This window comes from Carassius gibelio, chromosome B10 (assembly GCF_023724105.1).
Source record: "Carassius gibelio isolate Cgi1373 ecotype wild population from Czech Republic chromosome B10, carGib1.2-hapl.c, whole genome shotgun sequence".
Lineage (NCBI taxonomy): Eukaryota > Metazoa > Chordata > Actinopteri > Cypriniformes > Cyprinidae > Carassius > Carassius gibelio.
The window spans coordinates 5,946,181-6,090,359 of NC_068405.1; the positions used below are offsets into that span (position 1 = coordinate 5,946,181).

General features: G+C 36.8%; 1 protein-coding gene across 1 annotated transcript; it reads left to right on the forward strand.

Moving 5' to 3' along the window:
• Positions 1-14,260: 14,260 nt before the first annotated feature.
• Positions 14,261-99,274, forward strand: LOC127966883 (ephrin type-A receptor 5-like). Its single transcript, XM_052568209.1, has 17 exons — positions 14,261-14,536; positions 18,065-18,129; positions 28,292-28,955; positions 53,248-53,403; positions 54,472-54,807; positions 66,555-66,679; positions 69,134-69,293; positions 70,734-70,836; positions 78,759-78,826; positions 79,501-79,626; positions 80,064-80,249; positions 80,743-80,804; positions 81,283-81,492; positions 83,295-83,444; positions 92,433-92,626; positions 93,748-93,903; positions 95,208-99,274. Exons 1-17 carry the CDS (start codon positions 14,452-14,454, stop codon positions 95,311-95,313), a joined length of 2,952 nt encoding a protein of 983 aa, XP_052424169.1. The 5' UTR covers positions 14,261-14,451; the 3' UTR covers positions 95,314-99,274.
• Positions 99,275-144,179: the final 44,905 nt, after the last annotated feature.

Here is a 144,179-nt window from a genome sequence, read left to right on the forward strand (position 1 = left end):
GAGCGAGCTAGCGCTGCTAGCATAAGGATGAGAGTATCGCTGGAAACTCACAGGCTTCAATCGAGGGGGAGGGTGAACGCTCAGAAACGTCTAAATTAGAGAGTTAGCCGGTTTGTGGTTGACACAAAGATTGAGCAGGGTAGCTGGAGAACCTTGGTGGCCTACATTTGCAGTATAACCTGAGCCAGGAAGAGGAATCGTCTGTGTGTTGGATGAAGACATCTCAGGTGTTGAATAAATGTACAGGCAGCAGTTTTCTTTGCTTTCGTTAGCTCAAGGGCAGTGTGTGTTCAGGAAAGGTAATGGTGCACACTTCGTGCTGCGAGAGGTGAATCTCGGGAGGGAGTGTGTGTACGATGGAGAGAGAGAGTGAAAGGATGTGATGTTTTTAGTAACAAGTGTCAGAAACCAAACCATCTGGTTTTATAGTTGGTGACACAAGATGCTCGTGTTTGGAGAAATAATATAGAGTATAGCAAACAAAAACCACAGTGAGACAAACATTTCTGCAGCATTTTTTTGGGTCCACTGACATCAAACAGATGACAGGGGAAGACAAGCCTGACAGAATGCATTGACATTCCAGAGGCATTATTGTTTTGGACTTCGCAGAGACCATGTAATTGTTGCTGTACAGTACGTAGCCTGAATTATAATCACCATGTGCTTATTGTTGTGAATTTACTTTGTGTTCCTCTAGACCAGACGGCATGCCCACAGTCTGTTCAAAGCCGCCTTGTGCATATTGCCACCAAAACTGGCAAGAAGCTGTGGAAAATCACAAGCACCAATCAGATTTGCACACTCACTCTTAAAAATAAAGGTTGTTTAATGGCATCAGTTGTTCCAAAAAGGTATTTTAACATCCTTGAAACGTCTTGACTGCACGGAAGTTAGTTCTCAATTTCAGTCCTATGGGTCCCAAAGACTGGAATTGAGAACCAGTGCTTTAGCGAACCCAAAATGGTTCATTGGCATCACTTTATTTTTAAGAGTTTACTGTTCAACCATTTTTACAACTGTGTTTACCGGGTGAAAATAGAAGCACTTTTTTTATATGTTTTATCATATTTAGCAATGAGTATTGTGAAAAGCACTATACAAATACTTTTGACTTTGAGGCCAGAATAAGTGCAAAGTGGACCAGACTTTACGGTGACAGTCAAATTCTGATTATGTTAAACTACTGAAGGTCCTACTGTCAGAACTTGAGAATCTCTAAAGGGAAAAGCATCAAAATAGTCAAAACATGATTTCAACAGAGATGTAACAGTGGGCAGTGTTATATATTATCGACAACTCAAATACTGGACAGTGATTGAATTCTCATAGCTAGAAGTTTGTTTCAAAATCACTATTCTAACTGTACAGTTTGAATTAAATGAAATTAATGAAAACTTTTATGATGTCTGTGTTTCAGCTGTAATAATGGATGGTAATATTCTAGTAGTCCATTTAGAGCTGAAAGGGCAGCAGGACATCCTGACCTTTCTTAGACTAATGGTCTCTCTCTCTCTCTCCCTCTCCCTCTCTCTCTCTCTCTCTCTCTCCATCCGGCAAACACTCAGTGGAGTGCAGTCATTCCCGGGGGTTCAGAGTCCAAAGGAACTGCCCTTAGAAACACAATCTCTGCCAATGAAAGTGAAGAAACGTGTTTCACATTTGAGAAACACTTGAGATTAGTCTGCCTGATTGTTGGGAAGTAATACAATGTTTACACTTTCCCATGTGTTGTATGGTGTGGTCTATTGTTAGCGCACCTGGACTTTGTTGTCAGGGAGTGTTGTTTTGTTCTTTCCTTCACCTCATTAATGGAAAGGATGGGGACTTTTTTCATTCTTATCTATATTGCATGTGCTGTTATCGTGGTTCAGACACAGTTCAACCATTGCGCAGGACAACAGGACAGTGTATATCGCATGTGTTCTGCGATAAAGTGTGCCATGTCTGGTTTATGTTTACTGTGACAGTTGAATGTATCATGTTACTTGTAAAATATCCAACTATGAACAGTTGCTGGAGTGTGACAGTGTAATCTTATGACTCAGTATTTCAAAATAAAGGTTCGAGTGGATTTCCCCTCAAGAAAACCTCCAACAAAACAGTGTTCGCCAAAACTTCAATAAAAAAGTATAGCACTATAATGTGGTGTTATGCAATTTTGGTGACTGAATGTGATTATATATATATATATATATATATATATATATATATATATATATATATATATATATATATATATATATATATATATATATACATACATATATATATATATATATATATATATATATATATATATATATATATATATATGTGTATGTATGTATGTATGTATATATATATATATATATATATATATATATATATATATATATATATATATATATATATATATATATATATGTGTATGTATGTATGTATGTATGTATATATATATATATATATATATATATATATATATATATATATATATATATATATATATATATATATATATATATATATATATATATATATATATATATATATATATATGTGTATATATGTATATGTGTTTGCATTAAATCAAGTATAGGTGACAGTAAAGTATGGAAGCTAGTTTTCAGCATGGGATAAAACAAACCAATAAATAAATAAATATACACCCAGACACACAAACAAATAAAAAATGAATGAATGGATAGATAAATAAATAAATAAATAAATTTAAAATGATATTATGGTTTATCAGAGTTATTCTCAGAATTGCAAAAAAAAAAAAAGTTGCAATGTTGGATGAAAAGTCACAATTACCTTTTTTATTTTTTTTTTTATTTCATGGTGGTAAAAACATAAAATATATATAACAGTTCTTATTTTTCTTGTCAGAATTGCAAGCGTATACCTTCCAAATTCTAAACAATATATATATTTATAATATCATTTTAAATTTATTTATTTATTTATTTATCTATCCATTCATTCATTTTTTATTTGTTTATATATATATATATATATATATATATATATATATATATATATATATGGGGCCATTTAAATTCATTCACAACTCATATAATATATTGATACATTTTAACATAGTTTACAATAGATTTTACAATAGATTTTAATTTAATAATACATCAAAATAGTATTGTTGGACTTTAATTAAATACGTTCCTCCTTGGCAAGTATAAAATCCTTGTTCATTGAAAGGACCTACTGCCCTTTTGAACAATAGTGTTTATCTTTATAGTCACTGTACTCTCAGTAAAGTTCTAATGACCACTGTTATATAGTTTTACAGCATTTTGTATTATCTTCCCAAATATGGTACGGTCTACAAGATCGTAATAGTCCAACCTTGCTTGTGTGGTACATCGTGTTTGCAGAACCTCCCAGAAAACAAAGCCAGAAAAACAAAGGAAGTATCAGTTTGTCATGATCAGATTATTCTTATAACGTTTCCAAGATGATAACAATCGTCTCCATATCGACATGCACTCAGACAGTCTGATGACCGGGAGCATATTATATGATGAAATAATTGTTTTCATAAACAAATTAGTCCCTTGAAATGGATACGGTCCCTTTGCAAAGTGGAGAGCCCACTTTTACTGTAACTGCCTGTCTATCTCGTTACATTACAAAATCATATATTTATATTCTCAAAAATATAAAAAGGTAAAAGAGACTTTATTCGTTCTGATAAGTCTATAAAGGTGATTTCTGCTTACCTTTTTTTTTATTCTGTGGCACACCAAAGCATTTTTCTCTTGGAAGGTTTTTTTTTTTTTTTTTTTTTTTTTTGCCTGAGGACAAGTTCAAAGTTTCCTCCTAAAGCTCCATTTATCACTATGTCTACTTTAGAGGTCAGAGAGCCCTTCAGAATGAAAACACCCCTCCCCAGCGATGCACTATGAAATAATGGATGATTTGAAGGCAAAAGTTGAGCTTGCTGTCAGAGATTTCCAGAGGTATTTATCAGAAAAGAAGTCTGTATGGTCATTAGTGCATTAGAGCATGATGCAATAACACACCTGTGATGATAGACGGATTTAAAGAGCCATATAACAAGCTCACTGTAGACAAACACTTGTATTTTTTTCTTAGCTAATAGTGTATATAATATGTATGGATGTCTAATCATAAATCAGTGGTCTTGTTAAGTTGCTTGATGAATGCAGATCCTGACCTTTTTCATAAATGTCTGTAGAAGAGCACAGTGTCTGGTTATCATTTGCACGCCTCATTGGACTTCAAGGAGGAATTCCATCCCATTCCCATTCATTACAGAGCAACTGAAGCATTATAACTAGTCTGTGCAAATTATGGTGTGGCAAAAAAAAAAAAAAAAAAGAGAGAGAGAAAAAAGAAAAGGAAAGGAAAAACGAAGATTTCAGATCCATTCGATATCAAAAGGGCATTAAATAAATACATAAGTATACTTTTATGTAAAAATAAATGTATAAATAAAATTAAATTTAATTTAAATAATTTTTTTTTAAATTAAATCTTATAAATACCTTACTTGTTTGTTAAATTAATGCAAAAAAAGATTTAAAATTAGATTTACAATACTGTTAAAATCTATTAAAGTATTTAAAATGAGTAATAATATTTATTTATTTATTTATTTTTAATAGACAAATCAGACTTAATCTGTCAAAATTAATATTAATATGCAATATGTGTGTTTAATAAAAAAAAATTTGCCCATATTGTAGAATATAGTTAGAATATTGAGCTAAAAAACTGTTCAGAGGTTCAAAATTGGCAAAAATATGCAATTTGGTGTAGGTGCTGATATTTATATGGGCAAAAAAAATAAATAAAAAGATTAAATTTTGATACATTTGCATAACATGCATTTAAATATTAGTTGTCACTCTATAGACTGTTTCATTTCTGTGGCCCTAACTTAACTTCTGGTAAACTTCAAATAGAGTCAATAACAACAGCTAAGTTCCTCTTGAGTAGATAATTTTTGATAACAAGCAAAATATGTTTGTTGCGTAAATCAGACAGACCTATTGAAAATGCAAATTCATTCTCTGCCAGCAGGAGGTGCTATAAAGCGGGAGAAACAGAGGTTTCCTCGGTAACGGCTGTACACCAAGCAGCTCTCTGCTTTATCAGGCATAATCATATGCAAGATGAAAAGAAAATGACATTTTCTAAAGACAGTCTTACTTCAGAAATACAGTGATATATAACACCCGTGCCTTGTTTTGATTTTTAAACATGAAGTACGTGTTTATTCAACAAAACCTTTTGGAAAATCAGTCAGTTTTTATACCGTGGTGGGTCGCCACAAATAAATACTCATATGGGAAACATATCCCACAGCACAACAACCTGAGCTCAGCTTTATTACTCATCACTTTAACTTTAACTGTGTTTGTAGTCAGTGCCACTAGCCAGACTGAAAAACAAACACAGACCGGGAGTTCACTCCGGGCCAGGAGCGTGCGCCCGATCAAAACGTCTACACTGGATCTCCCAATAATAGGTCTTAGTGAGATTATATTTAAATGGTTAGCTCTGCTGTTTCAAAACATATAATTCAATTCAATACAATGATGGCAAATCATGCATGGATAATCAAAAAATCACCAAATCAGCTTTAGTCCAGTAAGTGTTCATTTTGAAATATCACTAACAACACAAAAGTTATTGTTTACTCCATAAAAAATTCATTGCACTGACCTGCAGATACAACGACACTTTTACAGTTAAAGGCCTTTTTGTGAATAAACTATTAACTGTCAAACAGACGACAGAGAAGGCATTACAGGTTTAGTCTTTTTTTTTTTTTTGATCATGTTGATGATTTTGAAGCTTAAGATGTCTGTGCATGACGCTTTAGGCTTTATTGGGTTAAAACATTTTCTTTTAGCCCACTTCATAACCCTGATTATAACCGTATAACTAAGTCATCCTTAGGTTGGCTCACAATACTGCTGTTTATCTGAGAAACAAAGCCCAACTCGTTGCATGAATTTGGAGGGATGACTATGTGTATTCAACGACGCTCACAAACAATTAGAAAATACTGCCCTGTAAAATAAAATACAAATTCTAAATCTAACTTTTTTCCATCCATATTGTTTAATGTCCTGCACCACATAACTCATTCCGTGCATAATAAAGTCGATCTCATTTTCCGAGGCCTGCAGCTGAACTTTAGATGTGTGTGTAACAGGATTCGGCCATTTGCGGCAGGCTAATCACTTCAGTGTGAAAGCCGGCGGTCGCATGGGAAGAAAGCGCCTTTGATGTCCTGTCTGTGCATCGGGGTCAACCGGCATCACACTCCCACAATTCTCTGCTAGTCCAAATGGCAAAGCTGGTGAACACACAGCAATTCAGCCCTTCGCTTTTAATAAAGCTGTCAGCGATGACACCGCCGGCCGGGTCTGCGTGTGTGCCGTGCGCGTGTGTAACTTCTTCCTCTCTCTCTTCCTGCGATCAGGACGAGGGGGATTATGGAGATGAGGTTGTGCATTGTTATAGACTTTGGAGCTTTGTTTTTTTTTTTTTCTCACAGAGCAGTCTGCAGCTTTCCCCGCTTCCATAAATGCCTGCACTGATGAGCTGTCTTTGGGTGAAAAAAAAAAAAAAAAACACCTAACAAAGCTATTTTAGCTCAGCTGTTAACTAGATGTGGCAGGCTTTGGCTGGAGGAAACCATGGCATTTTCTCCAACTCTATTTCTTTCTGCCCTTTCAAGTTTTAATTACCCTTGCCCTGCCAAGTGAAGCCAGATCATTTGCCAGCGTCACAAAAATAGCACTGCACACAGCATTTTGCATATCATTTGAGTTTAAAAAAAAAAAAAGAAAAAAAAAAAAGGATGAATTACAAAAATTGCATAATCACAAAATTATGAAACAAATGATGACTTGCTGGATATACCATAAAAGATAAGAGATAATATCTTTGACACTATTATGCAAAATTTAAAAAAAATTCATCTTTATCATTTTTAAATCAGCGTTTATTTTTATTTTTGGCAACACTTTGTTATACAGTGACCTTGTTACACATATTACGTGCACTTTTTTTTCTAATAATAACAACTAAACCTAAACATGTTGTTAACTAATTTTACAATTGCAAAGTGTGTACTGTATCAGCTACTGTTTATCAGCACAATTTAACCTAGCGTACATGCACTGCAGTAAGCAAAAGTGCACACAACCATTTCGAACATGGGAATAATAATTAAAAGAAGGTGTTTATTTATTAAAAGCAACATGACATCTACATGAAATGTGCTTTTTACTGTAATACTGAAGCAAAGTACACTTGCGTCTTGGATTTAATAACATAGTATATTAATGTAAACACAATATAATTATTATACAATATTAATAATACATTTATTGCATAGTTGCAAACAGTTGTAAGATCAGTGAGGTCCCTGTTTATAGTCCCATCCAGGTGTAAAGCCAGTGGTGCTTCATAATCCATATGCCTCTAATGACCTTGTAAGTATTTTGACAGGCTGAACCATTATGCAAATCAAGCGATGAATACATTCATCAGCCACGTCTCCTAATTTTCCCAAATCTCCGAGGTCCAATCAGTGTTGTGGGTCGTGTGATTAGAAGAGTCACATGCGTGTGCGACCTCAAGAGCCACGCACGCTTTCAACCTCAGGTTATGGAGCAGGGAAACACAGACCAACCTCTGTAACCAGGCTCCAGATGTGCATCGTTTGTCTCTGCAGCCCAGAACCTAGAGCACCTGTCGAAGTGTCTGAAGGTTTTGCGGTGGACTATGGGGACAGGGGTGTTTCTGTGTGAGATGTACAGTACTCACACACACTAACAGACGGGCTTACCCACTGGTCCCCTCCCCCTCCCCCTCCCTTTGGACTAAGAAGATTTGTGGTTCAGACAGCTGGGTCTGGCAGTTCATGGCCCAAACCAGCCCTCCTCGGCATTTACCAGCAACCGCAGATGCGTCTCTGAGTAATTATCAGTTGATCGATTGGAGTAATATGCAAATATCCGCTCACATCCATGATGAATGAACTTTATATCTACATTTTGAAAATCTAATATGTGTGATGATGCAACAATTCTTGCACACTGCACACAGTGTCTTTGCAACAAAAGGCATATGTGTGTCATATATGATTATTCACAGCCACCGGTTCACGGTAACACACTGAGTGCTGTCTGCATCTATTATTAATTTACAGCCTTCACGTTATGATGGTTTTAATTAAAGACTAAATGTCTTTGTGGCCTTCTTTCAGAAGAATGGAGCTCTGAATGACCCTGATGTCAAATGTGCGCCTGGCAGTTTTGGGGATTGTCCCGTTGTCAAAATTCCACCGAGCCACACTAAATGTTATGCACATTCACGCTAGCAAAAATACCTGTGCCAAAATATGGATATGAATAACTAAACAAAATCTAGTAATGTACGTAATTGCTCATTATTCGTTTAGTTTGCATTACTAAAATAACGTTATAACTCCAACAACATCTATGACAGCATTACAACATCTATAAAATATTTGATTTTGAGAATAAAAGTAAGCGTGAAGGTCCATATCTAAACCTAACTTTTAGTAGGGGTGAACATATCGCACAAAAACCTACAAATGAGATTCTTTAAATTCCATTGTACTTATTCACCACCATTTCACAAAACACAATATAGTTATGAATCACAATGAGAGAGTGTTGTTTGTAACTTATTTCATGTAATAAAATAATTTTCATGCAAATAAAACAAAGATTATTGAACTTCAAGAAAATAAAATTTTAGTTTTAATTCAATGTCTTACAATTCTATTTAAATTTCAAGTTTATTTATCATATGTACGATGTCAGTGACACTTTGCACACTGAAATACTTAGGTTGAGTTTCAAGCATTCTACATTAGTGCAATACAATATAATAATAATAATAATAATAGTAATAATAATTATAATAATAATAATAATAAAATAAAATAGTCCTGTAAAATGTGCAGTATGTTTTTGAAGTGCATTTGCTCATTGAGTACATTTACATGGATAACTATTAAGAAAAGACTCTGATTAAGGAACTACCATGTAAACAGAGATTTTTGATTACCTTTATCCGGCTAAATTCGTACTCGAAGTAAACAGAAATCGAAATAGAAATCGATTTCAAAATCGTTTATACATGTAGTATGACAAGTATCTGCACCTGAAGCTTTCATAAAATAAAAAATGAACACCCAGAACTGTATATGACATCATAACAAAGTCAAACTATATGTTTATACAATTCTGGAATGGACGATCCAGTTTTTCATGCAACTGAAAATTATATGTGAGGGCAAAAGACATTTCCATGCATATTTTGCAAGGGGTTTGATGTTGACCAACAGAAAAATGCTTGGTTTGCATCATATATATATATATATGTGGTTTGACTAGTTTGATAGCATTGGTGTTTTATAACGTCATTGGAGGATCTCAGCTGAACCTCACCATAGGGGGTTAAGCCTTTCACCCACAATCCCGACAGCAAGTGGGATTTAGCAAATTGCATTTGATAGCAGAGCACCCTGCGCTTACTTGTTATGAGGAATCAAGTTCTTCAATTAAATAATAAAAGTATGCATTCAGAATTAGCATTTGAGATGTAAATAACGTCTTTGGTAGCGAGTGAATTGCAGCTGGCAGTGGTGTCATACAGAGACGCGCTGTAGCAGACGTCTGGTCTGTTTCTCGTCTGTAGCAGCTCGTATGCAGCTCACACACACACCATATGCTTGAGTTTCACAGTGTTACCTCAGGAGCCTCCAACATGCTCAAGGACCAGCTTAAAAACATGCTGCTATGGATTACTCTCAATATCTCTTTCAGTTCATATTGAGATGGATGCAAAGACCCGGTCATTGGCTGTATCTCAATTTAAAGCACTAAATATTTATTGTTGTAAGGAAATTCTCTGTAGATTTTTTGTTATAAGGTTTATTGGCGATAAAGCAAGCATCAGTTTTACTCAGGGATGTTTTCTCTAAGGAAATACTCTCTTAAACTCATTGTAGGGAGCAAGAACAAGAAAAATATGGGAAATAATGTACATACTAATATATATATATATATATATATATATATATATATATATATATATATTTCAAGGATATAAATGGGGGACATGTTTACTCAAAAGTGGGAATTGTGAGATTAAATTTAAGATTGTGAGAAAAATTTTGAAGTGTTTTAAATGTAAAATTGAGAGATCTAAACTAAAAATTTTAAGATGTAAGCTTGGCATTTTGAAATATACATTTGGATTTTTGAAATATAAACTAAAAATTGTGAGATTTAAACTTGGAAATGTGAGATTAAACTCAAAATTGTGAGATTTAAACTTGGAAATGTAATATTAAACTCAAAATAGTGAGAGTTTTCAGATACAATTAGGCAATTATCTTTTTTTATTTATTTAATTTTTTTTTTTTAAATTCCATGGCAGTAGTTACTAGAAAAACTTTTATTTTTTATGTTTTATTTTTAAGGTCTGTTTACATCAAGAAGGCTAATATATTTAAAATGATAAAGTTAGCATTCATAGTGTGCACAGTCCCTTCAGTCCACTACACAATCCCTCAGCAATGCTTGCAACTGCATAGCAACATCGAAAATCCCTCAGAACTCTATAGCAATGCCCTGGAAACAGCAAGATGGTAGCAACATTTATATGGACAACCAACAATCTTGTTTCAGAGTAATTTCATGAAGCAATCCTCTCACTTTCATTTAAAGACTAATTCACCTTTGGAAATGGAAGGTTTTTGAAAGCTTCCAAACTGCGTTTGTTTTCATTGTTAATGAAATCATGTGCAACAATGAGGTGATCAATCACTGCTATTCTTCACTGTCACACTGTCAAGCTCTTTGAATAGAAGGGAGAAAGACTCTGGCAGTGGCCAGTGACCAGTGACTCCGGGAGCTTCATGGACAATAGAGACACAATGGAAGTGAAATGCACAATTAGGGAACTTTAGCGCCACTTGCCAAGTTTACAAAAGTGGGGAGTACATATAGTAATCAAAATATTATGGCCTGTTACTCAAAGTTGAGCAAATTCATAGTTTAAGAGTCGGTTAATAGTTGACAAAACAAAATATATCCAAACAGGTTTCAATCAGGTTCAGCAGGTTCACAACACTTGCTATATCCATCCTCTGCCAAAACCCATGCAGTGAAATATGGAGAGCATCGATTTGATTCGCTTGTCTTCTGCGAGATATAGTTAATTAAAACTAAAACCATAAAAAAACCTTCAATTAAAAATAAACTTTAAATGAAACGATAATAATAATAAACATATGCTTAAATGTTTTATTTCATCGTCTTAATTTAATTTCAAGTACTAAAATAACTAAACCTAAAGGTGAAATAAAAATGTATAAATACATTAAAGACAGCTAAACGGCGAGCGTGATTTGACCAGGTAAAACATGTTCCTGGATCAACATCCTTGTTGACCCTGGAACAACATTCCAATCAACCAATCAGAATTGAGGTAGGCTTACAATCATTCCCATTGATTTTGGGAATAAATTATGGGTAGGGTTAGGTTTAGTCTATAGGATTGGGTTAAGTCTATATTTTTGGACAATAATGTTGATCCAGGATCATCAGAAGATGTTAATCCAGGAACATTTCTTACTTGGCAAAATCACTGCGATCTATTTTACACTTCAATCCCAGTAAAGTCAGGTTTAACAATGTAAAATAAGGTAGAATGAGTCAGTCATTGTTGCAAAATAAAACAGCCTGAAACAGAAGTAATTTTATCCTGCACATTTATGGCTACAGTCCAAATGAATAGCTATGAAATTTTGATTTGAGTCAAAATTGTTGTATGAGAGACATGAAACTGTCAGACATATTGTATGCACTGGACAAAACAATACAACAATACTTGACTGCATACTGCAGTGATTGACCACTCAGCCAGCTGTAACAAGAATGTCCTCACAAAACATTTTTAGTGTGTGAAATATTCTCGAACCATATTATAGTTTGTATTTTGTCAGTCACGACTACCCACTGGCTTCTGAGTCACCCTCTGCATCCTACAATGTGCTGCTCTCAGACGGTGCGCTGACTCTCAAATTGTTCCTCTTCCTGTACTTTTGTCCAAGTCCTCGCTCTCTTTAATGCCAGGACACGATTATCAGGAGCGACAGCTCAGCTGTGTCTGCCCAAAACAAGCCTCCCCTCTGAGTGCAGCGGCAAAGACCCTGCTGCTTCCCTGTAGTCCTCGACAAGTCCAGTTCACTCTTTCATTTCGAAGTGGCAGCCTGTTCATTTGAAATGAGATTTAACTAGACCTGCATCAAATCTGTGCATGCAGTACTCCAAATTTTATCCGAAAACATAGCCTATCTATTTTTTTCTGCTAGATTTTCGTCATTTGTGTTGCTTGCTAAAACAGGCCTCACTGATATTATTGAATATTTTCATGTCTTGGCGGATCCATTCTAGCGCCACAACAGATGCAATTAAACTTCCACTGAAGGAAGGGTTTAATACTCTGAAGTGACTTTTGGCAGCTCATACAGCAGCCATCGCCTATCAATGACTCAGAGATGCATAGGTGTGTTCAGAAATCCAGTGTGAACACCTTCAATTAGACAGATTGCCTTTAATACTTCAATCAGACTTTTTCAGAGGTTTGGGCCTCATTTTTATTGTGCTCTGCTTCTTATCTAGATATTTAGCATAAGATCCTGTCCATGATTTTGTGATGTCACATGCAGCCGAGACAATGTTGTTGTGTTATTGATAGGTTTGTATATTCCAGCTCTTTCCTGGCATCTAAAGAGAAAGCATTGGCTGTTGTTCTTCAGCTTGTGGTTCTGAACTCAGGAGGAGCTGGGTCTGATGTCGGCTGCTGGATTTCTCCGAGTGTCTGGTGAATGAGGACAAGCGCCGAGGAGCGTGGGATGTGTCGGGAGGGCACGGCACGGGAATATGTATAATCATGCAGATGAAAGAGATTGAGCTGCAGTCATTGAGCCACATTTATCTTGTGGGTGGAAGTGCTGCTTCGGCTTAAATTTGGATTTTAAGAATGCAGTGGAAAAATAGAGCTAGGTAGAGCTAGAAAAGGCCATGTGAGCTTAAATCCCATTTGCTCTGTAAATACAGACCTGCTTTTGGAAACCTTCACATTTTTATGTTGCAAAATCTTGTTGCTTTAAGGAATAGTCAACTTGATATCACATCAATTCCTAAATTTTTCACAAGGTGGCTTATTCGTACGAATTCGTACGACCAAACTCTGTCTTGTTGCCAAATCGTACGTATTTTACGATTTGCACAATTCGTATGAATTTGTATGAATGACCTACACCTTACCCCACCCCTAAACCTAACCGTCACTGGGGTCGTATAAAATCATACGAGTGAGGTCGTACAAATTCGTACGAATAAGCCACCTCATAAAATACGTACGAATTGGTCATGAGATAGCCTTGGAATAGTTATAATTTAATGTACGTATGTCACATAGTGCAAAATACATCAGCTAAATTATCAGACATGCCTTGTTAATAATAATAATGATAATAATAATAATAATAATAATAATAAAAACATTTTAATATATATATATATATATATATATATATTTTTACATTTTATGTACTGGCACAATAAATAGATTGTAGAAGTAATGCAATATTATTGTCACAAAATTCTATACATTTATTTCAGCTGTTCACATTTTATGTCTTATAGATATTATTATGAAGAATATATTATTATATTACTTATAGAATATATTGTCATATATTGAAAGTATTGTCTATTTTATGTAGATAGATAGATAGATAGATAGATAGATAGATAGATAGATAGATAGATAGATAGATAGATAGATAGATTTTATATATCTATAATGCATTATGATTTTTTGTTATGCAACTATATTTAGATACAGGATATACTTAATGAGTCTATCATCTTTACCTCAATACATTTTACATGGGATTATATCATATTATATAGCATACAGACTTAATAGAAAGTGTTGCTTCATTACTCGTATTATAGGGGAATTTCAGTGTAATATCAATCCAACACAATCAATATAATATACGACTGAACACAATGTGCGCATAGCTGTCATTTTTCGCATGATTCGTCTGACTTACACCTTCATTAGTCTGGATGAGTCTGGAGTCATGAGCAGTGCTTGATGTCTATTGGAGAGCTGTGGTCGTTTACTCCTCCTCCTCCTCTTCATGCTGTCGGCTGTGTGGGTGTCTGACAGCTCCGGGAGTCTCAAACCCGCGCGCTTCAACACTCACCGCTCTCCGCGCAAATGCGCTTTTACTCCCGCGTACCTTCGTTCCGCGCGCCTCATGTCCCCCGGAACTCTCCAAGGATCGACGCGGTGCTGATGTGAGTCCGGTACTTTCATTCACTCGGCACGTTTCTTCAGTCGACGAGTATGCGTTCACGGTGGAGTTACATCGCCTGGATTTGCGTCTTCAGTCTCGGCGCGTTCAGGACTTTCTGCCTCCCCGGTAATGAAGGTGAGTCGCGGGATCCGGGAACGGTGCTGTTTGCAGGGATTGATGGTTGACAATCACCGGATTGCGCTCGGAGAAGAAGGTTCAGCATAGAACACTCTTCAGATCATGAACCGTTTTTGGCTCCATGAGGTCTTGGGTTGCTATTTGGTTGTTGGAGACTAAAAAAGTTTTTAATGTTAAATTAAAGACCCCTTTGATCCGTGCGATGGTTTCCGAGTTCGCTACATTATCACGATAGTGTTTATTTATTTATTTATTTTAAATGACCAGAAAATAATTTTAAGAAGTTGTTAGAACTGACGATTCTAAAATGGCATTAGACTGTGAAACTGTTTGGTTTTTAATGGAACCATTGTTTTTCATAGACGAGCAGAATTTACCAAGAACAAATACAGAACATTAGAGAAGAATAAATGCATCAAAAACTGTCAGATTTAGTTTTATTAGGTAGTAGCCTGGTTTTGTGACATATGACGTGGATGGTTCTCCAACACAAATGTTCTCCACACAGCATGAAATATCATATGTGAAGCATTGCGTAATATATTATCCACAAAGCCAACAATGATTTCACACCAGACTGTTTAATGGAGCAGAAGATCCGGTGAAGACCAGCGATTCCAGTTCACCAAAACTCCCACAGCCAGGTGCTTTCTAAACCTCTCAATCCGCTCTCGCACATTCACTGAAAACATGAATTCATAAAGTATGTTGTGAATCGCTTCGTTGCCTTTGAACATGTTCACTGGGTCCCCTTTAAATATTTGATGCTCAGTATTGTTCAGTATGAACGTCCATTCACAATCACAGCTCAGATCAGACTGAAAGCACTATTCACTGAAGCTCAACCGTCAAGCTTTACAAGAATCAATTCAGCGGTCTATTAAAGACCTGTTGTAGCACCATCTTTCAAGACACAGGTATTAAACGATAGATGTAATGCCTATATATAATATGATTTCTCAGCACACACAAACAAAGATATATGAGGAACTTCGTTAAGCCTTTAAGGTTTCATCCTTTAATTTACAAAGGTTAAATTCACGTACAAAAATATCTGTTGCGTTGGACCCCAATGCCACTTTTGGTAAAAATATGATGTCTTCTTTTTGTGAGAGCTGATGTGTGCACGTGGGATGCTGCATTTGCATGAAAGGCGTAAAGACAAAGGAAGCACACACACACGGCTTCATCAAAGTTCCCTAAATTTGCTTTGTAGTGGTCAGAGAACAGCAGGCGCCGACTACAAATCATATTTCATATTTTACAGCGTTATTTCCCAGGATACAAAACTGTATTCCTGTGAAACCCTTACTGGACGTTTTAACTAGCGTAGCTACATAAAAAAAAAAAAAAAAAAAAAAAAAGATTTCACCCGGTGATGCCATGGGAAGTGTCAACAAATGATCTGCGAGTAAAATTGATGCGTTCCGATTTATCACTCGAGCTGAAGTGCGCAGACTATAGAATATGTAAATATTCTAATGAGCAGGAGTCAGCATATGGATAGTGCGGTGACAAGTGTGGGGACGAGTTGATTGATTGTACGCTGATGATGGCACAATAAAAAATGAGAGCAGGATGGGGGAGGGCGCTCGGGTGCCTACACAGACTGGCACAATGGCCCAGCAGACGACAAGGACAACGGCCACTCCAAAACCACAATAGCGGCGATAGTCTGCTAGAATTACAGCAAACCTGTCGATTCGGAGAGCTGCGACCCGCTGTAATCTGCACTTTAACAATATTTGCAGTTACAGTACGATCGGACTGTTTATCCTTGAGTTTTCCAAAGCAGAAAGGCGATTTTCCGTTAAATATTCTGCAACGTACTACTCTTCCATACACTTCTTCTTCAGTGTTGCTCTTTTTCTAGTTTTGAAATGTATTTCCCCCCTCCCGAAGTTAGATTTCCTCACATCCGCACCTCTTTCGACATTTGTATTTGCCTAAGGATGGACATAACCTCTCTTTTATCTAGTTCAGAACTGCTTTTCTTCCTGCTAATTAGATTTATGCGACTCTCCCCGGGATATTTTTTCCCGTTTAAGTAGGACAATGTACGTGGATGTCTGTCATTCAAAAGAAACACGTTTAGACCTCGTTTAAATAGGACACAAGTGGATTTCACAAGTGGTGTTCTCACAAATCATTATCAAATTTGAGGTTACATAATATTTGAGATCAATAGCCATTATTCGCATTCAGCTGTTGGTCTTGTTTATTAGGGCATGAAGTGCGAAAATGATCCTAAATATGTACTTTATATATCAGAAGTTTTGATGAACACATCTTTACCCTTCACATCTTCCTTTTTAGCTTTATTATGACATTTGTGTTGGTGTTTTAATCATTAGCTTGTTGTTTTGATCCCCAAAATGATATTGCTATTGTGAGTCATCTCACACATGCGAAACAGTCTCGCCACATAACCTTTGATCAACACAAGGTCAAATTAAAATGCAGCCCTGATTGGACTGTGAATGTAAAGGTCATCTAATTAGCCACGGCGGTACTCGTTCGTAAAAGGTTCCAGCAGATAAAAAAGAACCTGTGACCTACTCTGGTTATCAAATACTGGCACAATAATTTAGAAAGACGGGCTTGATTAATAGACATCTCACATAGAATGTGCACTCAATTTAACCAAGGTCAAAGATTATGCAACAGATATTATTCCATGTTCTTTTATATTTTCTATAGGGTATTTTCAAATGATTTTCTGCTATGTTCTGAAACATTTAGATGAATATCGCAACAAGCCCATGTGATCTCATCTGTTTTAGCAGGCATTCAGATGTGAAGTGTCTGGATACATAATATTTTCTGTCCCTGACCCCCCCCCCCCAAATCATAAGACATACTATTTATTTTCCTTATTATTTATTTCTGACCCAAGTCCTTATTCAAATAGGGACCGGTTACAATAAAACACAATTGGCATAATCTTAAACATTTTACAGAAATGCATTTTTATTTTAAGGGTTATATATTTTTGCATTTATGTAATTGATATACTCATTTTATTTTACTTTGAATGACACAGATTAAATAGGTTTAATAAAATGTTCAATTTAAAATCTATTTGCATTATATCCATACCATATGTGCTTTACTGATAAATGTCTATAAAAAAACAAATAGACTGAGACTATATTGTTATTAAGGGATAAAAAAAATGATAAAAAACTATATGATTATGTGACTATGTGATTGAAGATAGTGCCATTGTTACAATGTAATAACATTGTAACTACTATGTTATATTAATATGTACTTACTATATAATTAGAGTTTGGTTTAGGGATAGTTGTAGTAATTATGTATTACAAAAGTAAGTGCATGTAACAACAGCACTGTGAAATAAAGTGCTACTGAAATCTATAAAACCAAACAAGATCTGAGTTAGACCATGTTGTAATAAAGAATAAATCTAATGTGATATGCGATCTGCATATAAATGCTCTTTCTATATTGCTTTTACAACTCCAGTTCATTGATTTGTCCCCGTTTCTCGTTCTCCCGCAGTGAACTTGCTGGACTCTCGCTCTGTCATTGGTGACCTGGGGTGGGTCGCCTACCCGAAGAATGGGGTGAGTTCCACACATCGTCCTGCCTCTCCACACTTTGAGTTAAGAGCCGATTTAGGAGAACATCTCAAGGGCTCAGATTCCCTCAACAGCAGAAAAGAGAGTTTCAAAGTGAAAAATAATAGAGCATGGAGAGTGCAGCACGGAGAGAGAGAGAGAGAGAGAGAGAGAGGGACTATGAGAGGTCAGAGACAAACAGAGAAGAAGGGGAAGCCCTTTTTTGTTCTAAAAGAGGCACAAAGACACACTAAAGCCGCTGTTCTAATTTCTTTGTGACACTTAGAGTGTCATTCATTTCTGTTGAGCCAGCGAGCTGGTAAACCCACTGAACAATGTGTTGAATTTTAACGAGAAATGTCCAACTTTATGTACATATCTGTTTTTGGAATCCCGATTTCCATTGAGAATGCCAAAGTGAAGAAAGCTGAAGGTACATGAAATGGTGTGTCGGGAGAAAAGGAACATTTGTTGAGTATCTCGGTTGTTTTTGACAAGCTGACAGGAATAAGCAGCTACAAACTCGAACAGAACAAGAAAATATATATCCCAGTTTTGCTTCAGGTCTGTCAGTATCACAATGTTTTAACACCCCCCCCCCCAAAAAAAAGCAACACAATCATGTGACCTTCTTTTCATGACATCACCCTATTTGCCGTTCCAAGAATAGTGCACCGACTAGGGCTGTGAAATACTGACAAAAACATCTTTTTTTCAATGTTTGTTGGGATTTTTTTCAATTATTAAACAATATTGTGCTGATTTTGTTTTTCTGCTGGTACCATGACTGGTCTATATGGAAGCCCAATTTTAGCAAAAAAAATAAATTAAATAAAAATACCTCACTGTCTGACTTTTCTCAGAATTGTGAGATATTCATTCGCAATTGCTTGCTATTCAGAATTGCATAAAAAAAAAAGTCACAATTGCAATATATGGAGTAAAGATTGGGAGATATGTAGTGAGTTAGAAAGTCCAATTCTGAGGGACAAAAAGTCTGTTTTCTTACAATTTCGAGTTTATATCTCTCATTTCTGACTTTATAACACATACTTTGTGTTATAAACACGTACTTTGTGAGTTATAGAGTCAAAAATGTTAGATAAAAACTCACAACTCAAGTCAAGTCAATTACAAACTTTATTTCTCAGAGCTGCAAGTTTAAATCTTGCAATTGTGACTTTTTTGTGGTAACTACCAAACAAGTCAGAATTGGGAGAAAAAAAAAAAAAAAACCTTTCTTCTTTATTTATTTTTCTTCTTTTTCTAAAATGGACTTCCAGAGGTTTAGGCCTGTCATGGACAAATAAATAACACCAGTAGGTGGCAGGAAGTCCCTGTCTTAATGAGCGATTCATTGGATCATTAAAAAAAAAAAAAGAGTTATTGACAATCAAAATATCACTAGGTATTGCTCTGAGACATGCAAATGTTCTTCTCTGGCTTTATTTGGAACTATTTTCAACAGCAAAACAGAAAAAAATAAAAATAAAACACAATCTAATTTGATGTTACTTAACTATATAAATACAAAAATGCAAACCTTTACAAGAATATTTTTTTGCTTTCATAACTCAAATTATCAAGACATTTTAATTGCATCCTCAACGCTTCTTCAAGCAGTCAATGATTTGGTTTCTGAAGACATGTTTTTGTCGTTTTTTTTTTTTTTTTTTTTGCAAAGTGGGTGAGAACTATACTCGATAAAGTCAGCTCAATTATCAACACAACCATTATGGTATTATTGCAGATGGTTACTATTGGACACCTTTAGCACTGACCCAGCTCTCACTTCTAGCTTTGGATTTTGAGATTTTGATTAGAAAAGTGTGTTTGCTTTTGGACTGTGCAAACGTTGTGATTTCTCCGTTCTCAATATCAGCTCGTTCATCCCAGCTGCTTTTTCGAGGCCTTTATTGTTATCCAGCCGTGGTCTGCGTCCAGTGTTGACAGTGTGCAGTTATAGCTTAATTCGGTTTCCTGTTGTGATGGTAAAAAAAGAGCGCTTGCATTGTGCTTACCTGCACCTGCCCTCCAATGCAACAATACGGGCCGACAATAGATGCCAAAGTCTCCAGGCGCGCTGGATAACACATGTTAAAGGAGATGATTATCCCTCCTCTCAGATGGATATGCAAACATCCTCGTGTGATATCCTGTATATGACGTGGAATCTGAAGAGCGATAAATCAATGTCAAATACGGCAGAGGGCTTTTCACATCCTCCTCAATGGCTATTGAGATTAAATGATTTTTGCTCTATTATTAGATGTTCAAATTACTCAAGGGTGACATGTGCCATATGAGATTATGTCAGCAAGCCTGAGATGTTAACTAGAATTGCTATAATCAGTCCCTCTAGAAAAACGCGGATTTTCATTTGTGATTGTTGCGGGCAAAAATCCTTGATTTTGCGACACGTTTTCTTAAAAAATGCGATGGAATATGCAGGATATTTTTGCAATTTTATGCGATGAATTTGCGTGAAAACTGTGGTTTGATGAAAAAAGAGAAAAAAAGGTGATTCCCCCAACACCTTTTTCTCACTAGGCTACTACCTTTATGTAAAGCGTAATTTCTTATTACTTCCTATGATAAGCGAGCATACTAAATCACAGAATATTTAAGTTGCAATCTCTTAAGTTATTTTACATACTACTAATATAATTACAACTGTAAGTTTTTGGTACTGTTCTGTAACAAAAAAGTGCAATCTTACAACTGTGAAGTTGCATCAACTTCTGAATGAAACTACAACGGTGTTAGTAGCCTAGTGAGAAGGGGGTGTTGGGGGAATCACCTTTTTTCTCTATTTCATCAAACCGCAGTTTTCGCAAGTTCTCGCAATATAATTTGTCTCCACTTTCATGTAACAAATCAGGAAACTGCTTTGCGCGTTCTTTTGCGCTTATTTTTGTTGGCAAATAAGAATGATTTGCACGCTTCAAGTTTCACCCTGATTTCACCGCAGAGTTTGCAGGTGATGTTCACGTCACGTAATTACGTCACTTCATAAGGTTCCCATGGCAATAGGGGGACAAGTGTGAGTGTTGTGTGTAGAAAACGCAACATTTTTTCAACTTTCTGCTAATATATATGTGAGTTTTTGCAACGAAAATACAGGGATTATGAAATCATGCTAGCCCCGCATATTTTGCTTTCTGAAATCGGCAATTTATGCGGCAAAAGAGCGCCGTTTTTGAAAAAATGTGACCCTGCATAACTATGTGGCCTTTGGCTGATTATGCATTAAATCAGGTGATTGCATAATCACGTTTTTCTGGAGGGACTGTATAATGCAATATGTGTCAAAGTTTGATCAAACAGTTGTTAATATGTAAAATTTTCATTGATTTTTCAAGTCATTCATTCATTCATTTTCTTTTAAAATGACTGTTCACCCCAGAACAAAGTTTCTCCTATCATTTACTAACCCTCTCGTTGATCCAAATATGCATGAATTTCCTTTTACTTTGTGAAAAAAGAGAACATATTTTGAAGAATGTGTGCAGCCAGACAGTTGTTGGCCCCCATTTTCTTTCATAATATGGACAAAATGCTATGGAACTCAACAGGGACCAGCGATTGTTTGTCTACACACAAATCTCTTCTTTTAGATCATTCTGGGATTACCTTCTCCGCAAGCGTTTTAGAGGAGATAGGAGCATAAAAGTGTTCCCTAAAATGCTGTCTGAATAGACAGCTCACTATATGGATTTCGGAACCGAGCTGTTCAATAACAACAGTTTAAATTCTTGTTTGCATGATTTATGTCGGTAACGCAATTGGGTCAAATGCTGGTTTCTGAAGACTCAAAGGCTTTTGGATCTACAATCAGCAATCTGTACTGGCAGGTACATCACAAAACGCCAGCGTTTATCTTTTCTCCCCGGTTTGTTTGTTTTCAACCCTGGCTTCATGCTGCTTTAACCGCTGTCAGAGCGGCCCAGATTTGCCAAGTCAACGGAGCGGTTTACAGGAGCTCAGCTAAATCCGGGCTTTGTGCAGGCCTAGGGCACCTCTGGCTCACACCGCTGTCTCTTACCGAAGGGGAAAAACGCATTGACGTGATGCTCAACAGAAGAGCCTCTCCACCCACCCTGAAAAGTCACATTCACATGTCCCACCACACTCTCACGCAAAGACATTCAGACAGAATCATAGCAGGGAGCTGTTTTCAACCCAGCCTGTCAGTCATGTTTGGCTCCGCCCCCTGTGGACTCTGGGCGGCAATGACAGGGATGGCTGGGTAATGGTGATTGGTGGGTAATGATGGGCTCTTTTTTGAAAGGCAGTGCGTCGTACTTGCTAGCCAGTATTAAGCCGAGGAGGAAGTGCTCTGGGAGCTTGGGTTTATGGGTAAATGCATGCTTATAGCACACGCTAACTCACACTGGGAGAATTTAGGGTTTTAGGAGCAGAACGCATTGGTAAATAAGTGTGCTGGTACAGCAGAGGGAAGGATTTAGACCGAGAGAATGAGAAAATGGAGAGGTCTCAGTAGGGGACGGTATGAAAGAGAGTTTGAATGATGATGGTTCACAGAAATTTGTGTGCAGGAAGGCCTTACAAGTGAACGAGCAAAGAGAAAAATAAATTATATGGTTATCTTTTATTTGTTTTTTTAGACTATTTCTGACACATAATAGTATATACTGGATATGGACACCACTGACTGCTGTTGTTGAAGGGATAGTCCATCCAAATATAAAACGTATGCAATAGTTACCCAAAGTCATGTCCTTCCAAATGCATAAGACATTTGTTCATCTTCTGGTATTTTTAAAAACAAGCTAATGCAATTTTTGTGCATGGCAATGAAGCGCCTTTGAATCAAACAATTGGTTATGGATCATCTGATTTTTAATAAATGGTCTCCATTAGCATGCACTAGCATAGCCACTAGCATACCAAATACACCAGGCTGTTGTCCAGGTGTGCCATTTCAATCTTTGGCTTGATATGATTCATGTTATCACTACACAGATGTGACACCCATCCCCGTGCAATATCCCTTCTCAATGTGGCGTTTGTAATGAAAGCCTTTTTGAATTATCTATTCGTCTTCATCCATGTGTCAGAAATGTTGTCTTCCCAGAGTGCCTGGTGTTAGTAATGTATTTTCATATGAGAGGTTAAAACGAATATCCAAACGCCCTTGGATATCTTCATGATCCAAATTCGCACAGGCCCATTTTTATTTCAAGTGGCAGCTTTCCCTAAATTGCAGCTTTGCCAATGCAATTTACCAGATCGTGGCCACACTGACTCATATTGGAGAAATCTGTGATACACACTTTTCTGATTTATTCTGGTCCTGATGCATCACCATTTGGCCCTTTGCTGTATATGATCACCTCGAGTAAAATTCATATTGTAATATGGACGTTTGGCTGATTGGAATGGAATTAAAATGCTCCGTGAATGTCCTTTGATTGCTGAACGCGAGGAAGAGAAAAGGGAAGAGTGGTAATGGTACAGGGAAATGGATTTATGGTTCAGTTTTTCAAATGAGATGTGCTTAAGCTGTGTCTTTGACATTAATGTTGAAATTTTATGAAATAAACAAAGGAGTATACAGGTATATAAATAATTCCATGACAATATTATATGTTATTGGACACAATGAATAAATTAAGCAAACCATAGGTTGCAGAATGACTTTGAACCCATTTGAGAGAATTTATACCTGACTAAATGTTGAATGGTTCATAAAACCGATTAACTACTGAATGTGCTTTAAATAGACCATGCTTTACAGATACTTATTTCTTAGTTAAAATCTTGTTAATATTTAGCAGTAACTGCTAAAGTGTGCTCTATGTACTGAATATTTTAACAAATGGAGTAGATTATGAACTATAAATGCTTATGAAAATGAAGTGCTTAGATGCATTGAATATGCACTTGTAGTGTACTGTACTTACTTTAGGTATGGGCATATTTGATAAATAAATAAATAAATAAGGCTACTTATGTGTACTTAGTGTATATGAGTATATAGAGTATATTTCATGACAATTTCTTCAATTTGTACTGACGTCATTTTTTTTCTTCTTCAACGTAGATTAAAAAGTGAAAAAGTAACATAGTAAAGCAAATGCAAATCACTTGATTATACTATAACTAGAACTATAGTGTTGTGTGATATTGCATTAAATGTTACTATATTTTAAATGCACTAAATTGCAACATATTTTAATAAATGACGGGTTTCAATAGAAATGACATTAAAGCCAACACGATCTCACTCCAACACGTCACATATTGACGCTTAGGCAGGGCACTTTGGCGACACTTTTTGACACACAGGGTACCCCTTTAGCATCATTTTACAATGTGCAGGGTCCTCCATTGCTTTAAATAAGAAACCCTTAACGTCAATATGCAAAATTATATATTGGGCAATACTATTGGTTTATGGTTGGATTTTGCAATAAATACCTGTGACTGTACTTTTATGTGCCTGTTACGTGTTTGATATTGTTCAGAAGTGGGTAGGTTTAGGGTATAGGGGTGGGGTTACACTACAATGAAAGTATTAATTTATATAAAATTATTCATTTGTTTTTTTTATTTCAAATGCATGAAAACAATTAAATTAAGACTGGAACTGGAAAAATGCTTGGAAAATTTTCGCTAAAAGGGTAAATTGAGCATTACAAAGGTGTCCTGACCAAGCATCAATATATGATGAGTTGGAGTGAGACTGTGTTGGTAAAGCATATTTTAGTTGACCATAAATGCTTGTCAGTAAATTCAGCAGTCTATCTTAACTATATTTCAACAGACAAAAGATGTCATTATAATTTTAAATTTTAATTGTACTTATGTTTTACTTAAGTGGATTTAATATAAATTTGAACTATAATGCATTCTTATTTAATTGCAATTAACATGCAGTTAAGTGCTTCAAACCATTACATTCAGTTCACATTAAGTGTATTCTTATTTACATAATACACAGATACTCTTTTTTGAAAGTATACTGAAGTGAACATGTTTTTCAACTATGACTGAGCCACATGCACTAACAAGGCCCCTTGTTTGATGAATTTTGTTGTACAAATTGAAGCAGTTATGCCATTTCCATATTAACTAAAATTACTGCCTATCTAGCACTTCATTATTTGTACACCTTCTAGCAACAAAGCCTTGCTCACACTAGATTTGAGCATGCATCATTTCGTCAGACGCTGAAACGGTTGTGAAACGACGTCACACTCTGCAGTCTCTCTTTAAAAAAAAAAAAAAACACATAACAGAAAATATTAAATCCAAAATGTACAAGCATACAGTCTCCTCCACTTTCCTGCAGCAAAGCAGTTTAACATTTATGTTCTTTTAATTATTACAACTATCGATCTTTTGTTGGTCACACAGTTTCAAATGATACAAATTCACACGTCAAAGTTGACCAGTCTTGAACTTTAGAGCTTAGCAAGATTCAAAACAACTTTGCATGAACTGGGGTTTCCGCTCTCCTTCGCATGCATATGAATGACAGTCATTGGAATGAAAAGTGCAGGGTGATTACACCTTAAGTCATGCTAAGTATAGGCAGTGCATTTTCTGTGTGTGAACTGCAAGACTCAGACTGTTCGCACACACTGAATGACTCCCCGCGGTCCAGACTTCAGTTCTTCTAGTGTCCACACAGCTCACAATCGCTGACATTCAGAGAGCGTCAGGCAGAGGTAATATGAGGCCTTGGGGGGGTCTCTCTGGTCACTGACTGTACGTTTGAAGAGTGCTGAAGGGCCGCTTGGGCCCTCTGGGTGCATTCTGAGGTCTTGCTTTGTTAACTGCCATGTTACAAGCCTCCTGACTGCGTAGATTATAGCTGGCTGATTATCACTCTGCCACCTGATGTATTGTTATTGAGCATCTCTGTGGACAGCAAAGCATACAGCCATATTTTGTTAAATGTGGCAGTTGTGGTGTGTGAATGTGCCACAATCTGCTTTAAGGATTGCTGTACTATTATGTTACAGTACACATGCAGAACATTCCCCAACATATGTACTCATAGTGTTTAATGGCATTTTACTGGCTGAATTGTTGTTGTTGTGTGTGTGTGTGTGTGTGTTCCTCTACTTTAACATGCCTTATATGTACAGATTTTATTGTTTTACACTTGACTTTTCCTGAAAAAAGCATTTTCAAACATAAGTCTCTTATGCTCACCCATGCAGCCAGCAATTATTTGATAAAACTATTAATATTTTATTAGAAAATTACAATTATTTGAAATTGTGTTCCCCCTAAAGTAGTCTACTGTGTTTGTAAAAAGCATGCATGGGATGAATGAAACATGCTATGTGTGAGAAAAACTTCATGTGGTGTGTGATGCAAAGAATCAAGGTAAACATAACTTGTGAATAAAATATGACATTGAAAATTCCAATAAAGGTGTATTTTTTACAATATGTGTGAAAATATATTTAATATTGATGTATTTAATATACAAAATATTTTATACAAAAAAAAAAAAAAAATTGCACAAATATCCCACTTTACCAAAAAAAAAAAATAAATAAATAAATAAAAAAAAATAGGTTATAAAAGTTCATGGTTGAAGAAACATCCAGTTCCACTAATATTGCATCAGCCACTGAATATTTTTTCATATATAATTCCCAGAGTGTACTTGACCCAAATGACATGTCCATGAAGTCTACTGGACCGCAGGGTGTAGCATTTGTCATTTCATGATGCAGATGGGTGAGCGCACTCTTAGCGGGCATAATAAAAGTATGCCCTCAATGCACCCCTCTTCCAAGCATGCACTGTCTGACGGTCATTACTTCACCTAAATGTGGACCTGTATCAGTCCACTTCTATGGTGGTTCCCAACCCTGGTCCTGTATGGAGTTCTCCCAGCAGTAGACATTTTGAATGTCATTTTTATCTAGTCTCAGCCTCAGACATCACACCCACAGACTGTTGGCTGAACGTCAGATGCATAAGGCACACAAAATTGGAAACACTGTGCCATGCCATGATGCCAAACCCCCTTATGGAAGAAGAAAGCTATTTTGTTTACACCAGTGACATTGAGCGCTTATCAGTATCAGCTAAGTCTGAAGATCTGGCTACGCCAAACTACTCTAATCTCACACACCCTTGTCAGGTCTCGGGGTGAAATTACATGAATGTGATTGTACTAAAAATGGAAATGTTTTTCAGTTTTGAAAGTTTTGTGTGTAGACAACACTGTAATATTCATGCCAGGCCAGTAGGTGGCAATCTTACTTTGTAAAGTACTGTAAATCTACTTTACTGTGTACAAACCTTTAGAATGAACACATAATACTCATGCGCATGATGTCACCGTTTTCACAAATTCATCGCTTTCAACGCCTATGCTAACAAGCTAATGAGTAGGTTAAGAAGAGTTTGAATTTGGGAAAAATGTTGGGGATACATCAGGTCTAGGACTGAAAACCACTCTTCTTCTACACAGAAGGTTCAGTCAGAAGTGTTTTTTGTCAGAGCCGTGGCCTCGTGGAAAGTTTTTTGACATATAGTGGAAACAGCACTTTAACTGTCTACAGTTTGAGTCCCAACTTGTGATCCTATTTTTGGCCCCATTTACAATACATAATCATGTAGAGATAAATATGATATGAATAAATCTGGATGTGTGCATAATGCCATGTAAACGGACAGATAGGATATTCCATAGAATGTGAATTGTATGTCATTGAAAAAGTGATGGTAGCAAATTATGTCAATGCAGTTGGCCGTTTTTCTGGGCCAAGTCTGCAGTTTTCCCACAGAACTGGGCTACCTTTACACTGGTGCCATGGGTTAAAGTGATCTAACCTTTCTATTTTAATGTAGACGAGGGGCAACCATAAAAAATGCAATTGGGCTAATTTTGAACAGTAATTAGGCTGGTTTTATTTCCCAGACCTCTCAGACATCCACCCTGGGTTGTTTTGCCAATTGTATAGTGCAAATGCAGATATCAGATACAGGTCACTTTTAAAAGAAGATGTAAGATGCTCATCAGACCAAAAAAAAAAAAAAACACCACCAACAACAACAACATGTAATTAACAAATCAGAGTTGGGCATCAAGAACTGCAGTGTGAGCCGTCCTCTCAAACAGAAGCCCCTAAAATGAATGAAAAATTTCTCTCTTTCTCTCCTTGTTTTTTAGTGGGAAGAAATCGGAGAGGTGGATGAGAACTATGCGCCCATCCACACGTACCAGGTGTGTAAGGTGATGGAGCACAACCAGAACAACTGGTTGCAGACGGACCTCATCTTAAACCAAGGGGCTCAGAGAGTGTTCGTGGAGCTCAAGTTCACTCTACGGGACTGCAACAGTCTCCCTGGAGGTCTGGGCACTTGCAAAGAGACTTTCAACGTCTACTATTACGAAACCAACGACGAGGAGAGGAGAAATATTCGGGAAAGCCAATACACGAAGATCGACACCATCGCGGCCGACGAGAGTTTCACAGAGCTTGATCTCGGAGACAGAGTCTTGAAGTTGAACACGGAAGTTCGCGATCTGGGTCCGTTGACCAAAAAAGGCTTCTACCTGGCTTTCCAAGACCTGGGCGCATGTATCGCGCTCGTGTCCGTCCGAGTCTTCTACAAAAAGTGTCCTTTTGTTGTCAGGAATTTGGCCCTATTTCCGGATACTATAACCGGGGCAGATTCCTCCCAGCTTCTGGAGGTGTCAGGGACCTGTGTCAACAACTCGGAAGCTGATGAACTTCCCAGAATGCATTGCAGTGCGGAGGGGGAGTGGCTGGTGCCCATTGGGAGGTGCATGTGCCAGGCGGGCCATGAGGAAGTTAATGGCTCCTGTCAAGGTTGGTGAACATCTTCATTATTATGCAAATGCGAGCACTGCCGATGCCACACATGTGTGACGTATCCCCTTGAACTGCGTCTCTGAATGTCACATACGCTGATGAGAACCTGACCTCTTTGTGTGGCGTGGGCAGACTGTGACGTTCATTTCACAATCTAGTAATTTTACGCTTTGCATTTCTCATGTATTATGGCAGACAGAGTTTAAATTTGAGATGTTTATAATGGTTGTGTGCATATTTAAGCTACTTGAGAGCACTCGGCAGGTTTTCAAGATACTTTCTCAAGATGGTTAGATGGATTTACGTGACTCAATGCTGAGAGGCGGCTATAATCAATGAGGAAATGGTAGAAGTGGTTTGATAGTCTAATAGCTGTCAGAAAGCATAAGAATGACAGGCAGATTAAACAGTACAATGAATCTAACTGGATGGCAGCCCACTTCATGTCGGATATTGTAGAGTTTATTGTTTGATATAACACCATTTACTCTGTAACAAACTTCCATTCAGAGAGTCTGAAAGTCATGTGAATTGTGTGTAAAAATATTTGTGCCTCGCAAATATTAACTTCTGAAAGGAAATGTTTTCAAGGTTTGACAGGAAAGTTTTGTTTTAGAGACTGTAGGCGGGGCTCGGTTTGTTCGAGGAAACTCCACCAAAATCAATCCATAACGGTTCAGTTTGTATTTGTTTCTTAGTAAACATTTATTTTAATATATAAAAATTTGTTGCCATTCTTTGTGTCTATGCAAAATGACTGTTTTCAGGCTGGAATGACAAAGAAAACTCAAATTTGACTGATGTTCTGCAATACATCATTGAAAGAGCTGCCTGCTTGAATGAATGAATGAATGACAACATTAAATAAAAACAGGAGAATTTTGTAAATTTTTGTAAATAAAAAAAATATATATATAATAATGAGTTACTAAAACACACAAAAAAAGTATTAATTATTCAAAGAGACATTATGGAAGAAATCAGCCTTGATTTGATTTGTTATATTGTCAAATAAATACTTGTAATAGGTTTTTTTAGCCGTTGTTATTAGTATACATTGTGGATGGGATTTTGAATGGCTTATGTCTGTATCTTTGCAATATCCATTATACGACTTCTGTAATGACAGTACAAGTGTGAAAATCCAATCACAACAAGTAAAATGTACATAAAGGTAATGCAAACAAACAAACAAAAAAAAAAAAAAATCACAAAATCTAGTGCTACTCCAAATACTTTATTATTTTTGTCTTTCCTCGGAAGCATCAGGTTAAGATGGTAGAACTATTTTGCATCCTAACTTTGGATTCTTTAGGCACCAGAGTCTTTGATCGTCACTTTTTGATTTTAATTCCCTGTGAAATATGCTTTTGCTTTCTGCACCATTCTTCCTGAAATGCGAACACATGGGTAGCTCATCTTACTAAGAGGTGTCTTGCTTCATCTCAGAAACTGAAAATTCATAGGGCAGTCATTCTTTAGTTTGGTTATGTCTAAATCAGTTTTGGATTCATCTTTATTATAACTTATATTCCAAGCTGTTCCTTTGATAAACCTATTGTATAACTTTCCAAGACTTGTAATATAATGCACTTTGCATGGATTAAAATACATTACTACTTTTTGTTGTTGTTGAGCTTGCATGAGGACTAATTGTTATTATTTGGGAAAGAGCAACATAAGATTATTCTTGATTTTTAATATTGGTGACTTAACAATGTGGGTAAATAGTAACAAAATTTCATTTTAAATTAGTTTACCTTTTAATCATTAACCTACCAGTCGTTCATGTCTTAGTTTTGATGGCTTTACCCAACCCCCATCCACACCACTGGAGCCCAGAGGATATGATGATGGTTTGGATAGAGGAGACAGGAAGTGATCGAGGGGTCCACGCTCCAGCGGTGGAGGAGGGCAGTGTGTCCTGTGAATGAAACAGTGTCTTCCTCCTCCTCCTCCTCCTCTCTTCAGATTGCTTCCTTTGTCTGCTGCCAGAGTTGGCGCTTTGCGATAAGGACTCTTTTTGAGCTCAGTGTGATATTTCTGTGCGAATTAATTTCCATTGAGCTGTCCCGAGGGAATGTCCAGTGCGTCTGCGATGTAAGCTTTACAGGGAGTTGGTTTGTGCAGTTGGCAAGGTTTCCAAGCAGACTAGGCAACAAAGTGTCGGAAACGCTTTCAGGACTTTTGTCTAGAGGAACGGCTGCAATTCAGTGGGCAAAATGGTACAATGAGCACCGGAGCTGTGGGTGTGGAGTGCTGTTTCTATTCAAATGTTTCATGCAGACAATTATAAAATGACTGTAAACATGAAAGTCACCTGAGATAAAGAGGAAAGGGGCTGCCTGGATGCTCTTTAGGGAGACACGCTGAATGGATTCAGTTTGTCAAATAAATAGGACATTTTATTAGAGTAGAATAGAAATAATGCAGATGCTGATGGCTTAGAGAGATTGCACCTCTTGCAATTAGAATAGAATAGATCTTATGAGTTCAACTATGACAGCTTGTGCAATTACCCAGCAGGAAATGCATTAAGGCTCGTTCACACCAAGAACGCTAACTGTAGTGATAACTACGTTAGCCTTCACATCAACGGACGATCCGAAAACGCTCTGAAAATGATTCCAGTTATATCATTCCTCTATGCCATTATCTTTAATGTTGTGGTGTCTGCTCTTCTCTTAGGTTGCGGCCAGTTTAGTGAAATTTAATGCACATAAAACGTTGATTGTCTGTTGTCAAAAGTGTTACGATCACTTCCAAACCTTAGCAGAGAAAATGTGGTTTCCGAATTAAACGACTGGATTTTGCTTGCAGAAATATTATAATGTAATATATAATATAATATTATAAATATTAATATAGTGTTAAACGTGACTGCACCCTTACATTTAGAACATTTTCACAACTTTGTAGTTGTAGTTATTGTTCTTGGTGAGGAACATGCCTTTGTGCTCATAAATATAGGACACATTTTGTCTCACGTTGCCAGATTTTGACTTTTGCCATGAAGCCTCATCTACATTGTGTCTTATTTTGGCCAGGATATCTGACCAACATATTTAGGGGTTAAAGTTAATGTAAAAGAGAAAATAGATAACCAAAATTATAGACTGCACAAAAAAAAAAAAAAAGTATGATGAATCGATAGTTACAGAAAATATACTTATGTAATTTGTGTTTTGAGCCAATCAGGGAAGCTCAGAACCATCATTACCAACATACTGTAAATTGAACTATTTAGTCTTTCCCGAATCCATAGTTCCAATGAATATTTTTTAACTATGGTTTATAAGGCGGTTAGAAGCGGTTCAGTGTGTAATATGACGTGTACTTTAATAGCAATATACCACAGGGAACCACGGAGCCAAGCTTAATATCAGAACAAAGTTTACACCAATAATCTGACCTAAATTTGGTCTTGAGCTGATTCATTAGCAGAAGTTATCACTCCACCACCTGCTTGACGTCATTAACAACAGATTTAAACGACAGATGTGCGGCAAAGTTTCTGCATTTTCAGGAAACAGGATAGCTGCTAATTGTTTCTTCAACAATGCATTATACTACAGTCTTTGTATTTTGGCTCTCATAGACTTTGAGCAGTTCATTTTATCTGACTGCAGCGTCTATACCACCTTTTTCTGATTAATGTCAAAATTTGACTCCTCTGGAATAATAAAATGCTGCATTTTAACTTAAATCAATGGTAATTTAATCCCAATAGATTCTGATAAATATATACCTAGATCTAAATTGTTGAGATTAAATCTAGGGGGAAGCTGTGGCCTAGTGCTTAGAGAATCAAACTTGTAACACAAAGGTCTCAGGTTTGAGTCTCAGTGCCTGCAGGATTACCATACTTAGCAAATGTCACGACTTTCACTTGATGTAATGGAGATGTTTTTGGGGGAAGTCGTGGCCTAATGGTTAGAGAGTTTGACTCCTAACCTTAAGGTTGTGGGTTCGAGTCTTAAGCCTGAGGTGCCCTTGAGCAAGGCACCAAACCACCAACTGCTGCCCGGGCGCCGCAGCATAAATGGCTGCCCACTTTTTCGGCTGTGTGTTCACGGTGTGTGGGTTAAATGCAGAGCACAAATTCTGAGTCTGGGTCACCATACTATTGTAATGTTGCCATGTCCTCATAAAATCCTCAATGCATGTCAGACAATAGTTTAATAAAACAGTGGAGAAGGGAATGAATCTGCTGTCTCCATGTAGCCAAATCACACAGAACTGAGAATTTATATAATTTGCACCAAAATGAAATGCCAGAGCATGTCTCATTCAAATTAACAGTGGTGGACATAAAAAACGAATTAGCAAAGACTGTCCTGCCAGGCCTGTGGAGGTGTGAGTGAAGTACAGGAGTGTGGATGGGACGGCGTTCGGCTCTCTGTGGGATTGAGCCGTCTCTCCGGGCCGGAAGCTTTCTGAAAGAGCTGGATCTCCACTGATCTCCCTCTATTTTCATTCCTGTCAGCCGTTACTGCTGCAGATGTCAAACTCGATTCGGTCACTCGCTACATACCAAAGGACTGAGCTACTGTGGAAATGTACCAAAGACAAAGATATTTCGGATAGCACATCACGCTAACAGCATCGGGAGACCAGAGTTTCAGTCTTATTTTCACTGTGTGATATTTACTCGTCCACATATTGTATTATTGTATTGTACAGATTAAAGTATTAATTTGTTTGGAGGCACTCTTATCATAAAATAAATCAAAATAAAATATTTTACCTTTAATAAAATAATTTTCAGCTTATTATAGGCCGCATTCCTCCTGTTTATGACTTGCTCAATATGGCAATAAATTAAATATGATTTTGAAATGTATTTCATTTATTATTACTATTTTTTTTACATAATAATATTAAACTATATAAAATAAATATATTCTAATTATACTACTTGATAATTTTATTAAAATTAATAATAAGTTTATAGTGCAACTTTAAAATGAAAATTATATTTACTTGCTCACTTCATTTTCAAAAGTTTAACATTCATATAATTTTTAATAATAATAATAAAAAAACAAATGAACGTTTAGTTTAACATGATGTCCAGACGTTTAATTAAATTCAGTTTTTCTGCGTTTTTTCTTTAGCAAATTTTATCATATGTCATTATTTATTAAATATTTATCGTGTATTAAGTATTCAGTGTGAATGTTCTGTAGTGTGAATATTATTCAAAATGTATTCAGAGAGTATACGGAGACTGAGTAGACAAGGCCCTTTTTTATAATTTTATTTATCTATCTTTCATCCTTTTTGGAGCATGGCAGCCTTAGGTCATGATATATGTATATTTAATGGTAAAGAGCAGCATGAACATTCTGCTAAATGTCTTTTGTGTTTTATGGAGGTAAGTAAGTGTTTTAAATGGCCTCCTGGCAAGTAAATCATAACAGAATTTTCTATTTCGTATTAATTATTCTTCACATTTTTCATATCAGCTGACAATTTCACAATCATTCGTGGCATGTAATACCATAGAAGTATAGAAAGCGAATTAGTGATTGATTGATTTCAATGCACTGTTCATAAACGGCTTGCTACTTCAGTAGGATGGTAATTTTATAGTGATTGACTACATTTTCCTGTGCCCTCAGTATGAGAATTTAATAGGATTTTTTATGGGCTCATTTGTAAGCCGTTCTACCTGTGATTTCACCCACTGCTGCAGACTGCAGTGCAGAGATGTCGCTCTGAAAGAAGTACGTCGCCTCTTCTTGAGAGTCAGGAAATGACAGCTTCATCCAGAAAGTCTTCTCACCGCGTCTGTGAGCCCCGCTGGCGAAAGAAGCCCAGCTTCACACACACAAGTGAAAATGCCACAGCCTGAGCCGTCCACACTCACTGCTGTGCGAGAAGCTGCCCGGGTTGTGTTTAATTCAGCAATTCCTCCTGCACACCACCATTGTACAGTTACTTTACAGTCTTGTTAATCGACGCAGAGTTTGACGGTTGCAGGTTTTCACAGGTCAGACGTGTGTAACATGTCCCTGGTTTGTTTCGAATTAGTTTTGAGATGGCAGTCGTGTGTGGGATTAACGTTTCTGATGTGATTATGTGTGGGTGAACGTTGATCTGAGCAGACTGAAGTGTGGTATGTAGGTTGTTCTTGAGCAAACTAGGTCTGCATTGACACTAAAGAAATGCAAGGTCTTTGGAGGTTATTTTGGAGTTGCAGTCAAATGCAAATCAAGAACATGCTTTGCCTTATTCAAACACACAGAGAAGCTATTGCTGTTTACAAGACCGTACATGTTTCAGTGTTTCAGTTTATTAATATTTGTATACATTTTTTAAGTATATTAACTTACTTTATGACTCAACCCAGTAGCAAATGTTTTTATTTTTTAATTCATTATACTTTTTAACCATTTATATGGCTACTTTTTATGCAATATGCAGAATTATAAAAGTGAAATGTAAAATTTTTAAGTAGATAATGCATGGAACAAACACAGGGCTAAAAAACAGTTTGAGCATTTTCTTTAATATCAAGTGACAAATAATTTGTGCCAATGCCAATGGCAATAATTAAATTAAATTAAATTAAATTAAATTAAATTAAATTAAATTAAATTAAATATATATATATATATATATATATATATATATATATATATATATATATATATATATATACATTTATTCATTTAGCGACTTACAAATGAAGACAGTGAAAGCAATCAAAAACAACAAAAGAGCAATGATACATAAGTGCTATAACAAGTCTCAGATAGGTTAACACAGTACACGTAGCATGGGATTTTAAATAATATAATAAATTAAAAGAAAACAGAATTAAAAAAAAGAATAGAGCAAGCTAGTTAGAGGTCTTTACACACACACACACATATATACAATTGCATAATAAATTAAAAGAAAATGGAATACAAAAAGATTAGAAAGGTAGTTAGATTTTTTTTTTTTTAAGAATAGAATTAGAATAGTGAGTGTTAAAGTTAGAGGGTCAAATAAAGATGGAAGAGATGTGTTTTAAGCCATTCTTGAAGATGGCTAAAGACTCGGATTGAGTTGGGGAGGTCATTCCACCAGGAGGGAACATTTAATTCAAAAGTCCGTAAAAGTGACTGTGCTTCTTTGGGATGGCACAATCAAGCGACGTTCACTTGCAGAACACAAGCTTCTAGAGGGCACATAAGTCTGAAGTAACACATTTAGGTAAATGGGTGCAGAGCCAGTGGTAGTTTTGTAGGCAAATATCAATGCCTTGAATTTTATGCGAGCAGCTATTGGAAGCCAGTTCAAATTGATAAACAGAGGTGTGACGTGTATTCTTTTTGGCTCATTAAAAATTAAACTTGCTGCCGCGTTCTGGAAGAATTGTAAAGGTTTGATAGAATTGGCTGGAAGACCTGCCAAGAGAGCATTGTAATAGTCCAGCCTGGACAGAACAAGAGCTTGAACAAGGAGTTGTGCAGCATGTTACGAAAGAAAGGGCTTGATCTTCTTGATGTTGAATAAAGCAAATCTGCAGGATCGGACAGTTTTAGCAATGTGGTCTGAGAAAGTCAGCTGATCATCAATCATAACTCCAAGGCTTCTAGCTGTTTTTGAAGGAGTTATGGTTGATGTGCCTAACTTGATGGTGAAATTTTGATGAAACGATGGGTTTACTGGAATCACAAGCAGTTCTGTCTTGGCAAGGTTGAGTTGAAGGTGATGGTCCATCATCCAGGAAGAAATGTCTGTTAGACAAGCTGAAATGCGAATAGCTACCGTCGGATCATAAGGATGGAAGGAGAGGTAGAGTTGAGTGTCATCAGCATAGCAGTGGTATGAAAAGCCATGTTTCTGAATGACAGAACCTAATGAGGCCCTGTAGACAGAGAAGAGAAGTGGTCCAAGAACTGAGCCCTGAGGCACCCCAGTAGTTAGATGTTGAGACTTGGACACCTTACCTCTCCAAGATACTTTGAAGGACCTATCTGATAGGTAAGACTCAAACCATTGAAGTGTGGTTCCTGAGATGCCCTTTGCCAGTAGGGTTGACAGGAGGATCTGGTGGTTAACCATGTCAAAAGCAGCAGACAGATCAAGAAGGATAATTACTGAAGATTTGGATTCTGCTCTTGCCAGTCTTAGAGCTTCAACAACTGAGAGCAAGCCCGTCTCAGTTGAATGTCCACTTCTGAAGCCAGATTGGTTGCTGTCAAGGAGATTGTTGTGTGTGAGAAATGTAGAGACTTGTTTGAACACCACTCGCTCAAGTGTTTTTGCAATGAAAGGAAGAAGGGAAACTGGTCTGTAGTTCTCTAAAAGAGATGGGTTATACGTGCCTGTCAAAATGATGAGGGAAAAACACCAGTGTGGAGGGAAGTGTTGATGATGTGAGTGAGTGCAGGTACAACTGCAGGAGAAATGGCTTGAAGGAGATGAGATGGAATAGGATCAAGCGGGCAAGTAGTAGGGTGATTAGAAAGGATGAGTTTTGAGACTTCTGCCTCAGAGAGTGAAGAGAAGGATGTAAATGAGTGTAAGTTTGCTGGTGATATGAGCTTGACTGATTGTGGTGTGGAAAATTGTGCACTAATGTGTTTAATTTTATTAATGAAAAACGTTGCAAAGTTGTCAGCTATTAGAGATGAAGCAGGAGGAGGAGAAGGAGGACAAAGTAGTGAGGAAAATGTTTTAAAAAGCATGCAAGAGTTAGATCAATTGTTAATTTTGTTATGGTAGTATGTCATTTTAGCAGTGGAGACATTAGCAGAGAAAGAAGATAGGAGTGACAGAAACTCAATAAGGTTAGTACTATTTTTGGACTTGCGCCACACCCTTTCAGCAGCTCTAAGCTTAGAACGGTGTTTGTGTGGAACATCAGATAACCAAGGGGCAGAATGGGTGTTACGGGCTGGCCTGGAAGACAAGGGGCAAACAGTGTCTAAACAAGATGTAAGAGTGGAGCAGAAAGTATCAGTAGCACTGTTCGCGTCCAAAGATGCAAACAGTTTAGGGGAAGGAAGTGAAGATGAAACCATTCAGATAGACGGGAGGGTGAAAGTGTGCGTATCTTACGTCGAAAGATGACATGTGGAGGGGTAATTGATGAGTCAGGGACCATGTTGAGGTTAAGAGTGAGGAGGAAGTGATCCGACGTGTGCAGTAGAGTAACCAGAACATGATCAGTAGAGCAGTGTTGTGTATAAATAAGGTCCAGTTGGTTGCCTGATTTGTGAGTAGCAGTAGTTGACGCTTGGTTGAGATTAAAAGAGGCAAGCAGAGAGTGGAAATCAGCCAACAGAGGTTTATCTAGTTGGATGTTGAAATCTCCAAGCATAACTAGGGGAGTACCATCATCAGAAAAGGTTGAGAGCAACACATCTAATTCATCCAAAAAGTTACCCAGTGGTCCTCGGGGTTGATAGACAACTATAAAATGTATTTTAAAAGGGTAGGTAACAGTAACTGAAAGAGATTCAAGGGTAGGTTAGAAGGGTAGGTAACAGTATTGGAAAAAAAGATTCAAAGCAGCTGTTGATACCCAAAGATGGTAAAGGATTACATTTCCAATCATTAGAGATGAGCAGACCAGTACCTCCACCTCTTCCAGTCAAACGGGGGGAGTGGGAAAATGATGAATTATTGGAGAGTGCTGCAGGTGTAGCAGTGTCCTCTGGTTTGATCCAGGTCTCTGTTAGGGCCATGAGATGAAGCCTTGAATGACTAATAATAGAAGTAATTAAATCGGCTTTGTTTACAGCAGACTGGCAATTCCAGAGACCAATAGAAAAAGAAAGTAGTGTATTAGCAGATATAGGCAAAGTGTGCAGGTTGTTAAGATTGCGCTGTCTAGATTGTGTGATGTGTGGTTTGCGAGTGGTAGTGATAGTAGGGATCTGGAAACACATAGTAAGATTTGGTTATAAACAAAAAACAACTGAAACAGAAATGAAACAAGGAGAAAGAAAAAAAAAAGATTAATCAAAACAATACTTATATTCCCTGCCGATGTCCCTGCCCGGTGGAGTCGCACGGTAGAGTCGATGGTCTTTACACTCTTCGGTCTTCACACGAGGAGGGCTTAACTGGAGGGCTGCCGCGGTATACTAATCTTTTTTTAAACCCGACAAAACGGAAAGTGAATTCAGCTGAAAAGTTGATAAGACTTTCCTCACTCTGAATAATTATATATTGTAAAATAAGCTGCATGTTATTATTTGTAATCAGCACAGTGTTTCTCTCTCTATTTCTCTCTCTCTCTCTCTGCTGTCCTTGAGCAGAATAGATCAGCGACCTGTTTTTTCGGGGTGGTGACCCACCTGTTGAGAATATCTGAATATCTGATTAAATGACAGAAATGTTGCAATTATGCATAATTATATCCCGTTTTAGTCCCTATCAAATTCCCTTTCAATACCTGCAGCACCTGCACACAATTCCTTTATTTCTTTTACAAGCCGCACACTACAGTTTCTGAATGCTGCTTGGGAATGTGTTTTTGGGGGTGTTTTATAAAAACGAAGAATGGAAATATGAATCAAAAGCCGTTAAACCATCAAAATATTGGGGAAGCATTGATATTTTAGCTAAAACTGGAGATGTCAACATGCATGATCCTTATCCTGCGTTTCATTCAAGTCAGATGGAATATTTATCAGAAGATCACATATAAACAAACAGCAATGCTGGCATTTGTTTCAGAGGAAATCATTTACCGTGTTTTCTGCGCCTTTATCTTCAAACATCTGCTAAACTGGTTTTACTGCCATGTAAATGTGGGAACTTTGACTTAATAATGTATGTTATTTGCTTAAACAGTCAACTAAACGACAGGGAAGTGTAATTTAAACATCCGTTTCTGAGATTTTCATAATTCAAAGTTTCTAAACTGCGAGTATAAAGTTCAAACAATGTTCCCTTGTTGTCATATGTTAAGAAAGAAGCTGTCAATTCTGGACGTCTGCGTTTAATGGAATGCAACATTAACCCTCAAACTGATTGTTTTCTGGTCTATAATTTGGTGGATTTTGGCAGGGCTTCGTTTGAACCAGTTTGCACCAAAAATGGAGAGAATCTAATTGATTTCCCCCATTTTTGTGCAGTAAATAGTGTAGCATTACATCCAATCTAAGCTCTTTTCATATCCCACAATGAATGACAAAACCCAACAATGGCATTTCTGATGCGTTTTCAGGCCTGCCTATAACGGCCATCAGCTAGAGATGACATGCTGTGAGTATTAGCAGGCGTCCAACTCAATGTCATTGACATAATGGAATTTAGATAGCAGATTTGCTATGCCATAAATCAGCTTCAGTCCGGCCCGCTATTCAAACACAGCATTGAGGAAAAATACACACGTTTGGCCTTCACAATAGCCGAGCACAAAGACCAACACTAGCCGCTGCCAATCACATGTTTGCATACTGTGATTTGAATGTATTGGTTTATAGTGGCGTTTACTCACAGGACGTTAAACACAGGAAAAGGATGTTTACTGGCGGCGCTCAATAGCCATCTGGGGTACCATTGTTACACTTTACTTCGCTGTCTGTTTCTGTTTTAAAATGCATTCTTGGAAATGCGAGTTTATGTTTTCAGACTGGTTTTTGTTTGACATGTTGATGTTAGCATAGATTTCAGCTAGAGATGGAAATCTTAAGGAATTTTGCGTTTCTGGCTCAGATTCCAGTTAGTCCAAATAGTCAATAACTGTTCTGATCAATTCAGGTTTATACTAAAATATGTTCTGAGAACATTTTGGTAATGTTATTAAGTTAAGGGAACATTATATAACTTTATATTTTATAATTTTACAAACATTTGAAGGACATTGGTTTTGAATGTTTTTATTTTTTATATATTCTTAAACAACCAGTAACATAAAAAAATGTTTAGAAGTAAATCATTCCATGATTGTCATGATTTTAGTTTATTTTTATTTTTTTAGAAGCTTCTTAGACCATTATTTAAGACTAGATAACTTTGAACAAATATTCTATCAAAATTACAGAAAGAACGTTTGTTCATAACTTTGAATAAAAATCTTGCCAGAATATATGACTGGAAATACTATACTATATATAGTACTATATATTATAGTAAGTATAATATATACTTACTATACTTATATGTCTTACTATATGTCTTATCACTTTTAAGTACACTAAAAGTCCACTTCACTATGTCAAATTGAAAGTTTTATTTTCAAGTAAATTTTTAATTGTTGGTACACTTTTTTTTGACGTTGACTAACATACCATAGCTAACATGCTAAAATATGTCATTGAATACGATTTTCAATAAAAAATTTCAATCTAGCTTGAGTTTATGCACTAAAAAAAACACTCCCATTATAATCAGTAAAACTATCTACACTATATGATGAATAAATATAATATAATATAATATAATATAATATAATATAATATAATATAATATAATATAATATAATATAATATAATATAATATAATATAATCAATACCTCCGACTGTTGTCGATACACAATCTTCTATCGGCACAATCCCTAAAGTACAGTTAAACAACAGACTATTTTATTGTCTATTCACAATGTGCCCTTTATTAAATGCATGTCAAATACACACTTCCTGTTCTAATTAGCATCAAATCTATTATCTGTCATTGCATTTATCAGCCGCTTTCATCATAATGTTCTCCAACCAATTAGTTTTCGTTAACCTGCTCTGCCTCTTATAGCGAGCATCATGGTTTCAATTATTGGATATATCTGCTATCAAAGCTTGTTTGAAACACTTTGTTTCCCCCTCTGGTAAATATAAAGGCTTTTTAATCAACAGTTCTTGTCTCAGAATGTCTCTCTATTAAAGGCGCACATATTGAGATCCTTGCAGCTCGTTAATTGCCAGGCCCACCACTGTTTGCTGCATATTAATTACCTATTAGCCTTGTGCGCAGCGCATTATGACTTTGGCTAGACTCCCTCCAGAGTGAGCAGTGATCATCCCTGAATTGTCAATGAGACGCTGCAGTCGAGCATGTCCAAATCACATCACATTCAATCAAGGCCATAGTGCACCTGAGTCCTTTCCACATTTCATGGCCAGCGTTTTGCTTGAAGGGACTGTGAGATAATATTTAACTTCTGTCATTGTTCGGTGGATTGTTGTTTGGTTTAGATGTGGTGTGATGTTTTGAAATGTTAATAAATAAATAAATAAGCGATTCGAAAGCATAAGGAGCCGTCTGCTCTGCTCTTTATAGCTCTTATGAATGTTACACAACGATCCACCTGCACAGTGCAAATAGCCAAAACCTGGATATTTTAGGCATTATTAAAATCCTGGTTGGGACGTGTCCCGTATGAACGGCGCATATGGCCACCCTACAAATAGCTTATGTTTTTTCTGTCATTGTCAACTCAGTTAATAAGTGAACGAATGACAACAGTGAAGTAATTCTATTCTCGTTTCACAGGCAAAACACAGAATTGCTGTGACATCTTTGGCTCTCTTGTGTTGGAGGGACACAGAGGTGATGATTGAGTTACCACCCAGCTGAAGAGCGATAAGAGCATGTGTGTTTGTGTGTGTGTGTGTGTTCATCAGCATTGAAAGAGCCCGGTGACAGTGATGAATCGAGCAGGTTTCACAAAAGACTGAGCCATTGAGAGGTGATAAACAGAGCGGCTGGCTATCAGATGTGTGTGTGTTAACAGGTGCTTGTTGGCTAACAATCTGTGTCAAGAATCTTTTCTTAAAGATAACTGGGTCATATCAGTAGAGCTCATCATAAAATAGACTCTCAGTGGCCATATACACTCACTGGACACTTATTTTGCCTTCAGAACTGCCTTAATTATTTGTGGCATAGAATCAACAAGGTGTTGGAAACATTCCTCAGAGATTTTGGTCCATATAGACATGATAGCATCACACAGTTGAAAATACAAACTTATACAATTTATTTTGTTTATTTATTTAATTGATTTTTACCATGCTTTAACTACCAGTTCCTCTTCAGGAACTCGAGCTGCGTCGAGAATGATTGGGGGAACGCCCCCAGTGTGACGTCTCTGAATCATGTGTGTAATCAGTCCAATGGATGGGCGAGACGTCATAGGCGGGTGACGTCAGAGACCAGGAAGCATAAAAGCCGGAGAGGCACAACCGGCACTTGCCCTCTGTCTTCAGCAAGCGATTTCTGTGTGTGTGTACTGTTCAAAGAACTTTACGTTTGTGAGTCTTATTTAGTGTTGTTTGTCATCCCCCAAAAGTATGCCAAAAGCACCCTGCGAGACCAAACACAAAATGGGCGAAGGCAAGCAGCATTTCAGACTGTGTGTCCCTCCCTGTCCTCGCTATATCTCAGGCGGGATACAAAAAGTTTGTGCGTTGTTTGCCTGGGAGCGGAGTATGCAGAGTCGGCTCTCGAGAGCCCGCATTGCGAGCGGCCTGCCCTGCATGTTCTCCGTTCCTGGAGGGCTCTCTACACCGAGGGGAGCCTTTGCTAGCATTCCCCGTGGCGTTGGTCCCTCTTCCGCCGAGGCGGAGCGGCGATATCGCTCATGGGGTTCGCAGTTGGATTCGGCAGAGGAATGGAAACGGCGAGTCCCTATCTTCTTCATCACCTGCCAGATCCAGCGCCCGCTCTCAGAGATCGGAAGCGCACTCTGGCACTACTTCTCCCCGGGGAGCGGGCTCAGCGTTTCATCTATCTTCCTCTGAGGAGGTTGATGTGGTGAACGTCGCCGTTCTCCCCCTCAATCGCCCCTGTATGAGGAGCTTTTGGAGGTGGTAACTTGTGCTGTGGCCAAGTTGAACATTGAATGGCCAACCTAGAAAAAGGCTGAACCGCAGAAAAGTCACCGCCACCTCCGCGCAGAAGCCTGCCTTTTTTTCCCGATTTGCATGCCGAGGTGTGTAAATCATGGGAAAACCCTTCTCGGCCCGCGTCTTCATCCCCGTTTCTGATCACTATGGCAAGGTAGCGGGGATGAATGAGCGCGGTTATAAGGCGATGCCCCGGGTTGAACAGATGCTCGCGAGCTATCTGTCTCCCGGTGCTGCATCGTCATTAAAGGCTCCGCCGCTGCCCTCCAAGCCGCTGCGTACAACATCAGCGCTGGTGGGCAAGGGGTACTTGGCAGCGGGTCAGGCTGGTGCATGTCTGCACACCATGGCGGTGTTACAGGCGTACCAAGCCGATCTGCTGAAAGATTTAGATGAGCAAGAGCACGTGAGATCTGAGGATATCACGGACCTCAGGAGGACCACTGATTTGACTCGCTACCAAAGAGACCACTCGAGCTATTGGGCAGTCGATGGCAGCAATGGTAGCAGCAGAGAGACATTTGTGGCTCACCCTGTCTGACATGAAAGAAAAGGACAGGGTTTGTCTCATGGACGCTCCGCTTGTATCCTCGGGCCTGTTCGGCGACGCTGTTAATTCTGTCATCGAGAGGTACCAGGCGGCGGCGTTCCAGTGATTCCTCCCACGTCGCTCTCTAAATCCGGAGGCTGCCGGCCGGGGGCACCGAGCCTCCACCGAGTACCAGCTCCTCATACAGGGAGGCACAAAAACAGAGCGTCGCCTCACGGGGCTTATGAGGGCAGTCCCCTCTGTGGTGCAGCGGGTTACACCGCATTACACGGTGTCTGTCTTGCCTCAGTGCCCTCAGGAGATCGTTCTGCCAACCCTGCCGGAGTTACAGGGCACAGCGGTCTCCAGCAAGCACCACGCCCAGTTACCGCCCAGAAATGTAGCGGTGCTGAATGGCTCGCCGCCTCCGCGGAGGTCTCTAGAATGGTTAGTTTGGTTGTCTCCTGCCGGTCCGCCATTACAGGGCACCGAGCTAGCTGTTCTGATAACACCAGAGGTCATTCTCGAGAGACTGACTCCCTTAGTAGATTATTTAGCAGCGTGGAAACTACTGCCAAATGTGTCTCAATGGGTCCTGTACACTGTAGAAAGAGGCTACTTAATTCAGTTTGATTCTCCTCCGCCTCGATTCAACTGGGTTTCACCCATGCTGGTGGGTCCCGAGCAGGCTCTGGTTATGGAACAGGAAGTGCACACTCTTCTGAGAAAGGAGGCCATCGAGGTGGTCCCTCCTCACGACAGGGAGTCAGGGTTCTACAGCCGGTACTTCATTGTTCCAAAGAAGGATGGGGTGTTCCGTCCCATTTTAGATCTGTGTCTAGTGAACCGCTCAGACAAGCGACTGAAGTTCAGGATGCTCACATTCAAACAGGTTGTGTCTCAGATCAGGTCCAAGGACTGGTTTGTCACGATAGATCTAAAAGTATATATTTCCATATCTCCATCCTTCCCCTACACAGGAAGTTTCTGAGGTTTGCATTCGGGGGCGAAGCATACCAATATCGAGAATTTCCCTTTGGCCTTGCACTTTCACGAAGTGTGTGGCTCCGCTACGACTCCAGGGCATCCACATACTGAACTATATCGACAATTGGTTGATCTTAGCTCAATCAGAGCAGATGATGGTTCGGCATCGAGATGTCGTTCTCGCCCACATGAGAGAGCTGGGGTTAAGACTGAACGCCAAGAAAAGTGTGCTTTCTCCAGTACAGAGAACCACTTTTCTGGGCATGGTGTGGGAGTTGACCACGATGCAGGCACGCATGTCACCTGCTCGGATCGAGTCAGTCCTCGCCGCAGTCACAAGAGTGAGAGAAGGCCAGTCACTCAGTTTCAAAAACTGCTGATGGCAGCTGCATCCAACGTGATACCTATTGGCCTGCTGTACATGAGACCCCTACAATGGTGGCTCAAGACCAAGGGGTTCTCCCCGAGGGGAAACTCACTTCGCATGATCAAGGTCACGCGGCGCTGCCGACGTGCCTTGGATATGTGGAAGAAGCCTTTGCTCTTGTCTCAGGGCCCGGTGCTTGGAGCTCCTTGTTGCCGCGTGATGCTAGCAACGGACGTGTCCCTCACCGGCTGGGGTGTGGTCATGAGTGGCCACCCTGCCCACGGTCTGTGGAGTGGTCGCCATATGACATGGCACATCAACTGCCTGGAGATGCTGGCAGTGCTGCGTGCACTTCGTTATTTTCTCCCAGACCTAAGAGGTCACCATGTGTTGGTGCGCACCGACAACACAGCGGTGGTCTCTTACATCAGCCACCAAGGAGGTCTGCACTCACGGCGTCTAAACAAACTAGAGTACCAGATCCTTGTGTGAGCCCAGGACAAATTCCTCTCGCTCAGAGCAGTTCACATTCCTGGGCATATGAATATGGGAGCAGACATCCTGTCGAGGCAGGGGCCGAGAGTTTTGATATGGAGAGTTTTTGGCCAGGCTCAGGTGGACCTGTTTGCGACTCGAGTGACATCGCACTGTCCCCTCTGGTTCTCTCTGACTCATCCAGCTCCACTGGGGCTGGACGCCATGGTACAGACGTGGCCGAGGCTTCGTCTGTACGCCTTTCCCCCGATTGCTCTTCTCCCAGGAGTTCGGAGTCCGGCTGCTGTTAGTAGCCCAGTTCTGTCCAGGGCGAGTATGATTCTCGGACCTGATTTCCCTCCTAGAAGGCTCTCCCTGGGAGATTCCCGTCAGTAGGGATCTCCTCTCACAGGCGGAGGGCACCATAGTCCACCCCCGCCCAGAGCTGTGGAAGTTATGGGTGTGGCCCCTGAGGGGGCACAACTCGTAGCTTCTGGTCTCTCAACCGAGGTTGTTAGATCTAAAAGTATATATTTCCATATCTCCATCCTTCCCCTACACAGGAAGTTTCTGAGGTTTGCATTCGGGGGCGAAGCATACCAATATCGAGAATTTCCCTTTGGCCTTGCACTTCTGTATCTGTCACAGACATCAGGTGGTAAGAATCGAAACTCAAACGTAGTTTAGAAAACTAGTCCCGTCCGAATAGTGCTTATGTATGACCCAGTTTCCTTCTTTAATTATGATGTTATATAATCAATCGTATAATGCTTCTGTTATCCCAAGTTTCATCTGGGAATGCTTTAATTTCTTTTCAGTTTACAAATAAATACAAAGACATCAAAATGTTTTCGTGCTAAACATCTACAGTATGCTAAATCAATAAGTAGAATTAAATCAGAAAATAATAATAATAAATACAAAAAAAATCCCCTTGGTCGTGTGATGAAAGATTTTAGCATTGTGTTTCCTAGTCTAATGTTGCATGACAAGAGATTCAGTGACTGACTTAATAATAAATAAAGCCCAGTAAGGTTTGCAAAGGGAAAATGTCTTTGGAATATAAATAAATATGTAAAATAAGACTTCCAAATCTTCCGTTCTTTTGGAGCTATTGGATTATAGCTTCAGGCACTTTTGTAAACAGAATGCATTTTTTTTTCTAATCTTCAAGGAGGCATCTGCACGGTTCATGAAACAATTTCATGAAAAATGCATTATTAGACATTTGTAAATATCCATTCTGCACTGGTTTGAGTCGAGCATGTCAGAACAGATATATACTTGTCTTGTGACTTCATTATGCAGATAAACTGTTGAATAATCTTGTTGCCTGAGCTGTTCATTTAATAAAGACGTGTGTCCGATCAAATGCACACCAGCTCTGTGTGTAATGCAATCAAAGGTTCCTTCAAGCTCCATTAGTGCAGCCCAGCACCAATGCTTTATTTAATCAAAACCCTTCTGGTTTCCATTAACATGGACTTTTAGATCATAATGCTGGGTGTCGTTTGTGGGGATTATGCTATAGTTGAGTGGAAAAATATATTTTAGCATGTCGTGATCTGTATCTGTCAGCTTGCCATCACATCTAAATGGATCATGGTTAGATGACAGAATGTTTAAACCAAGTGTGTGTGTGTGTGTGTGTGTGTGCTCTTGTTTTTGTGTCATATCAGGACACAACTCTGTATAATGACATGAGTATGACACAGGTATTACAAGGAGAGGGTGACTTATGAGGACATAACCCATGTCCCCATTTTTCAAAACGCTTATAAATCATACAGAATGAGGTTTTTTGAGAAAGTTAAAATGCACAAAGTTTCCTGTGAGGGTTAGGTGTAGGGTTGGTGTAGGGCTATAGAATGTACAGTTTGTACAGTATAAAAACCATTACACCTATGGGATGAACACACTTTTCACAAAATTAAACGTGTGTGTGTGTGTGTCTGTGTTTACATAAAATGTACTTACATTTTCAAATCCAATAAATTAATTGTAATGCATTTCTTTAATCAAATATACAGTAAAAACAGTATACTTGTACTTTTTTATTACAAATAAAATACAAATAAAATACATTTTCCACTGTATTACCACATGTAAGAAATTATGAATAAAAAGTTCCAAAAGAACAGCATTTATTTGAAATGTATTTTATAACAATGTCTTGACTGTGACTTCTGAAAAATAAATAAATAAATAAAAATAATTTTGTAAAGTTGTTATAATTTCAGATTAAATTCTGTTATCAAATATCAATTCTGCTATAATATTTCATTCATCGTCTTCTTTTCCCTACAGTGCTCAATGACCAAGTGCCACTCATACAGTATAGACCAATTCAATTCCGTTCAATTCAAAATGATTTGCATAGTGCTTTTAGTTTCATACAAATGTCATGTTTTATTTGAATGACATATAATCTCACTGAAACTCATGCTGCTGGAAAACTGTAAATGCTCTGTGTTTGCCCTTTCATGGCCATTTAGATAATAATAAGACTGTGAGCTTTAGAATGCTTTAGTGTTTTCCAGCAGGACGCAGGTTAATGCTAATTGCAAGGTCACTTAAAAATGTGTGTAATTTAGAGTCGATTGCTGTTAGCACTGCTCTAAAACAACAGGAGGCCAAGAGATTTTAAAGCGACAGTTACCTAAAAATCAAACTACAAACCTCTATGCATATCTTTCTTCTGTGAAACGTAATTTTTCACCATACTAACCTAAAACAAGCAATCATGTGAGGATGGTCTCGTCTAAACGCTGCCAATGGGGCAAAGATGATCTATTTTCAGCCTCAGACAGGCGGCTACAGCTGAGCAAATCTCGTCTGCAGGCCACGGCACTGCCTCTCTGAAAAAAGATGGAAGTCTTGAGAGAATTTCACCCTGCTTTAGTTCACGTGATTTGGCAACAAATTAATAGAGGATTGAGCCCAGAAATAATTGTAATGAAAACTATAAACTAAAGTTATAAAAATCTATGTAATTCCTGAGAATAGGGAAGTCCACATCACAACTATAACAAGAACAAAACAGAGGAACCTAATGTGTGTATATATATATATGTATATATATATATATATATATATATATATATATATATATATATATATATATATATTTACAGCTTATGAAAAAAAAAACAAAAAAAACACTGACAACCAATCAGAATCCACTCGACTTTAGACTTTTTAAACAGCACGTTATTGTTTGTTAAGGATACTAATATAGTTTTGTAATAGTTGTCTTTATAGGCATCATTGTTGGTGTGAACAAGCCATATAGTGAGTGGCATGTTTTTTAAGGGAAAATTTTATAGAAATAATTTAAAGTGTTATTTTTGAAGTAATATAGGTTACCCATATACATACATGTTATCCTGTTTTATAATATATATATATATATATATATATATATATATATATATATATATATATATATATATATATTAGTGCTGTCAAAATTAGCGCCTTAACGCATTCGCTTAATTTTAAATATTTAACGCGTAAAAAAAAAAAAATAACGCAATTAACGCGGTTGCAGTTTTATGCGTCTATGTGTGTTCAACATGCAAAGAAATATGGATAAGACCAAGGAAGGACTTTTAGACGGAAAGTTTCAGTATAAAACTCTGCCGGATTACTCTTCAGTCTGCCACAAGAAACATTACTCTTCATTCAGTCTGCCACAAGAAACAGCAACATTAAAACCATGAACTCAAATGTCATTGTTTAAAAAAAAAAAAAAAACAATGACTGTAACAGTGCGTAAATTAGACCTTTCTGTAACGCTAACGTTAATAAGCTTAAACGAAAATAACGAAATAATTGTGTAGCGGAGTATTTTTTGTACACAGTGCCGCGAACTGTCAATCACTCCTGTACGCGTGCATCACTGTCCTCCTCAGCTGCACCAACTTGCGCTCTCTCTCTTCATCAAGCTTTAAAACAAAAAGGGGACAAAAAGATCATATTGTCTTTGTGCATAGGCTATAGATTAATTAGATAAATGAATATCTAAATTTGTGCCTTGCCGTCTACGGTATTTTTTTAGAACTTAGAAAAAAGATGCTGCAGCCAATGAGCAGCCAGCGGGGGCTCGACTCAACCTCCGCAGACAGTTTTTAATGTTTATCAGACAATAAATACTCAAGATTTTGCTTTAGTATAACTCACAACGAGTTTCACACACCTTCTCCGGCCACGTTGAGTTGTTGACACTTAACAGTGGGAAAAGCGACACATGCGCTATTCACTTGTATAACTTAAGGGTGAATGGGTAATGTAGTTTCTGCTCTGGGTGGGATGAATTAGGAAGCTTGCATTGTGAAGGGCGCTCTGAAAATCGGCAGTGCAGGTAAACGATTAAAACCTCTATTAAAACAGATGTCCAAATGAGCGTACCGGTACGCTACAAGCATGTTCTGGGTGCACAGAGAGGTGGTGGTACGCTCAAGAGCTATATTTGGAAGTGACGGTACTGAGTACCGGTGCTTACCGGCCCACTTAAAGCACTGGCAATCACTATAATTTGGAATTTTTTTGCAGTCCAATTAGAATTCAACATGGAAATCATTTTTGTTTTTTATTGGCATTGATCGTTTTGAATTTCAAATGGTACTTGCATGCCTGTGTTTTTATTTCTGTAATAAATATGGCTTTCAAGCCAACAGTTAATTTGGAAGATATTGATGGTTTATTGCAGGTATGTTGTTTACATGAGAAAATCTGTGTTACAAGTTAAACAAAAATTCCAATAAACAATCATATTTTGAATTTAAATAGTTTCTTTGTCTTGAGTTTACATTAATTATTTACATTTTACATTTACATATCCAAAAAGTTTCAGTCTTTTAATTGCGATTAATCGCGATTAATCGCGATTAATTTAAAAAAATTGTGCGATTAATTAGTTATTTTTTTTAATCGATTGACAGCACTAATAAATATATATATATATATATATATATATATATATATATATATATATATATATATATATATATATATATATACATTTGTGTGTGTTTGTGTGTGTATCATGTATATGTGTATATGTATATTAACTGTTTTAACATATAAATATTTTATTTTATTATTTTATTTTATACTTTCCGGTTGACGTCACCACCTGGCTCCAGTGATAAATCATTTTACAATGAGATGGAGTGGGTATTAAAAAGTGAATAGGCTTACTTTTGATTTCATGTTGACTTTTAAGGGAAAGTAGTGAAACTACAACTGTTTTGCTGCACTAAAGTGGACTTCAGGGAAAAGCATAAAATACTGCAAAAGTGCTGAATATGGTCCATTAATAATAGTTAAATGCTGAATGATATTATATATCATATTATTCTGCATTAGCCGCCTCTTTCGGCTCGGCTTGATCTCGCTGTGGCTCAGAGTTGGGTTGAATTCACAGCGCACCTCTGCTGTCTGCCTCTTAATGCACACCAGGGAGGCTTTAATTAATGTCTTTGTGTGCACTTTGGACTGCCGAGGCCATTGATAATCTATCTCTCTCTCTCTCCATGGCAATACATTATCTAAATGTATTTTGCGCGGACAGGGTGTCTGCTGTGCATAAGCACCTGTCCTGAATGGAGAAGCATTGCAAAAACCAAATTTACTGAATGCATTCGTCACACTTGTGGGTGTAAGACTGTAAATTGTGGTTTTCATGCCCTTCTGGGAATGTTGCCGTGTAAGAGGCTGGATGAGTGTGGTGTTTGATGGGTGAATATGTGAAGACTTATACGTACCATTGTTTTTAAAGTAACAGTTCTCCTAATAAACACAACTTATGTTATTCTTTACTTACCCTCATGCCATTCTGAACCCATATGGAGAAGTTTAGCAACATGTTCAGACTGCTTTTTAGCGGGAAACAAAAGACAATGACAGTCTCACTCACTCATATGCTGCATTAGTATCTTTGATTGAGGAACATTCTAACAATTAAGTAATTCCCTTCCACCATACAGTAACTCTCAAATCCTTTTCCTCTGACGCCAACTTCCTCTGTTTCCATTTTATAATAAATTTTTATTTGCCATATGCAAATAAGATTTCAGAGATTAAACTCAGTGAGCAAGACTGCAGCAATATTGGCTTAAACTTTTTTAAATTTTATTTTGTTTTGTTTTGTTTTGTTTATTTATTTAGCAGAAGTAAAAAAAAAAAAAGATACAAAAAAAAAAATACAAAATATGTCCCTATCAAAATGCACTTCCTTTGCATGGACATTCTGCTAAACAACTCAGTCCATTAATATATACTACAGTTTAAAAGATTGGGTCAGTTTTAAATAAATTCATATTTTATTCAGGAAAGATGTGTTAAAGTAAATACATTCATGATATTACAAAAATTACTCACATGTGACTGAGATTGTAATGATGCTGAAAAATCAGCTTTACATCACAAAAAATAATGCATTTTATAATATATTTAAATAGAAAACAGTTATTTTAAATCATAATAATATTTCTCAATATTGCTTTTTTACTATATTTTATAAAATAAATCAGTAAAATAAAATAAAATATAAAAGAAACTAACATTATATATATATATATATATATATATATATATATATATATATATATATAGAAAGATAGATAGATAGATAGATAGATAGATAGATAGATAGATAGATAGATAGATATGGATAGATATAGATATAGGTATAGATATAGGTATAGATATAGATATATATAGATATATATGAATCTAACAAACCCTAAACTTTTAACAGTTATGTACACACATATTTCCTTTCTACCCGTTTGCTTAGCACATCAATAAGATTAACATTAAGAATAAACAGATGCTAATTATAAATAATTCAGTAACATCATACAAAGGAAATGTTTCCCATCTTTTATAAAACCAGTAAAAGACTCATTTTGGGTCGATAGCCAAGAACAGAAAGTACGCTATTCATTAAACCCTGTGTTCAAAGCGTCAGCCCTCTATTGAAATAAGCACCTGCTCTTTTTAATGAAGTTTTTGCATGTTTGACTTTAATGACTAAATTTTCTCATCAGCTCTAAACAAGCAGTACACAGGCACTGATCGATGGCATTACTAATGTAATCACTTCCCTATTGTGCTTGATATCTCTGCAGTGTGCAAGCCAGGCTTTTACCGATCAGCTCTTCAGACCAAAAGCTGCAGTAAATGTCCTCCCAGAAGTTTCACCAAACTGGAGGCCTCCACCTCCTGTCAGTGTGAGCAGGGGTACTACCGGACTGAATCGGACCCCACCAACATGGCCTGCACAAGTAAGAGCTGCTTCCTTTAAAGGGATAGTTCACCCAGAAATTAAAATATGCTTTATTTTTTTATCATTTTCAGCCCATTCAAGATTATTATTATTTTTATTATTATTTTTTTTAAGTAGAACAATTTTTTAGCTGAAACTGTGGTCCTTGGTAATTCATAAAATGCAAGGCAATCAGTACTTTGTGAGTCTAAAACACAAAATGAATCCCTGTGGCTCCTGACATTATATTGAGATCTTATGAAGTGAAACCACTGCCCTGTGCAAGAAACTGAACATTATTTACATTATTTATTTACATTATTATTACCTGTAATCTAGAGCATCAAGAAGATGGTGTGGAATGGTGACAAATGAACGAATCATTTGAACCAAATTCTTTTGAACCGGTTCTTTTGGTGAACTAGTTGAACCAGTTCACCAAATCAGACTGAGCCATTTTAAAACAGTTTGCAGCTCAAACAGCACAAATCTACAAGTTACTCAATCAAAACTCACTTTCGGACGCTTGACACTATCCCTGACTCCAAATGAGCCAAAATACCAGTGTATATGATTCTATGATGAATGAACTGATTCAATGCTCCAGTTCCTCCAGCAGTCACTGAACTGAGGAAACAGTTAAACTGAGAGCTATGTCCATGTTTCATATCATTATTGGGTGCTTTAATATAATTTTTTATGTCATCGTGTGATTAAGTAAACATATGGGTGAACCGGTTATTTGAACCAGTGATTGAAACAAACTGTCCGAAAGAACCAGTTTGCGAAAAAATAATTGGATTTCCACATTGCCCGATGTTTTATATAATGTTTAGTTTCTTGCACCGACTGATCGTTTTGCTTCGTAAGACCTCAATCCACCATTGTGTGTTCCTTGATAATCTTTTTTGGAAATACTTTTAGCTATTGATTTGCATTCTATGAACCACCAAAGACTATGGTTTCAACTAAAAATCATCTATGCTCTTTCTTTTGTTTGTTTTTGTTTTTGAAAAATTTTTGGTATAATGCCATTTTTTGGTATAATGTTCATCATTTTGTCTTGATATACTTTATTATCTTGCAGAGCCACCTTCGGCCCCACGTAACGCTATTTCCAACGTGAATGAGACCAGTGTCTTCTTGGAGTGGAGTGCTCCGGAGGAGACAGGCGGTCGGAAGGATGTTCGATACAACATCGTGTGCAGCAAGATCAACACAGATTCAGGCCAGTACGAGCCGTGTGGAAGTCATGCACGATATCTGCCTCAGCGGACGGGTCTGAAGAACACCTCCATCATGGTCATGGATCTCCTGGCTCACACCAACTACACCTTTGAGGTGGAGGCTGTGAACGGGGTGTCGGAACTAACCACCCCTTTGAGGCAGTACGTCTCACTTAATGTCACCACCAATCAGGCCGGTGAGTACAGTCGTCCCTCTGGAATTGTGCTTATTGCATGCTTAAAGAGCCAGTAAGATGAAAATTCTAAGCTTCCTATCACTGTTTATAAGTCCTGTACATTAGGTTTAAATCCATCAAAGGTTAAAAAACATTGTCATTTTGTCAAAATATCATTTTAAAATTACCTCAATTCTCGGAGATCCCCAAACGGTTCGCGCAAAGCTGTTCAAAAGATTCAGTTTCCTTAAACCCCACCTTTCGGTAGCATACTGTGTTCTGATTGGTCAACTGATAGTTTTGATTGGTTGTTCCGCACACAACTTCATGGGCATCTTCGTTAGCATCTGTTTGGGGTGAATTATGTCTTATTCCTCTCATCGCGCGGCAAACAGTAAAATAAAAAACTTTAACAGTCTCGCTGCTTTTTCTTCTGTGTGGGTGTATTCAAGCCGCGCATTTCAGTTTGAATCTGAATAGAGCGTTCAGCGCGGGGGCGTGGTCACATTAGATATAATGAAGGGAGACGTGAAAAACAGACATCGCGTTGTTTTCATATGGATTACTTTATCACAGAATATCTGTTTTCGGCAGCACTTGTTTAGTTTTAAAGTAGACATGTTAAGCTTAAATGAAGATCAGTGCAGACAGGCTGCAGACAGCACAAATACTGATAAGACGCTCGGGAGAAAACAAACTCATAACTTCATAATCATACTTCGCGTTGTGATTCGGAGATGCTCTTTGGTCTAAATAAAGTTGGTAATGAACCCTCTTTTATGGCCAAACGCTTTGAAAATCCCGCCTTGTACTCACCGAGATTAGAAAAGCAGTCATCAGTGAAATTTTGTGAACACAACAAAAGGGATTTGTTGTAGTGCTCTGGTAGTGTGGTCAAAATGAATTTTAGCCATTGGTTCTTCTGATCTTCATTCTTCTCACGGGGTTTTGTCTAATCTTTGGATTTGATTCGATCAGGAAAAGTGTCTATTTTAAACATAAAACTGTATTTGGAGACATAGTCTTCTATAGTCCATAATTAGGCTTAATGCAGCTTTACTTATGTTTTGTGTAATATTTCAAATTCCTTAGGTGAAAAATAAGAATGGAGCTCAAATTATAATTTGGTGGGCTCTGTGAAAAGGAAGTGCATTTAATTGTATTGAACATTTGTAGTGTTCCTTTGTAGTGTACCTGTGAAGTATAATAATAAACTGGAATTGCAGATACTTATACTTAAAAAATTAAATTAAAAAATAAATAAATAAAATATTATTCTGATTATAGTACTTAAAATAAAATACATTTAAGCTTACTTAAAGACAAACACTTTAATGATTCTTAGCACACTAAAGTACACTTAAGTGTACTATAACAAAAGTGCATTGGTAATAATATCAAATAAAACAAATACTTTAAAATAAACTTTTAATCCTTGTGTTTTGATATTTTTATGCTTATTTTATAGTACACTTATTCTGATGTGTTGACTAATATATTGTAACACATTTAAAGTACTTCATTATTACAATTTATTTAATTCATAATATAATGTAAATTATCAATTCTGATTTTGAAAGCTGCAGTTTCATCATAATTAATATATAATTACAAGTATATTTAAATAAAGACATACAAGTTTAAATAGAAATGATGTTATATAATTATATTATTTCATATCTAAGTGTATTGCAGTTTATTATACATGCTTCTCAGTACATTTAACACACTAACAATATATCAAAGACAATAGAATATGTTATGGAAATATGTATAAGATGTATTTTAGTTGGATAAACAATTGTTTAAATGCCTGAAAACATTACAATTTGTTTACACTTATACTTAAAAGTATTCAAAATTATGTTATTTCTGTAATATAGGGATTTATTTAGTATGTACTTCTTTTTTGCAAGGAGTTGGGAGAATGTGATGGGAAATATTTGAGTTTATACTTTTTTGAAATATTTTACTTTACATGTAATGAATCTAGAACATATGAAAGTTTCACTTTTTTAAATAAGTTACAAAAATGTATAATACTAATTTGGGATGTACCTGTATATCTTTAAATTATACTAAGAAGCCTTGGTCCTCTTTAATGAACCTTTCGTGTACTGGAAAAAAAAGTTAATTGGAAGCCGATAAAGAACCATTATTTTTGCAGAAAGAGTCGCGATATTAAACGATATTAAAAGTGATTTATCTTTTCTACAGTATTATATTGGTTAATGTTATTTTTCCCCACTCACATGGCCTTGCTCATATTATTAGAAAAGGAAACTAATTTCAGCGATGGCGGAAGTAATTAGATTTCGGGAAAGCTCACGGAAATAAACATTTTAATTTAGAATAATGTGAATAATAATACTGCAATTAAATAGGGACAATTAGAATAAACTAAAATCGTATTACATGTTGGCTTTAAAACTACAGTTAAACAATATATAAAATAATAATAATAATAATAATAATAATAATAATAATAATAATAATAATAATAATAATAAAAACTCTGACTAGTCAATTCATGTAATTCATTTTTGTGGTTGTCATGTGACTTCATTGTCACATAAAGAAGAGGGGGTAAACTGGCACCTTTTTCTGACTGCTTTTGACCTTTCATTAAGCTAATGATGACCCTAATGGACACTGAAGCGTAATCTGCTTTATCTGAAAGAGGGTCTGTAATTGCTGGGGATTGGCCAGAGACGGGGGGTTGGGACTCCTCTGTGTGTGTGTGTGTGTGTATGGATCATGGATCACGGCAAGCGCAGGTTGCAGTCAATGCTGAGCACTCGCGGTTGGGATAATCCGTCCGTTCGATGTGTCGAGTAGCGGTCATGTTTTATGTGAACTGGATTGCTGGAGGCTGAGCGAGAGGTTTGGATGGAGTACTGAGACCAGACGTGCTCAAAAAGGTGCTTGACTGTCTGAAGGTGATGGGCTATTGAAAAATTGAGGGGGGATACAGGCTTCCTCTGTGTCGTCTGACTGAAAATCACTTTTCCATTATCTTGCTTTTGTCTTCCCTTGTTTGAAGCAAATCTTCAAACCAGAAACATTCTGGAACATTCCTACAATGCAGTGCATTGCGTTCTTATCTTAATATACCAGTTAAAATATTACACTGACAACTTTGAATGAAGATGGAAATCATATTCGTTTTCTCTATAACAGTATCATGATTAATATTGTTTTGTTATCGGTCCAATTTAAAATTATTAAACGCGCTTTTGCTAACTGAAATAAAGGTGAAATTCAATTGTATTTACCAAAAGCATTTTTGGTAACACTTTATTTTATGCTGTCCTTGTAACACATTACATCTATATGGTATTATAACAACAATAAATTATGCATAATTACATGCAAGTAACCTGAATCCTAGCCCTTACCATATTGTAAGTACGTGATGTTCATTAATATCACTCAGTACTTAAATGCAAAATTACACTGTAACAAGGACACCTTAAAATAAAATTTATATATATATATATATATATATATATATATATATATATATATATATATATATATATATATATATATATATATATATATATATATATATATAATTTTAGATGAAAAAAAAACTCATTGATTTGTATCACTCTATATATTGTTCGATATAAAATATATATTGGTATTATAATAACATAGTCATTACATTGTAAAACTGCTGTTATAATAACCTATATGATGTTATCCTGCTCTTATTTTTATTTGTATTTATTTTTTTGCCATTCTTTTATTAAGTTATGGAGATAAAGGTTCTGTATAAAAGAAATGATCTACCTATAAAATGAAATGCTTCTGGTCAGTCAGTTTCTGATTTTCATTTATTGAACGTTGTGACAAGCAAATCAATGCTAAACAGCATGAAAACGTCAACCCGCTAGTGACCTATAAGTCAATATTAGAATAAGGCAGAGTCGCTCCAGCTTACAGACCCACAGCATTGCAACGCAATAAGAGACGCAGGTGCTGCAGGTGCCGTCAGGCTAACAACATTTATTTTCACTTTGCGTAATCCATTATCCTAAACTCTCAGGCCTTTTTTTTCCCCGCAAAACCTTTACGCACGGCCGTTGCATTCTAATTTAGGGAGAAATATTTAACATAATATTTGTGCCTATTTCCATGCCGATGCATCTCTGTCACAAAAGCGCAGCAGATGTGGTTACGAGGCGTACAGAAACAGTCTTAGGGTGCTAATTTATTTCACTGGGCCTGCGAGGCTACAGTATTTTCCCCCTGAAGAGACGACTTCAACATCTGCTCAGCTCATTAAGTTACTCTCAAATCAACAGAGGAATTATGCTCTTTAAAACACTATTAATTATGACAAGCAAAATGATAATTTTTGCAGCACAAGGCGGGCCGCCACGCATAGTCAACAAAGCTTGTGTGCAGAACGCTAGCTCGCTAATGCGCATTTTTACAAAGACGTCGATGACATAAATTCTGTTTTTACTTCACAAGTGCTGGGATTTTTAGAACCGGGAGCAGATTTTGCAGGTTGATCAAATGCACACTAATTTCCAGCGTTTTTCGAGCGGGATTTCAAAACAAACTGGATAGTTTGCAGGTGCAAGTGATTAACGCATAGCATTGGCGTGCCTCTCAAGTGCTTTCCCTGATAAATGTCGACAGACGCATGAGTGGAGGCATTTGTGGGGCTCTTTTTGCCGAATTATTTTGTGAGCTTGAACTATTTTCTCATTGACAGCTGAGTGCCTGACGTGTCGGTCTGAAAAGAGTTGTGACACTAAGTATTCTCAAAGCCTCTCAGCAAAGCTCTTCTTGCACATGGCTGTGAGCACTTGTGCTGTTCTAAACTCAGCACTTCCGGCACTGGATTGTTTCAGTCTCTGCAGATGGTGACCCAGTCGAGTTTAGAAAGTAACTAGCTAAAAGTACTGACGCAGCTAACTTTCAATTGTGTGGCAGTCAGTTTTAAACTAGTTTTCAGTGACATGTTTATGTTACCAGTCAGTAGCATCACAACGGGGAAGTCGTGGCCTAGTGGTTAGAGAGTTTGACCCCTAACCCTAAAGTTGTGGATTTGAGTCTCGGGCCAGCAATACCACGACTTAGGTGCAAAAACTTAGGTAAAAGAAAAAAATTATATTAAATTAAATTATAAATGTAAATGTAAATGAAGTTATTGTTTCTGTGTAATCTATAAAAAATGTGCAATCGTTTTATGTGTGTTTCTCTGGTTCTGTAGAAGAATGCTAATGTGCACTGCCATGCATGTGGCTTGGCATGAATAAAACCGCATTTTTAGTAATTTTCGTATATCTGTGTGAGTGTTTGCCAATGTTGTTGTCGTCTGTACACAAACTTTTCAAAAATCTAAAGGAAAAATGCTTTCAGTATATCATTGTTGTATAAACGTACAATTAGAAATTCTTGTTCATGCTAATAAATTGAATAGTTTGTCCAGATCATGCAAAGGAATCAATGCAAAAAACTGATTCAGCGCTTGGGTAGCATCAGTGTTATTAACTATGTTTTGTTCATAGGATGTAGCTACAAGTCTAATTATGCTTTATAAAAGAATATCTGGACTGCAGTTTGACTACTTTAAATTATAAGTAACATCTAACTACAAACTACAGTAAACTCAAAGTACAGTGTAAAAATATATATGAAGTTAAAAACATAAAAATAAAGATTATTAAAATTCTGTTTTTCAAGAAAATACAATGCTATTTCACGACCAGTTCATAAATGTTTTCAAGGTGGCTAATTTGTACAATTTTGTACTATTTGTCCAGACACCAGTGACCGGTAGGTTTAGGGGCAGGGTTAAGTGTAAGTCATTCCAACAAATTCATACGAATTGTGCAACTCGTAAAATACGTACGATTTAGCAAAAATCTTATGAATTTGTATGAGTGAGGTCGCACAAATTCGTACAAATTAGCCACTGCGTTAAATATGTACGAATTGCCATGAGATCAGGCTGAGAAAATACATTTGAAGTTTTGCAACTTTTAAATGTTATGTTATATTTATTGTGTTACTTATCTCAATTCATTGTAGTTTACTAGTGAAAACTGCTTTTACATTATTTTTTTTGTTTTAAATTCAAAAGTTTAAAAGTCAGAAATAAATAGTCAGAAATAAAGTCAGAAATAAATAGTTTATATTGTATAATAATGTATTACATATTATATATATATATATATATATATATATATATATATATATATATATATATATATATATATATATATATATAATAAATACATCAAATTTGCATTAAAATTGATCAAATATGACAGTAAAGACATTTATAATGTTATGGAATATTTCTTTATTTTTTTCACAAAAATAACAACTCAGGCTCATTCGAAATATGTGTCTCTAAATACATTTCTTTAGCACCATTATTATGTAGCTCACTGCACATTTGTGAAACGTACAGTGAGTGACACTAAAATGCTATATCTGAGCCTGGCACGTATTTATGTGTTTGTATTCATTGCTTCAAGCATGTATTGCAGTGATTCATAATTCAAATATCCAAGGAGTGTCGCTAAAAGTTAATGCTCTATCGTGTTGGAAATATCCCCAATACCAAACCTACCTGATAGTGTTAGCAAATAGAAAAGTCATATAAAAACACATTTGTTGATCCAGCCGTGCTATTTTGACTTCCTTATGCGGATTTGAGCTGTTTTGATCGTACCGGAGATCTTCGTCTATCAAATGCACCGCCAAATCGCGTGTAAATTTACTGGGTTAGAAAACTCTGCATGAGTTATGAAGCTGTATATGTGATGAGATGTTCAAAAGTATCAGTTTATCATATCATAGTATTGTCTCGTAATATTCCTCAAGTAATTGTGCGAAAATGATGCTTTATTAATCAAAACTGTGGACCTGCAAATCATACTTTGTGTAAAAAGGAGTTTTACTGCCTCTAGTGTTCATTTCAACAGGAAACTGCAGTGATTCGTGTATAGGATAAGTTTTTTTTTTTTTTTTTTTTTTTTTTTTTTGCAAAAATATAGGTAAAGAGGCACTTATTTCCAATGAGCCTATGTTGGATAATAATCAGAAATGTTTCTTGAGCAGCAAATCATCATATTAGAATGATTCATGAAAGATCATGTGACCCTAAAGACTGGAATATTGAACAGAAATAAAAACATTTTAAAATATCTGAAAATACAAAACTGCTATTTTAAATTGCAATACTAATATTACCATTTAACTGTAATGTTGATCAAATAAAATCAGCCTTGCTGAACAATATTTTAAAAACCCAAACTTTTGAACGAACTACAATAGTGCTGGTTAAGAAAAGATGTTGGCATTGTCTTAAAATCTGTCTAGCCAGATGCTATGCATCAGGGCAGATACGTTTGGCAAATAGTTAAGATTGTGTTTGGTAGCTCATAGTTCTCAGGCCAGGCCTCTGGCTGGCACAGGCATCTGTTGGCAGGAGTTATATCTCAGGCCTAGATTTGGCCGATGGGCCGCTCAGCTCTGCCAGTGGTTTTTCATCTTGCTTCTCGGCAGGGCTCCCCAAACAACACTTGTTTACAAACACACGGCCTGTTGAGATCCTGGAGCTGGCAGTCATTCAGGGACGGAGCGGAGGAGATGACCTTTCTTACCCAGATGAAAACCGCGGCCCGGCATGCTAACTTCAATTAAATCACATGCAAATATTTGCTTGGAAGATTCCGCCTACACAAAACTCAATACTGCCTGCAGTCAGTGTTGAAGGTTTTTTTGGGTTTTTGATGCTGCTCACGCTAAGCTGGATTCTTGTTGACAGCTGCGATTAACTAAGCTAAAGCGGCTCGGGTTGTGTGAAAAAAAAAAAGACAAAAATAGTTCGCTACATGAGTTCTTGTGGAAGTAGTGACATTTCATGCTGTTTCTTTGGCTGGCGCAGATATCAAGCCTTTGCGAGTTTGAAGATTCTCACACTAGATAAAGGCAACACTTCCCATTTGGAAGCATTAATCAGAGTGCAATCATCACACTTCCTCTGACACGCTTCCCAGAGAAGGCTGCCGATCCATCTGTTAATGAACTGAGAGGCGGCACTCTGGCGGGACCTTTGCACTGGGAGCTGTCACTGGAGATGAGACTGTCCAGGACTTTATTACCTTTGGCTTTCATAGCCCACTGTGTTTCGTTTCGCAACTCAGAGTGTTTTGATTTACTGACTGTGGGTTTTGGAAATGGAAAAGATGCAGTTCAAGCTGTTAAATACACAGTATCTGGTTTTATCACATTTATTAGACGGTCCAGAATGAATGCTACTGTAGATGAAAATTTCTCACTGAACTAAAAATAGGACTGTGAAAATTCACACAGAGAAAGGTTTCGCTGCTTTTGTGCTGTCATATAGGTCTACACCAACTCTGCACACATTTTTACATTTGCTGGGTTGCTTTTAAGGGAATATCTGTGGAATTAGATGCTAAATGGATTTCTGTATGGTGAAATGGGGTTTACACTTACTGTATTACAAAGTATGATCAAATATATTGAAATTACTAAATGGTAAAACATTTCATGTCATTTTACAGTATGTATTTATTTTATTTTTTATTTTTATTTTTTTGGAATTGGAAAATAAGTTGTGTAACCATAATGGTGTTTTGTGTTTGTGTGTATGACTACTTGTGATGAACTTTTATTCATCATGGGACTTTCTCATTATCACCTGGGTTTTTAAGGTGGAACTCTTTATTTAAAAATATATATATATATTTTAACACTTTATGAACGTCTTTGGTTAACCTTAGCTGACTACATTAGTTAACAATAGCTATCAATGCAAAATTATTCTAAAGCATTCATTATTCATAGCTAATGTTAATACCAATACTAATGCATTTTGAAAATCAAATTTTTAATATTATCTTCAATTTTATTTATTTATTGTAAAGTTCTTTTTTGCTGTTTTGTTTGTTTGTTCGTTCCGTTTAACTTTACCTGAAACCATTCACACAAAATTGAAAATCCTGTCCTCATTTACTTACTTTTTCCAGACCTATATTGAATTATATGTACTTTTCAAAGCTTAAAAAATAAGTTTTTGGACACAAACTGTGTATTATAAACATATTGAATCTGATTTGAATAGCATGAGTGTGAGTAAACATTGACAAAATTAAAATGTTTGGGTGAGTTACCCTTTTAATCTTCAGCAGAAAGATCCAACAGACATACATTGAGAGAGAAACTCAAGCCACATGTATTATCATAGAAACTCAGTGGTTCTTCCAGATAAACAGACACATACAGTTCATAACATGCGATGCGTGCATTTAGATTCTGTGTAAATATGAAGGGCAAAGATTTTGCGTGGGCCTAACCTATATTTATGCGTTTGGATATATATTCTCACTCTCTGTCAAACAGCACATGTATTTTGTTGGATGGATCCCCTGCTGATGTTTTTGTTTCTTGCCATCACCAATATAGATCAAAATTCCCTTGGCTGACCTTAAGGATTATTGAGAATCAATAACTCAAAGGGCCGTGTCTCCCGGCTGACTGAAAGTCAAACATTTAACAGTTTAAGTGGCCCATCTACCCTCCACAAGACCTCTCTTCTCCTGCAGGCCTGAAGATCAGGTTGCCAAGTATACCGTTTCAGGCTTTTAAGATAGGAATGATTACAGTTTTGTCTGAGCAGAAAGGATACAGTTACTCTTTGTTTGGGAAAGAGAGGATGGGGAAAAGAAGACTTTTCTTTGCTTTCCTATCATGGGCTTCTATTGAGCTGTTGGATCAGCGCCTGAGGGATCGTCCGGAGAATTTAAACGTGATTTATCTCATGGACACAGTCCGACACTTCTGTTGAGGAATATAAAGGCGGGTTTGATTTCAGCTCTCCATGTATAGACGGATAGGGGCTTTTTTATGTGTGTTTCTCATATGAGTGACACCAAACACAACCATGTGGGAGGAAAACTGAGAAGCAGAAGAGAAAGGATGAGTAAAATCAACAAGTTTTTCCTTTGCAATATGTGTTTATTCTACACAGGACGTGAGTTGAATTGGATTTTAATTCCCACAGTGCAATATAACTAGCAAATGTATAAAGTCTGTCTCAGATTTATATAATGTAAGTAATATCCCAAACAGTATTAGCACTTTAGCCACACATTAGTGATGCGCGGGTAAGGTTTTTTTCCAACCCGTGGGTCCCGCTTTTATGAAATTATTTGGCCCGCCTCAGCCCGCCCCGCCCCGACCCGCCCCCCGCATCGGGACACACGGAAGTTACGTTGCTACTTATACCTTCGTATCGTAACCTTATCAAAGAACCTAATATGAAAATATCTTTTATAAAATCTTTTAGGTGAACGAATCGTTCTCGTTTACGTAATCTACTGACCATAGACAGTAAAAGACTAATTTCTCGTTCAATGAATACGATATTCTCGTAGGTGAAGGAGTTGAATGAACTGATACATCTCGTTCATGAATGAAATGAATGACAAATGAATCAGCAATCAGCAGATAAAAAGCGCAGTTATTGGTGCACAGACGCTTGTTTACATATTTGGAAAACAGAACATAACTCCACGTTTAATCGCCGATAAAACCTCGTGCTTTGATAATCTGAACAATTTATTTAGACTATTTATTTAACGCGATCATGCACACACTTTAATAAAGCCAAATCAGTTTTTGTCACAGGTAAATACGTTCATTAGACATAACACATAAGACACTCTTTTTTTCGCCAACTGCTGGCGTATTTGTGTAATATGAAGAAAATGGTCACTGAACGAATCAGTGAATGAATCATTTTGCTGAATGAACTGAAAATCAACGAATCTCTGGAAAGAATCAAAATTTCCACCATTAAATTCCATGCAACATATTTTTTTTTTTTTTTTTTTTTTTTTTTATTTACCCGCCCCAACCCGCCACGCAATAAAGTGCCAATTTCTTATCTTTACATCATTTGAGCTGTCATATTTTGTCTCAGTTCTTTTTAAAACATCCTACAGTTATATAATTGCTTAATGTAATGTAATCTAACACTTCAGGTTATACATTATAGATATTTTAAGGTACAACCATGCAGCTTAGCCAGTGCAATCTGTGTAATGCTTTATTTAGCAATTCAGTAAATCAGTTCTTTCAATTATTCATTCAGTATTTCAAAACCACTCTTGCAACTCAGAGTTTAAATTCCACCCAAATATAATATTGTGAATATTTAACAAAGTTATTCTAAGTAGTATCATTCATACTCTTTTATGGACAAATGATATAAACTATAAAACAGTTGCATACTTGTTGTGAGTGATGTCATGTCTGGGAGTTTATGGGAAGGAGGTAAATCAGGACAGATTTCACCATGCATTTTTCATCTGCCATAATTAGGTTGTACAAACATTAAAGCATGTCATTGCCTGAATCCACGTTCAAAGTGTTTTCTCAAAGCGATCGAATAGTTCAGATGAAAGGAATTCTCTCTGATTGTCTCTGCCACTGATGTGTGGACTATTTCATATTTCTGAATTGCTTTTTCTCTGAACTTTATGAAACTCATTCAAGTAATTAGAACAATGTGATATCTTCATTTAATTAGGAATTGCTGAGGGGTTGGACATATCAAATATAAGTCTCAAGTATATAGACTTGGAAACCTTCAAATGACAATTACAGCACATTGCATCAGGGCTTCACTGCATCACGCAAGAAAATACATTTTCTGCTTGATTTGAGCTGAAAAGTAAGGTGAGATGTAACTGTTTTGTTCCCAGCTCCGTCTCCTATAACCGTGGTGAAAAAAGGCAAGACGGCGAAGAACAGCATCGCGGTGTCCTGGCAGGAACCCGACCGACCCAACGGCATCATCCTGGAGTATGAGATCAAGTATTTTGAGAAGGTAAATACTGCATGCTGTAAACATTCCCAGGTTACATTTCACCCCCAAATCAAAAGAAACAAAGAAAGAAAATTCTAGATTACTTAAAAAAGATGCGCTACAGATCAAATGTCACTTCTGCTCACCAGGACTAATTTTATATGTGATAAAAATAATACATGAAAATATTTAATTGTGAAATATTATTGCAATTTAAATTAACTGTTTGTAATATGTTAAAAATTAATTAATTCCTGTGATCAAAGCTGTATTTTCAGCATCATCATTACTCCAGTCTTCAGTGTCACATGACTCTTCAGAAATCATTTGAATATATGAAATGAAATGTGAAATATGAAATATTTCTCATTATCATCATTGTTGAAAGCTGCTGTACTTCTTAATGTTTTTGAGAAAACATGATACATCGCCATTTTAAGGTTTTGGTTAGATTTATTTTAATATTCATTTTTGCAGGATAAAAGTGTGTAGTTACAAAAAGTGTATTAGTAAAAAGTTATAAAAGTGTATTAACACTAAAAAAATAACAATAATAATTGAATGTGCATGTTTTAAGGTAAGTGGTTGCATTCAATGTATTTTAGCTACATTTAAATAAACTTTTTTTTTTATTTTTATTATTCTTATTCTTATTATTTAAATGTAGCTAATATAAATAGTTTGCAACCACTTACCCTAAAAATGCACATTCAATTATTGTTATTTTTTAGTGAAAAAAAAAAAAAAAAACAGTGTATGTGGTGCTAAATTTATATTTTTAAATAAATACTGTTATTTCAAATTTTTTATTACTCAAATAATCCTAATAAATCATAACATTTCATGTTCTGTATACATTTCATAAAAAAAAATAAAAATAAATGTTTATTTGGGAAAAAATAACAAACCATCCATTTCAGAATTTGTAAGATTTTTGGTAACACTTTACAAAGAGGCCCCATTTGTTAACTATATTTAATGCATTAACAAATATTACAGTGAGCTACGGATTGTTATAATATTTATTCATCTTTATTAAGATTAATTAATAAAATACAACTGTTCCATGTGTGTATATATAAGCTCACTTTTATTATTACATGCAACGTTTAGATTTTAATTATGTATTAGTAAATGTTGGAATCAATATCACCTAAGATTATAAATGCTGAAATGCTTTAGAAGTATTTTTTAACTAATGAAGTTAAAATGTTAACCAAATAAACCTCTTTTGTTTTTAATAAATAAAATGTATTTATTTTAATTAAATATTTTTCGTTGTTCTTGTTGTTCTTGTTGTTGTTGTTTTTTTATTCTTGACCTTGAGTTTCCATTGTCATTGACACAAATATGCTTAAATTAGATTAGAAAAAGTCTAAATTTTATTTTAGTTTTATTCTCCATAAAAACTAAAAAAAATAAAAAAAAAATGTATAAAAGGCTTTGGCCGATCATAGTCTAATAATGTACTGTTGTTGTGTTTTTTTTATTTTTTTTTTTTTTTATTGGAGCTACAGTAATTGGAAACTGGAGCTTCTAGACTTCAAAAAGATGCAAAAATGCTAGACAAGTATCTAAGATTTGCATAAAAAATTATCTAATATCTAAAGAAAACAATTATTTAATTTTGATATTTTTTATGAAATTTACATAAATAAAAATAAAAAAAGTCTGAATGTTTATTTCTTGTTCTCACAGCAGACCAGTTTCCCTAAAAGGGCAACTCATACAAATGCATATGTAATAAGGTCAGCCATAAAAATAACCATGTGCACACTTTATATTCGCTAAAGTTTCACTACATTTATTCAGTAAATCATGAAAGTAGTTTTTAACACCAAACAAGGATAAGTGCTGTTGAATGCTGTTAGTAAATCTGGCCTTTTACGAGCTTGATGTCTCTAGTCCACAGTTATTCTCAACGCATGGAAAACAGCGACCAGTAAACTATTCAGAATTCCTCCAGGAGACATCTGCGCAACATCAGCAGCTTGAGCAGATGATGACAGGCTTCATCCTCTACAGAAGCAGGGCTCTTGTTGGGCGTCTCAGTCGACCACCCCGCTGGCGACAATCCTCACAAAGCCCGAAACAAAATCCCCTCTCCGATCGCGTCTCTGATTGCTGCTCACCTTGCAGCATTTGCCGGTTGCTTTGTTGAGCCATTTAAAGACAGAATACGTCTGTAAACGAGCCTCAGCTCCTCATGACCTCAGTGTTTTGGAGCGTTCTGTGAAACAATGATACGATGCACTTAAAAAACCAAATAGCTGTAAAGACCCGATGCCACTCGTATGAAAGCTAATGGACAGAGCACTTAACACAGGGCTTTAAAACAAAACCAATGAAGAGCGTGAAACCGATCCTCACTGCTGGCCACAGCACACACACTTTGCCATTCTCTCATGGGACAGAAGGCCTTTATCCCTCGTTCTCTCCCTCTCTGACCGTTTTTGTCTTCTGGTGGCTCTGTAGGATCAGGAAACCAGCTACACCATCATCAAGTCAAAGGAGACGGATGTTTTGGTGGACGGCCTTAAACCGTCCTCAGTGTACATCTTTCAAATCAGAGCGCGCACCTCCGCGGGCTACGGAGGCTTCAGCCGTCGCTTTGAGTTTGAAACAAGCCCTTACTGTAAGTCAAACATATATACAGATATTTCTGCATTATTAGTCATAAAATCTCATCTGATCTTCTCTTATCACTATATATTAATTAATTGGATTTAATAGGATTATATGATAATTAAACGATGCTATTTTTGTTTTCTGAAGGCCCAGTTGCCTTAAAAAGGAAAGATATAAAACTTCTGGACCACAAAACCTTAAGACCAAAAGTCTTAAGCATAAATTTTTCAAAATTGAGATTTATACATCATATGAAAGCTGAATAGATAATCTTTCCATTGATATAAGGTTTGTTAGGAGATACAACTATTTGAAAATCTGGAATCAGAATGTGTAAAAAATTCTAAATACTGAGAAAAATCACATTTAAAGTTGTTCAAATTAAGTTCTTAGCAATGCATATTACTAATCAAAAATTAAGTTTTGATATATTTACGGTAGAAGATTTACAAAATATCTTCATGGAACATGATTTTTTCTAGGGGTGCTCCGATCACGATCGGCCGATCGTTATGCGCATCTCGTCAGTAAAGCCGGTTATCTAATCAGCGGTTAATTCCATCAGGTGCGTGATTTCACATAGAGCAGCTGTTACTACACAGAGACGTTGTTAACTGAGAAGATGCGCCAAAAAATGCTGAAAATGAAGTGGATTTGCGCATCTTCTCTATTAACAACGTCTCTGTGTAGTAACAGCTGCTCTATGTGAAATCACGCACCTGATGGAATTAACCGCTGATTAGAGAACCGGCTTTACTGACGAGATGCGCATAACGATCGGCCGATCGTGATCGGAGCACCCCTATTTTTTTCTGAATATCCTAATTATTGTGGCATAAAAGAAAAATCTATAATTTTGACCCATACAATGTTTTTTTGGCTATTGCTAAAAAATATATCCCAGCGACCTGAGACTTGTTTTGTGCTCTAGGGTCACATATGAGATGATTGGATAGGCTTCAACACTTGAGACACAAACTTTGAGAATGCTGATGCATATCAAAAAAAAATAAAAAAAGTTGGCAAACATTTAAACATTAATCCAATAACAGTAAGAGCATAATGTATTAATATATTGCAGTTCATGCTGAGAACTCACAAACCCATTTCAGCAACATTGATAAGTTGGGACATCATAGAGAATTATGCGTCTCTAACATGGATTTGTATATAGTTTTACGTAATTCTTTGCATTTGTGATTCAAAAGATCCCATAAACTGGAACATTTGTAAAACTTTTTTGTAAAAAAAAAAAAAAAAAAAGATTATTGTATACAATCTGCGACCGCACATCAACTAAATTTACAGTGGTGTTGGGTGCATATAATATTGAATGTCACACTGTACACTTACAGTAATTCCCTATGAATTTATCAAGAAACAAGGTAGTGATTGTGATGAACTCTCAAACCCTGCTCTTGTGTTTCTCTGGTGTGTGTTCCAGCAGTAGCGGCCTCGAGTGATCAGGGTCAGGTGCCCATCATCGCTGTCGCTGTTACTGTGGCCATCATCATCATCGCATTGGTCACAGGTTTCCTGATGAGTGGCAGGTAAGAACACCTCATCACAAAATCCAAGTGGCTTTTGTTTGAAAGCTCCATTCTAAACTATTTCACAACTGTTTGCTATAAATGGTTCCATTCTTTTTTCTTCTTCTTCTTTTTTTTTTTTTTATCATAGCAAGCAGGGATGCAACAACTAGTCAAATTAATAATGAAAATAATCAACACTGATCATCAGTTAATCACATTTGTGCACTGTGCACAGGAAATCCATCAGTCTGTCATGTGACTTTACATTAGTGAATAAGCATCTCTATGCAGTTCAAGCTACTTAGCTATTTTATATCAAGCGCTTCAAACAAACATGTAAGTATTTAGCACAACTGGCCTATCAGTTGCTTTAACAGATAAGTGTGATGTTAGAAGCATGTGAGACACGATTTCCTCAGAAAATAACTTATGTCTTACAGTTCGATTCTTATCTACAAATGTAAGAAAGTCAACTGTGCAATACAATACAATACAATACAAAGTAAGTAAGCAAGTAAATAAATATTGCTGCATTAAATATTCATTTTAGACAATAAATGTATGTTTAAAATATTACAGTATCTTTCACCCTTGTGGACCACATTGTGTAAGTGTAAATATATAAATAAAGCTTTTTGAAAAAAATAAAAATAAATAAATAATAATAATCTTAAGTAATAGCTCTAATCACAAGTTATAATTATATATAATTTTTATTTTATTTTTTTGTAAAAAAAATTTGATAAGACAAAAGTGATAAAAACAGAAATTCACTTAATTACTGAATTGTTGCTAAAGTAAAACTGGAGTAAGTTGTCATCTGAAGGAAAATTACTGGAATATTCTTACAATATTGGAATACCTCGTATCTTTAGAAATTTAGCTGATTATAACCTAATAACTTTGATATTTGTCTAAGACTAAACACATCATATACATAATGTTTTTCTGATAAAGTTCACAAAATGAGAAACACAGGAGGGACAAAGGAAATGACATAATTATCTTTATTAATGTTAAATTATTATTGATTATCTGTAAATAATTAAATTAGTTAAAGACCTCACATATGTATCTACATCTCTGATCACTGACCTCATTTCTACAGTGATTAAGTGCCTTTTCACGTCTTAATGTAAACAGCATTGGGATATTTTTTTTTTCTTTTTTCACAAAACACAATGGCAGAAAAAGATGAGGAGCCAACAACAATATCCTGTTTCATACACGCTGTCCTATTTAGCATTTCAGGCACAACATTTTAAAATGAGACTGTAATGCATGCTATTGTCCTCGCTGACTAGAGGAAACAAACCGAGACGCGTTCTGTCTATCTATAATAAACAGTCTGCAATTTACTGGAATTATGCTGGAAGTGCAGTAGGTGCAGATATAAAGGTGTGTTCATGTTTGTTTGCGCTTATGAAATGCTAACTTTATTCAAAATAGATTAAATATGGAGTTTTAAGTTAAAAGAGTAATTGTCTGGAAAAATCATTTCCTGCTTCCAAGGAATACATGAACTTAAGCTGTAAATGTTTTATTTAATGGCAAAACATTTCTATTCTCCCTCTGAAGTACATTCATTCATTCATTCATTCGTTTGTTTCAAACATGTAAAGGTTTGATTGAACAGCAATTTTTCAATGTTCAACATTCAGTGTTAGCATTAACATTAGCATCAAAATGCATTAGCTGTAATGCGTCTCTGGCAGATCAAACTCATGAAGAGCAGGGAATACAACAGATAAGTATTTAATATAAATCCATTCAGAAAGCAGGCAGGATAACTCAGGAATCATGTAAGCAAACATGTAACATAGGTAATAGCTGGTAATTAATGACACAACAGGAGGGAACAATGAACTGATGAAGACACAGGCAAAACTAAGTCAGAAACTCGGAACACATAGACAAGTTAAATAAGCACTTGTTGTTTGTTAGTTTTTTCAAATGGAAGAACACGACTTAACAATTTATTTAGTCAGAATTCATGGCTATTTCTGTTGTGGAAAAGATGTACACTTTAGCATATTTGGGCAAGGCAAGGAAAATTACTGGAAAATGATATATATATATATATATATATATATATATATATATATGAATACAGGCACGGAAACCAACTTAACATAGACAGAGAACAGACAAAGACTAAGGGACAACTCAGAACCAAAACAAGAGAACAAATGAGATGATTAACAGACAACAGGTGAACTGAATGACATAATCAGGCAATTCAGGAAAACTAGGTCACAACGGAAAGAACAGAAAAAGACATACATGTAACAGTTCACCCCCTCCAGGAATAGCGCATCCCTGCGTTGTAACAAAGTCCAACTGAGTAGTGAGGGTGGGGGCTCTGGAGGAGCATGTGGAGCATGAGAGAGGCAGAAACAAAAATAGTCCAAAGTTCAAAGGGGAGCGGAGGGTGCGAGAAGCGAAGGGAAAGCCTGGAGCAAGAGGAGCCAGAGACCAGCCAGGACGAAGCCCCAAGGCGGAGTCGAAGGAGGGAGGAGCCATGATGGAGAAGGTTTGACGACAACCTGTGGATAAACAATGGAGACGGAGCCACTGGAGATAGAGACCCAGATGTAGTCAAGTAGATGGAGAGCCAGGGCAACACTGAGGATCCAGAAGGCCAAGGCGGAGCTGATGGCTCAGGCAACCAAGATGGAGGTGGATATACGTAAAACCGCGGCAGAGCCAGAGTGACTGAAGACGAAGGTGGAGCCAGAGGGAAGGAGGAGCCAGACAGAGGCAGAGTGATGGAGGTGAATTTGGAGGAGTGGAGTTCCGAGGCAGCGGATGGTCGACCACTGACCAAGTGGAGCCGGAGGGATGGGGGAGCCTAGCAGAGCCACTGGGATGTCTGGCCACAGCGGAGACAAGGGAGCTAGGAGTCAAGGCAGAGCCGATGGGTCGAAGGACCGAGGTGGAGTCCAGGACTAGGAGGCTGGAGGCAGAGACAGGGGATCCTCAAGCCTAGGTGGAGCTGGAGGCTGGAAGTCCTGAGGAGGATCAGAGCGCCCAGATGGACTGACAGGCACCAGCAGAGAGAGGAGGCAGAAGAAGGAAGCTGGGTGGGAGCTTAAAAGTCAAAAGAAACTTAGGAGAGCTGGACGGAACTAGAGGAGAAACATGAGACATAGGATATTCTCGAGGTTCATGGGAACTAAGAACAACCTCTCCAAACCAGTTTATTAATTCCTCTTGAAGGAGAAATACAGTCCATTATCCTCCAGCACCCACTCCACAACTGCACCAAAATTGTCTCCGGGACCGTCTGCTGGAGTGCGTGCCTTTTATTATTCACTCAGGCTGGCGTGGTAAAAAACAGAGTGAGTGATCAGGGTAATGAGGCAGATGAGATGTAAAATGTCCCATGTGTGGTCTTCCAGCAGATGGTCACCCAATTCCAGGCCTAACAGGGCAACTGCAGGAATGTTCATGGTGACAGATGAGTGGGGAAAAACAAAAAAAAAAACCTGTAGTGGACTCATTCTTCTGTCACACCTTGGTGATATAAACTGCACAAGTATGGAGATCAGCAAAAAGCCTTTTAAAAAGTTAAATCCAGGAGAACAGTCATGGAAACCAAACATATAAAGAGATCGGACACAGACTTAGGGAGAACTGAAGGCTTATAAGCATGAACCAACAATGGGAACTAATGAGATGATTGACAGACAACAGAAAACTACATCAAAACAGAAACAACACAAAACAATGCATACATGTAACATCAATACAATTAAGCAAACGTTTTCAATGGTTTGAATGTCTGTCAGTAGAGAACTTAATAATGCTAACCTCAAACAATGTTTGTCTCTCCTAACTCTTCACCCTTGAACCAAGTCACAGCCTTTAATTTGATAGTGTCAAGTCCTTATCGAGATTGAAGATTGGCATGAAAGCAAGACCTCAATCAGACATCAGTCAGCTGAATTCTCACAAGTCACTTGAAAGGCAGTTGAATTGTTTAAGATGTCCCTCAAGAGTGTAACGGTTTCAGGCAATTACTCTTAAAGCGTATATCAGTGTATCACATGGGCCACAGCCTTGACACTTCTGTCACCTTTTATGTCACAGATGGGTTTGAAGCGCGCTCTCTCCTGCAGGAAGCAATCGGGGTTGTTAATAGCCTCTTTGGCCTTACTAGGTCAAGACATATTCATGAATGAGCTACAGGGCTCCATCAGAAGGCCATTACAGCAGACTATCTGGAGAACAAGCTCCTGTTGGACAGGGCTGTTAGTAAAACTGTCAGAATACCATTCACGCAGACATTTTTTAAGGTGATACTGTGAGGACTTTGGGTTGAGTCAAGGACAATGGCTGAGAATGTACACAAATTCACAATTTATTATTTTTCCTAAATGTATTTTACCAAAAATACCCGGAATATTATTAGGAGACACTTTTATACAAAGTGACTTGAGGACAATGGAAGCAATCAAATTCAACAAAACAACAATGATATGCAAGTGCTATAACAAGTCTCAGTTAACTTAATGCAGTACATATAGCAAAGTTTTAATAAAAAAATAACAATAAAAACTATATAGAATAGGAAATAAAAGAGCAAGTTATTGTTAGAGGTGATTTTTTGCTTTTGTTAATTGTATAATAAAAAAAAAACAAGTCGATAGAATATATTAAAAAAATCAGAGAAGCTTTTTTTTTTTTTTTTTTTTTTTTTTTTAATATAATCAGAATATAGAATGTTAGAGTTAGTTTAGAGGGTAAAAATGGAAGATGGAATAAAGATGGAAGAAATGTGTTTTTAGCTGATTCTTGAAGATGGCTAAGGACTCAGCTGCTCGGATTGAGTTGGGCATGTCATTCCACCAGGAGGGAACATTTAATTTAAAAGTCCATGACGGCTCTTTGGGATAGCACAATAAAGTGAAGTTCACTTTCAGGATCAAAGCTTCTATAGGACACATAAATCTGAAGTAATGAATTTAGGTTAAGGGGTGCATAGTAGAGGTTTTGTAGGCAAGCATCAATGCCTTGCTATTGGTAGCCAGTGAAAATCAATAAACAGATGTGTGACATGCATTATTTTTAGCTCATTAAAAATGTATGGGTTAATTTTAAAAGTTTGATAGAACTGGCCAGAAGACCTGCCAAGAGAGCACTGCAATAGTTCAGCCAGGACAGAACAAGAGCTTGAACAAGGAGTTGTGCAGCATGTCCTGAAAGAAAGGGGCTAATCTTTTTGATGTTGAATAAAGCAAATCTGCAGGACTGGGCAGTTTAAGCTATGTGGCCTGAGAACGTCAGCTGATCATCATTTACAACTCCAAGGTTTCTGGCTGTTTTTGAAGGAGTTGTGGTTGATGTGCCTAACTGGATGGTGAAATTGTAATGAAACTATGGGTTTGATGGAACCCTAAGCAGTTCTGTCTTGGCTTTCATCCAGCCACAGATGTCTGTTAAACAAGCTATGATGTGAGTAGCTACCATCGGATCATCAGGATGGAATGAGAGGTAGAGTTGAGTGTCATCAGCATAGCAGTGATATGAAAAGCCATGTTTCTGAATGACAGGACCTAATGATGCCATGTAGACAGAAAAGAGAAGTGGTCCAAGAACAGAGCCCGGAGGCACCCCAGTAGTTAGATGTTGCGACTTGGACACCTCACCTCTCCAAGATACTTTAAAGGACCTATCTGAGAGGTAAGGCTCAAACCACTGGAGTGTGGTTCCTGAGATGCCCTTTGCCAATATGGCTCACAGGAGGATCTGGTGGTTAACCATTTCAAAAGCAACGGACAGATCCAGGAAGATAAGTATTGAAGATTTGGAATCTGCTCTTGCCAGTCTTCGGGTTTCAACAACTGAGAGCAAGGCAATATCGGTTGAATATCCACTTCTAAAACCAGACTGGTTGCTGTTAAGGAGGTTGTTATGTGTGAGAAAGGCAGAGACTTGGTTGAACACAGCCAAAATTATATTATATTATATTATATTATATTATATTATATTATATTATATTATATTATATTATATTATATTATATTATATTATATTATATTATATTATATTATTTAAAATAACAGTTTTCTAATTTAATATATTGTGAAAATTGATGTATTTCTGTAATGCAAAGCTGAATTTCAGCTTCATTATCCCAGTCTTCAGTTTTACATGATCTTTCAGAAATCATTCTAATATGATTTGCTGCTCAAATAAATAAATAAATCAATATAAATAAATAAACAAACTAACTAATAAATAAATATGATCGCTATTGAAAACAGTTGATGATATTTGCATATCATTACATATTATGATGCTTTTATATATGTTTGTTGAATGTAAAGACAGTATACAAATAGCTTTTTTTAATTTATTTTTTTGCATTATGTTAATATATATATATATAATATATTTACTGACACTTTTTTGATCAATTGAATATGTACCTTGATTACTGGTCCATTAAAATGCTTATTTTATGCTTACTAAGTTTGTAAGAACAGTAATATGTTGAAAAAGTATTACAATTTAAAATAGCTGTTTTCTATATGTATATATTTTAAATGCAATTTGTCCCTTTGATGCAAAGCTGAATTTCCGGCAGCATTTTTGCTATGTATTTTGATTAAATACATGCAGCCTTATAAACAAATAAAGCTTATACTACTCTGAAGAGTAGCTTTTCTTCCCGTTAGGATTTTGGTTTAGTAGCTTAATATGTCAAATTGAGTAACAGCACAGATGTCCAATCAAATTCATCAGAAGAAAGTAGAGCAAAGTAAGTGGCTGGGCTTCAGGGTTTGCATGCTGGTCAAACTCATCAGCTCTGCATGTATATCTCCCCTGAGGCTGCAGACATACAGCCAAATCCCACGGGATACACACAGACAAAACACACACACACACACATAAGAACAATTGGTTACAATATTCCCCTAAACAGAGCAGGGTTGGCCTGAAAGGGAAATGGCTTGTTTGGAATTGTACATAACTGGGCCATAAACTGACATTCATAGTAAGCATCCGGTAAATTCTATTTTATAAACTGTATAGAGAACTTATAATGAAATACTAGTGTACTGCATTATATATAATAAAAGCTGACAAGGCAACAGTAGGCAATATGCATATACACTATATTTGTGTATCACTGAATATAAAATTTTAGTATCAGTGTTTTATCAGTTTTTATCATATAAAGTTTTATCTTTATAAAGTTAGTTTATTATATTATTATATGTAAGTTTATTAATAAAGTTCATTCATCCATTCATTCATTTTCCATTTTAAATCTAGTTATAATCTAGTTAAGTTTAAATCTTAAAATTGTGATCAAATTAAATTTTACTAATTAAACTAAATTTAATTAAGGTTAATAATTTCTATCATATAACTATGTCAGTGCTTTCAAATCAGTAATAAAATATTTATAATATATATATATATATATATATATATATATATATATATATATATATATATATATATTATGCACTAATAATTGTGTTTTCACTCATCTTTTTTTTTTTTTTTTTTTTTGCGAAATACAAGATAACATACAGTGATCATCAACAGGTAATCAAATAATTTTACCCTGATGTCTGTATCTCAGATCAGAAGCGGACATCACCTTGTTTCTGCAGTTCCTTGTGTGTGAATGTCCACTTGCTCATTTCTCACATACAAACACTCCACTGGCAGATAAAGCTGTGATGCATTGGGTTCGCTTACGACTGCTGTCATACCGCAAGAGTGCGTGTTTGGATAGTCCTCTCTGGAGGATTATGGTGCAGAAAGCAGATAAAACCATTACAATCCCGTATTCTTTCTGTTTACTTCCCTGTCTCTCTCTTCCAGCCTGTTCAATTAAGGAAATGAGTGCAGGGAAATGGCTTTTAGAGAAAGGCAAACCATGCTGTATCAAGAGTAAAATAGCTCTTTTTTTTCCACAGACGTTGTGGCTACAGTAAAGCCAAGCAAGATCCGGACGAGGAGAAGATGCACTTCCACAATGGACACAGTAAGTCTAACTGAAACAGACAGACGCGTCTGGGTTCAAACAGAGTTCAGTGGGCTAGTCTCATCTTATCGTAAGCTTAAAAATGACGTCAGGAATGCTGGCCATGAATTATTTTAATTTTAACATGTATTATTATTATTATTATTGTTGCTGTTATACAATGCATAAAATACTATTTCTATTTTAATTATATCATGCATATATAATACATAAATATTACCATGCAAACAGAAAACATATATAGAATATAAATAATTTTCCTGTCAAGTATTAATGATAGTCATAATTATTATTATTATCATTCACTGATTAGCGATAGAAAGACTGATGGAAAAATCCCATAGACTTATATTCTTTGTTTAGTAGCATTGCAGTTACCGGGACACCCATTTGTAACCCGAAAACCTCCCTGGCCCATTAGGCTACAACCACACTAAACACGTACCCAATAATACAGTGGCACACAGACGTGTGGCATATTTTAGTGGATTCTTATTATGTAGTCCTAAAGCAATCCATCAACATGTTGTGCTTGGCGCAGCAGGGAGGAACAAACATGGTCTCTAGAGATGAAACCTCAAGCAGCAAACTCTCTCGCATTACATCACATAACCCAACCCCAGGGCTGTGAGGGGCCGGGATTCAACATTTCCTCCCCTCTCTCTTCATCGCAGTCAAATTCCCAGCGGTCCGCACGTATATCGATCCTCACACCTACGAAGATCCCAACCAGGCCGTCCACGAGTTTGCCAAGGAGATTGATGTGTCCTGTATCACCATCGAGCGGGTTATTGGAGCCGGTGAGTGAGTTATGAGCAACTAAAACAAAACAGGCCTCAGGACCAGAAGTACAATTAGCTTACATGAGAAGCATTCGCTGCTGAGGAGGAGGATGTGAGATGGTTTGGTTTTCAAATCTCATCTGTGCAGTGTTTGTATGAGATCAAACTGAGAAGCTTTCTTGACAGACTCTTTATTTTAGTTCATTATTCTCTTACATCCTTAATACAAGAGGCTTGGGCTAAACATTCAGTTTAAAATCCTGCTCTGAAAGTGTTGTATTATATATACAGGCATTCAGTGCCAGACCTTATTCATTCAGAAGGAAGCGAGTTCATTCCTCAGTAGATTTGCACTTTGTGGCTTCGCAAGGGAAATCTGCCCGGGCACAATGAGGCGTTTCATTGTCTGGCTCTTTGCTGCCGCGGTTCACTGATGGCTCTGCTTGCGGCTGCAGGTGAGTTCGGTGAGGTGTGCAGCGGTTTGCTGCGGCTGCCAGGGAAGAGAGAGATCCCAGTGGCCATTAAAACTCTGAAAGCCGGTTACACCGAGAAGCAGAGGAGGGACTTCCTGGGCGAAGCCAGCATCATGGGCCAGTTCGAGCATCCCAACATCATCCACCTCAAGGGGGTCGTCACCAAGAGTGAGTGCCGGGATGCTTTTGATTAGGATTGCTTTTGAAAATGTATGTTTAATTTTTACACTGTTAAAAGTGTTAACCTACAATTGTTATCTTAAAGAGCTGTTTATTCTAGTGCTGTCAAACGATTAATCATGAATAATCGCATCCGATATATGAGTTTTTGTTTACAGAATATATTTGTGTGTACTATGTATATATAAAAAACACACACATGAATAATATATATATATATATATATATTCAAAATATATACTGTATTTGTGCTTTTATATGCATATACAAACAGTTCACACATATATATATTCTCTAAACAAAAACTTTTTCAGTTTTGTTTTGTTGTTTAGTTTGATTCAGTAATGTTAAATAATGTTTTAGATTTAAATAAAAGCAGTTAACACATCTTGTATGTTACCAGGTTAATGAAGGCAGTGGCACATAATATTAACCCAACAATGACCTTGAAGCTGAAATCTGTGTGATTTATTTCTGTAAGGTAAACCAGTGATGATAATAACAGAATATATGGAGAATGGATCCCTGGACACCTTTTTGAAGGTACATTCTCTGCTTTATGGAAGTACAATAAATAATCATTCTGTGAATCTGTGAAGTGTTGTTATTAAAGTCTTGCTAATGTGTTTTATTAATAAGAAAAACCATGCATATTTAATATATATATATATATATATATATATATATAATTTTTTTTTTTTTTTTTTAAGTATCAAACTCAGGTTTCTTTTATGTGTGTTTTGCTCCTCATGTACCTTCCTGTGTTTCCTTATTTGGTCATGTTGCTTATTATATATTTATAATATTACTTATTTATAATTATCTTTGAAATTATATTATCCGATATAATTGAAATTATAATACCAGATTCTTGTGTGCACTTCATCAAATGCAGACACAAAGTGCTCTACTCATGTAATGACTCAGTTTGTACAGTTAGTCATTCTTTCTGAAGTAAACATTCAGTTTTATGTAGTATGCTCATATTCATGTATAATATATGTCTTTACTGCTCCAACAGAAGAATGACGGTCAGTTCACTGTCATCCAGTTGGTCGGCATGCTGCGTGGCATTGCTTCTGGCATGCGCTACCTCTCTGAGATGGGCTATGTGCACCGTGACCTGGCTGCCCGCAACATACTGGTCAACAGCAACCTGGTGTGTAAGGTGTCCGACTTCGGCTTGTCCAGAGTGCTGGAGGACGACCCAGAGGCGGCCTACACAACCCGCGTACGTGCTACAGAGGATAAACGATGAGTCACGATAACAGCTAACCTACTACACCTCCCATCTATTAGCTACCTTGCAGCAGGGTTTTGTTTTAAGCCTGTATTCAAACCCAGTGCTACTAGCACTTTGCGATACTGTTGTCTTCCTGCTCTCTTGCAGTAACATATTAAGCTGGACGCTTCTGTCGCAGAGTGCATTTAGGGACATGTTACACTACAAATCATGTGCTGCATCCTCCACAACTTAGAACTATGAACGAACCCTGAACTACGGATGCTCATTTCCGCCATAGAATTGTCCAAATTAAATGTATATTTCGCAAGTAAATTTGTAAAGTTTACATCTCACAACTTACTTTTTTGCTTGCAATTGTGAGTTTATATCTCAAAATACTGAGTATTTTTCTCACAATTGGAAGTCTGCATCTCACAGTTATGACTTATATTCTCACAATTGCGTTTTATATTACTATTCTGTCTTTTCTTCATGCAAAAAATAATCTTTCGTACTGAATTGACCTGCGAAGTCAGAATTGCATGTCTTCAATAGCAATTCACTGATTTATAGAACTATTTTACTGAAGGGTGCTAAAATAATTCCAGGAGCCAAATTCAAAATAAAATAAAATAAAATAATGTTTTTTTAGAAGTACAATTCTTAAAACAGGATTTGGTGTTACTGTATCTGATTGTATGGAAGATTTTGTCACTTGCTCATAAATCTAATGAAAAATACCTCAAAGACTGTTTTTGCACAGCCCACAAATAAATGTAATAATCATAACAAGCACACATTATTTTCTTTGTGAATGGCATGGCAGGAGTTTAATACTCATTCTTAAATGTTCGATAGAATGTTACTAAGTTCTTTTTTTATATAATTCTCAAGAACTGTCTTAACATGACAGGCTGTGGTAATGTTTATAATGTTGTTGCCAAAGACTCAGTTAGCTCAGTGATTACCTCTAAGTCCATGTTTTTGCACAGCATGCAGATTGATGTAATAAACATATAAAAATCTTGTTTTTAAGGAGCATTTTCTTTCTTCAGAAAAGATTTTTTAAATGTATTCATTTCCACTGTTTTTTCTCGCTCTGTCTCTAGAAAGAAAGAGTCATGTATGCAAGTGTTGTAAATGTAAGCAAATAGAAAATAGTAATTAAAATGTATTTTATTTTTAAGAATGTTTTGTGAATCCGGCCCCAGATAGCATGAGCAAATAACACTGCCAGTGGCCATAATTTATGCCTGTTAAATCTATTGCCTATAATATGACACTTATATGTTGCTAATACAGACAGAAGGTTTTTTTTTTTATTATTCATTTATTTATTTTTTGCCTCAGAACAAGTGAAATTTGGTCACAGCAAGAAGAAATGTATTCCACAGTGAGAACTAATTATTATTGAGCCCTGAAAATGGAGCTGCCTTGTTCTGAAAGAGGATAATTAGAGGTTTGATGGTGGCTGTCATAATTAGCATAGCATAGTGCTCTTTGTCGTATGTTTCTTGTTTTGGTGAGTCAAAGTAACACTGAGGGATGCATTTTATGGCTGTATGAACTGTCGACAAAGTAAATTAAGACATGTCTCCTCAGTGCCGTCAGAGACTGAGAGTACTAACACCGGGACAGTCAATTAGCGATTAGCATGCAGCAGCCATCCACAGACCTAATGCTTCCTGTCACATTTCACAGCCTGACACCATTCTTTCCCAGCAATAATCACCCGTTAAGATGCTCTGACAAGACACGTTTCTGATGTGAGACAATGTGAGATTTCAGCAAGCTGTTTTGTCTTGCAGGGAGGAAAGATCCCCATCAGGTGGACAGCTCCTGAGGCCATTGCCTACAGGAAGTTCACCTCAGCCAGTGACGTGTGGAGCTACGGCATCGTGATGTGGGAAGTGATGTCGTATGGAGAGAGACCATACTGGGAGATGAGCAATCAAGACGTAAGTCGAAATGAGCCCAAAATTCTATTCAACTGCAGTTCATAAATGGTCTTATTTGTTCAACTTCGCAAAATAAAATAGTTCTAGTCAGTTGTCCACTTGTCATTTACAGCAACACACTGCGGTGTTTTGTTACTGAATTAATCAAAAAATGTAATCGAGTGGTGAATGATTCAATGACTCATTCATAAAGACAGTCGCTTTGTTTCTGAATGAATTGGCTGTTTGAACAAATTGAGTGAGTGAATAATTCAATGACTCATTCATAAAGACAGTCATTTGCTTTGTTTATGAACGAATCAGCTGAATGCATGCTGAATTACCTGTTTATTAAGACTGTGACTTGGGCCCACCTACTGGTGGTTGTTGTTTAATATTGAGTATTGTTTTATTTGAAAAATAATTCCATATTTACACACTTAAATATAATTGCCTATTCAGTGTTTTTCTAATTTAACACAATTACATTAAGTGATATTTTGAAGGGTAATTTCTTAGCCACAATTAAAGCGCAATTACTTTGAAATTTAGTCACTTGACACAAGTTATTTTTTGGAAATATAGCAATATGGTATATCAGGTGATGATATGGCATACATTTATAAAACGATTCAGTCTCTGGGCAGCAGTGAAGCCAAAGTGCAGTTTTCCCCTGCAGTCTTTTAACACTACACCACAATAATTGCTTCCCATGGCCGTTTTAAGCGCTCGCATGCTCTCTCGTATTTGCCTTAGGGGAAATGAGAGCCATAGAATGCTGATGTCTATAAATAGATCAGAAAGTGAGGGTAAAATCTGAGCTGAACTGACATATCGAACACCATCAGCGGGGGAGATCCATGCCGATTTTGGGGTTGGGTTGGGGCTGTATAAACTCTTTCTCCCACCGCGGTACATCTGCCTGTGGTCCAGTCAAAGGTCACCTGCTCAACAGCAGAATAGGAACACACAGGATGCTGGGTAACGGATATTTGGGTTGAAAACGGGAGTTTCAGGTTTTGGCCACAAGAATTTTACTCTTGGCTTTTCTGCACAGAAAGAGCATCAGCTCTCTGTAGACAGAAATCTGCCGGCATAATGGAGTTCGACTCAGGCATAGAGTTTCTTTAAAAGACATTATGTATAGTAGCATTTACCAGAAGCTAACATCATCTATTGTCTCGGTCTAAATAAAAGCATGATCTCACTGGATAGACACTAAATCATACAGCAAATAATAACATATGAACAGCTTAGAAAAGTGTTTACCAGGGATATTAAACTATAAATAAATAAAACTTAAATAACTTAAATTTAAATAAATATATTATTTTTAAAGAAAAATATTTATATAAATATTAACAAATTAGTATTCAAGATTTTCTTAAGTAAATATTGTTTTCATAATTCAAGTAAACAGTAAAAAAAATTAAATAAATAAAAATCACAAAACCTGCATTTATTTAATACAAAATACAATAAAACAGAAATAATTTGAAATATTATTACAAAATAAAAATTTTCTGTTCTCTACTTGAACATTTAGCATAGCGCTTACCAAAGCATTTAACCAAAGCTACTTACAAATGAGGAGAACAATGGAAGCAATCAGACGAGCAAGAGAGCAACATGATACATGTGCCGTGACATGTCTCAGTTAGTCCAGCACAGTACACATTGCAAGGTTGTTTTTTTTTTTTTTTATAGAAGAGAACAAAATAGAAAAGGTGCTAGTATTACTTTGTCAGGTGCTGGCGAAAAAAAAAAAAAAAATGTGTGTCTTTAGAAGTTTTTTTGAAAATGGCCAAAGACTCAATTGGGAGGTCATTCCACCAGCTGGGCACAGTCCAGGAAAAGGTCTGTGATAGTGCTTTGGTGCCTCGTTGGGATGGCACCACACGGGCGTCATTCACTTGCAGAACGCAAGTTTCAAGAGTAGTACTCTAGTTTAGGTAGCTACTGGTAGCCAGTGTAAACTGATGAAGAGAGATGCAACTTGAGCTTTTATCAGCTCATTAAAGACCACTTTTGCTGCTGCATTTTGGAACATTTGCAGAGGCTTGATGGTACATGTGGGAAGGCCCACCAAGCATTACAACTGTCCAGTCTGAAGAGAACAAGAGCTTGGACAAGGATTTGTGCATCTTGCTCTAATAAGAAGCGTTCAATCTTCCTAATGATGTATAAGACAAATCTGCAGGACCGGGCCATTGTAGCAATATGGTCTGTGAAGCTTAACTGATCATCAATCACAACTCCAAGGTTCCTGGCTGTCCTGTCAGACTTACGGTTGACGAACCCTGCTTTATAGATAAGTTGTGATGAAGTGCTGGGTTAGCACAGACCACGAGCAGTTCTGTCTTAGTAAGGTTGAGTTGAAAGTGAAGGTCCCTCATCCAACTAGAAACCTCTCTCAGATAGGCTGCAATGAGTACACCTACTGTCGGATCATCTGGTTGGAATGAGAAGTAGAGTTGAGTGTCATCAGCATTGCAGTGATAAGAAAACCCATGCTTTTGAATGACAGATCTTAATGATGACATATAGATGGAGAAGAGAAGAGAATAGGTCCAAGCACTGAGCCTTGAGGAAACCCAGTTGCAAGAAGTTGTGACTTAGCAATCTCACCCTTCCAAGACACCCTGAAAGACCTACCTGAGAGGTAAGACTTGAACCATTGGAGCGCAGTTCCTGAGATGCCCATCTTCATGAGGGTGGACAGGAGGATCTGGTGGGGGTATGTGCTGGTCTTGATGAAAGGGGGCAATGGTTATCTAAGCAAGATGTTAGAGTGGAGTAGATAGTGTCAGTAGCACTATTTGTGTCCAGTCCTGGAAACTGAGAGGGTGAAGGAAGTGAGGATGAAACCACAGAGGATAGGCGAGAGGAAGATAGTAGGTGTAGGTTATGCTGAAAGGTGATGTGCGGAGGAGTGTGTGCCTTGTCAGGAGTTAGTGGGAGGTTAGAAGTGATGAGGAAGTGGTCTGAGGTGTGTAATGGAGTAACTAAAGTGATGTCAGTGGAGGAATAGTGTGTGTAGATGAGGTCTTTTTGGTTATATGATTTGTGAGTAGCTGTAGTAGACACTCGTTTGAGATAAAATGAGGCGAGCAGATTGTTGAAGTCAGGGGCCTGGGGTTTTTCTAGGTGGATGTTGAGGTCACTGAGCAGTACCAGAGGAGTACCATCCTCAGGAAAGTTTGATAGTAACACATAACTCTTCCAAGATTTTACCCAGTTTACCTGGGGAACGATAAACAACAACAAAGTGGATTTTAACAGGGTAGGTAATAGTAATTTCCATTCATTTGAGATAAGAAGACCGGTATCTCCAGCCCTGCCAATCCTACAAGGGGTTTGGGAAATAGTGAAATTAGTGGAGAGGGCTGCAGGAGTGGCAGTGTCCTCGGGTTTGATCCAAGTCTCAGTTAGGGCCATGAGGTTGGGACTGGAATGAGTAGCAATAGAATTAAAAAATTCTACTTTGTTTACAGCAGAATGGCAGTTCCAGAGACTAAATGAAATAGAGAGTAAAGTAGTAGAGGACTTAGGGACAGGCTGCCTCCAACATAGTGTTTGCTTTCCGAGTGTTAGTAGTAAAAGTAGAGATTTGAAAGAACATAGTGAGTACAATTGCCTAAACTATATGAGAACAAGCTGTACAAAAAGTAAAGAAAGGGAAGAAAAGCAATACCCAAGTGCCGTGAGTATGGTGTCACGCAGGGACTCACGCAGGTAGATACGATGGTCTTTGCACTTGTTGGTCTTAACACAATGGCTGCTGCGATGATCAAACCAATTTTATACTCACCTGATTACTCATTAGTGAAGTCAGCTGGCCACGCCTTACTTTACCACGGTAAACTCAGTAATCAAAACAGTGTTTTCTAGCAACAACAACCACGCTAAGATCTAATGAGAACAGAAAAAAAAAAAAACTTACAAACTTAGAAAATTTCTTTATATATATATAATTGTATGTACAGTATGTATCAGTGCCTATCCAAATAAACTTAATCATACTTTTAAATTTTAAATACAAATAGCCATAAATATTAATGCAGCAAAGGCAATACAAATCACAAGAATCTTTTTTTTTACAATTATTAAACAACCGCAGCCTCAGATATTGAAAAAAAAAACAAAAAAAAAACACACAGTACACGGCAAACAGCCGCCTCTCTGTCTTTTGTTATGTAGATGTGCATGTCATATGTCAGCGGATGAGATGACAAGTATATTTGCAGGCAGAGATGAAACACAAGGCGATGCCTAAGTTTTTCCAGCATATCCCAGAAGGAGGTGCACATAGCAGTCACGGTTTTATCAAGCACAACTGACCTTTTTTCCTCCTTTTCAGTTGCCAGTGATGGCTTCATCGGCGCCTTACATCTCATTCTGTGCTCCATCATTAATCTGTTTCAGACACGCTTGGGAAGGGAGAGCTATTTGATGTTTTATTTAGCGGTTTCTTGAGGGTTCCCCCTTTAGATCTCGGCTTCATCTGCTCAGCTAGATGCTGGTGTGTTTCTCTGGCTCTGTCTGTCTGTCAGTTGGTCTCTTTCTCTGTCTGTGTTTTCTCTCTCTGAGTGTTTTCCGCGAGGGATTGCCTTCTGAGCTGCTGCTGCTTTCTGTGATGTGGGAGCGAGAGGCATTTTAGAGAGAAGATGCTCTTTGTTGATTCATGGCTCTGATTTCTGTTGCCAGTTTCTGAAACGCAGAAAAAAATAAAACTGATCTAATAGACATATTGTATTTACCCTGTAAGGCAAACAAGACATCTTCGTTATTTATATATAATATCTGTCAACTGGTACACTACCAAAAACACATTCTATATACCATTCAATACATGATTCCTAGGCTCACCAGTGTTGCATATATTTCATCAAGAAGGCAGTAAAAACGGTAATATTGTGAAACATTAATTTCTGATTATCAATGTTGAAAATTGTTCAGCTGCTTAATATTTATATAGCTATATATATATATATATATATATATATATATATATATATATATATATATATATATATATATATATACCGTCTAATATATATACTGTAATTGTTTATCAAATTAATACAAAAAGCAGTATTTATTGACTAAATAGTAATTTGAACACAATTATAAAACAACACTTTTGTTTTTGCTTCCATTTTTCATGAACTGAACTCGAAGATCTAAGACTTGTTCTGTGTACACAAAAGGCCAATTTCTCTCAAGTATTGTTCACAAATCTGTCTAAAACTGTGTTAGTGAGCACTTCTCCTTTGCTGAGATAATCCATCCACCTCACAGGTGTGGCATATCAAGATCCCGATTAGACAGCATGATTATTGCACAGGTGAGCCTTAGGCTGGCCACGATGAAAGGCCACTCTAAAATGAGCAGTTTTCTAAAAAGACCAAGATGCTGCAACAATCAGTTTGCATAAGCAAAGAATTTCTGCACAAACTGTCAGAAACAGTCTCAGTGAAGCTCATCTACCTCCTCTTCATCCTCATCGGGGCCTCGACCTGACTGCATTTTGAATGCACAGAGATAATGTGACGAGATCCAGAGGCCAATTGTTGTGCCATTTATACAAGACCATCTCCTCATGTTGCAGCATGATAATGCATGGTCCCATGTTGCAAGGATCTGCACACAATTCCTGGAAGCTGAAAACATCCCAGTTCTTGCATGGCTAGCATACTCACCGGACATGTCATCCATTGAGCATGGGCTATCCTCCTGGAGTGCTGTCTCTTAGACTTTCTTATGCCGCTGGATAGGTTGGCCCTAGCTGTCCTCGGGCCCACCTCATCTCCAGCTCTGGAGGCAGCTCTGAGCCTTCAGGTGTCTGTAGACCTCCCCTGTCATCCACGGCTTCTGGATGGCCTGGACAGTGATGATCTTTGTGACTGTTACATCTTGAATACACATGGTGATGTAGGCAGTGACAGTCTCGGAGTACTCTTAGACGTCTGTGGTGTTATTATATGTGTCAGCCTGCTCAAACATATTCCAGTCCTTCCGTCCACACTTGTATTTGTTTGGTTTGGCTACTTTAACGAGTGGTCTGTATGCAGGCATTAGCATGACAGTGATGTGATCTGGGGGAGGGGGAGGGCCTTCTCCAGAGAGTTGTTACCCCGTGTTAGAAAGTTAATGTGTTGGGGTATTTCTCGGGAACACACTCTTTAAGCCTGCATGGTTGAAATCCCCAGCCAAGATGAGAAAAGCATCAGGGTGGGCTGTCTGTTGCTCACTGATGTGCTGGTACAGTTCATTTAGTTTCTCGCTCCTGTTGCTGTTGTTGGAGCTGGGAGCGATGTATACAGTAACAAGCAGTATGGCTGTGTATTCCCTTGGTGGATAGGATGGCCGGCACTTAATAATCATAAACTTTACGAGGGATGAGCAGTGTTTGAAGACCACAACAGCATTGCGGCACCACGCATCATTGATGTAAGCACAAAATCCACCTCTGAACTCTCTCCACTTGATAGCATGTCAGCTGATTGAGCTGAATAGCGTAGTCCGGCACACTTTGTGGTTCCGTGAACACAAAAACACAACAGGTCTCTCACAGTCCTCTGAGTTGAGCATAGTAGTTGGATGTAATCCAGTTTATTGTCCAAAGAGCGTATGCTGGCCAGTACAATGGTGGGGATAACTGGCTTGTGTGGGTTAGCCGTTAGTCTTGACTGGATACCTCCATGCTTACTCCTCTTCTGCTTGTGGTGCCTCCGCTGTGGGAGAGATGCAGTGGGGGACGGTGATGGTGTAGGCCTCCGGAGCAGACCGAGATCCCGCAGCTCTTCTGCATGCGCAGAGTTTAACTCAAAAATGTGGTTCTGCTGACATTGAGCAGAAACTCACGACTCAATGTGCGTTTTAAAGACAGGTAGATGAAATAGAGACGTACTAAAACACAGCGACAAAAAACACAAAAACACCGTTGTGATGGGAGATAGAGAAGCCGCTGTGTGTGGACGCACCACCATCTAGTAACTTTTTAATCTAGCATTTAAATGTTTATAATATGTGTGTATATATATATATTAGGGCTGTCAAATGATTCAAATTTTTTTATCAAATTAATCAGAATTTTCAGTGGATTAATCAGGATTAATCACTATTTGCAACTACACCTGAATCCTAACCATTTTTTTTTTTTTCTGAAATGCATACCAAAAGATAAATAACAGGACACAGATACATAATTTTCATGTATTGTTTCATCATGTGGTTCTTTTTTTCTGAATTTCAAAAGTTTAACATTTACTTAGATCAAATTTACCTGAGCACTATATCAAACCATGCCATTTAACTACAGATAGTGTAAGAGTTTTAGGTGAACCAGTGGTGAAATATAGCCACATATCTATGAAATTATGCATAGAGAAACTCGAAAGAATGAACTCAGAAACACAAACATGTGCCACCATCACATAAGCAACACTCTGGGCACTCTTGTTTTTTGGAGGTGTTCATTTGCTCTGCCACAATACTTCACGCCACAAGGCTTCAAGTGCCAGTAAAACCAATTAAAAATGCATATGCTTTTCCAAACAGCTGTAATTTTCGCTGCATTGCATGTAGGCGTTCTGCGCATGCGCAGTGTGAAACACAGGACGCTATAACACAGTGATCCTCAAATCTGGCTCGCGAGATCCACTTTCCTGCAAAGTTTAGCTCTAACTCTAATCAAACACGCATGAGTCTGCTAATCATTGTCTTTAGGATCATTAGTAAATCACAGGCAGGTGTGTTTAATTGGAGTCTGAGCTAAACTCTGCAAGAAACTGGATCTCGCGAGCCAGATTTGAGGATCACTGCTATAACAGGAAGAAGCTCCAGCGTATCAACTACCAAAGTCGTCTCTGTTTATCGAGCTTGGCATGAATGTATTTGAGAGTAACTGGGGTAAAACCTTAAGCTTCTTCGGTGTTTTCGTCGCGGCGCTCGCCGCTGTTTTTTACTATCTTGAGAATTCAGAGATCGACGAGACTTTCCTGACCTGAATAATTTGTCACACTGACGTAATTGACGTAATTAACGACAAACAACTAATTAATGTCGTTAACACGCTATTTTTGACAGCCCTAATATATATATATATATATATATATATATAGTTAACTAATAATGACTAAGGAGCAAATTAAATCAACAACCATGGAAACAAACAAAGCAAGAGAAGGGAGACACAACACAGAAAACTAAACAAAAACAGATTATAACAATAACAGTCACTCTGTTTATTAATAATATTAATAATGCTGTAATGCATTTCATAAATACAATAATATAGTAAAATATTATTACCTTCTAAATAAATATGTATATATATTTTTTTATAAAAAAGTCAATTTGACTCCAAACATTATTCTTTTTTATAATATAGGCCTTTATTGTTTACTTATATACTATATACAAATATACATACATATTGTCGAGTGTATGCTCCTGTTTTTGTTTCCTTATTTGGTTTTTCCTGTCCCCGTTATGTGAATTCATTTCCAGCTGTGTTTTATTAATTTGTTCTTTTGATTTCAGGTGTGTCTCGTCTTTCTCCTGATTTAGTGGTGTACTTAAAGAGTGTTTTGTTCAGAGTTTTTTATTCTGCGTCTATGGTGTTCCTGAAATGTATTCCCTTGGCTATTTATTAAAATAAGTTTGTTTAAGAAGATTCTCTCCTTGTTCCCCTCCTATGATCCGTAACACACTGTAATGTAATGTAACGTGTAAACAAGGACACCTTAAAATACAGAGTTACCATGTTTATTATATTAATATTAATAATGCCGTAACAGTACTCTAAAAAGCATCACATTACATCTAAACACGTCTGTTCATTTATAGCAGCCAGTAGATGCCGAGGTCAGTGTGTAAATTCACCACCTGCTCTCAGCAACAATTCATGAAGCAGAACAATCCGTGTTCGGACACTGAAGGCACATCATATATTTATTGTGGAACATGATGTAAAATGCCTGCAATCTCTTCTGTTTGTCTCAGGTGATAAAGGCGGTGGAGGAGAACTACAGGCTGCCAGGCCCCATGGACTGTCCGACCGCCCTCTATCATCTCATGATGGACTGCTGGCAGAAAGACAGGAACAGCAGGCCCAAATTTGAGGAGATTGTCAGCTTACTGGACAAACTCATCCGCAATCCCAGCAGCCTCAAGGGTCTAGTTAACCCATCGAAAAGGTAGACGACAAGCCATTATTGGTTTATTCGTGTTCCATTGTTCTCGTTCTTTACTGTCCCAATCAGAGTGTATATGTTAATTGAACTGTTACTTACAGCATGTGATTAACATCGACTGTGAGATCACAAATGATGTGACGCCTGTGAAGCATTGATAACCGAGGGTTAACCACCCTGCTACACGGCTGTCACAGGAAATCAAGCTTTAATGATACTGGTGACAACATTTCGTGATTTAATGTTGCGTTAAACAGAAGTGACAGTGTGCAAATGACTTCCAATTACTGCGATTATACGAATCGAATACATTTCTGGTCCGTATTCTTACATGTTGGAATCATCCATTATCTGTAATTGTGTTATGCAGTTATGTCCAGGTTTAATATGAAATTGATTTGGAGCCTGGGAATGTTTGGGGAGCTGCGTTATTGCACCATAATTTTCTTTATTTGCCTGGGATGATAATATTAGCAAGTGTGGCCAAGAGATCACTGATTATATTAATATGTATAGTCGTAATGTGATTTAATTTTAACATGCATATGAAAGCAGAATTAGAAGCACATACATATATTTGTTCTGAATATTATCTGTGCATGCAAACACTCCATTTAAAATGCTTTTAATTATATTATACTTTTTAATTATATATACATATTTTTTTTTTTTTTTTTTTTTTAAATTCCATTGAAAATTGTTATTAAGTAGATAAGAAATTTGAGTTTAATCATAAAAGGTTGCTTATTTGAAGAAGTGTGTGAAGAAATCTAATATTTCCAGTTTGGTAACACACTTTTGTACAATAGCATAGTATAGCGTTACAATAGCAGTTATTACAGTGTAATAACACAGTTATTAAAGTATAATAACACAGTTATTACAGTCTAATAACAGTTCATATATTACATGTTTTGAGGGGAGAACTTGCATCATAATTGTTGGATATACTTCAGAAGCTTGTTAGATTGTGTATTGTTCTTTGAATCAGCTCAGATTTGTAAACTATATTATTATTATTATTATTATTATTATTATTATTATTATTATCCAGCCTTCACCTAGAACTGTAATGTAAGCTCTATACATCAATTTGTTCACCACTGTACCTGTCTCTCCCACAGAGTGTCCAATTTATTAGTGGAGCATGGGAGCCCTGAGGGCTGTGTATTCAGATCGGTGGAGGAATGGTTAGAGGCCATAAAAATGGGTCGATACACTGAGCTTTTCATGGAAAGTGGATACACTTCTCTGGAAGTCGTCACTCAAATGACCTTGGAGTAAGTCATCTGTTGTGGAGGTCATGGAGCCTCTTTGCCTTTCACGCTTTTGAGAAATGTGTGTATTGTATTGACAAGTGTATTGAGAGTATTTTGATCCTGGGAAATTTGGATGCTCTTTCTGTTAATTGCTTCAGTTTACAATGCTAAAAGTTGACAGAATGATGAACTGTAATTTAGGCAAAGTGTTTTCACAATCACAATCTTTATGTTCTTTCAGAATAGAATGCACTAATAAAGACATAGTTAAGGGTAGAGTTTAACACTAATTACATTTTTTAGAAAAAAATAATCTTTTGAATACGAAATAAATGAAAGGAGACTGGGGAGGGTGACCTTCATTTGTGAGAAAAAGACCAGGATTATCAGGATTATTTCAAATTTTGCTCTAATTCTAATCTGGGATGTTAACGTGCCACAGCTGGTTTGATGTCGAATGAAATGTTTCAGTGAAAAGTAAATGTTGTTTCTTTTATTCACCCATTCATTTTTGTTGTATGGAAATGAGCAGTTTCGAATTTCTGCAAAATATCTGTGTTTGTGTTCCATGAAAGAAAGAAAGTTGTGGCATTTACGAACATACAATTTGTTTAAACTGTTATTTTAGTATTATTTATTTAGTTCTGTAGTGATTAATATTATTTTCAGTTCGCTTTTTGAATGAATTAATCTATTTATTTATTTGCTTTTGTCATTTTATTTTTATATATTTCCGTTCAGCTTTTTTTTTTTTACTAAATGTAATTCTTATTCTTTTCAGTTTCTGTGTATTTTTTTCTTTGTAAATGTTTTATGTGCTTTTGCCGTTTTATTATTTTGTTTTAATATTTATCTTTTTTTATTTTAGTTTTAGTGATTTTAGTACTTGACACCCCCCCCCCAGTTTATTTGTTTATTTATTTATTTATTGTTGGTTGGTTGGTGTTTTGTAAACTACATTTAATATTTTCTGCTTTAGTTTTAGTTAACAATAATTGTTCAAACCACATGCTGTTTAATTTTGATTAGCTATCGTAGATTTGTAAATGAACAGCAACAATGTTATTTGTGAAGCAACATTTTTAAAGATCTATTCTTTAATTCTATTCTTTAAAAGAAACAAACAAAGTTGTAAAAGTAGCTTTTACAGACAAAAACAGAATTGAAACAAATGACTTTCATTATCTGAAGTGACTCGAATCCCTAAAGTTTAGTCCGGTCCAAGTAGATAAATCTTATTTACCTCTGACTCTGGGTTTTTTAATCATTGCATTATAGTGATATGTGTTAAAGCTCAAAATCCCTGATTTGTTGTTCTTTTGCAGAGATCTTCGGAGGGTTGGAGTCACTTTAGCCGGTCATCAGAAAAAGATTCTCAACAGCATTCAGGAGATGCGAGTCCAAATGATGAACGCCACTATACCCATCTGAGAGCGGCCTCAGAGGAACCTCCAGCAGTAGTCTAGCACTTTCTACAGACACTTATTTATTGAACGGAACTATTTAATGAAAAAAAAATGACACTGATGAAAACAAAAGTCAAGTAAAATGGCTGGATAGATGGACAAACGGTCACTGTTTCGTTTGTGCAAAGCCTCCAAACTAAAGTGACAGGAGGAACGTGACTGAAATGTTGAGTGGTTGTTTGGAAAAGTGTGGCACATCTCCAGGTAGGACCACTGACTCGGGATCAGGTGTCTCTGGGCTGAATGTATACCATTTTTCCATTTTTCATGACCTCATTCAACAATATTATTACCTCCGGAAGAGACTGCAGTCGGTTTAAGCTTGGAAGGTTTTTTTTTTTCCACTCAGAAGTTCACCAGAGGCAACATCAGACAAGAAGACTGAAGTCATATCCTGAGCTGAGGTAACGTATGGCAGTGTTAAACAAAGCAATAGTAGATTTCAAGCTTGATGTTGATTTTACTTCTTTCTAAATCGTTGCTTCCGTGTTTCAATAAGAAGACAAAGCAATGGACAGGATCATTTTCCTTTTGCACAATATCTGTGTCGCGAAGGCGGAAGAAATGTATTTGTTTTTTTTAAAAATGTGACACGTTTCAAAACCACAAATTAGTTTTCGTTCCACAGAAGTTTTGGTGTTTTATGTGTAAATAGTGTACAGTTGCGTAGTTGAAGTGGAGCTCAAATGCATCCATCCATGTTCATGTGAGGTTGATATACTTTAGTGCACAGGTGGGCTAACATACTATGTATATTCAGTCCGGTCAATAAATGTTTATATTGCCTCTCAGTGCTTCTTTAGATAGAAAATGAACAATTGTTTTACTTTTGATGTGTGATCTCTACTGTATTTTGCTACCCATATTATTGACTTGCTCAGTTTTCACAGCTAGGTGGATATTAAAGTCAACATGAAAGCACATGGACCCTATTTTTCTTTCCTAATATTGGGTTTTATTGTGCACAAATTATAATTGTTTTCTGTCCATATGAAGCAACTTTCTTTTTCGGCTGATATTAGCTAGGCTGCAAAAAATATCCATATTATAGGCAACAAAAGCAGATAACAATGCATTCGGATACAGTGAAATATGTGGCATTATTGAAGTAAAATGGGTTGTGAATATAATTTCATGTTGGCTTTAAGTTGGTTCGGTGTGTCAGACATTAGCAAAATCAGTGAAAATAATTAAAAATTCTATCTGTCGATTACTGTAGACATTAATTTCGACTCGTCCCTCAGTGTTCAGACAAGCACTATACTGTGTATATTTACAGTAAATAGACAGATAGTCCAGGAATATAACAGGAGTATGTAAACCTAAAAATGAAAATTTCTAGAATATTTACTCACCTTTAGGCCATACAATTTGCAGATGAGCTTGTTTCGTCGTCAGATTTGTAGAAATTAATAATTACAACACTTGCTCACTAATGGATCCTCTGGAGTGAATGGGTGCCATCAGAATGAGAGTCCAAACAGCTCATAAAAATAAAAAATAATAAAAATCACAATATACAGTACACAGGTGATTCACACAACTCCAGTCCATCGGTTAACATCTTTTAAGGCCAAAAGCTGCATGTTTGTAAAAAAACGAATCCATCACTAAGACGGATTATTGCTTTTCTGCTGTATCAGGAGAAAAATCTGCACGGATCAAGCACCGTTTACAAGTGAAAATAATCCAAAACAGCTCTAAACACATATGTTGGTGAATTTTGATGTGAGAGACAAAAAAAGATGGACTTTTTCCACTAGAGGACGTGCTATTATGGATTATAGACTCATAATTTCATTAGAAGTGACAGTTCATAAGCCATTAATTATTATTGTGATGTTTTTAGCAGCTGTTGGGACTCTGACGGCACCCATTCACTGCAGAGGAGCCATTGTTGAGCAAATCTGTTGAAAAAACAAACTCATTTTTAATGGTGAATTATTCCTTTACAAGCTCTTATTATTGTAAAGAACACCTCTGTTTGGACAGCTCATCAACATAATGACTCATTTTATAGAGCATCAGCAAAAGGATTGCACACAGTAGATGACGATAATAGCATGCTAATGTTTTCAGTTGTCAGTGTCCTTTTCCAACTTCTCAAATACCAGATGTAATAGTGTTTATTGTCTTCTAATCCCATTGTCTTTCATTTTACATGTGCACTGAGGTACAAGTTGAAATGGCTGTCTGTGGTAATCAAAAACATGCCACACATGCATTATAGAGACTATTTTATAGGTTTAAAAAAAAAAAAAAATGTTGAATGTTAAGAATCATAGTCAGAAACGAATCATTCAAAACCAAATTTCCGAAATTAGGTCGTTTCTATCCATATTTTAGGTCCATGATTATTACAGGATATTATTATGCTATTAAAACTACTGAAAGGCCGCAAGATTGTATTAATAAGTGCTCAAGTATGTCCCGTATTTTATTAAAACCTCATAAAAATTGCATAAAATTCCACTCTTTTTTTCCCTACATTTTTATATCTTGAAATTTGATCTTAGCAAGATAATGCTCCTTAATTAGTCGACTGAAAAGTACTCAGGTGCCTGTGATTATGTGAGTACATTAAGAAAATCTGAAGATATCATTGAGGAGCTAGTTGAAGGTTCGTTTGATCAGAATTAATAACAGTCAAAAATCATGTGTATTGACAGATAGTTACAAATGTTCAATTAACCCGAATCAGCGTTGATTTTTTCTTTATTTTTCTTTTCTTTAATGAATAATGAGTATTTGATATTTGTTGCGATGAATGTTACTATAATATACTAAGAACTTTTCAACGCTATCTCATGACCAATTCGTACGTATTTTACGAGGTGGCTTATTGGTATGAATTTGTACGACCTCACTCGTACGATTTTATACGACCCCAGTGACGGATAGGTTTAGGGGCGGGGTTAGGTGTAGGTCATTCGTACAAATTCATACGAATTTTGCAACTCGTAAAATATGTACGATTTGGCAACAATCGTATGCAATTGTACGAGTGTGGTCGTACGAATTTGTACGAATAAGCCACCTTGTGAAAAATGAACGAATTGCCGTGAGATCGGTTTGGAACTTTTACACAATGCAGTTACCCTTCATTTTGTATTTTGCACTGAAATTCTCTTTGTAAAAAAAAAATGGGCTTAAGTTTGAATTTATACATGTGTTATAACCCCATTTTATTTTCAAAATAATACTGTAGACTGAAAAACATGAATCTAACCAACCCACACACCATGCTTTAACATTGCAAAATCCTTGAGCGTTTTCAGATTTGTGGCTGTTGTTTATTGTAGTGATATTTGCTCATAACCACTGCCAGAATGAAGAGCCAGATTGATTATGTGTTACAAGCATGTTTGCTCTATAATCAGAATATGTACATCTGGATGACTTTATGTTATAGTCCTAAACATAAAAGAGTTATGCCTTTCGTTTGACATTTATGATTGTGGTTACACAAAATACATCTATTTCGCACATGTAAATGTCAAATGTAGCTACAATTAAGAACCTTTCTGGTTAGAAACAGTGGTTTGTTAAACACAATTTATCCTTATATAGCATACCACCCTGAAAACATGATGCTGATTACATTGATTTTTGCACAAAACACTGATATTGAGTGATTCAAATTTTTTTTTTTTTAAAGTACAAAATGATATGCATGGTGTTGGTAAGCTGCGTATTACAAATGCATTTTATCAACATAATCGCTATGTTTCTTGAATCTTTTATCATATTTGATCTAATGAAGAACAGGGAAAGAAAGAAAAGCAAAAAAAAAAAAAAAAAAGTAGTTTCTATGTAATGATTGTTCGTCTATTACCTTCTGCTGTGTGTTTTGTTGTGTAAATGTCTTTTGTAGTGTAATATATTACATTTTATATTTTTTTGGAATAAACTGGAGAGAAACCCAATATTGCTGAGTTCTCTATGCAATGCAACATTGCGATCCTAAATGAACCTCAGAGCAGAACTGAAGAACCCTGTAATAATTGTTTTCTATGGCCGAATCTCTTTTGTAGGTTGACCACTGCCATGGTGCAGCAACAGTTTGGATCTTGCTGAGCGACTTAGTCACAGTTTGCTAAACTGTAGACAAGCTTATATGGCTGCTGAATAATAACACATTCAGTTTAATAGCACATTTGAAAGCAACTCTATCGCCCCCTTGAGTGTCGAGATTCTCTGAATAGCATAAACAATATGGCTGGCATGTTTGCAATGCAATGCATTTGTGTCTGTGGCCTTGTTAAAAGTGCAGTTAATTGCACTGAATTCATGACTTTTTTATTTTTATATTATCAGTTTCTTTTATACACTAAGTAGACTTTTAAAAAGTACACGTTCTAATAATAATAATAATTATTATTATTATTATTATTATATATATATATATATATATATATATTAACTTTTAAGAAGTACACTTATGTTGATGTGTTGACTTACATACTTAAGCACATGTATGGTAATTAATCATAATTTTAACTGTAGTGTATTATTACTACATTAAAAAATATATATCTTTAGAAAATCAGTTATTTTATTCAGTAATCACTTATTCCAGTAAAGACGTGTATAATAACATTTATTAAAAATAAATAAATAAAACATTTATTATTGAAATAAATACTTTTCTGTCTATTCTGTTGATAGACAGAAGGACAGACAGATATGTTTTACATTGTAATATTTCACATTATTATTATTATCATTTTGCTATATTAAAATAATTAAACTTTGGTAAGCATAACAGTATTCATCTAAAATTGATTAATTAATTAATAAGTTTGTTTCCTCTCAAACAATGACATTTTTACCTCCAAAAGTCCAAAGATGCTTAAAAATGATTAAACCAAGTAAACTGAAGAGTTAGTGGGAGGTATTATTGGTGTTTTTGCAGCAGGAAAGTCACCCCGACTGCTACACCATTTTTTGATGATCGATTACAGTCATTAGTGGTGCCACTGTAGAACAGTGCAAATACAAAGTGTGATGAAAGGTTAACCTTCTAGTTCTGGCCACTACTGAGCCCAAAGTTCATTTCTCACTGTCAAGTGACTCAAGGTGAATTACGCCGTGATGCATTGATAGGACCACAGCTGGCGAGCACTTCCCATGACATCATTCATTACATGTTACTGCTTTCATGTCATTTCAAAAGCATGCCATTAAAAATATTTTTAGAATTAGGAAACATTTAAGATAAGTTAAATGGTTTGCATTCACTTCACTGCCCTTTTTTTTTTTTTTTAGCAAGGCTTATTTTGATTAAATCCAGACTGGAAACCACTGAAGAACCTAATCCATCTTCACAGACAGACGTTTATCATCCGAGTGTCACATCATCAGAACAGGAAAGTACTCCATCATTAGATGTTTGCAGTTAAAGTCCTCCATCATGGAGGTAACAGTTCTTCAGTGTCACATGATCCTTCCCAAATCAAGCTAATATCATTAATTATAATTGCTGCTCAAATAATAGTAATAGTTCATATTAATTATGCTGAAAACTGGTTTGTATTTATTTATTTATTCTGTAGAAACTGATTATTTCATTCTTTGATGAGAAGGTAAAAATATAATTTATTTGAAATAAATATTTTGTAACTGTGTGTGTCTGTTTTGTTTTGTTTGTTTGTATTTAGAAAATGTTATTAGTTTATTCTTTGATGAATATAGAGTTCCAAAACATAGGATTTATTTGAAATAAATATTATGTAACTATTTTGTTTGTTTGTTTTTTTGATACTGTGATTACTGATTTTTTGATGAATAAATATCAAATAAATTAATAAACAAGCAAAAAAAAATTATTTGAAAATATTTATAACAATATGTTTATTTATTTTATTGCCCCAAACTTTAAACAAAAATGCCTTATTTTAATTAAGCATTAGAAAATAAAGAAATAAAATAAATAAATAAAAATAAAATTATTAAGCGATATGTAAAAAATACATTTAAAATATCAACTGTTTGGCAATGATGATAATAAGGAATATTTCTTTATTTCTTAAGCAGTAAGTCAGTGGGTTGTATATATATATATATATATATATATATATATATATATATATATATATATATATATATATATATATATATATATATATATATATAAATGCACTGTAAAGATGAGCAAGACCTTTGCATCCTAGTTGCCAATTCCAGCAAAATAATACTATAACACAGTAAATTGAGCAATCAAAGTTCCCAAGAGACAGTATAATCCTCCACTACTACTCTGAAATATGAGTCTTTTTTTAACAGCATTTTAAAGCATAACTGTGAGTCCATGCAGATGAATCACACGGCGTCCCTGATTGCTCTTGAAAGTGCTCCCATCTGGAGTTCGCTGACAGATGATGGAGCGTCCTGGACCACTCTGGCTCTGAAAACTCCCCTCGCTCATCAGTATAATGAGGACGATCATTTGTGAACTCATGCTGTGGCTTATGGCTGCCACCGGTGCTCTCAAGTGATTTCTGCTACAAGAACGTCCACACAGCTCATTACTTTGAATATGTCTGCATACCGCAACCAAGCCTGAGTGTCTTTGGGTAGTGAGGCAGAATAAGTAGGCTGCAATCACATTTGCTGCACTGCAGGGAAAGTGCTGTGTCATTCAGCAAAAATCGGCTTTATAAGCATTTAGATGCCTGTGTTCAAGAGAGTTTAATTCAATAGCAAGAACATTGGGTTATGGGACAGTTGTTATGGTGGATTAAAGGGAAAGTTCACTAGAGAATGGAAATTCGGTCATTATTTACTCACCCTCATGTGGCTCTAAACCCTTTTCCCAATAAGACAGCACTTTTCCTCATAAAAAAAAAAAAAAATTAAAGTGGTCCAAACCCTGGGCAATAAGAAATGAACACATTTTTTTTTTCAGCAAGGATGCATACAATTGTTCAAAAGTGACAGCAAAAACCTAACCCTAACCCTAATTTCAGTATAGTCATTTTTTGTATAGTACAAATAGTTTAAAAAATATATATAATAAAAAACCGCTTTTATTTTACATTTACTGCACTTTATGTACTTGACAGGCATGATCACTACTCTCTATCACTATGTCCCACTGTGTTTCACAAAAAAAAAAAAAAAAAGACAAATGTCCTAATCATCAGAAAAGGATGAAAAAAAATGCTCATTTAAGAGTGAACTAATCCTGAAAGTTTACATAGTCGCACATAATGGCTTCAGCATGTTACCGATCCTTTATGGTCTGCCGAAAAAAAGCTTAGAAAAAGAGTGTAAATCTAAAGAGAAGAGCTCAGGGAGTAGATAGCAGAGCTCAATGACAGTGCTCATTAGAAAGAAATAATGGCGCTCCTTACATGCATTGGCCATTATTAATATGCCTTAGCTGGGGGATGTCACAGGTTAACTACTATTTCATTTCACCTTGGACGACCTCCAGCGAAACATACCTAATAACGCTGTGAGCTCCCCTGCTGACAATAGCAATTTAGCACGCCCACACTTACTACAGGGATAGCACACTTTTAAAACACGGGAGACCTTGAGAGTTCTGCTGAAGTGACAAACACAATGACCCTCATCACACACTTGTGCGGTCTGTCGTCGCACACCTTGGGTCTCCCGGGCCTGTGCCTGCGGGCGCTCATAACACCGCAGAGGCTGGCTAGCGCAGGCTAGCGACAAAGGCTGGAATTAATAAGATCACACATCGCGGCCGAGATCAATACGAGGGCATTGGCGGGTAAATAAGAGGGAAATAACGCTAGAGCCCGGAGCAAAGGAGCATCTAATTGCACTGGCTGTTTATGGCAGGAGGGATCTTAGCCACACAGGCAGATTAGCATGCACTAGACAAAAAAGGTTACTGGGTAATTGGTTGCGAGATAAGATGAATCACAAAGGTTATTGGTGCTCGGTGGATAAATGGTACATTTAGGTGGAGTCTTAGAGAAGTGTTGCTAAATAGCTTGCTTTTAAAGCTTAGCGCTAAGCTAATGTTAGAGCTAAGTGGATTACTGTTTTGTGATTTAAGGGTTTGGTGTGGACTTTTTAGCAAATTGGCTATTAAAACATTTTTTTATGAACAATATGTTTTGTGTTCACCTTTTTGGGTGAACTATTGCTTTAATAACTCGTAATGTAATTAAATATTTAGCAACATTCATGAACGCATTTTCTTTTACTTTATTTTATTTTTCTTATTACATTGCATGATTACTTAGTTCTTATGATTAAAAAGCTATTGCTGAATCAACCATGCCACTAGCTGTGTTTCCATTACCCTTCATATTTCGCAAATTGGAATTGCAAATTGAAAATATGCCTTCTTGATTGGCTTATTGGTATTATTGACCTATTGGTAAGCCCCGTCCCCCTTAGTTACTGTTGCTCCCTCGGACAAACAAACGGAGTTGACAGCTGTCAGTGTGAAAACCCAAAATGTCCCAAAATGTTTTTGCACTATTTCGGACACAGAAGGGCCACCATTCAAGTGGGAATGAAATATTCCATGAAGGGATGTATAACATATTTTAAAATAACTACAGTGGGTGACTCGAAGTGAGGGTTTACAGATAACAATGCAAGCAGGAGAAGTCTTATATCATGGTCATCAGGATTGCGGATGACAGCACGCAGGATCAACAATGTTCATGTATCGCATACTATGATTAAATGAATGTACATTTAACCAGTTTGATATGGAGAGGCACTGGAATGTAGAGCTTCATTTATGTGTTTTTTGACTGTACATGCACTGTACATACACTGTACATGATGTTAAAACAGTTCGCTATTTAAGTTTGTAATAGCATTGACTCATTAACTTTAGTGTTAGCTGGGTTTAGCCAGAGATACCTTGTTGAAACACAAAATGATCAACGATCTGCTTGAGCACATTAACATTTTAATTTAATGAGAGTATGACAACCAGAAAATGAATGTTTTTGTCTGCATTGGGTTTGGGGTTGGGTGCTTAGAGACGTTTTGCTCTGTTTTGTTGGGCTTTGGGAATTGTAATAAAATTAATTATATTCCCCATCCTCTCAGGATACCTGACTCAGTGTTAAAAGTACCCCAGGTACATTGTTTTTCCATTTTCGTAGCATTAACACCATCAAACCGTTAAAAGCTTTGGATCTTCCCATGTTTCTCTGTGGTGCTGAAACCTACAGATGTCCATGTTCTGGTACTCGACTGCCACTGGCGCATCTGCTTACGAGAAGAGGGGCTTACCAATCGGTCAATACTTGTGTTTATACCAGCCGTGCTGTAACACATTTCAGAAACACACACACACACACACACACACACACACACACACACACACACCATACCAGGTGTGCTACGGAGCAAGTTTACTACATCAGAAAAGCCGTATATATGGAGCTGATTATATGATGCAAATGTTAAAATGTATCAGTTTGCAAAGCATGCACAGTGGTGGAAGGCCATAAGACGACTATTGTGCAAAGAAGCACACATTAATCAACTAATCATTTATTAATCAATAATGTGTGGAAACTTGCTCTAGTGTAACTGCTGTGTATATATTTAAAGCTATGTTTCTGGAAATGTTTAGGTTTTGCAAACATCAAGCACTTTTTTTCCAATGAGCCTATACTAAAAGAAAATGCTTCATAGAGCAGACCCGTTGATACAAATAGTGTTAAAATACGCTTTTAGTAAAAACATGTCATATAAACCCCCTTATCTGCCAGGAGTAGAGACACTCTGATGAAGGTCATTCATAATGATTAAAATCCAAATGATTCCTAAATGACCCAAGGGATTGTGAGTCTAGTGGCACCTCTATACATGAAAATTGCATTACCAGTCAAAGACACTGTCCAGGGACTCGCACCTCCAACATTAGCACAGACAGCCCGCGCCGCGAGCAATGAGCCATCAAAGGAACAATCAAATATGACGTGAGGCAAGGCAGCACTAGCAGACGAACGGTGCGGAGGGGTTTCTTGTATTGCTGATATGGAATCTTTGGCCATTTCGATATTTGATATATGACGCTGCCCTTGAGGATGAGAAACATAGATTGATAATTAACACCCAAGGCGATGTTTAGCAATGAGATTTCCCAAAGGAACGCAATGGTTAGATTAGATTCTGTGTCATAACAAACATCTGGATTTGTGTGAAATACAAAAGAGGTGATATTAACATATATAGTAGCCAACATTTATTGGAAGTTTAAGGTATGTAGCGAGTGGTGAAGAGGACTAGTGAAGCATTTGATGGAATGTAGTTCCAGGATTATTCTACAAAATCGGTGGCTTTTGTTTCCCCTTTTAACATGTGTGTAAATAATGACTTTCCAGGGTAACACTTTATAATAACTGCATGCTATTAATCATTAGTTAAGCATTAGGAAACAGTTAATTCATCATTTATAAAGCATTAATAGACATTTATAAGCAGTTTATAAATACAAATATAAATGTTTTATACCTGATTTAAAAGCATATCTATAATGTATTTAATAATTGTTTTTTCATTCTTTATTAATGATCAATTTATCATTTCTAAATTAAGTATAGCATTATTTACACACCAGTTATTAAAGAGTTGTCAGTGGTTCATAAGATCACTTAGAAATTGTAAGTAAATGATTAATAAACTATTTAAATGTGCATTCATACATCTTTTTATTCAGACATATAGTAATAGTTACTTATAGTGTTAATAAATGATATATTAACATGTATTTCTACAGTAATTCAGGGTTAATTCATGTAGTTGTTAGTTAACTATTTTTGTGAGCTCATCTAAAGTGAGGACTATTTATGCCTAGTAAAGCTTTTACAAATGAGATTTAAATGCTGTTAATATTTCTATGTTCTGTATCACTGTGTTGTGTTTGTTTCTGTTTTTTTTGTTTAGAAGATAACTGAGCCTTTAAATATCCTTTATAAATTCTTTACAAGGCATAACTAGTCCTCACTTTAGATGAGCTCACATAAATAGTTAACTGACCACTACTAAATGTTTTATAACTACCTGAATTTACTACATTTCTTGTGATCTTATGACTCACTGGCAACTCCTAAATAACTGGTTTGTAAATAATGCTATATTTCATTGAGAAATGATAAATTGATCATGAATAAAGTATGAAATTACACATTATAGATATGCTTTTAAATCAAGAATAAAGCATTTTTATCTGTATTTATAAACTGATTATAACTGTCTAATAATGCTTTATAAATTATGAATGATCTGTTTACTAATGCTTAATTAATGATTAATAGTGTTCAGTTATTATAAAGTGTTACCCATTCCAGAATGCACAGATTACTATTCAAATGACTGGATTTCAGATAAATGTTTTCCCAACAATTTGCAATACTCGTTGGTCTATATTCACAGTTTTTCAGCATATTGTAACGTAAATTCCTTAGATATTTTTCTTCTTTTTTTTTCTTTTTTTTTTTTCTTGTATGTAGTGTATATACTGTAGTGTGTATATACAAACAACAGTTTGGTCTGGTCCTCAAATCTGATTGGCTGAGAGGTCTTTCCAACCATGATTATTGGCAATATATCTTAATATCTTAGTTCACAGAAATTGTCATAATTAAGTCTACATTTATTCTATGACAGAATTTTCAATTTTGAGAAAACTATCCTTTCAATATAGTATTCATGGGAAATTAGCTGTGCATCTTTCAAATCTAAACATATTGGTCATGTTTTAGATTAATTGAAAGAAGTGGAGCATGTAATACCCAGATTTGCCAGAATGAAGCTTTACAACAGCCGTATGCACATTATTTATAAAGCAATGTTGTAATTATACACACTCAGAGAATTTTAATTAAGTGATTCAGATGCATTTGCAGCAATGGGGTCAAGACAGTCTTGTTAATTCCAGTTGTTCCTACATAGCTAAAAATAAAACAAGCCACAGCTCTCAAACACCAGACTCAAAAGATAATAAAAAAATAGTCCAGACTACGGTCTCATGTTGAAAAGAAAATTAAATACATATTCAAACTGAACCCTGATGTGGTAACCTCACCAATCAAGAGTCCTTCTAAAATGTGTACAAATACACTGTATTGAACTCTTAGCATCAATCCAAACATATGCCATACATACATGAAACAAAAAGAAAACATCAGCAATATGCACATTTAAATAGCAAAAAACTCCTTTAGACTGGGCTTGAAATGACACATTTCCCAACCAGGACACAACACAATGTTTTCAGCAGGTAAGCCCTGCTGGCTACTGCTGCTTGATATTGCTAACTCTCTCTACAAATTAGCTTTTTAAGCCCATCTGCAAATTTTGCTACATATTTTTGAATGTGAAAAAAGCGGATCGACAAAAAGTTAATGCACTCTAAAAATCTATTAATAATAAATGTAATATATAATATATAATATAATATTATAATTTATACTTTTTGTGAAGTATTGTAACCCATACTCAGAATTGGTGCTCTGCATTTAACCCATCCAAGTGCACACACAGCATTGAGAAGTGAACACACACCCTTAGCAGTGGGCAGCTATATATCCAGCACCCAGGGAGCGACTGGGTGTTCAGTGCCTTGCTCAAGGGCACTTCGGTCAATAGTATTGAGAGTGGAAGAGAGCACTGTTCATTCACTCCCTCCACCTACAGCAACAGAACCAGCACAAAGACTCAAACCTCCAACCTTCGGATTACTAGTCCAACTCTCTAACCATTAGGCCAAATTCCTTCCCTAATGTGTGTGTGTGAAATTAAATTCTCATTTAAAACATACTTTTGTTCTCCATAAAAATCCACGTTTAAATATACATATACATATGGACTTATTTTGTTGCAGTTGATTCAAGGAGGCGAGGCAATCTTTCCTCCCTTTGACTTGCTTCCTGGTGCCAACTTTCTTCTCTTTCTCTTTGCTCATCATGTCATCTCTCCTCCCGCTCTTGTCTATCATGTTCTCGTCTCTCCTCTTTCTCCTCCATTTCTCTCCATCTTTTCTCCTCCCTTTTGACTGCTTCCTGCTCTCTTGCAAATCCCCTGTCCCCCATCACCCTGATCAGATTCTCAATGGATTTCTGGGTTATTTTCCTTGATGACCTTTGGTGTGTCTGGGGCTGGACTCACTGAGGATGTAGAGGCCACAGGAACATCCGGGCCAGATGAGGCACTAAGGGCAGGCGGAATGAGTAGTGGCCCCGTACTACTTCCAAGATGCTTCTGTGGGCTCTCCATCCTCAGTGCTCACACCAGTTGCTGGACATTTGAGGTCCTACAAAAATGCACAAACAAAACAAAAGCAGTCATTTTAACAACACAATGTCAACTGATTTTATCATTTATGTAATTCTTTTTATTTTTTTAAATGGTAGACATCTTGTCTTGCAGGCCGTTCAGTTCCCTATCTGTCGGTCACTACGAGTTATGACAAACTACATATCATTTCTGAGTTTAAGAGAAAATGCCAATTAAAATTGGCTAGTGGATTTAACATACCTGAGCCACTCCCCGTTCCAACGGGTATAAATAGGGCGACAGGTGCATCCACTCATTAGGTTTTTGCTTCGGATCCAAGTAGTTGATGTATCCAGTCTCTACAAAGCCTTCATCTGTGTGTTCGAGAGCTGTTCCTTGTCGGTGTGACGGTGCATTACAGCGGTGTCCCTGTGAACGATTCCCCTGGGTGCTTTGGCTAAAAGAGCAGTTTCTAAAAAAGTAATTCACGGACGATTCGCGTCTTTTTCAAGATGCTGTTTTGTCCGTATCCTTCTGGGTGCGGCCATTTCCTGTCTTTGGTTGACGTTCACGAGCATTGACTGCAGTGTCTGGGCGTCCAACACGCTGAGGCTGCACTCATGGATGATTCATGCGTCTATTGGGTGCGTATGAATATGGCAGCGTTGCGATCGCCCCGAGACCTCGCGGCTGGATGATTGGTGCACCGAGCGCGGCTCACAACCTCATTCTGCCCCGGTTCCTTTCTTCCCGGAGGTGCATGAAGAAGTGACAAAGTCATGGACGGCCCCTTACACGGCCAGAAACTGCTCGTTTCCCTCTCCCATCCTCACCACCCTTGATGGCGGGGCAGCCAGGGGGTACGTGAACATTCCCCAGGTGGAGAAAGCGGTTGCGGTACACCTGTGCCCACAAAACGCCGCCACTCGGAGGAATTGTCCGCGTCTCCCGTCCAAGGCCTGTAAGCTGTCGGCCGCTCTGGCTGCCAAGGCTTATAGTGCTGCGGGCCAAGCTGCCTCTGCCCTGCATGCCATGGCTATCCTGCAGGTACAACAAGCCAAGGCGCTGAAATCGATGCACGAGGGTGGTACCGACCCAAGGTTGATGCAGGAACTGCGTACGGAGACTGACTTCGCATTACGGGCGACAAAGGTCACAGCGCGGTCCCTCGGGAAGGCGATGTCCATGCTGGTGGCCCAGGAGCACCATATCTGGTTGACCCTGGCCGAGATGAGAGACGTCGGCAAAGAGAGACGTCCCCAGCAGTTCTCGGCGGTGCAAAAGCAGACTGAGGCCATGCGACGTGATCGTAGACCACCCTGTCGGATCCAGTCTTGCCGTTGCTGTGTACCGTAAGAGCACTTTGAATATACGTGGACCACACCCAGAGCTTCAGAAGCTCTGAGCAGCTCCTGGTCTTTACATGGAGTGTGGCCTCCTCCTATGCGCTGGCGCATGGCGCCTCTCTGGCAGACATCTGTCGAGCTTCGGGCTGGGCGACACCCAACACCTTTGCGAGGTTTTACAACCTCCGTGTAGAGCCAGTTTCTTCCCGTGTGTTGGGTAACAGGTAATTGGCGGGAAGGGCTGGCTCGGTGTCAATCTTGCTGCGCCATTCCCCCTAAACACGGGGATGTGAGCACCTTTCTTCTCCCAGTAGAGTTCCCCGGTTGGCTTACCCTGGTCGAGCATCCTCCAGCACCCTCGGCAGTCAGACTTGGCGGAGCTGTCGCCAGGCCCAGTACTGGTGTTAGCATGCCCGGAGTTCCGGTCAGCCCCTGTACTGGGCTAGGTGTTCATATGGCTTGATTCCCTACGGGTAATCCCATATGTGTATTCTTCCACTGTAAGTTTTCCCTCTTGGCAAACCCGTGTCTTCCCTTGACAGACCCGCTCTGTCAGTCTCTTCTGGCAGCTGTTCCATCCCTACTCTAAGGTAGGGCCTGCCTCAGAGACCCATTCCATATGTAGTACTGCCCCCCAGGCCAGTCCATATCAGTATCTCCACATGTTACTTCCCTACGGGTAGGATGTGGTCTCCGTAGCGACCTTTTCCTAAAGGCTCACTTCCCAATCCTCTTGCCAAGCTGTAAGAACAAATAGGGAAGATTTGAAGCAATCTTTCTCCAAAGGTTGAAATCCCTTCCACTAACTTTGTGTGGGCGGAACAGCAGTGTGGCCTTCTCCAGCAGTGATGTACTGTCCCTTTGGCCCCTTCGGTACCAAGGTCAGTGAATTTGCACTGGGGCTTTGGGAAGGTTACGACCTTAAGCGTAGCTTTTGTGGCATACCAGGGCTTGTCGACAATTGCAGTGCCACAGGGTTGTGACGGTGTTCAGGTTGTGGCGTTTTCCATAGGACCCCATATGTCGTTCGACATAACTCGTAGTGACCGACAGATAGGGATCGTCTCGGTTACGTACTTAACCCTCGTTCCCTGATGGAGAGAACAGAGACGTTATGTCCCCATGCCACAACCTTGAACTGGTCGCTGTTGTCGGGACACGTTCTCGGCTCCTCAGCGTAAAACCTAATGAGTGGATGCACCTGTCACCCTATTTATACCCGTTGGCACAGGGAGTGGCTCAGGTATGTTAAATCCACTAGCCAATTTTAATTGGCGTTTTCTCTTAAACTCAGAGATGATTGGCCTCCCAAGTGAGACCCCATATGTCGTTCGACATAACGTCTCCGTTCCCTCCATCATTGAACGGGGGTTACGTACGTAACCGAGACGTTCTCCAGACAAATCAAGAATCACAAAAGTGCTGTCATATGTGTTTTTATTGGTTTCAGCAGTATACTCACTCAAAGCCTTTGATGGCTGCATTTTGTTTTCCAGTGAAGATGGCCTCATTAGCCATTCTCCATCGGATAAGCACATGTGTGTGATCATCTGTTCCTGTTACATTCAAACAAGATCGTTATTTATGTGATTTATGTTTTCAACACTACACACATGAAACAAGTTCTTCTGTGGTTCTTTGGTTTGGCTCAGGTGCTATATAGCACTAAAATGGTTTCCTTTATGATTACAAGCCACTTTTATTGTAGTTCAGACTATCCCAATCATACTTTGGTGTACGGAGTTAGTGTAATTAGCCTCTGTCAGCAACGGGGCTATTTGTACTTTGTTTAAATTTTTCAACAGGGATTTTTTAACTATGTTGCAGTAACAAATTTAGAGTGTGCATTTTCAACATACTGTGTTCTGAAAATGACATACAGAAATTACCCCTAAAAAACTTGCATCCCTTTTGAACGTCCGTGTTTAATTTGCACAGTGCCTGTAAGGTATAGTCAAGGGCCCCATTTGAGCTTTATAGGCACAATCATCCTGTTGCTTATAGCATCGTGTCAGTAGAATAACGTAATGCTCCATACAATATTGTAGAAGCTTGTTGTCATTCTGAGCTCATTTATGCAATCGTGAACATCTTGCAGTCTAACTAGATGCTTTGGACCTTAAAACAGTAGCTTAGTGAATTGTTTATTGCATTTTCTCGGTGATGCACACTTGAAACCCTCCTATAATGTGGCATGCCTATTAATGTGCGGGATGTAATGGAATCTGGGGAAAGGTAGAGCCGAACACAAAGCGCCTGTGATAGGGATTCTATTATCTAGGTCTTGCTTCTGGCACCTCATGAAACATGGATGAGTTTTTACCCATAAAAGACTCAATTTCCCTTTGATTTATACAAGAAATAAATTCTGAAAAGGTGAAAAGTCCAAAGAATGCATATTTTATGTGCCTTCCACGGGCTAATGCATTTTAAATAAGCATCCCTAAAATAGAAAAATAAGTGTTGTAAAAAAGGGCTAGACATTCACACAAACTCTTTCTTTGATCAGTGATTTGTTTGGGGGTTTTGTTGTCGCCTTTTGCAAGTACACCTCGACAGACATTTAAACATGCAGAATGAAGAGTCATTCATCGACCCATTAAGGCTCATACCACGAATGATAAATATAACTACCTATTTTACTCTTTATGTGTATTTCTACTGTAACTTCACTTGTTTTGTTTTTGTACTGCTGATTATTCTCTCCTAATTTAAATTTATTTATTACTAGTTTGAGAAAACACTGCCTCCTTGGAGAAAGAGTTTAATCCCTTTAACATTTTTCCCATTCCTCTGACAGGAGAGCTTCCTGTGCTACAGCTATTTTCTTTTCACACTCTTACAGTGGGGATTCTCACTGTCGAGTTCACACTCAAGTGGCCTTTGTGATTATCTGCCTCCTTCCTCTTAACAAATGTCCTCCCTTTCTCCTTGCCAGTTCTGCTGTGCTCTACTCCCCCAAAGGATGCTGGGTAGGACAGTGAGGCAGCAGGGTTTGGAACTAATGACCTGATGAAGAGGAGGAGAGTGGATGAGGATTCACGTCCTCCTGGGGAAGGTGTAGTGATACTGCCATGTCTCTCGCTAACAGCGGACTCCATTGGATGAGTTACTTCTCAAACGTCTGACAAAGGAAGAAATTCCTAAAGAGATTTCAGTGCTCGTTGTCAGGCAGGTAACAGTTCTATTCAGTGTTCGAACTATACCGTGTCCTCTGGGGGTGCCCACTTTTTTTTGGCGCAGGGGGGGTGTTGTGCGCTTGCGTGTGCCTCAAATAAGGACAGCTACAAGTGTATGCACTATTATTATATTTTATCGACACGAGTGCCTCAAAAAAGGACTTACAATGACTTACAAAGATACATAACAGCTACAACTGTATGCATTACTGTATATGTATATACTTTATCGACACAAATTGATAGGTCAAACAGCAAACAAACAGCCACCCACAAAAAGCCTGTTTATATATATTTTTTCGCAACTTGTTCTGAGCAGTGTTGCTTATTCCCCCATTAATCCACTCCTCAAACAAGTGCGTGCCAGGTAACTTTTCAGACAGAAGAATGTTTTTTGCATCCTTACAAGATATGCACCCCAAGCTTCTTACAGTCTCTCCACTGCTGGCTGTTCAAGTTTAATGGGAGAGAGGACTCGGAGCAAGAGGAGTTAGGATCGTGACCGGTGTAGCAGTCAATTCTGTTCCCCTCGGAATGTCTGTTCCCCTTTACGCAAACATACTACAATTCTTGCGTAGTTGCCGAGTTACTATACGTACGATCAGAACTAGCGTGCGCAAGAAGCATGACTGGATATACGGCAAGTAAAATAGTTCAAAGTACCATCCTAAATCCTAAACTTGAAAATAAATTTAAGACGAGAGGTTTTTCAACTTAAATGTAAAAACATAAGACAAAAATAACTGAACAACTGCAAGATGAATAAAAAAATAGAAACATAAACGGGAGTGCGAGAATCATTTTACTATGTTGCAGTGTAGCAAGAAATGTATCCCTTTTTGCTTTCCTTACATCCAAGTGTGTTCGGAGTGTTTGTACACGGGAGTGTTGCCAAATCCGTGGAATCTAGGCTACTTTGGGAAAATGTTTGATTAGCTATTACCATCTACAGCCAGAGATAACTTTTCTTCAGCTTCTTGGTTGTCACAGTGGACGCGCGGCTGGAGGTCTAATAAGTGTTGGCAGCAGGTGAATCAGTCGTGCCATTAATGTCATCACTACACAATTTCTTAATAAAACCAAAATTAATTAAACTGCCTTTTTTTCTTTTTACCATTGCTATCATTGCTATCATTGCTATGATGCTATAACTGCAGAATGAATTAAGGACTTTGCGCGTGATAAATGGCCTCCAACGTTTATTTTTTTCTACGAATATATGACGTACTAACGGGGAATTTGCAGCGCCCCCACACCTTGATGCTCATTACAAGAATTGCATGTATAGTAATCTTTTTTGAAGTAAATTAGGTTTTAATCACCGTCATGCATGAATTAATAATATTTTTGCTATTTTACACTTAATAATCCAGCATGATCACATTGCGCAACTGAAATTGCACTTCAAAATATTCATATTGTCAATATTTTTTGAGACCCCCCAAAATTTACAATTTCTCGTTTTCAGGGGAGCCCATGTCTTATTAAGGGGAGCTGAGCTCCCCCTAGCTCCCCCGTAGTTCGCACTATGGTTCTATTACCAATCGAAGTGGGCTGCTCCCATATGCCTAAACCCTGTAAAACACACAAATACATACACTTTTATGACAATTTGTTACGACACCCAAGCCTGAAGAGACCTAATAAAAAGGTTTTAGTCTGGGTTCATGTGACTTTTCTAGAGTGTAGAAGAAGACAGTAGTATAGAGCAGTTTCGATTGTAAAAGATGAGAAATAATGTATAGTATTATAAAATAGTCAGCGCCGCCGCTCCCACCACGCGCATCACGCACTGTGCGTAGGGCACCAAGTGCTGAGGGGGCACCAAAAATAGCCTAATAATTTTATTTTTTTTAAATGCCGGTATTATTTCAGTAGCCTATAGAAATATTAGCCACATTTTAGCCATGTATATATAACAAAAAAGGGGGAACAAGAAAGATATTTAATAATTGCTCTAGTCTAGTCAAGAAAGTAAATTTGCTGTAAATGTACTCACTCTCAGGTCATCCAAGATGTAGATGAGTTTGTTTCTTCATCAGATTTGCAGAAATGCAGCTTTCCTTCACTTGCTCATTAATGGATGCTCTGCAGTGAATGGGTGCCATCAGAATGAGAGTCAAAACAGCTGATAAAAAACATCACAATAATCCACATCACTCCAGTTCATCAGTTCACATCTCAAATTATGTGAGCATATCTCAGAATTGTGCATATAAACTTTTGAAATTGTGAGTTTTAAAGTCGAATTCTGAGATGAAAAAATTGCAAGTTTATATCTCTGTTTCTTTTAATTTGGAATTTATCACTCACAATTGTGATTTAATATCATGTAATTCTGAGGGGGGAAAAAATCTGTATTTCAATTTCAATAAAAGACAGACTTGTTAATTGATGGAGTCTCATTCTGACGGAACCCATTCACTAAAGAGGATCCATTGGTGAGCAAGTGATGTAATGCTACTTTTTTCTACAAATCTGATGGAGAAACAAACTCATCTACATCACATACTGTATGTTATGGGATTGAGTATTTTATTGTATTTATTTATTTATTTTGAGTGAACTATTTCTTTAATAGTACATATTTGAAATCTTTAATGTCAATTCCTGAATAAAGTTTTATATATCTATCAACAAAACAAATTGCCCACATTTTTGAACATACCATTCTAACCTCTTTTAAACCAAGAATTATAACTAGGCTATGAACAAAATGCACTGCAGTCGATCGACTTTAACATCACCACCATTAAGCTTACAAGAACTCTTTCACAATTTTTTCCTGAAAGTTTGAATTAGAATAGTTTGCAGGAGCTAGCTTGATTATAAACACAAGGATGCTGTGAAATATAACATATATGACCTAATCCCCATAGCATACAAGAATCACCCTGTAGCAGATATATACAGGTGGAGCTGGGGAAGGTGGAGAGTTTCTAAAGTGCACTGCACATGGAGCTCACTGGCTATTGATACAGGAGAGAACCAATCAGCTGTGTCAAATGATAATGATGTCATAACTGAGCAAGATCTAACTGAATTAGCGCCATCATGCCAGATCTTTGTATTTATTTTATCAAAAAAATTGTATTTGTAAATTCAGATTCTTTAGTGTATGGAGATCATATAGATTGTTGGAAATATTTCGTATTCTCAATTAATTAATTCATTATGAATTAAAATGAATTCCAGAATTATTCATATGTATAATAAATATTTGACATGACAGAGCACATTTTGTTGACATATTGAGTTACAGCAAGGGAAAAACATACAACTGGAAAAAACTGGAAGACGTCAAATGTCGATCAAATGTACTTGAATACTTCTTAACATTCTGTGTTATTCAATCTAAATAATTCCTGTCTCAAACACTATTGTTTTAGTATTGTGTCCTGTTTAGTCCTAGTATTCAAGAATCAGTGATTTTCATTCTTGGCAAGTCACTGCTCGTCTAAAACTCTGCATGTTTGCTTTGTATTCAGCGCACTGGCTGAAGCGTAACTCATGTCAGCACTTCCCCGGACTCGTAACATTAGCATGAGCAGAAAGATTTGCTCTGCCTGCGCCGGTTTGTCCAAGAAGTCGTGTACTTCATGTTGCGGTGCATTTATCATCTTCAGCTAAATCAAATTTACAGATGTGTCCTCTCCATAACCCATCTCCGACCTTCACAGTAGCACGATTTCAAAAATGCCCCTGTCTACAGTCAGTCAGGATGTATAACGTCAATGATGGCATCAGCAGAGCCAGTAAATGAAGTAGACAAGGCATTGACATTGGAGACAACGCCGTTGGTGACACATTGGGGAATACTGAGTGCAGATAGAGTCATAGCATACCTGCTTAAAAAATCATCTCTGGGCCAGCTGCCCTTCCATTGGAACATATGGATGAGAGTCATGGCTAATAACTGCCATGGCTACAGAAAGGAAGCCATCTGCCTGCCTCACAAGTGGATCAAACACGCGCCTCCAGCCAGGGCAATATCAGTGCCTGTGCAGGCCAGCACCTGGGGTTTGGACACAGTGTCTGCCGGTGAGAACACAAACTCGCTCGGTAATGGTGCTATGTGCAGTAGTGAACCAGATAGTCAGCTAAATGATTGTGATTAACATAATAGTGCTTATAATGCTGGAATGTTCCAGGGAGGATACAAATTTCAATCTATATTTTGAACTATTGAGATTGTATTATTTATTTATTAATTTATTTGTTGTTTTTAATTATGTAATTAAATAATTGGTTAGTTTGTCTGTTTTTATTAATTTGTTTTCAATTGAGCTGTTTTATTTTCACAAGGTTTGCAATGTGTTTTGTATTATTTATATAATATTATATGTTTGTATTATTTTATATCATTATATAATTTTTATATAAATATTTACTTAAAATGTAAACATTAGCTCTTCATTTTTAGATTTTCAGTTCAAATTTTAGTTAAAAGTTTAGCATTTTGTTACGTGCTTTTGTCAATCTTATATTTATTCTTAGCTGCCTTTTTTTCTTTAGTTTCAATAATTTTGTTTAAAATTTCAAGTCATGTAAAAAAAAAAAAATTCACTTTTTTTATTTATTTTACATTTATCCAACCAGTTTATTTCTAATTTATTTTAGCTTTATTTATTTTATTTCAGCTTTGAATTACGATAATGCTTTGTAATACTTTTTAATGCTTAACAATAACCAAACTGTATACAAAATTCACAAAATGGAATGAGGCATGCGGTTTTTTCATGCCTTTCACACATTTGATGTAACATCTCAGAATTGCATGCTTCCCAAATGGTTCACACATTGAAGAACATTCTCCCAAATTCAGGGCAGTTTTGTTGCATAGTATTGGCATGCTTCTTACACAACCTTCTCACTAGTCTCTGATAAATACTGGTCTTACTCTCACTCTACTATACTCTCTCATTACTAGTGTTATTTCAGTGCTTCCTTACCAGAGTGTGTTTCAAGAAAAATAAAGCACTCATCTGAAGCATTAATAAATGCAGGTGTGTGTGTGTGTGTCTGTGTGTGTGTGTGTGTGTGTGTGTCATTGGCATGCATAGCAGCGCTCTGCTCAGCTGTCACCGGTTGGCTGAGCAGGTGGGGAATGACCATCTGTAAATGAGCTGTTTCGCACACAACAATGAAAAGATTGATGCAATTAATTTTTCATTATATGCCTTCGCCACGGATCCTAATCATTTCAAATAGTGAATGTGAGGAGCAGAAAAGTGGCCTTTGTAACATTGCATTCAGACAGCTCCAGTGGGAACTTCTGAAAGGCTTTATTATTTGTTCATTAAACAGACATTTTGCTTTCATCTGGGCTCTACATTCGATCAAAAGCTACTGGTGCAACCAGTGTGTTTTTAATAATAATAAAAATTAAATACTTTTGGGTGGGAATAACATTACTCATATTCTTCTCTGGCTGATTCCTTGAAAAAAAAATGCAGCATGTACAAGAAGTAAAGTAGTCAGACTTTTCTTAAAGGAGCAGCAAGTCTGTAGAATCTTTTTTTTTTTTTTTTTTTTTTGCAAACAGCAGAGGTCAAAATAAGTTCATTGCATCAGCTTAAACTTTTGACAAACAGAATAAGCAATCTGCCAGACAGTTCTGGAGGATAGTATATGATATTCATTTGCAGAAGTGCCCTATAGGGGGCCCTCTAGAGACAGTACTCTGGTAGCAATGCCTGAGGAAATATAAGTAGAAGAAATACGGCAAAAGTCTGTAGAAAACATCTTCATTATTTCTTGCCTGTTTACACCAGTTACTGTAACAAATGATGACATTTTACTTTTACAGGAATAGTTTGCGCCAAAAAAATAAATAAATAAAAGGTAATATTTTACTCACTCTGATGTCGATCCAAACCCAAATGACTTCCTTTCTTCTTTGACACATAAAAATGGGAAGTTAGGCAAAATGTTTGGGCTTCTGTTTTCCATAGGAAAAAAATGGAACAGATCCTGTTAGGCTCTGGAAAAAAATGCACCTTAAAAGAAAATTAAAGGGATAGTTCACCCAAAAATTTTAATTACCCCATGGTTTATTCAACCTCAAGGCATCTTAAGTGCATATGAATTTCTTCTTTCCGACGAATCCAATGGGAGTTTTATTTAAAAACGTCCTGGTTCCAAGCAAATCAATGCATTTTTGTAAGAAAAATATCAATTTTTAACATTTTATTAACAGTAATAGCTTGCTCCTGCTGAATGACATATGCATATTTTGTTCTCTCCTCTGCACTTCCACGTTTGTCACTTTTTACCGGAACCCTACATCATCCGTCCAGAATGGCATTCTATTGTAAAAGTGTGTACAACAGCTAGCGGAATCTATACATTTCTATTTATAAAGTTTTAAAAAAGGATATTTTTCTTACAAAAATGCATCGAGTCGTTAAAGGAGTCCATGTGAGGTACTTTTTATTGTGGATGGAGGCGCTTTATTTGAATTAGTTTGTACGATTGAAAAATAACACCATCCCACTGCCATTATAAAGTTTGTAAGAGCCAGTGTGTGTTTAAATATAACTCAGATTGGATTTGTCTGAATTAAGAAAGTCCTATACATGCAGTGTGTATATATATATATATATATATATATATATATATATATATATATATATATATATATATATATATATATATATATAGATATATATATAGATATATATATAAGTACATATATTATGGTGGGACGAGCAAATGACAGACACAGTGGACATGGCGTCAGGCCTCGGAGAGGCTTTTATTAACAGAAAATAAAACAAAAGAGGGAATGGAAGTGTCAAAAGGGAGGAGACTGTCCAAAACAATAGGGAATCTGGTGTCCTCGTTGTGAAAAAAAAGAAAATAAAAAGTGTGACGTGCTTCAGGGTTCGTGTGGGTCAGGCAGTGTTCTGGAGGGAATGGTCCAGGTAAGGGGAGGTGGCTTCTTCTAGTAGCTTTATCCTCCTCACTGGCCGCGGCGCTTGCAGGGGATAGACGGCCTGACCTCCTGGCCTGATGGCCATGTAAATGGGTGCAGTTCTCGTCCTGACCGCGGGTTCGGTAGCTCACATCTCTGGTGGCACGGGAGTCCCTAAACGCCCCCTTCCTGGACCCACGAGGACACCAGTGTGCATTCACAGGGAAGAGACCGGTCTCTCGAGCAGAGGCGCGTTGGGCTTTTCAACAGCGGTAGTGATGAGGCTCCATTTATATCAGGTGTGCCCCATCACACACCGCCAACCCCGGCTCATCCAGCGCCCCTCCTCTCTCACACACCCACTCCAGTCGGGAGTCTGGTGAAGGGTGGCGATTTAGGATGGAGTGCCAATGATAATTAGGGGGGAGGAAGCTAACTCGTCACATTATATACTGTATAATGTTCAATGAAAGGTTATTTCAGGAACTCAAAATGTTTCTTGAATGGCTTCACAAACCTTTCAAAACCTTATTGTGTAATTTTTATTTTTGAGAGAGCACATTCTAAAGGTTTACTCACGCTAGGCACAGAACCCTTGAACCGAACCTGAGTGCAGTGATCACAATAGCACAATAGGCTTTGGGGGTACATTTCAAAACACCTATGTGAGTAACCCAGTGTCTTCTAAAGCCATAGCATAGTTTTGTGTAAGGAATTTTCAGTATCCAAACTAATGGTGCCATTTTTCTGTTTAGAAAAGAATTTGAAAGCCACAATGGAGTTCAACATTATCAATGAATTACTACACACAAGTCTACAGACTACTTTTATGGTGCTTTTTTGTGTTTTTTTATTTTTTTCCCCCTTTTTTGAGCTAGTCAGTGCACCATCCAGATTGCTTGTGCTTGTGAGCTATTTAAAAAAAATGGGGTCAAAATGATGTTGTAATGTAGAGCATAATGACAAGGTTCTTCGATGTCAGGTATCTTCGCTCAACTTCTTGCTCACTGCTATAACAAACTTTAAAAACTGAGGAGGAGGGCAGAGAATGTAGGCTATCCAATTTTACATGGATGTGGTCTTCTCTGAATTGTGGGTAATAAGATACAGTACAGATGCCCTAGAGCGACAGATCAGCAGCATGTCTAAATCCACAGTCATTTGCATCTTGAGTGCTGCCAGACGTTTACACTCATGAATACAGAGCAAGTGTAAAAATGCTTGTTTGCATCAATTAGACTGCTGACATTATGAATTTGGACCATAGCTCATGAGGAGTTGAAGAAAAAAAATACACAGAGAGACAAAGGCTAATTAGAAGAAAGCAGTACAAGATTAATACAAAGTAAATGAACACAATAAATTAACTTCCCATTTTAGACATTTTAAACATAAGTTTACTTATTAAAATAACAATAATAATAATAATAATAAACCAATGAAAATATTGGTTGCCAACTAAAGTTCAATAGTAAAAGATGTACAGAACAATTTTAATATATTAAAGGTAAGTCAGTTATAAAAAAAAAAAAAAAAAAGAAGAGGTCCCAGAACAGAGCCTTGTGGAACACCCTCGGATTTGAACTGACATCTCCATTATGGGAGGTGGTTATGTTAACAAGGACATTAAAGACTGCTAAAGGTTGCATTGCTAGTGCACCTCTTGAGGTAAGGGGAGTGCGGTTTACTCTTGCAGCTCTTCCTGGCCTTTGTTGCACATAGGCAGGTATAAATGATAAATTGCATCCAAACACGAAGAGGCCCAATTCTGTATGTAAGTGTTGTTCCAAGCCGTATTATTTGCTTTCTTTCTGAAAAACAAAAGGGGGAATTATACTGATCGCTCTTTTCCATGCAATTAGTCTCCATGGGGACTGACGTTTTCAAGCTTCAAAAAGAATGCCAAAGGACCATAAATATATCTTTTAATAGCCATAATGTTTGTTGAAATTATAATAACTATACTAAATATTATTGTAAACAGCAGCAGCTATATTGCATTATATGATATTGCAGTCATTATATATATTTTTTCCTTTTTTTAACTATATCCATTATGATTATATTAGTGCATGCTATTTATAGAAGATGAGCGATACTAATAGTGTTTTTGACCTGCAACTTGCTGTCAGATTTTTCTGTTAGACCACAAATCTATGATTATTGCTTTACAAATGTGTCCTTTTCCAGATTGCACTCTGATGGTCATTACAATAGCTGAGCTGATGTTATCCATCACATACATCCTCATTTAATGATAAGCGTGCATGTGACTCTTCAGTGTTGAGCTATTGTGGCATGAAAGCTGCTAACCTGACATTTTAACAGTCCCTCTTCTGGGTGGTCTCTCAGCCTCCATTATATCCACTGGATAAAATGTATCCATTAAACATAAAAAAGCTGCAGATTGGAGGAAACATAAAACTCCCTTTTTCTGCCGGCAAGGGGCTACTTTGTAGGTGTAACCGTACAGCAGTGGATCAATACTAATGGGAGCATGGTGTAGCTTACCCATTTAATTACACCTCCATCTCACTGCTATAAACAAACATGATAGTGCCCCCTAAAAGCGCTTAGTCTCCTGCAAGAAGATCCCCAATACACACACACACACAAAACACATCTGCCTGTCTGTCTCTTGTCTCTGGAGGCCTCAGCTGTCTGATACAATAAAGACTGCTGCCTCCTACTGGTGCAGCACTGCTGGAGTTCTTGACAATTGCCTGGCAAACTGTTAAAAGTCTTTTAAAGTACATTTAATAATGATTTGAGAACTTGCCCCAACCTGACATTTAGTACTTCAATAATGTTGGTAGATTATTTTTAACCCTTATCCCACCTCAGTAGCAGAAAAAGTGTTTTGCAATATAATATGAACACGGTAAGTACATTGTACTTATTTTTTGATGTAAGAACATAGCAGTTAAGGCCACCTAGTATAAAGTGGGACCCATATTTGGATTGAAAAACACATTATGTGGCCAGTGTGTCTGGTATGTTCAAAATGCAGCTGATTACTGTCGCTGCTGAGTAGTGAATCAGTTGAATATTGCTAAACAACTGAGCATTGTTTGTTCACCGCAAGTGAATGCTAATGCTTGTATTGCCATATAATTCCCTAATCAGAGTACAGAGTTTAGTAGAGCAGAGCTAGCAGTTGTAAGTTCATGGTGTGCAAAACTATCTCAAAGCCTTGCTTGAGAGTAGGTATATTCTGAATCGTTACATTTGGTGTCAAACAAATATGAAACATTTAGGATTTGCTTTGGATCTCTTGCATAAAGCACTTCTTAGCCATTCTGTTTGACCCAGAAAAGCGGATGATGTGTTCGGCTTCACGGTCCCAGCTGACTTAATTAGAGAGCATCAACTCCTGGTCGAACTTCGTAACCTTCAAATCATCGTTTGCTCTCCCAAGTTCTGTCTTCTCCCTCTCCCGTGTCAGACTCTCTCATCCACTGTGAGATTCCACATTTCTCATGCTTCTTAAGGAGCGACATCTTAATCTTGTTGGTCTAGTCTTACACAAATTGAATGGCGCACTAGAATTAAACTAAGCTGAAATGGAGCGACCAATTAACAGGTGCTGGGTCGATTCTGGGGGGAATAACCACACAATGAAATGCTTGCTGTAGTGTCAGCATTCTGAGATTTTGAAGTTATGCGAGAAAACAAAACAAAAAAAAACATAGATTTCAGAGTTTTCTGGGTTTACACTGCAATCTAAAGCGGAGCTTGATGTTCCATCCTTCACACTTCTGGGAGTTCACCATAAGGTGAGATATTTGAAGTGAAGTATGTCACAATATTTTCCTTGGAGCTTGGTTATTTTGAGATCCGCAGGCTGCAGAGAGAAATATTCATTGCTTCTTGAGGTAACGTTGTGGCAGAAGCTACATAGCATCCATGGATTTCACTCCAAATGTCGGGATTCATTCTCTTGAAGTACCAGACACCATATGGCAGACAAGTTTAAAGGGATACTCCACCCCAAAATTAAGATTTTGTCATTAATCACTTATCCCCATGTTGTTCCAAACCTGTAAAAGTTTTGTTCGACTTCGGAACGCGATTTAACATGTTGTGGATGAAAACTGAGAGGCTTATGCATCCTTGTGGCACGGCTGATACATAAGAGCATATGCAGCATACAGTGATATGGAGAGACACAGAGGAGACTGTTGAACAAAGTCGTTATTTTTGTTATTTGCGTACAAAAAGCATTTTTGTCGCTTCATAACATTACGGTTGAACCACTGATGGCAGACAGACTATTTTGATGATGCTTTCCATACTTTTCTGTATCATGACAGTCAGGGATGTAGTGGAGGCTAAACGCAAGTAAACGCCGTTTATACACCTCCCAAAATTCGGAAATAGCATTTGAGTTTATCCACCTCTAAATAGCCTACAGTTCCTATGACATTTTTAAATTAAGCTTATGTCGTTTTAGTTTCATATTGTTCATTATTAGTTTCATAGGTTGTTTGTTGTTAAAGACGCAGTCTTTCATATTGCGCTGCAACTTGTCAGTGTTGACCAATTGCTTGCGTGTTGCCAGTAGTGGGAAGTTCGGATCATTTTACTGACTCGGATCTTTGAGTCTCATTCAACAAAATTAACTAATCTTTTCTCTTCCCATCTCTATGGGACTGACAGGAAGAATAAAAGACTCAGACCTCATCTGTCGATTCAGAACCCATATGTTGCGTAATGCGCATGTGCGGTCAACACAAAATGAACAAATCATTCTCTGAGACAACTCGGTAGTCCTGAGTCATATTAAAGATTCGTTCAAAATGAACGACACGCAACAGACTGCATCAAGATTCAAAAACGGATATCCGGCAATTAATAATAATAATAATAATAACGTTCGTTATTTTGAATAGAAATCATCACTCATACAGCAGCCATATTCAACTCATCTCCGGTTTATTTGTGTTCGTATACATATAATATCCACGATCCGCCAGGGCCATAGTCCAATGGTACGCACATTTGAAGAGATAATAATTTTATGACATGTTTGTAAAATATTTTGTCAAACAGAAAAACATTTCTATTCATTTTACACTGATTTATGTGATCTGAAGAGCTAAAACAGCTAGCAGAGCTAGCGATTACTCTCCTCTTATTGATTCACGTCAGCTATGACATCAGTGCAATATCATTAGTTTGTAAAGCTGTCAATCATCTCACGTGAACCATGTGACCAAAAGAATGATTCCAGCATGTTAAATGTGAATATGTTCTGGTGTCTTCTCTCCTCTGTGAAAGTCAACTGAATATCTTTGAGTTTTGGACAAAACGAGACATTTGAGGACCATTCCTGGGCATTTGGGGAAACACTGATCCACATTTTTCTGACATATTAATGACCAAACAACTAACCGATTAATTGAGAAAATATTCAACAGATTAATCGACCATTAAAATAATCCCAAATCCCTAATCATTACGTACAAGTGCATTGCATTGGAACCCCTGGATATAAGCCTCCCTCTCTATTCCTCTTTAAAAAAAAAAAATTCTCTCTGTTTTGTCATTTAGTAAACTCTATAGATTTCAACCTTATTATTCCTTCTTGAGTCTCTTTAACAATAATTTAGATTAAGGTATGAGTTAATTAGTGATTGTGTGACCTATATGAGGGAACAACCAGTGATACTGTAGTAATATCAAATGATATTCTATAGCGATGTCATCAGGATACACAAACGATGTGGTCACCCAGAATTTATAGTTTACCCACCTCTTTTTTTTACCACTACACCTCTGATGACAGTGCTATTTACTTGGCTCTCTATGGGACAGTCTCAAGCCTCCCAGTTTTCATCCAAAATATCTTAAATTGTGCTCCGAAGACAAACAAAGCTTTTACCAGTCTGGAACAACATGGGGGTAAATTATTAATGACAAAATTTTAATTTTGGGGTAGAGTATCCCTTTAATTAACCCAATAAATATTCAGCAAAAATGCTGGATTGCATACACAGTAAGCCCACCTTAGTATTCCCAAAGGTCTGAAAAATTCCAGATTGCAGTTCCTCAGAGCTTAAAAATACGTGTTGTCAGAAATTAAATGAATCAAATAGCTTTACACTTTAAAATGTCAGCCTCTCAGAGCTTTATATTTTGACCTTGACAGAAAGTGCCAAGCTCTGTTGGATGTCAGTGAGTTTTCAATATGGTGCACCAGCGTATGGTATTCAGCTTATTTGAGTCGTAAAGCTCCAGTGGGATGTTGGATCCCAGCTGCTCCTGAGGTGTTTCCTGCACCACGTCCTCATCCATGATCTCCAGCTGACCCTAAACGCCTGAATATGATGATGTGCTCCTTAATTTACAACTGATATATACATTGACATGTAGGCTTTTAGTAGAAACTTTTCTCCTAAGCGACCTACAGAAGAGGAACAGAAGCAGATTATATGGCTAGATTCTGGATCTAAACATCTGGTACAGCTTTCCAGAGATGTCCACACTATACTAAGCATGAATATTATTAGCATTGTTATGCTTTGAGTAATGATGTGAGTAGCAGCGTTATGCTAAATTAAATATATTATGGAAAACGTCTCTAAATTTGTATGCAAGCAGTACAGAGGAGATGGACCAATCACAGTTGTGTTTCCCCTGTTTGATCCACTAGATGGGGCACAAAAGCAGGAAGTGTGTCATGTGCCTGCGCGTGCAAGTCGGCCTGAACTGCACTGGAGGATTATTACACAAAACCTGAAAAAAACAGCTACCCTAAAACCACTAAACAAATCAACATCCTTGACTCATTAATATTAAATGTGTTTCAATGATGTAAGAAGCCTAATATAAAAGACTCCTGACGTTATCTACATGTCTACAAGATCCTATTAAACCTATGTGCATGCTTATGCAACATATGAAATGGTTCCAGATAATTGCACAACATAAAAAAAAAAAAAGCATCTTTCCTTTTGCTCCATGTCCTAGTTTTATGAGCTGTCGTGATCTCTTAGGCTGATGAAATGGCGTTTTACGGAGAGAGCGGCTGTATAAATACAGCCACCCCAGGGAACTCCCAGGCTGCCTTTTTGCAACTCCCAGGCCGAGCTAAATGATTCTGCAGGGTGTGAGGCAGCTATGCAGGATGCCAGAAGGTCTCTGTGTTTCAGTTTACGTTGCTTGCCTTTGTTTCAGACCCTGCTTACAGCAGGAACATCTGAATTGGTTATTCTCTGAGGCATGTGAATATTAAAAGGTCACGTCCTTAGTAATACAAAGAAACAGTGAATATCACGTCAATACAGTCTGGAGTAGCTGTCCATAAACAAACCTGAATTATTTACTGTCTCGGCCAAGCCAAGTGTAACTACATGTTAGTTTAAATGCTCTAATGATGCATAAAGTTTGTTGTTTTTGGAGAACACTCTGGGAGTGGTGACCTTGGGAGGCAAATTGTACTGTTGTTTTCCTGATTTCTTGTTAAATGACACCTCTGCTGTCCATAAAATACCGATGGATACTCCTAAATGCATTCAAAAATCTTTTCAAAGACAACTGTATTCGTAACACATACAACTTTAGTAAATAAAATCACTTGTTAATTATATTTTTTGACAGCAGTGACATTAAAATTAGAGCAAATTGAGGCTTTTACTGCAGTCTATTCTTTCCCTGACTTTCTTTTGTAAGATAATTTAATTTAATTTAATTTAATTTAATTTAATTTAAATCTGATTTTATTTTATATTTTATTAAATATAAATGTATTTTATATTTTATTAAATATTATTTTTTTATTTTATTTTGTAAATTGATGATTTCGTTCAGCAAGGATGCATTCAATTCATGAAAAGTATAAAACAAGTAGCTTATATAAATGCTATCCATTAAATAATCCTGGGGGAGGGGATTTAAAAAAATGTATAGCAAAGCAGCACATTAGAATGATTTCCGAAGAATCATGTTACACTGAAGACTAGAGTAATGATGATGAATTCAGCTTTAATAACATGAATACATAACACTTTTACATATTTAACACATTAAAAATAAAATCACAACAAGAAAATATTACATAACCTAACGATATAATCAACATTAATTCTAAAATTGAAATATGGTATTGAAGTAATGCATATCTGTCTGAACAATCTCATGTTTATTTACTTTTTGTCTGCTAAAGGTCTCATAGTAATAACTCCATAACTGCAATATCATGTCGCCCGAATTTTGAAAGATCTGAAAAAACAAAAACAAGACAAAAAAAGAATGTACAAGTATAAATGTTTTGAGGCGAAAAGATCATTATAAAGCTTGTGGAAAAGACAGCAATGCACTGTCATAATGGGCGGTGGTGTAAACATCTTGTTCCAAAACACAGCCTCCCTCAGGCTGGCTGTCTTCAGGACCACACTTAAAAACATGTAGAAATGATTTTTTTGTTGAAACATAGAGATTGTCATTTGAATTTGAGCCGAGTGCATCCAAAGTGCAAATGTGGCCCAAATAGACCTAGGCTGTTCTTAAAACAAGTTTTTAACAGGCCCTTGGTGAGTCTGTTCTAGTTGATATGGTTTGGATTTGGAGTCATTTTTGGGATTAAGATTCACACCATGTACGCTTTCTCTAGAAAGATGAACTATTAAGTGACAGCCGTTTTCTGAAGTACTCCTGAGCCCATGTGGCTATATTTAACACCACAGCATGACGGTTTCTCATGCAATGCCATCTGAGGCCTCAAAGGTCAAGCACAACCAACTGAGGTTTCCTGCCTTGACCAACATGCACTGCGATTTCTCTGGATTCCCTGAATCTCTTCACAGTGTTATATGTTATGTTTCGTAGCTGGTGAAAGACCTAAATTAAATTGTAAAATGTGATTTTTGGTTTGTTTGACACTTTTGTCATGAAATTTGGCCACTGAAAAAGGGATGAGCCATGATCCAGCTTTGCTTGTAGATATGCTCCTTTTATACCCAAACATGACACCTTGACCTATCACCAGTTCACCTGCTTACTGTTTCAAAAGTTTAAAGAGTCTCTATCCCAACTTTATTGGAATGTATTGAATTTGTTGAATATAAAAATACATTTATGGTGGTCAGTATAAAACTTTGCATATGTTTTCTTTGTACTTCTGTCAATTAAATTAAATTTAAAGAGAATAAACAAATAACAGATTCTTGATTTTATTGGATTTCAAAAAATAAAAAATAAAACTCTTGAAGTGGGGTTGTAAATCATACAGTTTACTCAATGAAAATTCAGTCATCAATTACTCATCCTTGTCACTTCAAACCCATATTACTTTTTTTGTTTTGTTTTTTATGTTTTATGCTCACCAAAAAAAAAAAAAAAAAGTACATTGTCAGTACATTGAAAGTCAGTGTCGAAAACAACACTCCACTGACTTTCGTTGTTATATTCTTTAGGGTGCTGAATTACGTTTTTAACTAAATTCTCTACAATAGAATAGTTGTTGGGAAGTATCAGCAAATTTGGCGTTGATTTTATGAGATTTAAAGATTTTAAAAGACTTGAAGAGATCTATTATTTTCCCTACTTGTTTGTTGACCTGCATTGTCATTGGACTAAACAGTTTTGCCGTAGATGGCCATTGTTTAAAAAGTGCATTTTAGGTTAAACTCATGTTATGGTATCCTAAATGACAAAAAGATTAGGTAACAAGCACAACGAATCCAATATTGTGTTCCCATCGAGACATACAGGAGTCCATTTGTCAGAGGATGTGCAGTTGTTTCCAGAATTACATGGACAGACAATACTCTCTTATTCTATGGGCATACAGCACATTCTTTGACTGAGTATCCGTTGCGTGGGGAAAGTCATGCTCAGCTCTGTGAATTCAGAGACAGCAGGTGTACGGCAATGGTGAATTACTCCTCTATTTGACACCGCTCACATATTTCATCTTTGTAAGTTCCTGCCAAGCTTTGTGGTCTGACTTTGAGGCTTGAACTCTGGCAGGTCAGCTGGCGTCCCAGGCTAACTTCACCTCCATTTTACTGAGTTTGATTCATGTTGGGGAAATCTACTTAATGTGTCTGCGGTCTTGTTTAGCCTGACTTTTGACTTAGTCATATGAATATGATCCTCATTGCACTTTGCGCAATCACATTTATATTTACATTTACAGTTGCGTAAAATCCTTTCATTTCAACATGAATCTGATCATCTGTTTTGAGTGAATGTGTAGGATTTCCACACACAGAGTTCTCTCATGTTCAAATTTGTTTTGTGAAAATGCCACGTTTACCAACTTTTTCGTTAAGTTGGCTTTGAATTTGAGCTCACTTTGTGGTGTGATTTCTCATCTGAAGAGTGATCGTGTAATTTTGATCAAGGCAGGTTTTGAATTAGTGTAAATTGGTTATGCATAAAGATATGTGGTGTGACATTTATTGGCGAACTAAACTAAGACTTCCATAAAAACGCCATTGATTTTCTGTCTGAAATACTGTACTTTAAGAGAGAGTGAAGAATGAACTGGAGTGATGTCATTTCAAGCTCCGTTCAAACAACAGATATTAGATATTAGTCATGATTGGCTAATTAGTTAGTATGCAGTGTGCTATGGTGGTTAAGCAATGAGTTACATTGTTTTACAGAAAATGCACTATCCAGGCTCTTTGGAAATATTTGCTTCTACCTATATATTACCTATATAATAATAATAATAATAATAATAATAATACATTAAAAAAAACATACTTATACAGTACTTGTTTGAATCAATGTTTTCAGTTAAATTAAACACTAGAGGCTATACAACTCTGAGGATTTTTAATGCTATTCACACAAATTATGATTTACAGGGACAGTGGAAAATAAAACAATCACACCATTCCTTGTACATTATTACTTTATTGTCTCAAAACAATTTTAACATGCTGCAAGATTTGAAAACTGATACTTTTGAACATTAGCATCACATACCTGTACCATATGCTATATATGTGTGGAATTTCTAATGCAGTAGTTTGTTAGCTAACACGATACGGCCATGAAACAAAACAGCTCAAACCCACGTATAAGGAGGTTAAAATAACACAGTTGCATCAGCGAATATGTTTTTATATCACACTTTTGCTTTACACTATCGGGTAGTTTTTTTGTTTTTTGTTTTTTGAAACAATAAAGCATTAACCTTTTAGCATTAATCATTTGAATTCTGAACCGCCGCAATACAATGCGATAAAATTGTTCCACACGTATTGAACACGTGTTTTAGCACCACTCACAGAAAATTTCACTTGGAATCGCAAAACATGCATTAAGTTATGTGACTGGAGGACCAAATAGCTGGCAGAACTAGATTTTACCAAGTGTGACATGTTCCTGGATCAATTCATTTTTTGTCCCTGGAACAACATTATTAACCAATCAGATTTGAAGAACCAGTTTATATATATACATTGTGAAATTTAGGCTTACAATCTGTTTGGTGCTTGAATATTAGTGTCATTCATCTATAATTTCCTCTGATTTTAGGGATCACTCATAGTTAAGGTTAGGTTTAGGTATAGGGATATGGTATATTTCAGGATTAAAATGATGTTCCAGGGTCAACGAAACATGCTGACCTAGGAACACATCTAACTCTTGAGCTAAATAAGGACATGCCAAATAGCAGAGCTGGTGCCAATATCCTCGCCATGATCGTATGCTTTCTTAACTGCTGTTTTCTCACCGCTTTCATTTTTGTTGTTTTATTTATGCAGTGGCTATTTTCACTAAGTGTAAATAGTGATAAAGGCTATTTACACTATACGTGCAAATAAACAATCGATTATATATTTACACTTTGTTAAATAGCAGGATTTTCTGCTATTTATACTACTTAATGCAAATAGTGGAAATTGTCTGCACCTCAGCACTGTAATACTATATTAAGTGTAAATTATATAATTATTAAATTATTAAATGAATGCCACCTTATCGGGGCAATGAAGCCCTCCCTACACCCTAACCCTGCCCAATACTCTATTTTAAACTTTTTCGATTATTTCCTCCATTTGTATTGAAAATTATTGTCTTTCTGGTGTGATATGACATTTAAAAAGTTTGCATCAAAAATACTGCAATACAATTTTTTTTTTTCATCTGGAGCTGATGTTTAACAGCCATCTTTTGTTTTTATTGACAAGCGCAATCACAGGTTGTTAGACGAAGTTAGTGTAAATAGCTTGTGCCAACATGATGGGCTATTTGCACTAAGTGTAAATAGACACTCCATTTTTATTATTAGTAGAAGTCGTAGCAGTACTGTATTTGTAGTACTATTAAGAGAAATGTGTGCGTAATATTTGCATATTCATCTAAACATTGCTTTTAACAGAGAGAGCAGCACTGGGGTGTTTGTCAACAGTAAACCGCTGCAAAGTTTTCTCAGACTTCTTTATTCCTCTAAGCAAAGAACAACAACAATAAAATCATCTTTATGAATATGAACTGGATTAATGCCTGGTGATTTTGGGATTTGTCATCCAATATTTGCTTGTACAAACTGGTATTATTATCTGGTTGGTGTTGGTTGTCACAGAGAAGAACCTTAGCCAAAGTGTTTTACTATATATTGATTTGAAGGACATTTCCTATGGGGCATCCTGGGGTGCTAAAGGGAGGGACTGTAGGACTGTGATGCTTGTTTGTACAAGTTTCTGAGGCACTCCCTTACGGTCTGAATCATTTTTGTCAGAGGCCCAGATCCTTCATGGATAGTCTACCACTGTACTTTGTGAAGTAGTGTTGTGTGAGGTAAGGGCTGTTAACTTCCCACTTTCTTCACACATGCCAAACTTTCTTCAGCTGCAAATGGGAGCTCCATGGGAAAGTAGCTTGCTGTGTTAAAACAACTGAACCAAAATGTTGGCATCTGTTAGGGATTGAAAAGAAACACAGGAGAGGATGATGCCCTGTCAAAGCTTGCCAGCTCATTGTTGGATCTGTCAGTCTGTTTGTTGAACTAGAGATGTCTTGCTAGTATTGCGTGCTTTAGCATCCTAGTTCAAATAGCATCAATTGTTTGCAAATATGATAGATGATATCAACTGGTGGGTTGTGAAGCAAAAATAATTATACAACTGCATGAATAGGAGAACAAATAAATATTCAGTATTTAAAACTTTGATCTAGTTTTAGTTAAATATTTATAATTAAAGAAAAAAAACTCTTGTAAAACAAAAAATACAAAAAAAAAAAAAACATAGTAAAAAAAAAACACAAGTATAAATTAAAAACATTACTTGCAGAAAGAGTGATCTAATTAATCTAATTGCATGATGTGGTGATTAATTAATCAATTAATCGTACATCAAATATGTAGAAATTACTCCCAAAAGATAATTTAAAGTCATTGTTGTGTAAAGCATCAAACAGGCATTACAAAAAGTAGGTTCAGCAAGAAATATTTTGTTTGACAAAATTTATTGCATATACTCTTTTGCACCATGTGAGTAAATGATGACAGAATTATAATTTTTGGTTGGGTGAACTATAACTTTAATCATTTATTTTCTTAATTTTATTATTATTACTATGAAAATATTAAATTATTTCTTTAATAAAATGATACCCTTAATAATAAACTTAAACTGCCAGTAGGTGGTAGTAAATGTCTTAATGATTAAGTCATAGGGTCATTTATTCTTACCTTTGATTCGTTCAAATGGCTGATTCATTCAGGAGTGAAGTAAATAGGCTTGTTTGAGATGCGCCTTGCCTCGCCTGAAATGTAGGCAAGAGTAGGCGGCTGCAGTAAGGGTAGGGATCAAAAAAGACCTTTAAAGTCGGACATTTTCTGAATCTCGCTGTTTTGTCACCTGCAAACGTCAGTAATGGAGGAGATCGCGTTAACGTTTTATCGCAGACGAAGTGGATGTAATCGAAATACCACTGTTTTGTCATCATGTGCATCAATTCCTTTGTTCTGCTGAACACAATGGAGGGAATTTAGAAGAATGTTTGCAAATGAGCAGGTTTCTGCCACCATTTCACGTCCATAGTATTTTTCCATAGGCTACTATGCAAGTCAAAGCTGTTTTCTAGCAAAAAATTCTTCAGAATTCCTTCCCTTGTTTTAAGCCAGACCCTGACACTTCTCAGACTTCTCAAACCACACAAAGATGAGGCATAATGGCTAAACAGTTCATATAGATATATATGTGTGCATGTATATTTCTAATGGATTGATTTATTCATAAACACAAACATACAATAGAATAAAGTAAAAATTACAACAAGGAAGAATTCTAATGAAGTCAAATAAAATAAAAGCATGTCCTAATTCTTAACTTCACTAGGCGTGTTTTGTTTTTGTTTAGTTCGCATGTAAATATCGTAAATAAATAAATGGGTAATCTAATTCTTAGAATAAAGCGAAAATGTATCAGCTGACATTCTCAGCCAATGAGCATGAAGCTGTATTATTTTAGGGACATTTTCTAGGCTCCATCACACAGTTAAGTTGTTGCTTTGCCTCATATTAGTCATCAGTCGACTGTATGAAATGGAAGATGATCCACATAGGTCTGGGAATCGCGTTATTTTTCTCCATAATTAATTAATCTAATTAGCGCGTTAAATTACCAGCCCTACTAATTATTTACTAATATTTCTTAACACGCATAAGTGCAATAAAAAAATAAAAATAAAAAAACTAAACTAACACACATATATTCACCACACTTTATGGACTTATAGATATCTTACTTATAGATATCTTACATGAGTAATATTGATGTGTTAATAAGGAGTTTAAACCCCCAAATTAGAAAACTGCAGTATTTTGGCACAGATTAGTCTAAAATTCATCCCAGTTTAAATTAAATATGGGTTAATAGAAGTTAAGCAAAACCATTTGAAAACCACTGCTATAAAACATGTTTCGTCTGATTATCGGTGTCAGTATCATTACATAAACAGCTGCGATCAGATTAATGCATTTGCAAAAGAACACAGTCGTAAGCGTGATTAGTTTCACCAGCTCGCCGCACACATCAGATACTGAAACCAGTTATTTCTGTGACGTTTCAGAATGAAAGGCCACTGTTTAACTTAATTGTGTATTACCCCTCCAGTATTAACCATAACCTTTTTCTTGGAAAGGTTTGATCAGACAAGCAGTCACACAGCTCACTTTGTGAATAGAATTTTTTTTTTTTTTTAAGTTTCCTTTGAAATTCAAAGGTCTTCTTATTTTAACAGATGTGGGCAGCCGATCATTCCCAAGTGACCCTAATGTGCACTTCCTGTCCAGTAAGCTAACACCCAGGAATGGAACAATCCCACTTTGTACCTACAAGTTCAGGACTAGAATGAAGGGCTTTTAGTCCCTTTTAACATATCTCACTCTTCCTTGAATAAGGGCAGAAAGCCCTTATTTAAACCAAATCCATGGAAAAATCCAAATCCTGGAAAATCCATTTAAAGCTGGTAGCTGTTTTTAAAAACATGGATGCTGGTTATTAGCAGGAATTAAAGTCTATTTATACGTCATGAATTTGTGTAAATATAACGTCAGTTAATTAAGTCTAAATTTGAAATAAATACTAAAGTGCATTTCAGAAAATATTTAAAAAGCATGTACCCTGGTTTTATGTGCAGGATTTGTGTGGAATTTCTGAGGTTGACATGTGGTGAAATGGTACATGCGGCATTACCACACAATGAAAACCCTTTCCACTATAACCAGTTGTTTGCATTTATTTCAAACATGTCAAATGTCCATTTGCCACCCTGTGGTGAACATTGTTGAATAATTTTGCCATGTCTGTATTTCTAATCTCCAACAGCCTTCAAGGTCAATGTGAATGCCATATGTAACCCATATTACTTACAGTATGTCGCATTTATGAGTAAAAACAAATAATATTGGGCTTGATTTTGTCCTTTAGGAACTGATTGCAACATTAAAAAAAAAAAAAAAAAACAATGGATGGAAATGGTTGGAAAATGAGATTTTGGAGACTAATGGATTATAGAATGAATAGTAATAAGTGTCTATTGAAATAAGTAATAAAGGTCTATAATGTACTTTGAAAACAGATTCCCAGAGGTCAGTATTAGTGCAACTTATGTTAAATTCTGCCTAGCTGACTAATCAAAATTTTATGGAACAGCAGTATTTGTTTTAGGAACTAGCTAAACCACTCCTCAGCACCCGAACATGTGATGTTGGATTTCCATCTGCTTTCACAGACAAGATATAAACATTCAAGAATATAATATTAATCTGGAATTCCCTCTAATTCAGTCCTAGCAACTCGAAATATTAAATCAAGATTATAGTATTTAAAAAATGGAAGTAGTCAAGGTTTAATTCATTTATTCAATGAGTGATCATGAAGTCATGTTATTTCTTTGTTTGTTCGTTCGTTCGTTTATTCATTCAATCATTCGTTCATTTATTTATTTATTTTAAAATGTGGGATTGTTCATTCATTTCTTCTAATGAAATCAAAGTAAAATCGAAAAATTTAATTTAGGCTTTTTCTAATTAAAGCAGTAACTGATTATATATATATATATATATATATATATATATATATATATATATATATATATATATATATATATATATATATTCACAAACCTGACACAATAATTATATATAATATAACCTACTGTGAAATTACCACATCAAACGTGACGTGCCAACAGGGATGCAGCTAAGATGCCGCCGGGTTTGCTTTGGGGATGAAAAAAAAATTTTTTTTTAAAGAAGCTTCCCAATGGAAACCTCAACAAGACGCACGCCTGTTTCACACATACTCCATCTGCAGTGCGTATGCAGTCCGTGTGCGTTACGTATGTGGTGCAGCACGGACTCATACTCATTGTGCTTTCACAAAGGATGCATTTGCAGTTCGCTACTCAGTACATGAACGATCGCTGCACTGCTGCAGACGCAACGCTCCTGGAAATCACTGACAGACCGCAAACGCATGAACGTGGAATCCTTAACATGGGTGCATAAAAAATAGGCAACGCATACGCACTGCAGTAAGATTGTTTACACCTTGTGCAATGTGGAATTAGTTTACAGCTTTCACAAGCACTTTGTGATGCATTTTGGAAATAGTAGATGAGCCCCTTTTCTAATGCACCACCTAGCTTGATAAACCCCTTCTCAAAGACTTACTGTTTGTCAATTTTATTTGTGTAACACATATTCTGAATGCCTTCAGCAGAATTCAAATGAGCCATTTGAATGTAGATTAATCTAGATTAATTCCAAGATTACAGTGAGATTAATCTAGATTAAAAGAAAATAAATAATCTATGACCACCACTAATATATATATATATATATATATATATATATATATATATATATATATATATATATATATATATATATATATATATATATATATATATATAAAATATTGATTTATTCATTAATGTGTAATATTTTATATTTTAAAACAAATTATGAGCTCTAAAAGATTTTTGCTTTAGACCATCTACAAATTTTAAATATTAAAATAAAATGTGAAGTTTACCACTGCATCTTCTGAGGAAAAATATAATAAAAAAATGCAGCGACTTATATTTTATTTATAGTTTATTTATAGTTATGTAACTAACTAGGGCCCTAGTTATTTTCAAAGCTTTAATGTACTGTCATTATAAAATAATTTCATTATTATTTATTTAATAAATATAAACACCAACAAATTTCAAATTAAATTTAATAATAATAATAATAATAATAATAATAATAATAATAATAATAATAATAATAATAAAAGTAATTTGTTTATAATTTCCACACAAAATGAAATATACATTTAGCCGAAGCTTTTATCCAAAGCAACTTACATTTGCTATCTATGTCAGAGGTCGTACGCCTCTGGAGCAACTAGAGGTTAAGTGTCTTGCTCAGGGACACGTTGGTGTGTCACAGTGGATTCGAACCCGGGTCTCTCATACCAAAGGCATGTGTCTTATCCAACACTACCAATATGATATATTATAATTAGGGCCGGGACTTTGACGCATTAATTGAGATTAATTAATTACACAAAAAATAACGCGTTAACTGAGATTAATTAATTACAGGTAAAAAAAATTCCCGCATTTTTAATAACTTATTTTCGCACCGCGAAACGTTTCTCACTGGATGAGTTTCAGCGGACCGATTATACTGGAGCACCAACTAGCGTTCGCAAACTTCGCATATCACCGCAGCACATTGAGCCTCAAGGATCACCTCAACGCAAAACATATAGCAGCTAGCGTGGACTTTACACTTTATGTTGAACTATGTATTATTCTTTATTGAACTCTTTATTGTTTTGGCCAAGGTTATTGAGAGTTTGAATTAGTATGTTATGGCCTCTGAAGCAACAGAGAGATGTTTTCTAATAGTCAGTGTTTCCAATATTCTGAATGTAATTGACAGTATTGTGTTTTACTTAAAAAACACTTTACAGAAGGTTCCAGCACCTATAAGCTTCCTGAATTTCTAAAATGTACTATTTCTAAATTGTTTCTAAATATGCTATTGCTACACTTCATGGCAAAAATTGCACTGGTCTGCTAGACTTGGTTAAACAAAAATAAACAATATTTTGTTGCTTAAGCTTATGTTATGTTCCCAGGTCAAATATTTATATGCGATTAAAATGCGATTAATTTCGATTAATTAATTACAAAGCCTCTAATTAATTCGATTAATTTTTTTAATCGAGTCCCGGCCCTAATTATAATATATTGGTATCTACATCAGTTATTGGCCGAAATGAGTTGAAAAATATTGGCATATCTTATATCGGCAAAATATAGTGCATCACAAATTTTTGTTTTGAAAAAATGCAAGAAACAGGCAGTGCAATGGGGGAAAAAAGCAATCTGAAAACACAAAAGATTTTAAAAAATGTGGCGTATTTTTTAAAATTTATTTTTTTAATTTTTTCCCATCTTTTTTATTTGACCGCTAAGTTTTGTTTTTTAAGTTTTGTGTGTCATTTGCAGGTTGCTGCAAAAGATGCAAGGCTAACATTCAAAAGCATCTGCCTATAGACAACCAATGGAAAAGTGATGCAGTGGAATGGAAAAATGAATTCTGTGTGAACAGTCTCTTAGATGGGTTAAATTCAAAATGTATTTCCGGGTGGGTGGGGGGGGTGGGGGTGCAGTTAGAGATGTAATTTCTTAGAAATTGGTATATAGTCATTCAGATGACCATTAATGAAGAAATTTAGCCTTGGTTACTGAACTGTTAAAATCATATAAAAGTTGAAGCGTATTTAAAACATCACATACCCGCTTCCACACAAAGCTCCTTTGCCAAGGTGTGTTCACAACTACAGTGTATGAAGGAATTCCTTGTCCTCCCTTTTCTATAGCCAGGCCTTATACTTAACCAGTACTCACAACAGACTGAAGTCTACCTCCACCCAATCAGCTACACCACACGAGAGGGAAAAAAGACCTATGTTGATAGGTATGTCTTTCCAGCCTGAGAGGAACTTCATGGAAAAAGCGGCGCATATGGTGGAACACCTACTGTCAAGAGAGGATGAAATCGCATTGGCCTTTCTTAGCTAATTTCCAATTTTATGTGCTTTACTTAACCTCCATATGTGAACATTTTTTTTTTTTTTTTTTAAGATATTAATGCTTAGTTTTGTTGATCAAACCAGACAGAAGATACAGTGGTCAGATTTGAAATGAGCAAAGCTGGGAAGGTTACTTACACATTTTAGTCCAATACTGATTCCAAAATACATTTTAGTTAGTGACATAATCCATTACAATACACATTTGAAGTAATATAATCTAATAGAGTCCTTTTTGATTACTTTTGACTTAACTCATTTATCACATGGATTTAAATAGGGTATTCTACCATACTGACATTAAAATACAAAGAGTAAGAAAATATATTACATTCGTTGTCATTAACATCATGACGTACATTGAACATTATTATGTCAGGGTTTTCCTAAACTGGGGTTCATGAGTAAAATGAAAATAAATAATAAATGAAATAATAATTCTAATTCTTATAATTCAGTCCACAAACTTTAAGATGTTCACATATTGCATGTACTTACTATTATATTAACAATAAATCATGCATACTTAAATCCAAGTAACCCCTAAGCCAAACCCTAATCCTAACCATAACCATATAGTACAAGTACATTTAGTAAATGAATATTACTCATTAGTTAAATGTATAATTACACTGTGAAAAGAACACCTTAAAATTAAGTGTAACCAATTTTTGGAATCTGATTACATAATTGAGATCACAGGTAATCAGTTACTACCCGGCTCTGGTCATGAGATATTGTGTATAACTTGAACAGAATGTTCTGTTAGTGTTAGCTGCTGATGCTGATGCAAGTTTCACTATTGTTCTACCCTCAAGCACAGGCTCACAAAATTGGTCACAAACAAATAGAGCAATAAAGCAAATGACATCAAACCATCTGTTGTCAATTTGACCCTAGTCCAAACAGCCTGGCTGAAACTTGGGAGATTTGTCTTAAACAATGAGATAAAGTGTTACGAACCCAACCCACAAAGCCACATGGGAAGTCCAAACCTCAAAGTATTCTTCTGTTCGAGGTTAGGAGGTTATTAAACTTATGAATGTTCCCTGTTGCTCCTCTGAGGGTCTTTAAATGCTCAAACATGGAGCTTGTATGTGCACCTGCATTCAGGCAGGATCTTACGGTCCTTCCCTCTCAGTACATCTACAAGCTATTTGCTATTCGGTCCTTGTCTCTAAAAAAAAAAAAAAGAATTATGGAAATATTTCATTGGGGTGTTTTAATTTATAGTGTCTAGTCCCGCCAAATTATATTAGGGGAGAACAACAATAAGTTTTCCACTCGCGTTGACCATTCAGGAAAGATATTCTCTAAAAGTTTCCACCAAAAAATGTGAAACGTTTTCATAGCAACTGTTGCAAAACACGGTGTAGGGCTCACTTGAGACGTATGACCTGATGTTTCTATTGTTTTGAGGGACAGTCATTAAATGTGTTGTAGATGTGGTGACTCATGGCTGGTTTTGGTCGTCTGAGAGCAAAGCAAGGGTGATGGCCAAACTATGACTGTGGTTTGTCTGTCTGAATGCTCTCCGGGGACTGTATGACCTCAGAACAACTTGTTTTCTTTCTTGATAATATGAGCTGTCTATTGTTTTCAGGACAATGGTTTAGTTCTTCAAAAAAAAAAGAAACATTCAGCCCAACTCAAATACATTTAAATATCATTATATTCATGTTGTTTTAAATTTTTATTAAAAGTATTAATTGCTTCTTTGAAAAAAAAAAAAAAAATCTTTTCACATATCTTTTCCATTTCCATGGCTGTTAACACACAGAGATGCCTACACACATACACAAGAAATGCATTTTCCATATAATCATTAGCTAAATTTTGAGTTCCAATGAGGGACTTTTATTATTAGAAAAGTTTGAAATGGGCATTTTACTGATATTTCCTGAATATAATCATTATACTGAATATGACCATTCTGCTGTAAAGGCTTTTCACACTGAATGTGAAAATTTGAAATGAATGTTCGGCGTGATGAAACTTTTGAATCAAAACAATACATTCCTAAGGGGCTATTTACACCGGGCACAACCATTAATGCCACGACAAAGCAAGGATTTTTCCACCATCACTCTTCAATGAAACAAATGTCCAATTAGATTTAAGGTTTAGATCACATGCACAAATGGGTGAGATTGGTGGCGCTAGAGAACAAAAAGCAGCTTTAAAAATGAGTGTAGATTTCGAGTAAAATGATCCTGGAAGAAAATAGATGTTGAGTCAGAGATTGCCATACTATAGGGAGATGAGAGTGTCTGTATTACCTACTATTGGAGAAATCACAACGGCTAACTTGGATCACATGTCCCTTAATAACAAATCAGTTAGTGTAAAACATGTTGAAAATTAGCAGATAGGCTGTCGATTCATTAAAATATTACCTGTTTCCTCAAAAAATCTGTTTATCTTGAGTAGTGAAGCCTCTCCTCCTTTGACATCCATAAAAAAAAAAACTGAAAAAAGGACTCTGGTCTCCTTTCCCCATGCACTACCAGACCAGAAGCATTAGTCGTTATGCCTTTCGGCTAATGGTTGCAGTCTTGCCTTGTAGTGGCTTTGGTTGAGTGTTTGCTGTCGTTGGTTTCTGAGAATATTTTGATAATTTATTCTTTCCTCTGCTTGTTTAATAACAAAACAGACTCGTCGTTGCTGCGTTACTGCTGCTGCTGTTAGAGAAATTCATTTCTTTTTGTATGCCTTGTGCTACTGTCATGGATTAGTTCAAGGATGAAGACGATGATGAAAATATACAAGGTTTATCGAATAAATCCACAGAATGCCAAACTGCGAGACAGTGGTGTATTAAACCAGACAATATTAGACAAATGAAAGCGCTTGAAATGAAATGATCTCACAGCTGCAATTTAAAAAGAAAAATAAGTTCCATAACAATTAAAACTGAACAAAGAAAGACATGTGACTGAAAAAAACAATGACAAGTCCTTGAAAACAAAACTAATAGTCCATGTTGATGAAACTAACTAAACAGAACTGTAACATAACACCTCCTCCTGGAAGGCGCAACCTTGTGCTGCTAATGAAGAGGTAAGGGAGGGAGGGTGGGGCCTTTGGAGGAGGGCAAGGAGTTGGAGAAGGGCTGGAAAGGAGGAGCAGGCAGATAGGCAGAAACTCCATGGAGGTATAGATGTTGGGAGCAACCATTGAGGTGATGATAAGAGTGGCCAGGTGTTGCACACCCAAAGAGCAGCAAGGAAGAGTCAGTGGAGGGAGGAGCCAAGGTGTTCATGTGGAAGACATCCGTGGGACGACTGAAGGAGACAGAGCCAATGTCAGGGGATCCCAGGGCAATGACGGAGAGTTGATGGAACCAAATGACACCACTGGCACTGAAGACCTAGGTGTAGCCGTGGCGACGAGCATCTGAGGTGGAGCCTGAGTGTCCAAAAACTGAGGTGGAGCTGGTGTGACTGAGGACTGAGGTGGATCCGAGAGAAGGATGAGTCTGCTGAAGCTTTAGGGGTGGAGACATGGAGCATAGCGTAGTGCTCGCAAGTCCATGGAGCAGGCAGAGTGACGACTGTCCAAGGTGGAGTCAGAGGGACAAGGGAACCTGGTGAAGTCATAAGGCGAATTGCCTCTGGTGGAGCCCAGAGAAGGGAGGAGCCAAGGCGAATTGACGGGTAGACGGGCCGAGGTGGAGGGAGGGAATCAGAGGCAGAGCCAAAAGACCCACTGACTGAAGCAAGGCTGGTGACTGCATGACCTGAGGCTTTGCGTCTCTGCACATCACAAGGAAAGACAAAGGGCTGCAGGCATCCAGCTGAGGACTGGCTGGGATCAGTAGTGGAGGTAGGAGAGTGAGGTTGGTTGGGATCCCAGATAATAATTCACAGTTCATATTGGCTGTAGAATCAGTCTTAGTGCTGGCTAAAACCAGCAAGGATGAAGAGAGTGTAGCGACATCAGTGTGGGAAGGTGTATTTCCATGTCCCAGTCAATGCTCCAGTCCTCCACAGGGATTTCTGTTTCTGGCTCACACCCCTGGTCAGACTAACATAGGGGCTTCGGCTCCGAGGCGTAAGTGGGCACTGTTGTCACAGACTCTTTTCTCGCAGTGGGCGGACGCTCCCTGTTTACCGGGGGCTCTGGCATTTTCATCTCCATAGTGAGAGGTGCTGGTGAGCTGTGCTCTAGGTCTGGCTGTGCAATGTCTGTGCGGTGTGACTGGATGTGGATGCTATCATCCTCCGTTCTGCCCACTGTGAACGTGGATCCGTATGTCCACAGTGCAAAGTTGATGCAAGGTCCAGCTGAGATGCCTGCTGGGCATAAAGAAGTGGAGATTTTTGTCCAGACCACACCAAAATACGACCATTAGACAGACATCATCACAGATGACTAGATGGCAGATGTCGAGGAACTCCTCCACATAAAGTTCCAAGTGCCCTCTGCCCTGGTGGAACACAAACAGAGTTCCTCTTTCCAGTAACTTATTGCCACTCAGCGGGGCAACATTTATGGAAGCAATTTCCATTATTCTTCTCGATGTTTGGGTCTGGTATTCTGTCATGGATTAGTCCAAGGATGAAGATGATATTGAAAATAAAATGAGGTTT

What these genes read in the sequence shown, in the direction of transcription:
- LOC127966883 (XM_052568209.1), top strand. Translation starts at nt 14,452, where the DNA reads ATGCGTTCACGGTGGAGTTACATCGCCTGGATTTGCGTCTTCAGTCTC. An exon ending in CACCAACATGGCCTGCACAA is followed by an intron (nt 53,404 to 54,471) that starts GTAAGAGCTGCT and finishes ATTATCTTGCAG; the next exon opens with AGCCACCTTCGGCCCCACGT. An exon ending in GTTTGAAACAAGCCCTTACT is followed by an intron (nt 69,294 to 70,733) that starts GTAAGTCAAACA and finishes GTGTTCCAGCAG; the next exon opens with TAGCGGCCTCGAGTGATCAG.